General features: G+C 38.0%; 2 protein-coding genes across 2 annotated transcripts; both read right to left on the bottom strand.

The window, feature by feature from the left end:
- Positions 1-310: 310 nt before the first annotated feature.
- OTOGL (otogelin like) lies at positions 311-102,342 on the bottom strand. The gene is given in 58 exon segments (XM_074870243.1): positions 311-1,287; positions 3,869-3,948; positions 7,859-7,904; positions 11,001-11,120; positions 12,765-12,869; positions 17,108-17,286; positions 18,244-18,307; positions 19,284-19,324; positions 19,415-19,519; positions 20,744-20,845; positions 21,207-21,314; positions 21,631-21,735; positions 22,604-22,816; positions 23,312-23,497; positions 23,839-23,980; positions 25,823-26,037; positions 28,245-28,434; positions 29,079-29,171; positions 29,302-29,325; positions 30,594-30,736; positions 31,605-31,782; positions 31,816-32,009; positions 32,505-35,333; positions 36,236-36,315; positions 37,553-37,670; positions 38,284-38,562; positions 40,149-40,316; positions 44,169-44,195; positions 44,752-44,908; positions 47,631-47,747; positions 49,872-49,991; positions 51,632-51,760; positions 52,231-52,389; positions 65,807-65,945; positions 67,218-67,325; positions 70,511-70,673; positions 71,373-71,425; positions 72,569-72,643; positions 73,759-73,924; positions 74,713-74,922; positions 76,708-76,832; positions 77,778-77,955; positions 79,637-79,760; positions 81,172-81,317; positions 82,709-82,755; positions 83,007-83,115; positions 83,823-83,948; positions 84,638-84,744; positions 87,009-87,115; positions 87,739-87,866; positions 90,575-90,780; positions 91,969-92,090; positions 95,316-95,470; positions 96,160-96,258; positions 97,940-98,000; positions 100,136-100,184; positions 101,266-101,305; positions 102,264-102,342. Coding segments are annotated over 58 exon segments (9,939 nt in total). The 3' UTR covers positions 311-1,086.
- Positions 102,343-108,403: 6,061 nt separating this feature from the next.
- On the bottom strand, positions 108,404-111,871 carry RPS16 (ribosomal protein S16). Its single transcript, XM_074870660.1, has 6 exons — positions 111,751-111,871; positions 111,608-111,663; positions 110,775-110,876; positions 109,907-110,003; positions 108,744-108,791; positions 108,404-108,600 (listed from the first exon to the last, which is right to left on the bottom strand). The coding sequence occupies exons 2-6, from the start codon at positions 111,653-111,655 to the stop codon at positions 108,455-108,457; spliced, it is 441 nt and encodes a 146-aa protein (XP_074726761.1). The 5' UTR covers positions 111,656-111,663; positions 111,751-111,871; the 3' UTR covers positions 108,404-108,454.
- Positions 111,872-112,580: the final 709 nt, after the last annotated feature.

Raw genomic sequence — 112,580 nt, 5'->3', positions numbered from 1 at the left:
TCATATATTTTACCTGGATTTTTTTTCCTGGACTCAAAAATTATGAATCTTAAATTCAGTCAATAGTCCAAATCTCAAGATTTAATTAAAAAAAAAAAAAAAAATTATGTACTTTAAAATATACTGAACACAAATCTTCAAACTTGAAAACAAAGGAAGAAGCCCATTATGAATAGTTAAAATGTGCAGTATCCTCTTTTTTAATAAATATATGTACATAGAATCTTATTCTACAGCTAGTAGGCAGCAAAATTCTTGTTTGTGAAAAGTGAGAAAAGGATATAAAATAGAATTCTTCATATCAAAAAGAGCTTTTAGATATTTTTAATAAAGGCATAGAAGGTTAAACTCTTCAGCGTTTGCCTAGTCATGCTTCATATTTATAATATATATAAAAATTAAATAAATGTCTAAGGTTTAAAGACATTATGATGATTCTACTATATGCTCTGGAGATTTACTAGAGGTATTTACAGACCATAGTCATGGTGTTTCTCAGTGACTTACAGTGTAAGCAGAGTCCAGTCATTGACAACAGCTTTATGGAGAAAAGACAGACTTTTCAGCAAGATAAAAAATGTTTTGGTTGAACCCACTATTTTTTTAATAAATTAACTCAGTCATTCTCAAAACCCTAATATGCTTATTTCCCATTTAAACATGGGACCAGAGATGGGTCTCAACTGGAAGTTTCTAAGGAAAAGGAAAAGAACCACTGAGAAATTCTGAACTTTGATAGGTAGCCACAATCCAAAATCTTAAAACACTGGAAGCACAGACGTTAACCAGCTTTCAACAGCTCATCAGAAAGCCACTGACTAGAAATAAATGATGGCTAAATTATACCTTGTTCAAAAGGATTTATATTTTTCTTTGCATACATGCCAATATTTAAAAAGATTTGAAGAACAAAGAACAACATCATCTTTACTAAATTTGTGAAAAGTTACATTATAAAGCATAACTGAGGACATTTTAAATTTTTTTTCCCTGTGGAGTACTGTAGCCATCCAAGGTCAAAAAATAGAGTCTGGTGAAAGGAAACTAATTTTAATTCTTCAGATTAAATCATAGCCACAATAATGTTCAGTTCCATTGGCATGAGCAGTCTATAGGTTCTTGAATGACGTACATAATTTCGGTGCCATTTCCTGAGCAGCGTAGTGGCACAGTCAGATTACGTGTTCCATTTTCTCGACAACATTTACAGAATCTTAAATGGCTATCAATATTGACATTGAAAATTGTTGCAGATGGGCATTTTCCATCACAAGAAGCCACATTTATCTATGAGTAAAATAAGAACTGAAATTAGACATCTCAAATTTTGTTATAAAGATATTACATGTCAAACTTCTTTGTGATTAAAACCCACTTTTACACTTGAAAAGGACTCTGGTCTTAAAAACTATTTTATCTTCTAAAATTCAATCTAAGTGTAGACACATTTTAAATAATTTTTTTAATTAAACTTTTTTTTGATTGTGTAATCGTGTGTTCTGTCTTAACGTTGAGTAAAATGTTGTGCTATGGATACCAAATTTGAATCCCTAGTTTACAAATTAATAACTTCAAAACAGCATAGCTAAATTCATGTTCTTTTCATATTCACTGCTGAAAAGTTAAATTCTTCTAAGCAAAACAGAGGAAAGTCTATCCTTTTCCTTGAAGGTTTGAGAGGAAAAGCATATCAGTGCAAAAGCTTTTCACTTTGTTATTCATACTGCTTATGACTAAGGGCACACCAGTATTAGCTGTGTTATCACTGTAACAAATATATCCAAAAAGTAGATGCAGTAACAAACCAGCAAGTGCAGAGACTGGCTATAAAATTATTTGTGCTCTAGACTTCAGCAGAGGAAAGCTTTCGCTCACTATTAACATTATGTGAAGTCTTCTTAGCTGATACTCTGACAAAAAAAAAATGATACTTTTTAATTAAAACTTAAGCAGAGTTGATATGCTGGGAAAACAAGAATGGCCATAGTAGATCTAGTTCTTTTTGTGATAGTTTTAAATCTGATTTCTTATGCAAGTGAGGCATACAAAAGATGGTTTGATCCACTCCCTTTCAAAGAGCCTGTGAACAAATGGGCCATATCCAAACAAATTAGGCCAAAAGGCTACTCTTAACAACTCTCCTGAAATTTGACAGGGGAAAGAAAACACCTTGTCCTAAGCACTAAAAATCTCATTTATTAATTAATTAAATGTAATCATACTCAGCCCTATCCAAAGTTTGACAGCATTAATCTGGCCAAAGAACACATATGTCGTTGCACAACCAGCCATAGCAGGTACCGCCATTTGATGGGGCAAAATCCTGCAATTAAATACAGTACCAAGGGTTTTGCAGTAGGGGAGCTGGAGAGGAAAGGAGGAGGAGCTAAGGATATGAATAGAGATTTTGAGGACATGAAAAATCTGGAGGTACTTCTAGGTGAAGGGTAAGGGAATCTGGACTGTGGGAAGGGTGGGCAGCCATCAGTGAAATAGGGAACAAGAAGATAGGGGGAAAAGCGTGTTGTAATACAGATGGAGGTGGGATGGGGGTAGGTCTTTTTAGAAGGTGAGTAGAGGGAGAAGGAAAGATAAAGAACCTACAATAGAAAATCTTAAAAAGGAAGCCTTCATTTGTTGTGCCATTCATGGAATGTCCTGGCCAACATTCTCGTTGCTCCTCTCTGAACCCTCTCTGTTCTGCAACAATGTAGAGGGACCATAACTGCACAGAGCACCCTCAATAATACTGCACCATTGGCTTGTAAGAGGTACTAGAATCAGTTTGTTTCCACTCCCTATCTTAGTCCCTAATTGTTGTAACACTTAATTAGCCTTTCTGTCTGCAGGAGAGCATTTAACAGAAGCTTTCACAGAACTGGATGCAAGGACAAGGTCCTTTTCAGCTAGCTTAAAAACCTATGAGGTTTGACTAAATCTTTCTTTTTGATATTCTTTGCTTTAGTCAATACCAAGTCTTTGTTTTGTCATATTGCTGTCCCTTAACCTAGGTTGCTGAAGTAACTGTGAAGCTGTCCACAGTCTTCTCTCCTCTTAACTATAGCAAATAACGTAATTTCATCTACATATTTATACTCCCTCATGACTAACCCTTCTTCTAAAACTAAATGAATACACCACACTTACTTCTACTATTAAACTTCAGGCATGTCACAGATGACCTTCTATCAGGATGGAAATTAACCTGCTCAGCTTTCAGTCTGTGATGATATTTTGCCTCTTGCCCTATGACTGTTTAGGTTCTTCATCAGAATCTTACCAGAGGCGTTTTGGAAGTCTCAAGATACTGTGTCAATTGCTTCTCCCTGAAGTGCTACATGAGAAGCACATTTGCTGCTCGGACAAGTCCTGAGTTTTGTAGATGGGGCTACACCAAAGCTGAGAAATAAGATATCTTATGGAGACCAATAAATAAATGGGATCATGAATTTATGATACGGAGACAAGTGTTATATGGGGGAGAAGACACCCACAGAGTAAAGGTCTTCAAAGAAGAATGCAGCAGTGTTTCCATCACAACCTAAGTGGAAGCATTTCTAATCCTTTTTTAGAGTGGGATGCTATTTAATAGTGAAGGGTTCAATGGCTTTGTTAGTTACAAGCAATTATGCTGTGTATTTTTCATTTGAAGCCAGATGTTTTTCCAGGTAGGAGGGCTCATTCTTTCAGCCACGGGAACAGCTAATTTTACTCCATTTATGAGTAGGATAACATTCCTAGGGTCAAAGGTCTGCTTTTGAGAAGATAGCAGTAGTTTTTGTTCCTTGTTGATAGCTGTAACCCACTTCCTAATACTTGATCTGATATGCCATAGGCCTAGCATCGGATACAGGTCTTTTATGCTTACCGGGCTTTGACTTATACAGTCATTTTTTCTTATGGTTGTCCTGATTGTCATTTTCTGGCAAATCCTTTCTTCCTTTTTGCCTGATAAAATACAGAAAATGCATACTGAATCAATACACTTTTGTATTATGTTTTTGCTACTGAAAAAAGTGAAACTATTAAAATAATTTTAATAATTATTAATATGATTTTAAATTGTGCATATGCAAGACATATAAGCAAATAGAAAAATATTATCTCAAGTAATATTCAATAGTATTAGAAATAATTATATTTTAATAGGAATATTGCACGTAAAAAGATTTTGATTTTGCATTTTAGAAAATTTTCAGAACTTAACATTTGAGAAGGTAAAGCAGTGAATGTGATTACAACCTTGATGATATTTTGAATGTTTAAAATTTAAACAGAACTGTATAATTTCAATATATTTTTGAAAAAGATGTCCTTCAAGGAAGTTCTGAAAGAGAGAGGTGTATATATTTGCTAAATTGGTGCCGTTTTTACCACCAGAACTGAAGCATGTAGCACTGTCAGCATATGGATCTAGGATAAGGGAAATACTACATTTTTAAGTACATTCTGGGAGATACTGATAGGAGGTTTTTTCTTTTATTTGAAAAATAAAGCTGTACAGTGCAAAGCCATTTTTAACATAATAAAAATCATAATACTGAAACAATTAAATGTACACTCTTTCATGCTGCACTCTATATCAGACTGTTATTACTATCTGTGTAACAGTAGTTCTTTAGATCTCCTATTTCACTACCCATCAAAATAATCTATTAGTTTTGTTAGGCAACGATTCTGAACATCCAGCATACAAAATAATAACCACTATTCAGCAGAGTTTCTCCACCTTCAGCACATGCCTACACTGTTGGGTGTACACAAAAAGAACAACTTTTCTGTTCCACAGAAGCTTGTGAGCAGTTTTATAAGATAAATGAGTCCTGAGAAACCCACAGCTCCAGTGAGTATTTAAAAATTCGGCTGCCTGCAGAGTTCAGTTAGATTTTAATCTGTGCATTGCAGGATCAAACAAGGTTATGTTACTGAACTAGCATATCACTGTATGATCGAAGTTGTTAGCCTACAGCATCTTGGTTTTCCTTCTTCAGCAACACTTAAGAAAAAGAAGTCCTGTGATACTTCAGAAAGCACTTGCCAGCATGAATATGTGTAGACAACGCAACCTTTGTACTTCTACAAGTCATAGAGATGTATGACATTTCAGCGTATAGGGTGCTGATGTCTAATGAAAACTCTGTTGCTATACTTTTCTCTCGCCAGCCTTCAACTGTCAAGAAGATCTGCATTCAGTATCAGGTGTGCTGTTTTTACTCACTCCTTAATTGAGTAAGGAGTTTCTGTGACTTACCTATCCTTAAAAGCAAAGAATTATTATCATAATGCAACAGTTCTGTAACATTCTGTAATTTCTGGTGTAAAGAGTATTTATTAACATGTGATTGTAATTGTATGGTTCCCCGCCCCCACCCCAAACATTTTCATAACTTTGCAAAATGTTGTTTGAGACAAAGAAAGACAGCATAAATCCGTATTTGCAAAGGTGAGACTGGGCAGTAATGCACGCTCTTGCTCTATCTATTTTAAGGCAAAAACAGTTCAGTCGTTAAATTCAGAGACCTGGGATCAGATTTAGAATCTTTTGGTACCTGTATTCAGGATGATGATATTTTTTAAAGTAGCATTTCTTATTACAATTACCCTGTACAGTAAGTTTATGTATTAAAACCAATTTCAGAACAGGAGGAAGAACCATCAGCAGTGCATATCATAAACGGATGAACCTAATTCTGACAGGTGCTGAGCAGTGAACCCTAACAAGGCTTTACAAAACCACTGATTTGGGAGGCCAACAGGGGATCAGCATCAGGCCTGGTACCATTAACTATATGGTAACATTTAACGGTGATGACAGCTATATGCGTATATCAAGCAGTGCTTACACTATTATTAAAAAAAGAAAATACATTATTAAAAGTAATACCTGGTTCACAATTAATACTATGAGTAGGCACTACTGGACTAATGGCAAAGGGTAACAGACCCAATCCAGAACCTGGCAGAATCATTAGGAATATAAGTTTCTCATGAAATAAAAACATTTTTATATAAATAACATTTCATTAATTCTTACACTGCCAACTGCAATTTTTCCTTTAGCAAAAGACGATGAACTTTCCTGCTAGTCTTCCAAATTTAGAAACTCTGCAGCTGCTTAAAGTCTCACTAAAGATGGCCTAAACTTTATTACTCTCCTGGTTAACACAAAACTGGAATGATGCTTCCTTGTAAACCAAACTTTTGCAATGAGTCTCTCTATGGCAAGGTAAGAATTAAATATATGCACTCACTTTGCATGCATTGAATCAAGCTCTTTCAGAAAGATCATTTGTTCCCATTAAACCCCCAAAGTGTTGCAAGCTCTATTTATAAGTATTCTTTTTAACTGCGTCACCACAGGGCACATGCTTTTAGTTAAAAATTTAAAAAAAAAAAACCAAAACAAAACAAACAAACAAAAATAAAAATGAAATAACATGTAATTGTATGAATTATATCTGGTTTCTTAGCAGCCACCTCAGCAAGTATTTCTGAAGTATAACGATGCCTTTCCTGAGGCCACAGAATACGGCCAAAATTATAAATCTTCCTGACCAACAGAAAAACAGTAGCCATTGGTTATTTAGACTAATTTTCTAAATAAAGCCAACCTAATTGGGGGAGGTTAGTTAAATATTTTTCAACATAGTTTATCTCATTAGAGGAAGAATATTGATTAGTAAGATTTTAGCACAATTCTGGTGTGTTACTTTTCTATGCTGATTCTCATTCCAAAAAAAAGTATTCTGTTGTATTAAAATAGCTTTTATTTTCTATGTTTTGGATACAATAGAACAATAATACTTGCAGTTCACTTTCAAAGCTTTGCATAACTTGAAAACTTAAGTATTTTTCTGTATTTGATAAATATGACTATTTCCCCTTATATTGCCAAATTATTTACAATGCATTGCACTTCAGAATTCTATTAGGAAGTGTGCACAATATATGGTTATAAGTCTGTGACTTCGTGTTTTATATTATTAAGTAAAGGTTTGTCTAAAAAAACTCCAAATACTCATTTGCTTTTATATTTTAATTCTAATGCTGAACACAAAAAAGGCCAGAAAAGAGAGGGAGGATTTTCTGTTCTTGCTCTACACAATTGTTTTTACACAACAGTGTTTTAATTTTATGTATACATAATTATATACCTTGATAATAAAACCTTTGCTAGTCAAAACTGCAGAAAAAATCAGTTTGTTCTCAACTGACTTTTAAAGTTGCATAAATTATGAAACCTTTATGTAAGCTTGCATCACAATTCATCATATTTTAAAGTTACACACTCAGAAAATGTGAATGTATTCCCAGATATTAAAAAGTCAATTTTATATACGGGTTGCTACCATCACTATTACTATAACTTTTCCTCATTTGGAATTTTAAAAAAAAAAATAATTCCAGTATTTTGGCCCTAGAAAATACATACTAATGATACAGAATACATTGGTAAGTTTGGAGTCATACTTCAAAACGTCATCAAATTAGGAATCAATTTTAGAGGGGGAAATCCTTATCTTTTATAGTGAAAATCATACAGACAATATTTTAGAGTCAGCTTAACAATACAGAGAATGTTTTCATTATTTTAATCAAGATAAATTTTCATTTTCCACAGGTTATATTTGGAGAGATTTGGTTATACTCCAGAACAATAATGTTAAAAATCACCAAGTCAGCAGCCAAATGAAGCAAGACCTTTTAATAGGAGTAGTTAGGTAACTATAACAATTTTATGTGAGTTGTGAGGGGACTGCATGCTTTTTGCTTCTTTATGTCCCAGCAACTGAGGTTAAAAAACAAGCCCTCCAAAACCAAAGCCAAACTAGCACATGTTGCAGCCTTCGTCACTTACAGGTCTTGCAGCAGCCATCATTATACGTCTGCACAATTCCTCCATTCTAGGAAAATAAAAGGACAATATATCAAAAAAGACTGTGCTCAATACAAAGGTGAATTGTATCTAAGACATTCCATGTTTTAAAGATGTCCAACTAATAAAAAATAGTGTCTCTGAAACTAAGAGAATTACACAGATAGTGCAAAGCATTTGACACTGTCCCGCATGACCTCCTTGTCTCTAAAGTGGAGAGACATGGATTTGACAGATGGACCACTCGGTGGATAAGGAATTGGCTGGATGGTTGTGCTCAAAGAGTTGAGGTCAACAGCTCGATGTCCGAGTGGAGAGCAGTGACAAGTGGTGTTCCTCAGGGGTCTGTATTGGGACCAACGTTGTTTAACATCTTTGTTCGCGACATGGACAGTGGGATTGAGTGCACCCTCAGCAAGTTTGCCGACAACACCAAGCTGTGTGGTGCGGTCGACACGCTGGAGGGCAGGGATGCCATCCAGAGGGGCCTGGACAGGCTTGAGAGGTGGGACCATGCAAACCTCATGAAGTTCAACAAGGCCAAGTGCAAGGTCCTGCACATGGGTTGAGGCAATTCCAAACACAAATACAGGCTGGGTGATGAGTGGATTGAGAGCAGCCCTGTGGAGAAGGAGTTGGGGATATTGGGTGACAAGAAGCTCAACATGTCCCAACAATGTGCATTTGCAGCCCAGAAGGCCAACTGTATCCCGGGCTGCATCAAAAGAAGTGTGAGCAGCAAGTTGAGGGAGGTGATTCTCCCCCTCTACTTTTCTCTCATGAGATCCCACCTGGAGTACTGTGTTCAGCTCTGGGGCCCCCAACATAAGAAGAACATGGACCTGTTCGAGCGGGTCCACAGGAGGGCCATGAAGATGATGAGGGATCTGGAGCACCTCCCCTGTGGAGACAGGCTGAGAGAGTTGGGGTTGTTCAGCCTGGAGAAGAGGAGGCTCCAGGGAGACCTTATAGCTGACTTCCAGTATCTAAAAGGAGCCTACAGGAAAGCTGGAGAGGAACTTTTTACAAGGGCATGTAGTGATAGGATGAGGGGTAATGGCTTTAAACTGAAAGAGGGTAGATTTAGATTAGATGTAAGGAAGAAATTGTTTACTATGAGGATGGTGAGGCACTGGAACAGGTTGCCTAGAGAAGTTGTGGATGCCCCCTCCCTGGAAGTGTCCAAGGCCAGATTGGACAGGGCTTTGAGCAACCTGGTCTAGTGGAAGGTGTCCCTGCCCATGGCAGGGGGGTTGGAACTAGATGATTTTTAAGGTCCCTTCCAACCCAAACCATTCTATGATTCTATGATATGCATCAGCTGAAGGTTTGGTTCACAAATTCTTTACAGCCTTTGACACTGGAAATGAACTCATCACTGCTTATCTCATCTGATCTAGTCTCCTTTGAATAAGCCACTTAGTTTCTATAAGCATCTTTTCATATCATCCACTACCATCTATTTCCCCACCACTGAGATTTATTAGGATAGTTTAAAAAATTCATGATTGCAACTTTGCTGATGATGTAAAAGGATTTACACTGATCATATGCCAAGGAGAAAATTAGTATCTAATAATTAGCTCTTTACAACATTAAATATATATATTAACTTTTGAAAGAGAACATTAACTGCAGAATTTCAGAACCATTGGTGTGTTGAATTCTTTTTCTCAATTACAGTCTTTGATATTGATTTACACTAAAGTTGCTTACTAGCTAGAAAGTAAAAACATATGAAAGTGATAAAAATGTCCTTTTGAAATTAAAAGAGAGCATGAGAGGGAGACAGAGAGAAAGGCTCTCAGAATCTGTCAGAATGGGTGCAAAGAAGAAACATGCACCCACAATTTTAGTGCATATCCTAGAACTGCCTATCAAGCAGAGAATTGAAGACAAATAGCACTCCTACAATAACAACAGACAAAATACATTTTTAAGCTTCCATATTTTCATGCTAGCATGCATTTTTTATCTCATTACAGAAAAATTACTGAACAAGTTGATCAAGAATTTCTTAAATGAGCCCTTCAATTCACCCTCTTAAATCCATATTCATAAATTATCCTTAGGGGCCTGTCAGAAGAGCTTTCTCAGCTACTGGTTCAAGTCTACACTCAGCATCTCTGACAAACAGGTCAGACTGATACAGGAGGTTAATTTTCGGGTGCCATTCTTTAAAATCTTAACCATTATTACTAAGGAAAGATCATAATAGATGGTGACAAAAGGATTCCAAGGAAGAAACTCGAGCATAAAGTCAAGGTAGAATAGGCATTAATTTTAGATAGAATGCCTTCTTCAGGATTGGAAGAAATAAGGACTTTTTTAAAAAAATGCAATGGATAAGTAGGACTTGTGCTAAATTTATAATCTGTAGTCAAGGCAGCAATGTTACCCTCTCTACATGTATATTTATTTTATTATTATTTGTAGCTTATATTAAATATGGTGTACTGCAAGTGCAAGAATTATAAGAAATATTATAAAGTTAGAGAAGTATTAAATTAGAAATTAAATTGTGAACAAATATGTAATGTACATGAAGCATCCACATTCTTCAGTTCATATGGGTATGCCACATTTACATTGTTAGATATATTATGTAGGTAGATACCCTTTCATGTATGATAGATATTTTTTCTTATGTTTTACAAAGTTCAGTTTAAGAGATAATAAAGTTTATATATACTCTGTCATCTTTCTAATCTTTACACAACGTAAGGAATTTTTAATATAGCCCACTTTTATATGCAGCATTTCTGAATTGCTTGATCCAATTTATTTAGTGTATGTGTACTATAAACTTGGCAAAGTGTTACTCCAAACTAGAGACATAGTGATTAGCACTTTATATAGTGGTATGTCAAGTATGAATCCAATTCCACAATATTTTAAAAGCAGTCATCATTAAGACCGAAAACGAATTTTCATGCTCCTCACAGATACTTTGTCAGCCAAAAAGCAAACAGGAACATAGAAAATAAGACTGTAAATTGCTTGGTTACATGTTTTTACTTACCACTTTTTTAATTTAAAAAAGTGAATGAGGCATGCATGTGCTGTCAAGTGTAAGCCAAACTCCAGATCAGTTATTGTCACTTACCTCACCCAAAGTACAAACCTTTGTACACTCAGTGTCATTAAAAGGGGGGCAGACAACACTTGATCCCAGTATGATAGCCCCCGCAGCAGTCTTTGCACACTGGTAGTTGGTGCAGTTGGAGCTCCAGGTGCTTCCTTCCTGGATTTATAAAACAAAGCCATTGTCAGAAAAGACAAAACATTTCAGCTTTATCTCCCACCTCAAATGTCTGTAAAAGTGGTACCCTCATGCTGTAGCACCTACTGGAGTGGAAAGTTGCAGACCACCCATAGGTGGCAAAGTGGAAGACCATCCTCTAACCACCAATGGCTACTCCTCCCTGGAGCCATGACTCTACTCTCCAGCATGCTGCTCAGCATGGGTGTCCTAGTGCAGAAATGAAGGGCTCTGTGCCAGAAAAAAAGTCAGATAGTTTCTTTTGCTCTGAAAGCAATGGAAGCATGAACCAAGTCATGGCCACATCTAAATTTCCTTGTATGTGGATGATGAAACACACCATCAGAATCCTGAACCCCAGTTTCAGTTTGCACACTTTCTTTCTGTAGAAACCAGAATGTGGAGAAGAGTGGCCCTAGGAAGAGGGGAACATAGGAGTCCTGATGTGGACTCAGAAGCTCCCAACCCATCTAAATCACAGTATGTGACTTAGAGTTACAATTTGAACCCTACCCTGCACTTAGAGCACAACCAGCCTTAAGTAAATGATGACATTTACATATCTTTGTAGAAAATATTACAACCAATAAAAAGAAATAAGGTATTCACTGTGAGAGATGAGAGTGTTTGAGTCACGGGGTGGGATGTGAGAGACGAGAAACCAGGCCTGTGAGAAACTAAGAAAAACAGCCTGAGAAAGCAAAAGTTGAGGCTGATCGAAGAAATGCCTCAAACGCTTGCAGGACAAACTATGAGTCACAGGGTGGATAGTGTGGAGGTCGAAGCTGATAAGGCTGCCCGAATAACACAAGAGGCAGCTGGAGGAGGGAGGCTTGTGGAGACAGGACGGTTCTGCTCTGGGGCACCTGGCCAAATTTCAAGGGCCATCTGTCTGGTGAATGACCTTTGCTTCATTATCTACGAAATGCATATTAAAGTTAACACCCCTCAATATGCTAACGAAGGCTAACATGATCATGATAATTACATCATCCCATGAAACACCTTACCCCTCCCTGTACATGGGATACGTAGGTATGTGGGTCAACCTAGGGGACAGACCCAAGGAAAGTGTGCATAAATCAAGGAGGGGGAAAAGAAAGGGGGGGGACTGGAGAGTGCAGTGAAACAAAGAAGACGGATGCAAGCGAAAAAGATGGATGCCTCCTGGAACCCTCGCTGGCAGGATCAACGCAGAAACCCAGACCTATTCCCTCTATCCCCCTCTTTTCCCTTTTCCATTAAGAAATGCAAGGCATATTGTATTGCTTGCCACAACTTGCTATATACTTAGCCAATTATCGTGTGTTCAATTAGTACATTGTGGGTAGTTAATAAATGTTTGGACTTGGAGGCTTGTTGTCCACTCCGTTGGGGATTTGCAAATCTGAGTCACTTGTCTCCCTCACCTGAGTGGGACATGACATCCACCTAGTGTGAAAAGGCAGGTCTTTAAATAAACACATTTTTTTCCTATCATATACCATAAATAGTCCCTAAGTGCGTAACCAGCAGAAAGGAGGTATGAAAGAAGACTCACAGCATGAGTTAACTAAGAAGTGACTGTCAGAGACCTGTTTATCATATCATTATAGTTATTTTGTATCCCTGTCCAGGGGCACTTACCTCATACACAATTAGTGTTCCATTCTCAGTATGAAAAGAGCAGGACACATTTTGACAGGTACCACAACAAGTATGATGACTGGAGGAAGGAATATATATTTGATGCTGGAAAGAAAGAAAAGCAAAAAAAAAAAAAAAAGCATTTAAAAAATATATAATATATGAAAATTCATTGATTTCTGAAACTGAAAATACCAAGAAAAACAATATACAGGTGGATGGGTGGATATCTTTATGTATGCTACTTCCTGGACACAAAAGATGTGGGAGGTGCACCCAGGTGGAGGGACTCCTCTGCTTAGTGACAATGCTCTGGGAGGAGGTGAGCAGGTTGAGTAGTATCAGGGAGCGCGAGAGAGAATACGCACCCTGCCTTCCCTGAGACAGGCCAAACAGGCAGACAGAACACATGATATGGAGGATTCCACATCCTCTCTGTGCCTGGCTGAACACAGTGACTTAAGGAATAGGGGGTAATGGCGACAAGTTCCCGCCTGGCACAGCAGGCACATCTCCTCTGTGACTGCCCCACCTTCCCAGGTGCCCTTGCATAATAGGTATGACACTCTGCAAGTGGAACTGAACAGTAACAAGGACAATGGTTCATCTAGATTGGACGTGTCACCAAGGTTAAGTCAGCCTGCATCAAAACTGCTTCCATAAAGAAAAAAAGATGGATCACTGTCATAGGAGGCTCCCTTCTGAAGGGAATGTAAGGCCCAATATGCAGACCAGGCCCACTTCTTAGGGAAGTCTGCTGCCTTCCTTGGGCCCAAGTTAAAGATGTGAAAATTTCCTAACCTGGTATGGCCCTCAGATTATTATCCATTATTGAATTTTCAGATAGGCAACGATGAAATTGCAACAAGAAGTCCAACGGCATTCAAGAGAGACTTTGGGGCTTTGGGATGACTGGTTAAGGGATCTGGAGCACAAGTAGTGTTCTCCTCTATCCTTCCAGTTGCAGACAATACTGAGGGAAGAAACAGGAAGAGCCAGCAGATCAATACCTGGCTCAGAGCCTGGTGTCACCAACAGAATTTTGAGTGTTTTACTCATGGGTCAGTCTACACAACACCAGGCCTGCTGGTGACAGAAGGGGTACACCTGCCTCAAAGGGGGAAAAGGATCTTTGCACAGGAGTTAGCATGGCTCACTGAAAGAGCTTTAAAGTAGATTTGAAGGGGAAAAAGGATAAAACCAGGCTTGCTAGAGATAAGCCTGGGGACGGCACGCCAATGTTTGAGGTATGGTGTGCTAGTGAGGTCCTTTAATCTGCCATCTCAGTGGAGGTGGGGGATGGAGATCTGCACGGCAGCAAAAATACAAGGGTATTGATGTGTTAGAAACTATGGAAGAGCCTGAGAATGGTCACATAGGAATTAGGGCTTCTCCCCCCAAAAAGGTGGCAGGATCAGTAACCCAACTGAAGTGCACCTACACCGATGCACACAGCATGGGCAACAAACAGGAGGAGCTGGAAGGCACTGTGCAGCAAGAAAACTGTGATATAGTTGCCATCACAAAAACGTGGTGGGATGAATTGCACACTGGAGTGCTGCAATGGCTGGTTATAAACCTTCAGAAGGCACAGGCAAGGAAGGAGAGGCAGTGGCGTAGCCCTGTGTGTCAGGGAGTGTTTTGATTGTCTAGAGCTTAATGATGGTGACTATAGGGTTGAATGTTTACATGTAAGAATCAGGGGGAAGGCCAACAAGGTAGATATCATGGTAGGAGTCTGTTATAGACCACCCAAGCAGGATTAAGAGGCAGATGAAATATTCTATAAGCAGCTGAGAGAAGTCTCACAGTTGCTAGCCCTTGTTCTCATGGGGGACTTCAACTTACCAGATGTCTGCTGGAAATACCATACAGCAGAGAGGAAACAGTTTATGAGGTTCCTGGAGTGTGTGGAAGATAACTTCCTGACACAGCTGGTGAGTGAACCAACTAGGGAAGGTGCTCTGCTGGACCTGTTGTTTGCAAACACAGAAGGACTTGTGGGTCATATGATGGTTGGAGTCTGTCTTGGGCATAGCAATCATAGAATGATAGTTTTCGATTCTTGGAGAAGTAAGGAGGGGGGTCAGCAGAACTGCTACCTTGGACTTCTGGAGGGCAGACTTTGACCTGTTTAGGAGACTGGTTGACAGAGTCCCTTGGGAGACAGTCCTGAAGGGCAAAAAAGTAGAGGAAGGCTGGACATTCTTCAAGAAGGAAATCTTAAAGGCACAGGAGCAGACTGTCCCCATGTGCTGAAAGACGAGCCAGTGGGGAAGAAGACCAGCCTTGCTGAAAAGAGAGATTTGTCTGGAACTAAGGAAAAAATAGGAGAGTTTATGAGATTTGGAAGAAGGGGCAGGCAACTCAGGAGGACTATGAGGATGTAGTGAGGTTATGCAGGGAGAAGATTAGAAGGGCCAAAACCCAGCTAGAACTTAATCTGGCTACTGCCATAAAAGACAATAAAAAATGTTTCTATAAATACATTAGCAACAAAAGGAGGGCACTAAGGGGAATCTCCATCCTTTATTGGATGTGGGGGGAAATATAGTGACCAAGGATAGGGAAAACGTTGAGGTACTTAATGCCTTCTTTGCCTCAGTCTTTAATAGTAAGACCAGTTTTTCCCCAGGTATGAATCCCCCTGAGCTAGAAGACAGGGATGGGGAGCAGAATGTAGCCACCATAATCCAAGGAGAAAAGGTTAGTGATCTGCTACACCACTTAGACACACATATGTCTATGGGGCTGGATGGGATCCACCCAAGGGTACTGAAGGAGCTGGCAGAAGTGCTCACCAAGCCACTTTCTATCATTTATCAGCAGTCCTGGCTAACTGGGGAGGTCCCAGTTGACTGGAAGTTAGCAAATGTGATGCCCATCTACAGGAAGGGCTGGAAGGAGGATCTGGGGAACTACAGGCCTGTCAGTCTGACCTCAGTGCCGGGGAAGGTTATGGAGCACATCTTGAGTGCCATCATACGGAACATACAGGACAACCAGGTGATCGGGCCCAGTCAGCATAGATTTATGAAGGGCAGGTCCTGCTTGACTGACCTCATCTCCTTCTGTGACAAGGTGACATGCTTAGTGGATGAGGGAAAGGTTGTGGATGTTGTCTACCTAGACTTTAGTAAAGCCTTTGACACCATTTCCCACAGCATTCTCCTGGAGAGATTGGCTGCTCATGGCTTGGACGAGTGTACTCTTCACTGGGTAAAAAAATGGCTGGATGTCCAGCCCCAAAGAGTTGTGGTGAATGGAATTAAATCCAGTTGGTGACCGGTCACAAGTGGTGTTCCCCAGGGCTCCGTACTGAGCCCAGTTTTGTTTAATATCTTTATCAATGATCTGGACAAGGGGATTGAGTGCACCCTCAGTAAGTTTGCAGATGACACCAAGTTGGGTGGGAGTGTTGATCTGCTTGAGGGTAGGGAGGCTCTGCAGAGGGATATGGACAGACTGGATCAATGGATTGAGGCCAACTGTATGAGGTTCAGCAAGGCTGAGTGCTGGGACCTGCACTTGGGTCACAACAACCCCATGCAACACTCCAGGCTTGGGGAAGAGTGGCTGGAAAGCTGCCCGTTGGAAAAGGACCTGCGGGTGTTGGTTGACAGATGGCTGAATATGAGCCATCAGTGTGCCCAGGTGGCCAAGAAGGCCAATAGCATCCTGGCTTGTATCAGACATAGTGTGCCACACCTTGAATACTGTGCTTAGTTTTGGGCCTCTCACTACAAGAAAGACATTGAAGTGCTGGAGCACAACCAAAGAAGGGGAACAGAGCTGGTGAAGGGTTCCCCTTGTGAGGAGCAGCTGAGGGAATGAGAGTTTAGCCTGGAGAAAAGGAGGCTGAGGGGAAACCTTATCACTTTCTACAACTACCTGAAAGGAGGAGGTAGCGAGGTGGGTGTTGGTCTCTTCTCCTAAGTAACAAGAGATAGGACAAGAGGAAATGACCTCAAGTTGCACCAGGGGAGGTTTAGATTGGACATTAGCAAAAATTTCTTCACCAGAAGGGTTGTCAGGCACTGGAACAGGCTGCCCAGGGAAGTGGTTAAGTCACCATCCCTGGAGGTATTTAAAAGACTTGTAGATGTGGCGCTTAGGGACATGGTTTAGTGGTGGACTTGGCAGTGTTAGGTGAATGGTTGGACTTGATCTTAAAGATCTTTTCCAACCTAAATGATTCTGTGATTCTAAGATACGCATCACTGTTAAGTTCTCAAGTTCTTGCTGAGCAAACAGGACTATCAAAAGTCTTCACCTTGGCTTTTATCCTAATGGTGTAGTTGTGCTCACAAATTGCATCATTCCTGTATTTTAAGAATACTCACAGCTTCACATTGCTGGGAACAGTTCACCATTGTAAAATGTATGGCATTGTATCCTGTGTTCAGATCTTTGTCTTGTAAACACTGTACAGTGTAACAAAGGTCTCCATCCAAGTACTGAATCACTGACTGTCCAGGATTCAGTACTGTGACCTCCTGGAAGATGCACACATCATCCTTCTCTAACACCAAAAGAAAGAAATGTTACCAGAGGGGGAAAAAACTAAATCATCAAGCAAATTAACAGAACCATTGTAAAGTCCTATGCTCTGCAATAGTATTGTGACTTTTAGACTTGATTGGTTTGTGGTTTTAATTACCAAAGAAGGGTGGGAGGAGGTATAATTCAGCTTAAGAAAATGATACAAAATCCAAAACTGCCTAAAATTGATAGTGTTCCTACTATGGAAGTAAAAAAAAAAAAATTATCTGTTCTTATTTTTAAAGAGTTCTAGTATTTAACATAGCTAAGTACACTATAAGAATTATTCTGCACATCACAAAATGTAGCCTTTCTGTCAATGAAGCTAGTATGTCTACAATTACCTGTGGGACAGTAATATGCTCAAGCTGTACTGTAAATGTGTGCTTTGCTCCCGGAGACAGTCTAGCCTGGGCTGCAGTCAAGATTACAGCATACCTCAAGCACCCCCGTGCACAGTAGAGCTGAAATCTAGTCTACACAGGGTAGCTGAGTGAAAGGAGCAGAGGTCTGATCTTAAGACTGGGTACCTACTCTCATGCTGGCTGGACAGGTCTATTGTTCTGGTGTGAGATGTTGTTTCATTTGTGCTCAACAGTGGACTAGGAGCAGAGTCACACTGCTCACATTCAGCTAAGGTTCACAACGTGCTTCCTATTTGCCTCTCACCAGAGAGACCATACCTGACTCTGAAAGGATGGGCAGTTTAACAACACTCCTACACCCCACCAGAACAGACACAAAATGGATGGGTTAGCAGACAAAGCATCATATTTAGAAAAGAGAACATAATTGCATAACTAGATAGACACCCATAAAATCAAGACAAAAAGAGTGTTTATGTATGAGAAGGTTATTATGGTCCTATTTCTGCTTTCTTTGCATGTCCTTTTTACTAAAAACTAAAACAAAACAGCTAGGAATATGAAAAAGTTACCACAAATGTAGTGAATGCATCCACAAGCACTGGAAACACTACTATCTATTTTTTTAACTTCTCCCTGAGTATGAAAAGATAAAAGAGTTTGCAAAGTCATGCACAATTAAATGTGCTGCTAAACAGACAATTTTTCTCTAACAGTATAAAATATTACTTTCATCACTTCCACCCTTGCTTTCATAAAAGAGAATAATTGCAATGTACTCAAGAAACAGTAGCACGTTCAGAGTTATTCAATGCATTTATCTCTAAACAGGAGCAAAGCACTTCATTTTCTCTAGGAATGCATATGAATAGCAGAGTCGCTAAACAGCAATTTTTTCTGACAAAGTTATTTCAGTAATAAACATATTAGCAAATGACTGCCTTCTGTGAATTTTTTTCCAAAAGATAGGTGAAAGCTATTCAAATTTGTAACTCCTGTTTAGACTTTACATTATGCAATCTTCACATAAGGGGAAGAGAAAGACAAGCATTTGATAGGGAAAATATCCCTGTCACTATAGTAATAATGGGACTTTGAACATTCACTCATAATTATTTTCCAGATCACAGTCCTATTATGAGAAAGTATGTGAGGAGCAAAATATTTATGACTTCTCATATGAGCTAAATTCAATAATGTTAAAACATTTTAATCAAAAGCATAAATGATTAACAAAATAGCACATTTCTGCAGATGATACATATGATCATAAAGCTCATTCCTTGTTAATTATTAAAAAACAATTGGGAATTATTTATATGGAAAACCTTCCCAGCATATTGTTTTGAGTCAACATTGAACAGACTAATATTACAGTTGCTTTTCTTCTTTTGACATCTTAAAACACACAGTGAAATTTCCCAAGGAATAGTTGACAACACTGTGCAGACACTTGATGGAGTGACATGCTTGAGCTGGGGACTGGGAGGCAGTCCCAGCCTGTTCCTGTTCAGCCTCATCACCCTTTACAACTAATTGAAATGAGGAATGGAAAGGGAGGAGTAAGAGGGCTGAACGCCACTAATAAGAATATCTAAAGGATGGTGCTCACCAATTTACAGGTCAGCATAGTAGCGTTTTCACAGCTACATTCTGAGAAGAGAACAAGAAAATCATATTAGTCGGTTACCTAATTGTTACCTTTTGTTCACAGCAGTGACTAAGGAAGAAAACAATAATTACCACAGTGCCATTCTGGACAACACTGCCCAGGTATTTTTTCCTTCACGATTGTCATGTCATCTGTGCAATTCATAGGAGGCTCAGAACAAAGATTTTCATCACAAACTAAATGGAGGGAAAAGACATGTATGAGAATTTACTCAAATTTCCTTTCAATTTTCCAGCTTATATTTCTCTTGATAAACTATTTTTAAAATAATGACATTTTAAATAATTTTTTATTGTGTTTCTTAAGCATCTGAATTATATTTGGAACTGGAAAATTAGCAAAGATTGTCAAAAGTGCCTGTAGTTGCCTTAGAACATGATTAAATTTTCAGAAAATATCACACAGGAATCCTTTAATATTCTTCCTACTTCACTTAAGCTGATAACCCGTACCAAAGACAACTGAAATCACAGCTTTTGGAAAACATTTTTTTTTTTCTCTCAGCTACAAATGTGCTATAAAGCACATTTCTGTAAGATAACAGAGAGCAACTGCCTTCCTGGGATGACTCTAGTAAGAAAATACCTGCCTGTCTTATCAGACATGGCTTATTTGGACTCTGAAAGAAGACCACATACTAAGATCTAACTTTCTGCCTGCCACAATTTGGCAAAAACAGTGCCAAACACCTTTGCAGAAACTTTCACCTGGATGCAAGTGCTAGGAAAAGGAAAAGACCAAAATATGGAACCACCTGAAGTAAAAATTACTAAGCTCCAAACTTACTGGAAGACAATTTAATTAATTACCCAAAGACTGCCATAGGGCAAGAGTTAATCTAAATTAAGCAGTTACATTTATATACATTAATTAGGAACATATAGCACAATTTCTGTGTTTTATGAGGCTACAAAAGAGACTACATTATAGTGCAAATATTTTTCTTCTGGCTGCTCATTGTTTGAATAATAGCCAATCCAGCAGTATTTGAAACCCTTGGCCTACTCCTTCCCTAAAAGCTAAAAGTGCAAAGAAACTGCCTAAACACTAATGAATGGTGCAACAGAGGAACAACAACATGGAACCTGCTTTCTAACGTGTTTTAGTACATGAACCATTGTATATTTATACTCCAAGGATGGGATTCAGTTCCACATTAATATATTGGCATTTAGATCACGCTGAAAGTAGCTAAAGAACTAAATAACCTCTCCAGTGCACCATCACTGGGTGCATCAAGAACGCTGAACCTATCTCAAATGCAGACACTGTCAGTTAGATCTCTTAATCTCTATCTGAAGCCCACCCTAAATGCTGAATCAAAAAAATCTCCACACACACAGAGCGTCTGTCATGTTTACTAAATTTGTTAACATTGAACTGACAACAGTTATACTCACCGCAGTAGTAATGAGGACAACAGTAATGTATGGTATTAAGGTCTACGGTGAGTATTTCCCCTTCATTACACAAGGGAACAGGCTCAATACAGGATTCACAAACTACATTTAAAAAAATCAGACATTTACAAAGTTTTAAATAGTAAAAAGTTAGCACATGTGAATTCTATTTAATAGACTATATAACAAGTCATATTATGTTTGTTACTTGGATAACAGCTTTTATGGATTGACATTCAAAGATGAAAAAGTAACAAAGTTCAAGTATGATGTTCAAAATTATGTTTGAAATGAAAGATCCCAAAACCCAAGAATAATTCATGCTCCAGTCAGCCTGAGCTGTGTGAAGTCCCACACTCTCCAAGAATTCCTGGCTTAAGTTATTAGGTTTAGAACTGTGAACTGTTTTTGTAAATACTTAACTATTCCTTAGTTATCCATAAAAATATTAGAGGCTTCTTACCACAGAGATAAGAGAAACAACAGGGATCTTCCTGTTTTGCTTCAACAATAAATTGATCTTCTCTGCAGTCCAGCTGGGAAGCATTGAAACAAACTGAAGGATCACATTCTGTAGGATGTGAAATAAACAGTTTTTTAAAAATGTCACAGAAACAATACTAAAAAGATAAAGAAAATATATTCTTCATCTACTTAGCAAGACAAAATACCCCAAATTGACTGTAAATCAAAAGTGTCACAAAACACAAATGCAAGAAAATACTGAAGAGAGAAAAAACAAAACAAAACAAAACAAAAACATTATTGCCTGGTGCTATTTACAATGTCCCGTTCTGTTAACAATCAAAACAGCTTGTAAGGCAAATTTTCTTATAACACATAATACAAGTGTGGAAAACATCCCTGTGATGTTGTATTTCCCTTACCACATCGGTACTGTGGACAGCAGGACAGGGGGTGGTACCCTACCACTAATTTTTCATTGGGTTTGCATGTTGGAATAATGGCGTCACACAATGACATGTTACATTCTGTGGGATAAAAAACAATCAATTTTTACATATTCGAACAGATACAAGTGCAAGTCTTAAGGCTCAAGATATTTATACCATCTACTATAGAGATCCACAAACTGAGAGCAGCCCAAGTCAGCTTAAAATACACTCCATACCATCATGTAGACCTCAGAGCTTAACTCAGGGGTGTTGTGACACTGTGCAAGCACGGTTATATCCCTCTTAAAGTAGGTATTTACTTGCTCTGCTTCCTCCACATGAAGCCAGCTAAAATGTCCCAGTGAAAATATTCCCTAAACAAATTGACAATACAGTGTTGGTTACAGGTATCTAATGAGCAAAAGCACCATATGAGCTCAACCATTTTTTCTCATTTTCCTTGAAGATGTTATGAAGAAATAAGTGTCTTTTGGTTAACATTTTAGGAGAAATAAGCTTATTCCTTTTTCTCACAACCATGTCTAGACAGCATATTAGTATTCAGTGATCAGCTCACAGAATACTGCTTCTGAGAAACAGCAGTAGGTCAGGGCATACTACTTTTGACACCAAAGCACTAATAAGAAAAGCAAACAGGCTCTGATGACTGGTGCTTTTGTCATCAAGTATTTATCAATTTCTTTTGAAATTCCGCCCAAGAGCTTAAAAATTCATTTTTAACAGAAGTTTTGTTTCAGTAGTGGACTTCTAAGACAAAAAAAAATTATTTCAGTCAGTTCTTACAAAGAAAAGAAGCCTGCTTTGCTGGCCCAACCAGCCACAAGTACCAAAAAATCACTGCTGAAAAATGTTACCTTGAACCCTGTCTAAAGATTGTCACCTGCCAGTGAATGTCAAGCACTTACCTTATACTTCTGTTACTGAAAACAAGTGTGGTACATACCACAAACTTTCTTTGGACAGCAAGCTCGCTCTTCGATGACATGGACGATAACTTCCCCTTCTCTTTCACAGACTGGTGGTGGATCCTCATTGCATTCAGGTTCTACAGCAACAATACTTCCATTTGCTAAACAGTTATACATGCAACAGCCTCTCATGGACCCATTCCAGATCTCCCCAGCAAAGCGGGGTTGTCCTTTGTTATCTGTGCATGCTGAGAGAAAAAACATTATATCCCTTCAACGAGTAGAGAGTGCAGATTTCCTGCAAGCAACTATAAATTGCACAAAATTATTGCATAAAATTAGAGTGTTGTGAAGCATTATGATCAAAGAATCCAAGAAAAGATTATGACCTTAAAAACCCTACGTGAACAAATGCTTCACTATGGGTGAAAATAAGTACTGGGTGCAAGGGAAAGAACCTGCCCCATACAATTCCTTCCTAACTACTCCAGGAAGGAAAGCCTGGGAGCTATGGAAGAATGACCATCGTTTTCCCCCAACAGAAGTGCATTGGCACTGTGTCTTGAATCCAAGTGAGCTGAAAGCACGAACTGCTGTAGCTTGAGATAAAGCTAGGTTTTGTTGAAGGGAGCTGCACCAGATTCACACTTACTGAGGACTGACACAGAACTTAAACATCACTTACACTGAGCTGCAGTTAATATTAGCATATCTGCAAAACCATTCTGTTCTGCTGCACTTACTACATTTTTCTTCTGGTATACAGAGGTCAGAGTCTGTTCTATGCAGAATAGTGCCATTTTTACACACACAGTCTTCCCTTAAATAGGAACAGGGAGAATCTTCATAGAACCATTTGTTCAAGCACGTCTTGGCTTCACAGGGTTGCACACAAGGCTGGTATTCCTTGCCCTCAGGACAACTCAATGCTGCAAGTCACAAAAATAGGACATTGAGTGCTGCTGTTATTCTTTCAGCATTTCATTGGATAAACAGGTAGTAAGCACAAGTGAGTGTATCATAGAAAGCAGGTATTTATATTTTTAACAATACTTTAGGTAAGCAACTCATTAAATCAAGATTAAAACTGATTCATGACACTTTGACTAAAACAATTAATCTTAAGAACTTGTACCCTGATTTACTAATGATGTGATAGAATGAGATGGTACTTACAATAACAATAGAAAGAAATATATGTTTAACTCATCACTAAACACTGCAGCAGTATAAAGCCACATTGGGGTATAGAACATGGCTATCTGCTTACAACAGTAATCAGGTGTCCTCCATTTAATGCAGATGTTGTGCTTGTTGCATAAAGCCACATATGCAGAAAGTGCATCACACTCATAATTCCAAAAATAAATACTGTTGATCCACATCTTCTCACAAAACTCCTGTGGTGACACCTAGGAACATATTGTAAACGAGAATTAACAAGTACAAGAGCTTTCTGTAACTAAAATAAATCATTAATTACATGAAATAATACAGCTGCAAAGGAAAAAAATCACAAGCAGTGTCTAAAGTAAAAAATACCATTTTTTTCAGAACACTCATTCTGCAAAACTTAAACTGCCAGAATTTTTTATGCTCATTAGTAGGCACAATACACAGTCCTAATGAGACTGTCATGCTATTTACAAGAACTTTTGCAGTATAACCCCGTCAGCTAAAAGTCAACAATCTCAGCTAAACATTGGTGCTATACCTTCCACAAATTCCTGCTGTGAATGATTACTGAGTGCTTTCTTTCTGTGTCTATAGGATCTGATAGTGTATGTTACTGGGTCTAAATGCAGGTGGTGCAACCTATCTTATTTCTGAAGGTTTTATTTGCATAAGCTTATAACAAGGTGGAAAAAGTCAGATTTTGTTTCATTCTACCTGTTCACTACTGTGCTACAGCCCAACTCTCCCTGTGGTTTCAGCAAATCTTCAAGCAGTTGCTCACTTCTGGCACTAGTGACTCTGTTACCTATCCTTGTCCTGTTGCTTCACACCTGTGAAGTGCACAATATGCTCCCTCCACTCTGCCTCTGCCACCATCTTGTATATGAAAGAAAACAAATTTCATAAGGGATGAGCCAAGTGCTTGGCAATTTTGATGCTGTGTCAGGTTTTGCTATAAACCAGGAAAAGGTGCAATTGCATTGTATCTGAGGCTATGAGAGTTCTCCCGGAAACCTATATGAAGTAGGAATTCTGACTATTCAGACTCCCTTTAATTATTTTTAAATTAGATATGTTAAAACAATTATGAAAAGCATCCTGCTCCCCATTGGTGCTACTCTCCCTTCTTGATTCCAAACTCCTTACCACTGCTCCATCCTATTAAGTTTCTGTGGCAAATATCCATTACTCTTTTTTTAAACAATCTCTTTAAGCTCTTCCTTTGAGAAGTGCCTCCATTTTTTTTTGTACCTGAGAAAAGTGAGGAGAGAGGTCTTGGGAGTTTGAAGGAAGGGGCTCAGCTGCCTGCAATACCTTTAAGAGCATCTGTCTGTGATGAAAACCGAAGAGTAACATAATGCAAACAAAGGGTGGAGAGGCAGAACAGCAAGAAGTGAATCAGGAATCTGGACACATCTATCTCTGAGAAGGAAAGGGCCACTTGAGTAATTAATCCTTTTTATTTTGAATTAAGTGGGAAAAGTAAGTCAGACCTCAGAGATTTGGGGCTTCCTCATTTCCCATTCCGGGAAGCTGCACTACCCACCTCTAGTGTTAGTCTGCACCTACAGCTATCTCCCCAACAGAAAGTACAGTGTCAGAAACAAATGATGATTTCTGTAAGAAATGCTACCAAATTGTCAACGTAATAGTGACTATGTCAAAATTTGTCTAACTGGAAATTTCTTTAGTCCGGTCTCAGACTATATGAGTTGCTGTTGTATGTATCAGAAGCATGAGTTCTAGTAACCTGTGTCAAGCATTTATTCATAATAACTCTTTTAGAATGCATTTGTGTTGAGATGATGATCTGGTGTCTCTCCTTTGAGCTTTGCCTACTAAATAATTTAAGAAACAGCATAATAACACAGGCATCCATATAGATGTGTGTTTACAATAGACAACATAACAAGAGTATTAAAGCCAACACGACAGAGGTATTAAAGCTACCCATCCAGATATTAACACATGAAAATAAGCAAAACGTTTTAAAAATCTGCATAGCTCTCTCATTCTTTTCTTAACTATACATCTTTAATTTGATTTGCACCTGGAATTTCTCTGATCTTTGTACTCACTTTCTTGTGACAAGGGATGAAAATGTTTTTGTTTAACAGTTCCATACAATACGTGCAGTTGTCTTCAGTACAGTTTCTTACTGGCCTCCTGGTTGTTACATCAAGTGATTTCTCAATTTCCCAACTCTTAATGAACATTTCAATTTCCTCCATATTTGTAATTATGGTCCTGTTTTGCATTTTCAGGTCATCAGCAGGGTCTCCATTACACACCCCTGGAGACAGATCATCACATTAAAAGCACAAACAAACATGCCATATTACTTCCTTTGGGAAAGAAAAGTGCACTTGATAAGGTGAGATTAACATTACATCAGGTTCACCTGTGAGACTTAGTCATCTGAATTTATAAATGACAGCAGCTATATGTCCACTGTAGTTCCAACTTTTTACTTGTGATTTTAGTTGTCAAGTGAATAGCTTAGCAAAACAAGCAGATCATACAATACAAGTACTGATACTTTTCCCAACAGTGAGTTAACTTTTGAGAAAAAGTGCTACCAAAATGTGCTGCTGAGTGGAGCAAATTCACTGACATAGCACCAGATTCTGACCTCATTCTACTGAATAACAATCAGCTCCATGGGAGTAAACGTAGATGGCTTTCAAATTAACAGCACATCGCTGATGATTTGACACTGTACTGAAATGTAATTGAACATTATAAATGCAAGAAGTTATGAAAGGAGTCTTTTGATGAACAAATTGCTTTCTCTAGAGAAAATAATTTATTAATACCAAACCACTGAAAAAAATGCCCCACCCAAACCCCTGACACCCATTGGCTACCTGAAATCATTATTGTATATATTTCAGTTAATTCATCAATGAAAACATATATGTCCTATAAGCATGTAACAAGTCATTAATTTTAATCTTCATAATAGTGTTTTACATCCCAGGGACCGGTCAGCCAAAGTTCCTATATTCTTTTTTCACTTTCCTTCCACATTGCTGACCGCACCCTAAGTCCTTGCCTTCATGCTTCCAGCCTTGCATCCTGATACTCTCCAGGGTCCCTTGTTAGAAGCAGGCTAGGCTGGTGTGACAGGCTGTTACTCTCTCAGACAGCATGAAGAAACACAGAAGATGGTATTTGCATGATAAGAAGCATTTGAGAGTAGCACCGCTTTCCATTATTCTTAACACTTCTGCTTCTTGCTGCTGTCCTAGTCCCATTCCACAAATTGTGCTGGCATTACAATTTGTAGGACCATACTACAGAATTGCAGAATCAATACAGCTTTAAAAATAAAGCCAATTTACCACATAGTCCCACAATTTTTTCAGTATGAGAAGGAGAGGATAGGTGAATCCCAGACTGGAGCAAATGGCAGAAAACATAAAAGAAGGACTAAAGGAGGCTTCAGACTTTACTGCAAAATATCATGTAGAGCAACACTTTACAGCAGAGGTTGAATTTGTCTGCATAGTCTTCCTTTTTTCTGTCTTTTCATGGCACAAAGAGTAACTATTCTATAATCCTTGCTATGTTTGACCTCATCTTATCCCAACCTTTTTCAGCATGCATAGAGAAGATGGCAGCATTTGCCTTCTCTCACTTTTCTTCAAGCAGAATATAGCAATTGATTTTAAACACTTAATTTGTTTGTATGTATATTTAAGCAATATCTGATTTGTTTTGTTGCTTTTAAAGCTAAAAGCAGTTTAAAAGATTATAAGAAGTTCATTCTCCTCTTCAATATGGGATAGATTTTGTAAAGTTACAATGCACCATAAAATGAACATTTACAATAGAATTAAAGTAACTCTAAAATTCCTGCTTACACTTTTCCATATAATACATTCTGGCAGAGTTATAAAAAGGTTATCAGGAGATCCTGAAACATGTTAAATTTACTGTCATTGTAATTTACCTCAGCACAGTTTTGGACCCTAGATCCAACCTTAAGAAGTCTGAATTTGGATTGAGTATTCTCAGGGGACTTGAACCCTTCCCAAGAGACACCTTATATCAGTATTTACCTAGTGATAAGCTGCCACTGCAAACATCTGATAGTCATTCTTTTCTCCCATAATCACTGAAACATACTGTCGCTGACTAAACTTCTTCAGCAGCCACTTCTCCATTGAAAATTTTCCCCTTTTTTTACTTGACTTCAACAATATTCTTAAACACAGGCAGAGATGAGTACATTTTTCAAAAGTTAATTAGATACAATGTACTGATCATTACTTGTTCTGCAAACTACTTTATTAGCAAGTAGTGCTTTGAAACAGAGTTGTTTTATTATTATTAATTAATAGAATATATCAAGCCCACCTCAAATAGGATTGTCAGGGTAGTTAATGGAAGTCACAAGGAGAGCTATAGGGACAGCAGGGCACAGACACAAAAGGGAGGTGTAAATTTTAAATCGGAAATTATTAAATAAGAAAAAAATTGCCACCATAGCCTCACCACAAAGTCCTTCTGTTTTCATCGATGTGTTAGAATTTAATCCATACTGTATATCTATGATGCCTGTAACGTGAGCCCACTTGATGCTAATACCAGCTGGAGTATTAACAATATACATTGCACCAGTATCCTGAATATTCAGTCCCTCTTTTGAAAATGGCAATGATTGAATTACAGAATCCACTACTACCTGAAATAAACCAAATACATTTTAGGGATGAAAACAGATTGTGAAAATGTATTTTATACGTCTTTACATTTTATAGAAAAAGATATTTTTACAGCCTCTGCCACATACAACAGTCACAGTGCTTAAATCACAGAGCTTCCCATCAGTGCCATTTCCTATAACTGCAAATGAAGTAGGCATGAGAAAAAAAATGGATATGGAAATCTTTTTTAATTAAGGAAGGAATAAATCTTATTTATCACATATCATATGATAAAACAAAGCAAAAAAAATCTCATCCCAATTATTCAGTTATCTGCTCTGGCCTGTATTGACTAGCAGGAAAGACAGCTTAAGTATTTATCACATCTTGCAACATTTCTGTTCGGTTCTAGGTTTTCTGGAAATATAGTCTCAAGTATAAATGTTTTTGCAGCCTCTTTAAAATCTCAAAAGAACTTTGAAGTGTCATTTTGGATAAATGACATATAAGTGAAGCATGGTATCAGAAATGTATATTTTTTGCTTCTAGCATACCATGAATTACTGGGAATCTGAACTGTAAAAGTAATCCTAATCCTAGTACATTCATTATAAATCTGATCTATTGCACTCCAACTATCTTTTAAGTGTACACATGCTATATACTGGTGTTACATACTTACTTTTCTTTCTAAACGATTGATAAGTAGTTTATATGTGCGTGTTGTTACATTTAATTTCTTAAAACAGAGCCCTGAAGTGTTTGAAGGGGGAACCTTGAAAGAAAAGTGACAAACAAGTTTAGTTACTATTGTTATTCTAATTCTGTACCAGTGCTATAGGGAATTTTTTCAATAGGTGTAATATTAGTGGTTTTTATAATTAGTAAAAGCAAAAAGTACTCACTAGTTTTCTTATTGAATTTGCACTCTGGAAAACATTAAAAATAGATTAGAAGTTCAATGATAATCAGCATCATTCTTATGTGGCAAAAATAAGTCAACTGTTGGGTTTTTTTTTTGTTTGAAGTTCTTCTACAATAAAACAGCTTCATAATTAAACTAATTTAATATATTCCTTATAAATAATTAAAAAATATACATCTCCCAGATAATGTAGTGCACTTTTCTATGAACTTCTTTTAGAAACTTGATTTACTTCTTAAAGATTTAAATCAAAGGGGTTTATGTGGAAACTAATACAGAAAAGATAACACAATGACCTTAACAAGTTGAATTAAAAATGCAGAGAAATACAATGGTCATGCCAATAAAATCCACTGCCCTGACTTTGATAAAACTGCTATTTTACCAAGGCATCTTTCTGCACAAGATTGCAGCTTGTATATACCATACCTCAGCTGGCTTTTAAGTAAATAGCTTTCACATTGGGAGGAACTCATTAACAGCATCATTAAATTCAGCATATGCTTCAAAGCCCTTTCAAAAAATATTTCTTGAAGAACTACAGCTATACACTTCTACAGCTCATCTGCCTATGTGAGCTGCATTCACACCTTTAGACTGCAACCAAGAAATAGTGAGGATAGCAATTTAAAAGAAAACCTCTAAAAGAGTGTACAGTTGGATTGTAAAATGTAAAACCTAAAATCAAGTGTACAGTTGCCCAGTGAGAGTAGATGAGAGACCAAATAGGGATGGGAAGGAAAGAAGTCTGATGAGACTGACCTGACCTAAACTGGCAGTCTAAAAATAAAGCAGCTGGATCCCCTCTGTAGTCAATTCAGAGAGTTAGACAACTACAAAGAACAACTCATCACACTAATTCCAAAATCATTAATACCTTCGTAAAATAACTACAAAAGATTTTTGTGACTATTCAAAATATTTTAGTATTTTGACCATATTTTAAAGCATAAATTCAAGGTCTCGAGAAAATTTGTGGGTGGAGGGCCTGAAAGGAGAGATGCAGATTCAGAAGTAATGTCACCCCTGATAATTTAAAGGGAACCTACATTTGAATTTCTTTATAATATATTACAACAATTACTATTTAACCTGAGATAAAATTTTTTTGTCTAGGCAGCATGATTAAGCACGCTCCTTGAAAATTAAATAACTTGCCATTTTTGGTATGGCTTTTATCTGAAAGTGATACATTTTTGCAGAAGTTCATACCCATAACACAAAAATTCACAAGAAACTATGACAATTATTGTGAAAATGCAAGAATCTTACCTGATTAGCAGGACATTTTTCAATATGAGCAACAATAATTTCTCCTGGTAGCTTGACTAAAATGTAGGAAGCCATATTACAGAGGGCTATGTTGTTTCCATCAAATGTAATAACACTCAGTTCAGACAGTACAGAACATTGACCTAAAAAAGAACTGTCATTTAATGAGGTTACCACAAAACCAAATACTAGGCATTTCTAAAAACTTTCATTTTTAGGAATATTTACTTTCTCATATATACTTTCATAAATATATTGATGACCTTGTTCTTCAGACAGCATACCGAGCCATAAGCAGAAGCAAGTATCTTACGTTACTCAGTGGAAAGACCTTAACCTACTGCTGTGTGCCCAAAGTAGGGGAGAAAGTTTAAATTGCTGAAAGTTTTCACTTAAGTCAATGTTTTACAGGCAAGGTCAATGAATCTGTACATTGTGAGATAAAATATATGCATTAAAATATACATTTTTTTGAGATACTGATAACAAGAGACTGGTCTGTCCCATCTTGAGACAAATATTTGAAGTGTGATATTGATTTCAGTAATGATGCAAGGTTTTTAATATGACTGCCTTTCTGTTCCCTTGGCAGACAGTTATCTGCCGCTTATGCAGTTTCTAAGTATGAATAAAAATGACAGAGAAAACTGAAATTTGGGGGTTCTTTCAGAAAATGCCAGTATTTAATTTGCTTTCTTCAAAAAAAGTTGAAATATCAACATTTTGACTGATAGAAATTCTGAAAAGACTCAGCTGGAAAATGTTGATGTTCATGTTGCAGATTTCATTTCAATGTTTTCATTCAAAACAAAATATTTTGACTCTCTTGAATGTTAATTCAAAGATACCAAAACATTCAGTATATTTCATTCTGTTTTGCTGATGAACAGCTCTTTTAAATTCATTCCAGTATTCAACCTCATATTCCCACTGTAATAAACCCTTAATTTATCACTTGAAATTTACAGATCAAGACTCTATGTTGTATTTAAAAATAAAACAGTGACTTACAGGGACATTCCCATTCTGGGCAACAACTATCAGTGTTAACTTGAACTGGCATTCCTCGAAAACCACAGTCTGGCTTCTGCACATCCTTAGGGCAGTTCCTTGAAAGGTTGTATAACATCCAACCCATATTAAGACATACATACTGGCTACATTTGTCCACAGGTTCGAGGTATCTTGGCTGCCATATAACGAAAAAACAACCAGAATCAACTTTACATTCATTGCCTTATGAGGTCCAAGTGATCACTTCTTCATCACTCTGCTCTGAGGCAGAACCAGGGTATCTGTGTGACCCCTCATCAGTTATTTTGGAATGAGTTGCTTTTGTGTGTTTGTAAGAGGTGACAATGATGCACGTCCATTCACCCACACCCTTCCTCTTCCATCTGGCTTTGGTGGAATACTCTTATGTGAAGCATTATGCATTGAGGCTACGTGTTATAATAGTCTAAAGCATTTTAAGAAACACAGAATCATGCATTCCCATAATTTTAAACCCTATGACAAAGAAACAAATGGAAAAAAAAAAAAAGACGGGGTGAGATTATGCAAAAACCCCAAAATTCCATGGATTATGACTTTTCTGCACTTCAGAAATATATGTCTCTATCTAGAATCAGCACATAGCTTTAAAAGCTATTTTTTTTCCAGAGCAATCCGTTAAAGTTTCAGAATATACCAGGGCAGTATAAGAGCAGTGATACAACAATCCTCTAAGAATAATCAAGTATTTTAAAATATACAAATAAAAACAAAAATACGAGATATTTAAAATCTCTGATATTACATACATAGCATAATGGTCTGAAAAGCAATATCTATTTTAACACATAGGGGCAAGTAAAACTGATCATACCACACATTCAGACGATGAAGACATCAGTGTATCCATCATTGTACCAAAGGAAGCCTTGTCAGTTACAGCTGACACTGTTTCTGTGCTTGTCAGAGAAGTTTGTGTTTCCACGGGCTCTGAAGAGGAAGGCAGAGCGATTCCACCACTAGCATGAGATAATTCTATTATAGTTCTGGTCTGCGGCTCTGTGGGCTCTGTTAAACTGAAAGGTTTAATGGTTTTCTGCATCGGTATTTTAGACCAATCTGATGTTGTCACCTCTGGAACTCCAGAAAGAGAGAGATGTTTTACTGAGGTTGCATTTCTTGAAAAAGGCAAACTCTGAACTGCAGATACGGTCAGATAAGGCAGTGAAGATTTCTCAGTTGTGGTTGACTTTATCTTGGTAACATTCCTTTGCTCGTATGAAGTCTGACCACTTTCTGAAATACCCACAGTTCTTTCAGATGAGGTTGCATATTTAACTTCTGAAGCTGTAAATGAGGTACTCTTGGTCTGTGATAATGGACTTGTAGTTGTCTTCATGATCATAATTCTTGGAGTTTCTTTAGTGCTCCGTGAAGCTTGAGTTGCTGCAGATGTAAATAAAGATTTGTGTGATACATGCATGGGTGTTTCTGTGGTGGTAGGAACTGAAGCTGAAGCCATATAAAACCCCAAATCATCAACAAAAGAATCAGTGGTTTTTGTAGTAATCCTAGAGGCTACAGTAGTGCCAGAAACAACTAATAAACTGGCTGAAGAGCTAGGTGGTATTTTTGCAAAAGTATAAGGTGCTTTTAAGGATGTAGGATTCACTGTTGTGTTCGTGATCATTGGTGTAGTGGATTGAGTGATGATTCCAGCTGATATGGCTGATATTGTTCCATCTTCTTCGGAAGAACTTAGTGAAGAACTCTGTTTTCCTAGAGAAACAGTAGAGATATGAGTGGTCTTAGGAGGAGGTGAAGACATAGAGACCCTATTGGATTGGCTTTCTAAAGTGGATTCAGGAGCTGTAGGCATTAGTAAAGAGGGAACTACAATGGATGTTTTTAGTGCTGCTGAAAGGCTGGTAGAAGGGCTTATGTTTAAAGTGAACGTAGAGGAGTCTACAGAAGTTGCAAAGTCTATAACTGGACTTTTTGAGATTCCTTGTGTATCTAGAGATGAAACTGATGCTTGGGTAGCAGTTATATTTTGTGTTAATGATGATGTCCTACTGACTATGGGAATCAATGAAGAACTTGTAGTATGAGATGTCATATAAGAGGGTACTGATGTTGATAACAAGATTGTGAATAAAGATGATGACCTTGTAAGAGAAGGATCTTTAGGAATGAAAGTGCCTGAACTTTGTGCCACAGGGTCAGTTTTCAATTCTGTATGTGAACTGCTTGGGTACTCTGTAATTTCTGAAGTGGTTATTAATGTAGCATTTAGAGGTAATACCAATGTCCTAAGAGGGAAGACTGTAGACATAATGGATTTCATTGGCTTTTTAGAAATGGATGACACTGAAAAGGAATCAGTGTGCATTATGTATTTATTTTCTTTTGAGGCTTTACTTGCTATAGACATATGAGAGATTGTTGGATTGACTAGAAGAGTGGAAGCATCGGAAGGTACTTTATAAAGACTTTTGGAGGCAACAGTGACATCTGCCATAGCTTTGGTCTTCAGTGAAGTAGTCAGAGAAGGCACTGGTATAGATACTGTGTGTGTTACAGAAGGACTTGAAGAAGTGTTTATAGGGATTTGAGAAGCAACTTGAGGTGAAGATACAGTCATTATGGGCAAAGCAGCAGAAATACTGCCTTTTATTAATGGAGATGTCTGCTTGGGACCAGCCACTGAAATTTTCACTGAAGATAAAAATGGCTTTGGAGAAAAACTAGCTAAAGAACTTGCATTTAATGATATCAGAGAAGTTTTAGACAAGGGTTTTGCTGTTTTAAAATATGAAACTGTAATTAATTGAGGAAAATTTGTTTCAAAGCTAGCAAATCTAGTAGTCATAGGAATTTGAGGAGCAGTTGAAACCAGTGCAGAAATGGGTGTTGGGTGAACTGCAGTTTGACCAATGCCAGACCTAGTTCTAACAGACAAAGTAGATACAGGAGAAATAGATGTGCTTAGTGTCAACTGTGAACCTAGAAGCAATACAGGTCTTGTGAAAGTTGCTCTGCCAGCCGGCAAAGCAGACAAAGACACTTCAGAGGATACTGCTGCTCCTTTAGAATGACTTACTGAAGGACTCCTACTCTTCCCAATCCCTGCAGGCAGCTCAGAACTGACAAAATAGGGCTTGGAGGTTAAAGTTGTTAATGCTGAGGTAGGGGGAACAGTTCCTAGCTGAGTAGTTGATGTTTCAAGTGGAAATGGAACTACCACTAGGGAAGTGGGTGTTAATAATGCAGAATGTGTTGGAATAGGACTTGTACTGAGCAGAGTTGTTGGAGTTGCTATTGTAGTGGGTAAAGTTATAGATGCAGTAGAACTGACAGTATGTGATGTGACTGCTGAGGCTTGAAGAGCAGTTGGAAAATCTGTTGAAGAGATGAGTTTAGAAAGGACAGTAGGGCTGACTGTGCTGTGAAGTACATCAGAAGGCTCCACTGTATTTGGTAATGAAAATGTTGAATAGGTGGCTGCATTAGATGCTTCCAATGAATAAAAGTCTGTAATGAACTGAGCTGACATATTCATTGCCCTTAAAGTTGTGTTTGCCTTCACAGTTATTTTGGCTGTCACACCGGTATGAGTTGACTCAGTCCCTGAAGTAACAAATAAAGGAGGTGTCTGAGGAAATCTCTCTGTGGTAGCACCCGTGTGAGAGAGTAACAATGAAGGTTTTGTTCCAGTTGCTGATTCTGTAGGTGTCACAGGTATGCCTAAAAGAAAAAATGCATGTTTCACTGTCTTTTATGGATTATTGGTAAAGCAAAATAGGAACATCTATCTCCACTCAAGTCCCATTTATATATTAGCAAATCAAAGCGTCATTTTGCTAAGATAACTTGCCAATGATTCCAGGTTGCCTGATGACTTTGAGGAACTCAGCTGACTCAAGAAATTTTCTGATTTTCTTTGCAAATGAAGTAGCTAATTTTTTATTGCTAGTGAAAACCTTGATTTTGCAGAGCAGTTTTGAAGCAACAAGGGAATTCCATGGAAAATACAGTAAATTCAAAATAGTAAAATATTTGGAATAAATATATTAAATCTTTGGAAGATAGTATACTATGAGATAACTTTGTACTAGCAAATATCAAGCATAATGTATTTAATTCAAAACTTGTAATGTAAAATAAGAGACAGTATAAAAATGAAATTCTTATGTTAAAAGAATACTATATCCCCAAAATAAGCAAATAATGTAGTATCTTCACACACCAGAAGTTATGAAATAGATGCACTGAATTTGTTAGCGGTGGTTCATCAACTGGAAAGTCTGAACCTTTCACCACAGCAGTATCTCTTCCATTTGGAATCTTTTACATACATGCTATCAGTATGTAGTCAAATATAGTTCTGATGAGTATAACACCATCACAAAAAGTTAATTTTAACATACTATTAGAGAAATTAAATAATTCAACTTTGGATGTGGCTTGTTTGGATGTGGGAGATGTATTTTGGATGACTGGGAATGGAGTCCATGTCCCAGAGAGACATTCTTCAACAGAGGGATGTTCTGGTTTTAAAAAAACAACAAAGTACATTTGACTAAAACCTTTCCTGGGTTCTCTAGATTGATTTATAAGATTAGACTAATATAAGAAAATATACTTACAGTCTTCTGGATAAACACATTTAAGTGTGACCTCATCAAGGATCATGTTTTGGGGACAGTATGGCAAGCATCCTTCAACCCTTTAAAATATGGTATAGTTAATTCTAAAGCCACAGTAGAAATATAAACTAAATTATTTTACTTTGGCAAAATGAAGCATTTGGATGTCTTCCCCATCAGAGTTCTGAAAACTTTCCAGTGTAATGGTGAACACAGAATTTTGAGACATTTTAAGGTCAAAAAGACATTGAACAGCACAATTCTGTTTCTAAGTTGTTAGTAATCAATTCTTTGCATAGGCTGATGAACATGATAGCTTTGGACCATTCTGCTTCCACAACCAGATGGAAGTTCAGATCCCTAAGCAGGAAGGTTTTCCATAGGATGAAGAACTTCTCTGTAAGACTGCTGTTTTACCCAGATATGTTCATTTGAGGCCTTAAAATATATAGACTGATTCCACAGAAGGTCTCATTCTTGTGCACTTTCAGCATAGGAGAGTACAGAGAAGTCCATATATTCCTTTACTTTTTCATTCTGGGGGGATTTTCAATAAGAAAATCATGACAGTAACAACCAGTTTGCCCATACGGAAAAAGCTAAGAATACCAACAGAGAAAATTAGTAATAGTCCTAATCATAAACTGCATATGCCCATGGAGGTAGTCAGAAATTCAAAATATCATTTCTTTTCAATCAGATTTTGTGCCTAGAGTTTTAAGGCTTTTTTCCTTTTAGCTTGTTGTGGTTCCACTGATGCAAGGGGAGATCCGCTGACACAGGAAATCTCGTTACTAAGTAACAAGATAACATCTGCCGTGTGAAATCCCTCATGTCATGCCAATGAGCATCTCTTTGTATAAAGTTCCGTCCTCTTACAGGAGAGGGCGTAGTCCACCCTTACTATTTGTACAGTTTTTGATCTCTGTCATATAAACACCAAAAAGATGTAGTCATTTATAGCATTATGGGATCCTGGTTTAGGATGTGAATATAAATCCATAGAAGGGAACAGCCTTCATTTAATTTAATAGATTTCTGCTTAACCATTACCAGAAGCTAATCCCCTGGGCTAAATACAAACCCACTTATTCCTGTGTTGAAGGGTTGCATGTAAACAGGAATATATACCGTGGGAAACGAGAAGCTTGTTGCCAATGTTTTCACATGACTTGTGAGAGCTGCTTACAAGAGTGATACTGAAATCTGGATAAGTAAAAATGAATGGATTTTGCAGCTGTAGTAATTTTCAGAAAGCATATGGTATGCATATTACAAAAAATAATACAGTAGCAATATGAGCTTAATTTTACTTACGGAGGAAGGAATTTACATGCTATTCCTTCAGGATCACTACATGTTTTAACACAAGGATTAGCACAAGATTCATATCGCCATTCACACATCCTTCTGTAAGGCACAGATGCACCAAGTTCTGAGAAGGAAGCAAAAGGTATTATTTATTGATTGTGTAGTCAACAAACTATAAATGTATAGTCTTTTCTATAATGTACATTGGGATTTTCAGAAAAAATTAAAAATTAAACCAAGTGGAGGAATTCTTGAGAACTTTCAAATAGGTGAGATTTTGTTCATTTTCAGTTTCAAGTATTTTAAATTCAGTCAAGCTAAAAGACATTAAAGCTTCAAAGATACAAACACCTACTCACTTTTACAATGTATTCTGTTTAAAAACCTTAAAAATCAGTTAAACATAGTGAAGGAACTGTTGGTTGCAGAAGCAATGCTGTTACTCCATTCATTTAAAAGAATATATATCTATATCACTAACAAGACATTAAGATGCATCTTTTTGTGACATGCCAAGTACAATTTGAAAGAGTAAACCGATGAAAATATAGTTCAAAGATAAATCAATCATCATATCTGCAAAAACTAGAAAATAACAACATTTGGAGGTGGGGTGGAAGAAAAGGAATAGTAATTAAAAATAGGATAAAAAAAATATTTGTTACTATTGCTGATGAAAGTGCTCTGAAGGCAAATAGAAAAACCATACTTATCCCTGTGGGTTATGCAAAATTTACCTTCAATATTAAAGCTACTCAAACGTTTGAATTCTTCTGAATCTTCGTACTTTGCCACTTTAACACCAGATGAGGTGAGAATGATGAAAAAGCCTTTTTTACTGTGCAGTTCGAAGGCACTGAGCCCTGGACTCCAGAGGCCCTGGTGATGGAAGAAGGTGGCTCGTCTCCGAAAGGAGGCACTTGCCTGCCACTGTTCCAACCCAACAGTTTCATTGTCATGTACGTACAGAAAGTAGTTTGGTCTTTCAGCAGATTCAAGGGAAACAAGAGAGAGAGCTTCCACAGAAGGCGAAAAGAAGAAAAAAAAAAAAAAAAAAAAAAGTAAGATTTTCTGTGAAAACAACTTAAAGTAAGATTTAAATCCATGTCTTGGCTCCTTTCAAACAACTGATTTTCACCAAAAAAAAAAGTCAGTTTTATGTAACACAAAAAAAGTTAGAAATGCAGGGTCTAAAGGAGACTGCAAATGATCACATAATACAGAGCCCCCAGAGAGCTAATCTTAGATCAAAACTACATTCAGTCTACTGCTACTAGCCTTCAAAATGATTCATAAGCAGTCTCATATTGGGACTTGCTGAAATTGGGAGTTTTTTCTCAGATTTGGACAAATTCTTGACAGTTTGACTGTACCAAAATTTCATTAGTAAATAACATCATGCAAATATTGTAAGAACAAGCTTGACTTTGCCTTGAGGTCAGGATTTTTTTTACATACAGTCATATCCAGCAATACAGTAAAAAATCCTGTGGTCAAATAAGAGACTCAACCCTCTATTTGCTCTACCTATGTCAGAAATCAAAAGAAAATTCCCTGAAAATTTAAGAACTTATAAGAAGATTGACTTCATATTTGGTTTTCAATTTGAATAAAATCTTGAAATGTCTTTAATCTAGATGAATACTATCTCATTCATTGGAGATATGAAAATTACCTGTGAACTGCACAGATATAATGAATATTGTACTTCCATTTTACATCAGTTGGAGAATGACAAGACTGAATTAATTCTTCTGTTCCATGTACTTTCTCATTTCACAATAATATCTAAAAACCTAATTTCTCCACTGCAAAGTGTTTGTGAATGTAGTTTCAAATTTTACTATGAAGACAGCCCTTCTCTATGTTGATTTTTGAGGGTTTTGAATTTTTTTCAACAAATTAAATTCTGTGAGAAAGCAATGACAAAATTTGTATTGACCTAATTGGCACAAACCCAATACATGTGAAGGAAGGAAAATATATGCAGAAGGAAAAATATTTAAATATGTTTATTTATGGTTGTATAGTTTGGATCAGTCTCTGACAAGTGAAAAATAGAGCTTAGAAATAGCTGTTTGCCTAAAACTTCTTTCTATAGTGTATGGAGATGGCTGCTTACTAATGATGCAGGAGACAGATTGGTTGTTCTAAGTTGCCTATTTTATAGTCCACTGAAAGTCACAAAAAAAGAAAAGAAGATAAAGTAGAAGTGATTTTACTAGAGACAAAAATATCCTGCATTCACCTTCAGTGTTGATACTTGCTAGATACGTGTGCAAAATTTTCCAGTTTCCAGTTATACAAACTAATTGGTTTTTTTCACAAAGGAATTCTATTCATTTGTATTTTACAATATCTCTAAAGCAATCTTTGAAAAGTCAGCTTTAAAGCTAGCAACAAAGTTTTTCAATATTAAAAAAAAAAAAAATTAAAAAGTCGGTATTCCTCCTCCAATTTTAGATTGGCCACTTCATCCTCACTTACTCCAACAACTAAAAATACCTAGACTATTTTAGGAGATTTAGAAGATGCAGCAAAGATCATTCATATAGTTTGAAAAATATGTATTGCCATTAGCAAAATTGTTGAGAACACTTACATAAATCTTTATCTTTGAAAAGACCTGGAGTTATCATGAAACTGAAAAATACATTTCCATATGCTCTGGTTCTAGGCAGGGGAAATATCCTTCTACTGGATACGTTGGCTCCTATAATTGTGCCATTCTCTCTGTAACTTGCCAGAATATAGGGTCCTTCACCAAGACCTAAGAGAAGAAAAATCAAATAGAAAAACAAAAATCTTCCTTGCATAACATACAAAACTTAAGTATTAGTTTACATAATGTATTGTCTTAAATATTTTGCCATACTAGGAAACACATAAATTTGGAACTACAGCTCAGTGCCTCAAGGTATTATGCTGGAGTAGGTCTGTATCTATCTGTTCAATATAGTCCCTTATTCTTTGCTTGCTGCCCAGATTACAACAGATACAAAGTGGGCATGAAAAAGTGTGAGTAGCTATCCTCACAAAATGACCTATAGAAGAAAGAAATCTGGGCTGGTTTTTTATGGTATTTAGTCTTTTACATGTCCTTATTTCTATACTTTGAAAGATCAACAGAGAAACTTTAATATTATTCCCCAAGTACACACTGATGCTACTGTAAGATCAACAAGGCAATTCACCCCCAAAAAACAGATTTCAAATTATAAGGCTGTATTTCAACTTTTGGCAGCAATATTGCTTAAGCAGTTGTCTAGTTCATCCTCTCCCACAAACTGCTTTTCCCCCCTACTGCCCCATTTATTATGCCATCTAAGTGCTTCAGCAGTGAACTGGTCACCTGAAAAATAACTAGCTAATTTTCCCATCGTCATTCAAAAGCTCATGCCAATATAACAGTGACAACAGCTTCAGCTAGTACCACTGCCAAAATGGTGCTGGCCTAACCATGCCCCACAGCAGACCCCTAGAGCTATTTCTGCTGGGCTGGAAAGGCTCACAGGGATACATCCAGATACAACAGCATCCATCTTTGTCACTATATCCCACTAAAAGAACAAAGAACAGCATACTTCTAAACCTCACCTCCTGAGTAATAAACAAAATGTGTAAGTTTTGTGAAAGCTTTTAATCCTTACAGGGAAAAGGCTGAACCCCTTCCTAGCCTAAGATAGCTCCTTTCAAATATGACTCTTCCAAGAGGGGAGGAACTCTCATAATAATGAGATTTGGGTCAGCTAGAAGTTAAACACCAATGTTTGAAGAAAACTGCATGTAAATAACTACTGGTTTTATGTTGGAGTTCCTATGCATGTGAAGCCCACAAGCTTGCCACAAAATGACCACTTGTAAGGAAGTGGCAAGAAATTTACCTTGAAAAGACTCTTTATTCTAAATCATTGAATGTTTATCCCTACATATTAACAGACATTTTGCCTATGACTTGAGCAAAAGCAGGAACGAGCTGTCACTGATAAAGTTTCCATAAAGATTCAACAGTTTGCCATCCTGCAGAACAAAAAAGAATCAGAGGAGGAGCCACCCTAGTCCCAAAAGGTGTTTTGCTAGCACTTGGTGATCGAAAGGTGCCTAATGCCATCCTTGACTTTAAGCAGCTTTAAGCAGCTAAGCACCACACAGCCACTCGCTCACTCCCCCACAAGAGAATCAGAGGGAAAGAACTGAAAAAAACTCACGGGTTGAGATAAAGACAGTTTAATAAGTTTAAAAAAACCAAAAGGGCGGGGGGGGGGGGGGGGGGGGGGGAACAAAAGGAAAACAAAATCAGGAAAAGTGATGCAAAAAACCCCAATTGCTCACCACCAGCTGACTGATGCCCAGCTGGACCACGAGCAATGCAGCCCCAGCAACATTCCCCCCTGGTATTTACTGCTGAGCACAACATGATACATTCTGCAAAATCCCTTTGGGCAGTTGGGGTCAGCTGTCCCAACTGTATCCCCTCCCAACATCTTGTGCACCCCCAGCCTACTCACTGGTGGGGTGGTGTGAAAACCAGGAAAGGCCTTGATGCTGTGTAAGCAGCAGCTAAAACATGGGTGTGTTATCAGCACTGTTTTCATCACAAATCCGAAATATATCACCATAGTAGCTATATGAAGAAAATTAACTCCATCCAAGCCAAAGCCAGTATACCTTACTACTTTTTAAATAAGACAAAATTCTCTATTGCAAAGAAATTATGGAAAGTCAGCTATACCTAGGAAGATCTACATGCTGCTACTGTATTGAGCCAGACTTCTTGGAGAAGAAAACAAATCATCTACTATATGATGCTCATTATAGGATGCAAGTTGCTAAAAAAGATGTATCAAAAGTCACATTCATATCTTTGCATTTAGTCAAGTTTCCCTTCCTTTTCAGTATCTTGCTCCCTACAAAGCACATGCACAGTATCCAAATATAAGAGGAGATGCCACAGGAATTAAGTTAAATGAATACCACTCTCATTCTAAGGAACTGTTCTCTACGGTTTACTTGTGAGACTTGTGTATAAAATCCTGTAACCTATCCATTTCAAAATGTAATAGGTCCCTGTTCTGAAATTTACAGTACAAGCACAAGCTAACACCCTTCTAGAACTTCTCCCTGACTGCCAAGATATGCTGCATAGTGCATTAATCCACCCCCACATTGAATATGATGAAGTTACTAATTGAGACATTAGGGATTACTGAGATCGTTCAACACAGCTGGACCACTGACCTTCACCCATTAAAAATAGAAGCAATGTTAAAACTACATACACCAAGTCAAAGAAAAAGCCCATCAATTAATTCAATTGAGTTTTTAATTGAACCAGACCAGTTTCTTTCATATGTCAATGAAAGAAGGAAAAATAAAACAAAGCAAGTCCCTTCAGAATGAAAACCTAGAAGATAACTGCATAGTACGACAAATGTTCATAAAATTTATGAGGCTTTTTTATTTTTTCTGAAAATCATACCAAATTAATTATTATTCTGATTAATCTTAAATCAGTATCATCAGAGATGCATTATATCCACACCATTCATTTTTGGAGAGGAGGAACTGAATTTCCCTGTGCCAAAGGCAATTAGTTCAGTGAGATGAAAATTCAAATAGTGATAACCCTGTATAACCTTCTAAGATGCACTAATGTGTCAGTATTTGAATTCCCTACTAATGTAGGATTGTCTGTATTTATACAGGAAAAATCTCAAATAATACATGAGATATTGAACAGAAAAGCAGTATTTCAGCTACCCAAAGCAGAACAGGAGGGAAGAAAAAGTCAGTATAATGAGGTAATGATATTAGATAGACAAGGAATATGTCGCAAAATGGCATACAATACTCCAGGCTGCCTCTCCTTTCTAATGGATTTGAAGATCCAGTGAGCTCGAGGGATTGTGACTATGCATTCCTACCCTAGGGAACGGGGAGAATGGAAAAGAGATAACCTCCAACACTGCTGCAACTGACAGAGATTCTCCTCAGCACAAGCTGCGAAGAGTTTTATTTGCGGTGTGCACTGTATCATGTTTCATCTGAAATGCCAGATGTGTTGTTTTGCTTACAACTATGAGGTTTGCTTCCATGCCACTGCTGTCCCTGGACATAGAGCAGAAAGGCCCATGGGGGACTTACTTTGCTAACTTACTGAGCTCATTAAACTGACACATCCAAATCAGGAGTACAAAAAAAAAAAAAATTAAAATCATTCTAACCTATGAAAGAGAGAAATTACAAAACTATATTTTCTTCCAGGGTTAGTTTGAGTGAACTGGTATAAAAAAAAGTGTCTCTTGAGTATTTGTTTTCAGAAGAGAAATAAAATGAGGAGGGACGACATAAATATCTCAAAATAGCATCATACAGAAAGAAAGATGATAGAATAGTACATCAAAGATGCCGTCCATATTCTAGAGTGGTCAGTGTGGGGAATTATCTGCAACTAAATGCTTTATAAAAATGGATTCCATTTTGGAACCAGGGAGTACAGATTTGTTTATAGCACATAGCTAGCTGGTATGTTAGAAAACATGAAGAGTAAGTGTATTCAGCAGGGTATATAAATATGAAATATGAAGATGAATTAAAGACAGTAATATTAAATACTTCATACCTTGATTGTAATATTCACAGTCATAAGCTAAAAGAAAAAGAAAACAAGCACATTTTATTACAAAGTAAGAACAGAATCTATGCATATCTGCATCCTAAAAATGTAAAAGTCATTTTCATCAGAGGAAGTTTCATTTCCCATAATATATTTCAGTCAGTGACTTTATTTCCTTAGACTTTTATTCAGTGACATACAGCTGTATTTAAATAGATGTGCCAGGACAGCAGACCTGAAGCATGAATTAATCGACAGCCAAGAGCTGTTGCTACTGTCAATGAAAAGTAGAACAGACTGAATCTCATTGCAGTCCTACACAGAACACTGGATGTACCCCAGATCTGGTACACCGGTGCCTTTCCAGCAGTCTCTGTACTGGCATACCCTGAGCACAGCCAGGCGTCTTCAAGTAAGACAGCAAATTTGGGTGTATAAGACTAACCAGCTAGCACACAGACAGCTTGAAAAATGTGAAGTAGTACATTTATTATGTACCTGCTTCTGTCATATTTGTATTACTGGGCAGCAAAAGGCCAAAAATGACTCAAAAGATTAGCTCCAGTGCAAGGCCAGCCCAGGTACATACCACAGAGTGAAGGAGATCGCCAGTGAATTGCTGCTCCTTGCTGGCAGCACTTGTGGGCATAAGCTGCGATACTGGTACACAAGCACTCACAGTCCCCACCAAGATTGCAGTTGCACGTATCTGTGTGACAATTTTTGACAAAAGAAGTCACATCAATCTGGGGGGGGGAGGAAAAAAAAGAAAAAAAGAGGGCTGGTGACTTAATTGCATGAGCTGTACAAATTCCTGTTGCACCAGTTTCAGCAGGAGTGCTACCTCTGGATTGACTGAAGGAATTTAACATAAATAAGATATTTTCTAAGGTTTGGGTACATTCCTATACAAAATTACACTTTGAATGATCAGCTTGTACCTATGTTACAGGCCAAGAGAAAATTTCAGTTAGTGGTTATTAACAACTATATCTGTCCACACACTTGTTCATCGATTTTTGGAGAGTATATTGAGCTGGAAGTTCTGTTTTTATAAAGCAAATACTGCCATCTATAGTCATCCTGTCAGTTTTGCATGAACAACAAAGTAAGAGCTGCAGCTCTGATTATCAAGTAATTAATAATTTGTAGAGGGGGGTTTGGTCAGGGAAAGAAAGCTTGACCACAAACCTTCATTAGATCAGAAACCCACATCCTCACTCTAAAATCTTATCACATTATTTTGTGGTGTTACATGATACAATATTTCTTGAGTTTTAATCATCTTTTGTGTATGTTGAGCAACATTTCCAAAACAGTTTTGTTACTCAACACATGGAATGTTTAAAGCAATGCTTTTCTTTGGTTTAGACTCTGGTCTAGCTCAGTCGTAGAACACTCAAACGGTACATGTCATATTACAGAAATACCATCACAGTAACAAAGCAGCACTTATCTAACATGGAGACAGCTTCTCAGCTGGCAGTTGCTAGAAGCTGGCAGGGATACGAAGAGTCTTTTTCTGCCTTCACTGGAGAGAGATGCCATTTTGCTTTCATTCTTTTTCTTATTTTGAAAACAGGGATACCACTGGGGTGTGGGCACAAGCCTTAGATCCCTTGAAAATGGCTGTAATAGCTTCACAGGAACCACCAAACAGCAGATTCGCTCCAAAGAGCTCAACCTGTCTCTCATTTCTGCAGGACAGCAACATGGGTCAGCAACATCCTGCTGTTGTAACAAACTGTGAGCCTCGGGTCAAAGCTCCTGCTAAGTTCAGGAGTTACGAGGAAGACCTTTTTTTCTGTGAGTGTTGAGGCTCCTCAGCCCCTGCTGAGTTCAGTGCTTAGCTGGGCAACTGCAATCCATCAGTCGCTGCCACCCAGAGATGCAAGATTTTGTCTCCCTGAAAATAGGATTTTCCAGCCTCAGCTGAACTCTACGGCTGCCTGTCCCACAGGCAGGAGCTTGCCTCCATGCACAGCAGGATTTTCCACCACCCACACAGAAGGAGCCACTGTAAGAGCGCTGCTCCAAACACATCCTGAAACCTACACGTACACTTTCTGTTCCTTCTGTGCCCCCAGTGTCAGTCTCTGGCTTATTTCCTTGGTGTCCAGTTCCCCACCCATGCAGCCAGCAGTCAGCTGCAGATATCCTTGACAGGAGGTCACTTAACATTACATGTGTAAGAGCTGTATTTTCATGCGCTGATGAAATAGGTTGTAAAAACACCTGAAAGATGTTTGCTTTACAGGCTGTCCCATACAAGTTGGATATGTGCATGTAAAAATCCTTGACTACTAATTAAATGACGTGTTTTGCACCTGACATACATTTTTTAACATAATTATGCTAGATTTCTGGCATAATGTTTACAAATTTTAAATCACAACCTGGATAATATCTAGAAAATGAATGTTCAAGAGAAAACATCTTTCTTTATAAATTATAATAATACCGCTCCTTAAAAACTCTTAAAAGTTCCATTTTTATTTATTACTTTCCACTTTGAAAATACACTCATCACTATGTTCTCAGGCACATGCTCAAAAAATTCTTTACATAGTAACTAAAGTCAACATTAATAAATCTCTCAAGTTAAGCTATTGCAACCTCCTCCTCAGGCAAATTCCGAACCATGTTGATATCAAACTTCAGTCCTGAAAGTCAGGAGGTTCAGCGGGGACATCTAATGATCTCATCTAGTATTAATAGTTGTAAAGAAAATAAGAGACTGAGATGAAATGTTGTAGTATTCTTGCTAGCACAGGTGTAAAGAAACACCTTCAATAATACCTTTGTGAGGATAAATCAGAAATATGGCAAAATGTGTAGAGCATGTCTTGCATTGATAAAGGGTGGACTAAAATGGAATAAAAGATTCCCACATAAGCTATTGTTGTCTCCATCTTGTCTAGACTGAACTTAAGGACATTCTTGTAACTCAAGTCCCAGGCTCAGCCAGGTATTGGGAAAACAAAAACACCAAACCTCAGAGCTTTGATAAAAAGCAGATGAGAAGCTGTCAGCCAATTAAAAATACCAATAGCTCTGAAGCTGAAATCTCACTCTCTCATATTTCTTCCTATATTGAGCAGAACAGTTAACAAAACCATTTGAGATAAGCTGTAGGCACATTACACAAACATTTTAGAATCCTGCAATATATACAAAAGCCTTAAAAATCTAGTTACCTATATAAATAAAACCTGAAGAGAACAGAACCTTGATTATCCAGTCTACTTACTCATGGCTCACAGTTATCACTATTATGTTTAGGCTCCAGTCTTGAAAGGAACAAGGAGCTCTGCACAAACATAGCCCACCCACATAGAGATACTTGCAGGGCTCTACTCTGTATTCTCCACAGCATTCAGGCTGAGGGGAATGGCAAGAAGAAATTAATTACTGGAATTTTAATATTTTCATATATGAGAGCACAGCTTGGATATTTAATAAACTTACCACATTGCGACAAGGTGCAAAAACATCACTGTATAAAATTGAGCATTCCTTTTTGGCATAAGGGAACTTGCTCTGATGTACCTCACATGGTCTTAATGTTTCGTTTGGGCTCTTGCACTTAAAAACAAGCAAAAACACCACAAATATTTTATATGAAGGTGTGTTTATCATGGACTCAGGTACACTATAGTATCATATAATTCAATACCTGCATACTCAGAAAACAAAAATAAAGTTTAAATGCTATCTTCTTCATCTCCCCCTTTCCCTGATTTGTTGTTATAATTGGAAGCATTTGCACAAAAAAGAATCTTTGTGGTTTGTTCTGAAGTACTAAAACGTTCCTGCTGTCTACTCAGCGCATAAAGACAAAATGTTTTCTTTGTGACACATTATAATCATTACCAGAGCAACCAACTGTAACATCACAAACAAATCCATGGTCCAAATCCATCCCTGGTGGTTTTGCACTGACTTTAAATGGAGTCACACTACAGATGGCTTTAGCCCTGTAAGTTCAAATAAAGAAGCAGCAGTAGGAAGAGAGCAACCCATAAAAAAAAAAAAAAAAAAAAAAAGTCAAAGATCATTGTGATAACTCAAAAATGGCTGAGATACAACTCCCTCTCTTAAACTCTCTCTTCAAGAAGAAAAACGAACAAAAAAACATTACAAAACGACACTCAGCTTGGAAAACACAAGTTGATCCAAAACCATAGTCTCTTGGTGCAGCAGGGAAGATCAGGAAGGGGTAACAATGGATCCGTAGGCAGCATTGGGGTGTCCTGACGCAGCCTCAGCCTGCAGTGCAGTCGCCCATCTATGCTGCCCTCCTGTGCAGATGCTCGGACGCTGCCATGAGGGGATGTGCTGCCACTCCCAGGAGGGAGAAACCCTGGAAGCATCCCAGGCTTCATGGTGCCAATGCAAGCACGTTTGCCATTAGCAGACTTGGGTTCTAGGCCTCCAGCTATCAAATACTCCTTTTCAGCATTTAGATTTTGCAGAAAACATGACCAGGGTACACCCCTATGAAGGCCAAAGGTCCTTTCTGAAAAAATCTCTAACGCCTACTGCAGAGGCAGATGAAGTGTCAAGTCTGGCCAAGAACAGGCTGCCTGTGAGGCCAATGTTGAACTCAGATCCTGAGTGCTCTGGCAGCCACAGAGATCGGAAGATTACATTACATTTTACAAAATTATATATATACATATGGCCACAAAAAGGAAAGTTTGAGTTTGGTCTGCATAAGCAAAAGTTTTAACATCCTAGAATCCTATGCAAACACTACACACTTTTTAAAAGAAGCTACTGAACTGATAGATTGGAAAAGAAAAACTCAAACACTTCATACAAAGTATTTACACATTTCTTTATGTACCACCTTCTAGTTGAGCAGTATAACCACCAACACTACACATTTGACTTGCTTGCTCACACAATTTAAACATTTTATGTAGAGTTAAATAGATCCAAAGGATGATATTGAGGGAGTGAAGCCTCAAAATCTTTACTCCAAAGCAGAATAGGTATCATATTCTTTCATGAGGTGAGAGATTTTGGTTCAATTTCCTGCTGTGAGTCAAGGAGAGAACAGATTAAAAACTGGTTCTCACAGACATCCTAAGGGAGTGCTTTACAAATACTGACTTTTTTCATTCTCCTCAGAAACTATGTTTCCATACAGGGTTGTCACTGTTGCTGATCTGAGCCTTTTCTGTCTCACCCCTTCACCACCACTGCTTTGTCAGTTTGTTCTCTGTTTACAAACTGCAACTAAAACCAAAAAAAAAAAATCACCAATTTTTTTTCAGTAACTTTTTTCCAGACCTTTTTCCAGCATTCAGACTCTATTTACTTTCAATATCCTAATGCCTCCAACACCAGAGAAATTACAATTGTTTTTAAAATTGAGCTGAATCCAAAATATCAGAACCAATGTATCTAACTTTGTAGAAAATTGAAATCCAGACAGCTATGATAATTATCTTATATAGGGAAAAATATATTCTTCCCTAAAGACACTGTTTTATTTCATTTATATTCAGTATATGTTTGCTATGACATAAGACATTATTAACACGTTTCACATCTACAGACATAAAAATTAAAATGTCCTCTAAAAATTAAAATGGCCATCAGTTTAGAAAATCCCTGTACATCAAGTGCTTATAACATGTTCCTTTATAAATTAAAATTATAATCTTTTTTTTCTAAATTTTTACTGGACATGGGACTTACCTGTCCTAATACCCAGCTGTCTCCAAACACCTGTGCATTTCTCACCTCCATGTTGTTTGATGTAGTCAGATCATTTGAAGTATATTTGTCAAAATTTCCACACAAACCTGCCAGTTTACCCTAAAAGAGAAGATGGATTTTTTTAAAATGTACTGACGGTCAATAATCAGTACAAATTACATATGTAGAATAAAACATGCTTAAACTGAAAGAAGTGAATGCAACTCTGACTTACACTTTGAAAATATCTGACACACTGTTATGCTTAAGTTCCATATTGCAAATAACTTTTAATAGAAATTTATGTTTTCCTTTTTTCTTCCTGTTTTCCAGAACCTGTTCATACTGTCTGCCTGTGAAAAGGAACTGGAATCTAGTCATAATTTTTTCTGAAAGCTTAGTAGTTCATCCAGTCCAAAGTCAAAAGTTCAGGTGAATTACCTCATGACTGTGAAGCCTGACTAGTTGTTGTCATTAAAACTTGCTGCCTCTAATTTTAGCTCACAATAGCAAGAACACTTGTAATAGCAGTTACAAAAGAGACAGCTGCAATTTTCTTGTGTTGAGGCACGTGCTGCTGATGGAAGAAGTATGTATACACGCATACACATATACATACATAGAGAAAAAGGTATTTCTGCACAACAGTAAAATGTAGAGTTGGATTCCTAGGGTGCTGTGGCTCACTAATGAATTCTTTTTCCTCGAGACATTATTTCACTGAACTAGAGCATCTGGAAGAAACAGTCATTGGAACAGAAAGAGCTTGTACTATTTGTGTCCCTGCATGCAACCTGTGGAACTCAGCTCCCTGCTAGCTTACCCAAAAATAGAAGAAGTTTTTTTTCACTATATGTATTGATGGCTGATCAATCAGCTTGTATGTGAAGTAAGCATTATATGGCTATAACCAGACTAGATGGTCATTGTAACTTTTACTAACACTTAAAAAAATCTCATATTCTATTCTAGCATAGAATGCTTTCTTTTCTTTTAATGGAAAGAGCATCCTTTCAATACATGGCTGAGATAAAGCAGGAATGTAATTATCAAATGTGCACATAAGGTTACTCTGCCAGGACCCAAAGACTGAGTTGCAGAGACACCAAGACAGATGATGATGTAGGAATGGACCAGAGAAGAGTAACTGGCAAGAGAAGGAGCCTCATATTCTTCCCTAGGTCATGGCTGAATTCTGTCACAGTATATTTATTCAGTTTAAATGTCAGTTTTGGTCTAGATCCTTTCCTGTATCTTGTCTTCTTAATTTAAACCCAAGATGTGACTCCAATCTGTTCATCTCAGCAGCCTCTACTACATCTCAGGGTGCAGTTCCATCATCAGCCTAATCCAATCTGTGCTACAAAACTGCTGTCTTCCATCTCACTAGATATGGAAAGCTTCTTTTCCATTGGCTTCAGCAATTATGAAAACATGCAGTGAACTGGCTAACTGAAAACTAGCCCTCTCTTTCCATCCTCAAAGTAACTTTGAGTCAGAGACGAAGCACTGAATATCTGCAAGGTTGCAATGTGTGGAGCAAGAGAGTAAACATGCGTGTAGGAACCACCCCTTCTCTTCAGGAGTCCAGCCATTAAATTACATTCTCTGTCTTCTTACCTGGGACATGCTAGCACTGTGACAAATAGCTATATCACTGGGAAATTTAGTCATGAAGAAAAAACAGTCACAGTTATTGAATAAGAGATCACAGCAACACAGAATGCTACACAAAATCTCAGGTTTTTATTTTGGCTCACCTTCCATCGAGGTCCAACTTTAACATGCATCATTGTCTTCTTATCCCACAGAATTGTAATGTCCTGTTCTGGAAAGTGTATCACAGTATAATATCCAGCCTTCCAAAGCTGATAGTTAGATTTGTTTTCCTGTCCCCTTAAGGTCTTCTGACAGAAATGAATATTTATTAAGATCTAATAAAGTAATTCTACCAAGGTATGCAGCTGATTAATAACAAAGTGTATACTGAAGAACACTTTAGCATATAGCTGATCAATAATATTACTAGAAATGTTGTTGAATACTTTGATATTTTGTCTTTTCAATCATTCAAGTTTGCTTTGATTTTGTACTTTTGATTTTGTACTTTTGTTTCCCTTTCAAAACCAAGTGGAAAGAAACAAATAAATGTCAATATGCTTCAACTCCTTGAGGCTTTTGAGTAGTCTTCTTTGTAGGACAAATAGAACTTGAAAAAAACAATGAAAATAAGATTTTACCTGGGACCTGCAGCTTTATCCAGGCCTAGACACTTGTACTATTACAAGTACTGAGAGATGTTTCCAAAAACATGCTCCTTTAGACTTGTAACTTTACAATGCTTCTCTTAAAGAGCAACCCAAAGGGAAAGAAAATAACTAACCTGCTTCTCAGAAGGTTCACTAAAATAAATCTCAGTGTCTCCAACAGTGATGAAAATATTCTTCGAGCAAACAATATCATTGTCAAAGCACTTTTTGTTCTGAGCAATTATAGATATATTTGAGTTATCTGTGCTCTGCAATATGAAGTAGAAATCATTTTACTTGTAGGTTCAATTGCATTTCACTCCTGCAGATTTATTCTAGGCTTACCATCACAAAAAGATAGATAACTCAGTATTTACACATCTTTGAAATAAAATTTAAGAAAGCTGCTAAACAAGGAATGCATTTTTAAATTCAAAGCTGAACCCACAACCAACTCAAACTTTAAACACAAAGAGCCATTACATTCAGCTGTAAATCCTCTTTCTGAGGACTTCACAAAGTCAGAGGATCAGCCTACCCCTAAAATAAGAGTCTGGTTTAGGCTTTTAAAATGTGCTCATACATGGTATCCAATATTTACTGCACAGTATGGTTGTCAAAATTGAGACATGCTATAAAAAGAGCTTTATTTTTAAACCAAGGTACATGAGATCAAGCTGGTTTCATATTTTTAAAAACAAGAAACCTACCATCTGTCAGTAGTAGAACAATTTTTGTACCACCACACATCAAAATTCAGAAAACCATGAGTCATGCTCAATGCTATTGGAGGGGGCAAAGGTTTCTGCTGACATTTTTGTTTGTGTTTTTTTTTTTCTTTAACAGTTAGAAGATTTGTGTACTCTGTTGTCTGATGGCTTAGTACCCAAAATTCAAAATTACTGCCTTCCCAATCCCATATCTGTTGGCTCTCCAGCTTGTAAATTAATTTTGCATTCTAGGCACATAAAATCACTTCTGCACCTTGGCTCAACATGTCTGTTTATTCGCCTACAGCTTCTGTGGTTCTCCTGTACCCTGAGGTAAACAGACATGCACCTTGTAATTCCCCATGCTAGGAGTAGTATTGGAACAAAGAAGACCAGCTGTATTTTCAGAGTTGGTAACACTACCACAAACAAAAATAAAGTTGAGTTACTGTTATTATTTCTTATTTTAATTTGCCTTTCAGTTCATTTCTGTATTAATTGTTGAAAGTCAACAAGGAGCCATAACTATAGAAAAGACTTGAGTTAACTTAATAACATTAATATAAACCAGTAGTAGTGATTCTGAATCCAGTTTAATTTTTGATCAAATTCCATCTTACAGTCATTACAAACTTGAGCCAGATATGAAATAAAGATCTTGGAGGTGTAAAGCTGTTTATCTCACCTGCTCAGCCATCCAGTCTTACATGAGACACTTGGGTAGTGTTTGAAACAAAAAGATATTTAAACTTCCCTTGTTAGTCCCACCCTTCTTTAAACACTCTCTGAGACTATGACTGGCTGAAACTAGTTGCAGGTGCTAATGGACACAATGGGTAAGGTGGGAATGGTGGCTTTCAGCAGTTCGCTAGTCCTGGGAACTCCTCTTGGCTCCCAGCAATGCTCTCAGAGAGCTCCACTTGGCCTCAATGTGAGGGGTCCCTTGCCTTGGTTTGTGCCCACAGCATCTCTCTCCAGAGATTTGCTCCCTCCCTTGGTCAGTGTACCCCTGAAAGGTTCTGCGTAGATACTCCTAACTACTCCCTGCCTGTCTCACATTCGTACCCTTATTTGTTCTGTGCTCATCAGAATTGAAGAATAAAAAAAACATATCAGCAATTTTTCCTCACCAGTGAGAAACACTGCATACAGAAAATACTGGTGCTACAGGAAGCAGCTTTTTTTTTCCCTTAATAAAAGTCATGGTGACCAAACTGTTTAAAGAACACTTTCAATTTAAACAAACAAACAAGCCTAGATGATGGGAAGTGTTTTTGTTGACACACAGAGGAGGTGCTACAGCTTTGCTGCCCTTAGTCTAGCATGGCCCACAAGCCAGAGGATGCTGCTACTTGGTATAGAAAACACTCTACAACAAGTGTGAGCAAATGCAATGAACACAAGGTAGGGGAGACTGCCTGAAAGCTTTGTTACCCTAATGCCAGGGCTTAAGAAACGGGTGGTATGTGTTAGCAATTAGCTTGGAAGACAACAGTTAAGGTGGGTAAAGTTAGCCACTAGCTGGTAGTGGTAAGAGAGTGTAGGAAATCAGCTCTTCATGATTTAGCAGGGCATCTCAGTTTAAAAGTACTGAAAGATTCAAGGTAAAGCAAAGTTCATCTGTTTCATTCTGTTATAAAGTTGGTTTAGGTTGCACTCAGAATAAAATTGGTCACTACCTTTTTGGGAAATGCACTGTGTTTTAATTAAGCCAGGCTTGCTGCTGGAGTCAGTCCAGTAATTATTCCCCTCCAAGTCAGATAACAGCCCAGAGCATTTTTGCATTTATTGGAGGTGACGTGGTAAATTAAAAAGGAGACGAACTCATTAGTTTGGTAGATAGGATGCAAGCTGATACATTCTGTGCTGGCCAAATGAAAAGTGAGAAAGGAAGCTACCTCCCCACCATGAGACAGTTCAGAAAAGGACTTTCCTTGAAGTCTATGGGTCTATTTGATGCCTAGGACATTGTGGGCTGTTTTCATTGCAGAGTTCATTCCTCTTCAGTTAGCTTAACCTCAGCAAAAGGGGACACTCTGATTTAATAGGAAAGCAATGTCTTCACTGTAAGAAAAGAGATGGAGAGCTTTATTTTAAATAAGGATAGTTAATTCGGCTAATTATCCCACAGTAAAAATACACCTTTTTTGGCAATGAATACAAGTTCTTGGAGCAGCAGTGGGTAGCTGTACTAGCCATGCTAATTGAAGCTGCTGCCTGTGCCTTCTGACAGTCCAGGCCAATCCCTTCAGCTGAACAGCATCAACACAGTCAAGTCAGAAGTTTTTGTGTATGGTTGGGATTTGAGCCAAGGGCAAAAGTTGAGTTATATTTCAAGCTAACTCTGCAGTAGAGAAAAGCCTGGAGACAAGGGAGTGTTTTGCTGACCAAAGCCAGAACAGGGAGTCCTGAAGACATGTGAAGTATTTCCTTACTTGTAGGACTGCATGTTGGTGTTAAATTACTAGAAATTATGCAGGATGGAAGTGCGGAGAGACAGTGGTGGTAGTTCAGTAGAGCTATGAGTAAACTAGCCATTTAAGAAAAGGGGCTTTGCATTAAATCCTGCATCTTCTCTGCTTTCTCTCTAATTAAATCTCAGACCTAAACCCAACTATAAAAACACCATTATGGATTACGTATCTCTTGTGGCTCAAAGCTTTCACAATAAGATTTGCTTTCCATACATACCCTTGCCATTCTCTCCATACACCACAATAAAAATTGAGTCCTTTTTCAGCCATACAGTACCAGCCAAATTCAAAGTTGAATGGCAATTTCTATAATGGTCTTCAAATTATTCTGTAACTGATACATGTGCAGCCCCTTCTTTCAGCAGGAAAGAAATAAAGTGCAATTGAAACTTAGCACTTAACTACTGCCAACACAAAAGAACAGGGAATATTCAGATAAAGTGAGGATCATCTTTTAATGTTTGTATAAGACAGTGAGGTCTTGGGCAAATCTTGACAGCTCTTAGGGACTGTGATAGTGTAAATGACAATGATCAAGTTCCATCTCTCTAATCTGCACTGGATCCACACAGGTATGAAAACAAGCTTTTGTCACTACTGCCGGAAGAAATGTCTGAGTAGACACTAGGAGCAGGTCTAATGAATAACAAGGTGGGGGGTTTTGTTGGTTTTCTTTTTTTTTTCCTGCACAGTCTCTTTCCAAGTCAGAGTCACTCTTTACCTTTTTAGGTAAAATGCACCCAACAGGGGATGTACTACAGTTCATCATGTGAAACCTACTTACGCTGACACAGACTAGAAATAAAATGGTTTTCCCACTGCAAGAGTATCTTCCCACGTAAATTACCATATCCAGCCTGTTCCAACTTAATATCAGTTTCTTTGTGATAACATGGAGTTGCCAAGCAACAGGGAAGACAGAGTCACAGCTCTGGGCAGTCAGTCAAAAGCTCATTGTCAGTCCTGCTTCTCAGGACATTCTTTTTCTAGACTTCACTGCACTTTTTTTCCATATTTCTTCCTAGCCGAAAAAGCAAAGCACTGCTTTCCTTTTTTTTTTTTTTAGTAGTGCTTGGGAATGTTAGGGTTTATTTTTGTTAGAAACTTTCTATTTCAATATCACATTAGAAATTTTCTATCGCTATCAACCAATAATAACACTGTGCAGTGTGCTTACATAGTCAAAATGCAGCCTGGTAGAAGACAATTTAAACATGCCTGTATTTATCTTCTTTGAAAGTTTCATTAAAATCTCTCCAACTGTTCAGTGTAAAGACTCATTCTTTTCCATTCTTAATACCCTGATTTCCCCTTTTTTTTGTTGTTTTGTTCCCTACAAGACACTAACTTGCTAACTAGAGTGGCCATAAAATCATCTAGGGACATACTGGGAATTGGAAAGAGATAGATTAGTTCTATTGTCCTTTTGTTTTTATGACTCCTTAGAGGTCTTCATGTATAGCCACATGCACAAACAAATGCAAAAACCTCTAAAAATGCTGAAAAAAAATATACAGTATTTTAAAAGTTAGAATTTGCTTTCTCCTTCCTACATATTTTCAGAGAGATACCATTAGCTCTGCTCAGATTTAATGTTTCAGGAAATTTTATGGAAACTCAGAATTAGTTTGGTGGTTATTTATTGGGCTCTGAGTTTCCTCTGCAAGAACTTAACATTTGGAACTATCACTCCCAGTAAGCTTGATCCAAGGAGAAGTAGAGCATCAGTGCAGATTTAGTGACTATTTAGGCCTAAATATTTAAGTGTTTTTGGAGAGCAGACAAATGCCTTGGCACCTGACATGGTCTTGCTCTATTAGTTTCTTGTGCCATTTTATGGGGGGGGTTGATCTCCAAATAATCAGTGAAAACACATTCATTATGGAAAACTCATTCACAATTAACACCAAGGAGGATCTCCTATTGGAAGGCTTCTTTCATTTTGATGGTGTGATAATTTCTTCTGTACCATTTCAAAATGATATATACACATTCCGTATAACTATTTAATCCCTGCTTTTGCTTCCTGTACAAATTTGTATCATCACTTGCTTTTCCCCATAACTATTCAAACATTGGAGCAATATTGCTTGGAGTCAGCAGATGGCACTGATACACACTGTCTCAGTTTGGGAAGAAATTCATGTGAAAGTTGGGAAACAATATTATAGGAAAGGTAGTAGGTGATCTTCTTACAGGAGGGAGAAAAGGAATAGTAATAGTACTTATTTTTCCACTGATGTTATGTATTTCCATACAAATATTAAAAAACCAAAACAGAACAAAATCACATTTAGGAACTAAGGACCTATGAGATATATTGCTCACGCACACACACATGCACATAAATTCTCTTTTCCTCAGCATCTTCTACAGAGTTGCAGATTATGTGATTATTTTCACTTAAAATACAGCAGAAACTTGCAATACACCTGTAAGATATGACACATTTCTAGCATTGTAGCACAGTTGAGTAGAAATGGAGGAGACCAACATGACTGAGTAGATTCACTGATAAAAATTCAAAGGGAGTGAGATTATTCCAGCTACTGACTCACCCTCAGACAACTTCCAGGTATCTGCTAATGCATTCATGATAACTCTTTCCTATTGCTTTAAGAGTGACTTCCCAAAAGGATATCCTCAGGCAGAATAAACTCTCAACAACTCTTGAGAAAGATGTATTACAAGTATCTGTGTGTATGTTACAAGCAATAGGAAACATAAATCATTATATCATATTTTCTTTATTATAGATAGGTTTTTTTAGTAGATTTTATGGCAATATAGAGTTCTTGGGTGACTGAGGTTTTGTCAACAATATTTTCTGAATTCAGATAATTTTTAAAATCTACTGTTAATAATGAAAACTACATGATGGAATAGTTTACATGATATGCTTCAAAATCTTGTTCTAAGTCAACATTTCTTAGTTTTGAAAAAGTTGATTAATCAGAGATCACTGGAAAGGTTTTGTTTTTCTTTTTTATATTTTAAGAGAACTATATTAAAAGGTTTGAGAAAAGATCATTTAAAACAGATTTTCTTTTGTTTCATTTACTTGGCTTTGCCTGCTTGTGTATCAGATCTGGCTTTTGCACAGGTCACATTACTGCAATCCCTTTCTAATTAAAATTGAGATATTCTGAGATTAAGGATTTGGGAACATTCAAATATTCATTTCCAAGTGACACATTCTGCAACATGAGCTATTCTGAATCACAAATCAGCAGCAAAGTTGATGGTGTTAGTGTTAAATATCTAAAGAGGTATTTATATGATACCTTTTACTATTGTTTTATTAATAAGTGCATGTTAAATGTCAATATTTTATCATTGTTCATTGTAATGATAAAGCACAACATAACAGGAATAAAAAAGGACAAGACATAGTGGTGATAAATTTGCCTTTTCCAAGCTCTAGCAAATGATGGCAGGAGCTAGAAAACTGAAACTTGCACAAAGCTTTTATCTTTTTAAACATAACAAATGTTAAATGTGTTTATTTACATTGCTGAAGTTTAGTTTCTATGCATTCAGAAAAAAAATCCCTCATATCCTAACCTAAACCAGAGTAAATTTAATTCACAGTTCTTGTAGCTCACTAACACCCAGAGTTCGAGGCCATAAACTGCTAAGCAGCACCTACAGGTGACTAGCCTGAGCATCCTCCGCTTCAAACATAGCAAAAGGCTTTCATTTTACTGCTGCCAACATATCATACAGCTGCCTGAAACAGCAGCACATGATGCTGGGTTTTGCTCATCTTTCACTGCTGTGTCAGTAGAAGATGGGCATCAGCAGTCCACAAAGCTGTACCAACCAGAGGCAATCCAACTCAGGCATTCTTTCAGTGAACTGCCTTTTCAGGCAGCCATCAGATTATAACATTTTAGAGTTAGTATAGCCAAAGGGCTGTTGGATGCTGAACATTAACTCAAAAGCAGAAACTCAAGGTGAAAAGGTCACTTTCTTCAAGCTGTGTGGTCGCTAAATGACAGGGTCCTCAGAAAGAGGATCCAACTTCTGAGTCACACCATGAAAATACCGCCTCCAAATTGCCGTTCTCATGGCAAGAAACTTTTCCCCAAGCCTTTCCTGGAATCCTTCCATGCTAATCTGCACAAATTGAAAGAAATCTTTCCTTTGTTGAATAATAAAAGTGATTCATTCACTGCATAATTTAATGGTCTGGAGAATCAGATGGTGGAGACGGAAAGGCATGTAGAGGTAATTGAGTCTGAAATCACTGATCTGTAGAAAATGGAACCAGAGCATAAATCCATTGCCAACTGTAATCAAATCTTTTGCTCTCAGAAGGGGTAGAACAAATGGAAAAACAGGTACAAGCCAACGTTATCTGAGCACTGTGCTTTCCAGCTGAAGACAAGGATGGAAAGGGACATCTCCCACAGGGAGCTCACTACTGACCCTTACAGGACTTCCAGAGACCCAGAAAAAAGAAGGCATCCAGAAAGGTTTCCTCTGAAATCACAGGACTGATGAAAAGTGAACTGTTGGTATTCTTTGCAACTAGAGCAGGGCAAACTATTCACAGTAAATAATATTTTCACCCAAATGTAGTCTCTCTTTTTTTGGACACAAATTTGCACACAAATTGTCAAGAAATACACCATTGTTTCTACACAGTTACTGTTGCTGTAAATTATTTGACAAGTGGTTTAGGTGGGCATATTTTGGCACATCACTTACTCATGAAACTATTTGCTGGAATGTGGCTTTGAGGATTAGATATGTTAATTGAAAAATTAAAGGCATTTTGATTGGAACCCCATGTTGCAGTTTTATTCCCTGAATAGATGAAAATTATTTTTAGAGTCAGGTTTCCAATTTTAAACATGTTTAATTTCAAATTCAACATTATTTACTTTCCCATTAAAATCTTCAGAGTCTATTAAAAGAAAATATTTGTCTTAACTATGAACAGCCAGCTTGACAATGTTGGTTAACCATGAACTTGCAGCTTGAGTCCTCCATAGGGTGACTAGCAGCAAGCAGAATGTACTGATTTTACAAACAGGCTATGAGAGAGACCATGCAAAATACTATTTCATTCTATAGGTTTGCCAGCTTCATGGATCTACAGACTGGCTACCTGGCACAAATGACATTGAAAAGATCTGCACAAAAAAATTAAAGATATTCAACAAATAAGGGGAAATGGGGTAAAGGATACTTCTGCCTCCTCGGATGTGACAAATGAGTAATTGAAGAACTGTTGCTTTGTGTGTGATTGCTCTAGCCTATGCCCAGTCATCATTTAACAAATTTACCAATCAGGATAAATAAATGAGCAAGTAATGGGTAAAAGATTGTCAGTGCATCAACCAACTTCTGTATTAAGCACTCTAATAAAACCATCATAAACTAAGCACTTTGAACTTGCCTCAAGTTACAAAAGAAGGGGTATGCAAGAAAAGAGGTCCCTTACTGTATTCCCCAGGGCAGACCAGATATCTAACACTGGGGACTACTCATCAATAGGATAATCATTTGGGAAACTGTAGTACTGGTTCACCAGATCATGCATGTTTTGTTAAAAGAACCTCTGCCTTAATAAATAGGCTCTCTTGTGGTGTCTCCTGACCCAAAGAGTTACATCTGTGTTTCTAATTGGCATAACAATTCAGTTATTTGATCAAATGTCTGGATGTTGTTTTCATGATCCTCCAACACACTAAAACTGGTGATAACTTTGGCTTTAAAAGAGCCTTCATGGTTGCCTCAAAAAGGTTAAAAAGGTGACTTTAAAATGGCCAAACTCCCAATGTCAAATGAAAAGAACTGAAAATATTTTTATCACATACTTTAAAGTTAGGACTAATCCATGAAATGTGAATACTTGAGGATGAGGGCTTCATTCTGCTGACCTCCATCTTTCAGGATACAGGAATAAAACAGTCCTTCCTTTTCTTGGCTTTGGGACCTTACTGACAACCTACTGAAGTTAATAGAAAGATTTCGGTGGGTTGTTTTGGGTTTTTTTTTAAAGGCAGATAAGCATTACCACAGAGCTCCCTCTCATTCACGATATTCTGATGGGTAGGCTATCCCTCTAAATTCTTGCTTGGAGACTCCCCCAAACCAGTAATTCTGCTTCTCAGAAGAGAATAAATCTGAGGGGTTCCAAGGCCACTGACCCTATAAGCCATAATAAATTCACGGAACTGCAGGACTGAAAATCACCACAAAGCTAGAAAAAGGCCAACACGTGTGATAGACGGCAATTTTACTATAAAAGCAGAAGTCTATGAAACAGACAAGTTGAAGAAATAGACCACAAGTACAAATAACATGCAGTAAAAGTTTTCTAGAAAAATAACATCATTTTGTTAGGGAAAGAACATAGCATTGTCAAAGACAGAAGGTAAGCAAGAAAATGGAAGACAGCAAGCTATTTAAACCTTTTTAATTAAGAAAGTGGTTGGCTTAAATTAATCAATATTCACATTAGCTAAAATGTTTACATGATCTACATTGATAAAACTTAAATGAGTTGGTCTGCTAAGATTTTTCTTTTTTTCCTTTGAAATTACTGAGGTTTTAAAATCTTAGAAGCAAATATTGATGTCTTCTCTGGGAATGTTATTTATCCATGCAGGGACTTCTCAGTGTGTAATGTAACTCCTAATTCCTTGAAAAGATTAAGTTATCATTTCATGAGATATTACTGCCCTAATTTTTTTAATTGCTGCGTTAAAACTTTTTGGTCATTTTCTGACCAATGGATATATCTGTTGCACTAGTTATAAAGGACTTTTTCATACACCTACTCTCACCTTAAACAAAAAGGCCAGACAGATGGTACTGATGTTTAAAACAAAGTTTGAAGTTTCATAATTGGCTGAAAGTTGATACTTGATTTTTCTCCCCTAAGAGCACAAGAGCTCCTTATTAAAAACATAGTAAAAGGTAGGGATGACTTCTTTGTTTGGTACAGTGCAATACAGTGACAAATTAAAGACCTATTCGAACAGATCACATTTAGGGGGGATAACAGCCAAATCAAACAGGGAGGGCTGGTAACATGGATAGGAATAATGCATTATCATGCCTCTGGGAACATGGGATTCAGACTATAATTCTTGGGCTCAGTTTTACATCTGGGAAGAACTAGTATACCAACAAATTTATTGTAGCTATCATTTCCCTTATTGCACTGCTACAACACCTTTGTTTAGAATATATAAGATAGCAGAGACAAAGCGGTCTACTTCTCACAGGAAAAAGATCAGTAAAAGAGAAAGGACAACATTATTACAGTGTTGTATATACAATATTACAACCACTTCAGGTGTTTCGTTTTCAGGTGTTTGGTGAGCCTTTTATGTGTTACACAAAAAAATCTGCCTTGTAACAGCACTGTGAACTACTATTAAGTCAATGGATTTTGTACTAGCAACTATCCAATCTATGATGTTCTGTAATACCTTACAGGTGGGGAACATGAAGCACACAGCACATCCTCCCCATGGCAGGGAGGTTGGACTAGATGATCTTTAAAGGTCCCTTCCAACCCAAACTGTTCTATGATTCTATGATTTAAGTTTAAAAAAGATAAAAATGCTGGTTTGTAGAACAGGTAGCGTAGTGACAAGTCTGCCCTGGACAGCTGTGCCTGCCAAGGTGTTAGTCAAGGCATTTAAACTTTTGCAACTACATATAATTTCCCACCTTTCATCTGGCTTGTTTATTTGAATAACAGGCTATAAGAGTCAGGGCTATCTTGCATATCTTCTGAACAAAGAGTAGCTCGAAGGAGATGACTTATATTACTCTGATACTACTATTAAAAAATGTCACTGCACATGGCCACAATATAGGGGAGGATGATTATAAAAAGACAGCCATGGAAACCTCTGCTCTAGGAACAACAAAGGTATTTCAAAAACCAGCAGCCTCATCATACTATCATGTCTGCACATATAACGTAGTTTAACCACATCAGTATGTGGTACAACTACATACATGTATGTGCTACAACTGTGGTGTAACTGTGTACATGCAAATAAAAGTCTATGTGAAATTGGAGAATGGAGGACACTTCGGATTATCACTCAGGCTGCCACTAGGAAGATGCCAATTACAACTGTTTTAAATATCTTTCTCACATAAAATTCCATTCCTGAATAGTAGTATCTAATTTAGCGCCTATCTTCATGGTAGCATTGTCACATCCCACAAGCATAGTTACAGTTATTTTTTCTGTTCACTGATTTGCATATTTCATTGTTGAATTTCATCCTCCATTTTATCATGCAGTGTTTTCTGCCATAAGATCTTCTGAACCTTTTGGCGGTCCATCTTTGTTTCAGCTGTTCAGACTGATTCTTTACCAATAGCATACTTCACCTCAATCCTCATATTACCTTTCCAAAATTGCTTCTGAAGATGCTGAACGCAGGTCTCAGCATGCATCCTTGTGGGATGTCAGCTGGAGTTCTCCATTCTAAAAAAAGGCCATTTATTCCTATCTTTTAACTCCTAACTTTTAATTCATGCCTCCATTCTCATCCTATGAGAGACTAGTCTCTAAAAAATATCTGTTGAAATCTGTCTCCAAAAGGTCTTTAAGCTAGAAAACCTACATATTGACCTGATCATCCTCATCCATGTTTGTTGTCTTCATGGAATAACTCAGAAGATTTATCATGCATTAATTTATTTTACAAAAAAACCAAGTTCAACTCTTCCCCAATTGTAATTTTCTTTATTATAACTTCTATTAATTTCCTTCATATATAAATCAGACATACTGGTCTGTTCCTGCCAAATTCAGCCATGGAGTCCTTTTAAAATATTTGGTTATACTGCAATCTTCCATTCCTCTGATTCCAGGATTGCATATCATGTAGTTCATCAGTTCTGTGTTTTAGTTCCCTCAAAGCCCTTAGGCATCTACTGTATGATCCCATCCTTTGTTTCTTTTTTTTTCCCCCTAAAACTTCGCCAAAAATTTCACGGTCAAAAATGAGCCCACAGATACATCATCTGTTCCAGACATAATTATGCAGTGCCTAATTTGAAATAAACAGTCCTTCAATACAGATCATGAAAGTTTTCCATATACTGAAGAGGAAAGAAAAATTATGAACAAATTAGGCCATGCTTTCTCACATTAGCTAAGTTTGAGGGAAAAAAAAAACAGTTTGAAAAGCTGAAAAAATCCTGAAAAGTCTGAAAAGGAGATCTACATCAGCAGCATTTTCGTCATTTGTGTCATCATGTTCACCTGAAGGAAAAAAGGCCTGTTGGCAGTGTGCCACATGCCTTAATTATGTGGCTGCCAACTTTATTCTTGTACTCCAAATACTTGCAGTAGAGTGGCAAGTGTCATTTGATTGTAAAAGCAGAACATTCTAGTATCATACTAAAGTTTGAAAAAGCAGCATGGATTTTCCTTACACATCTCTCTGGCTGGATGGCATAAGAATTAAAAACTGACAACCCACCATTCCACCTCATCATACAGGCAAGATGTTTTTACAGGTAAAGTAACACCTATTTTTTGCATCTTAAAGGAGGAAGGTTTGTGCAAAGGTTCATATACCTCTAAGAGTAAGAGTTCTTTTATGAGACAACATGATACATGCCAGGAGTTTGCTATGAGGTATTCTTATTATCCTTACTAAACCTCTCTTTTTTTTAACAAAGAAAAAAATCTGGAACTGATCTATTTTATTTCACAGCTGTGAATACTCTACTAAAGCACACATGAAAAACTATTTGCAGTAGTCCTTGTTGAGAAACCATGCTTTTTCTTAAGTTTAGACAGTCAGGGTTGACAGAAAATGAATGTTCTTCTAAACACATTACTATAACTCAGAAGACAGACTCTTAGCCTTAATAATAGCAACAATGATAATGAACAATACTGTTGTTAGTAATAGAATATATTTCTAAATGTCAGTAATGGTATTTTTAAACAAAAAAGGCTAGCAATGTAATGTAAATGTGTGCTATGAGGAACATCAGCATGTAGCTGCCAGACAATCTCAATGAAGGATTTTGTTGTTGAATTATGAAATCATTGTGTTTGATATTATTATACACACACATTCCAGATATGATGCAGATCACATTCAAGAAGGATTCCAAGCAGCCTCCGAGGTCATCATTAACCCTCTGCCAAGCAGAGTTTATAGATAATTATTAAATAAATCTATAGCATATACCTATTTCTAGAACAGTTTCTAGAGTGTCATTCTTTGCTCATTGTGATGAAAGCATGGTTAAGGTACAATAGAAAACGTTGTTTTCTACTTTTCTCTAGACCACGTAGATATGTAAGGACACACCCATGTACCATTTTCAGATGGCTGAGCATAAAATGTCATGTACACATTCTTCTTTTTGGACACATCTGTTCTGCACCTGTTTTCTTAATGTTCTATATAGATCATCTCCTGGTGTTCAAAATACTTGCCCTCTCACAGAAAGTTTCATTTGGACACATGAAAATGTATGAACAATCCTCCTACCTTTAGCAGATAAGCTTGGCAGTCACTGACATAATCATACTCCAATCCATCAAAGGTGTAATAATGTCGATCTCCATAAATAGTGCATACAGCAGGACAGGGGTAACTAGTGCAATTGAATATCCCTCTCCGACAAACACTGTAAGGAAAATTAACAATCAGTATCTTCTCATAGTAGGGTCATTTTCTTTTTATTTTCAAGAAAAAAGCTTTCTTAAGTTCTTTATTTCAAGTCATACAGAAATTCATGAAAGGAAGAAAATTCTCAGACCTTGAAACACAGAGCTATTCTGTGGATTGCTTCTGAAGTTATTGGTGATGCCATGGCAGAAAAGTGTTAAGCATTTTGCCATCAGTATATATGTACAATAAAAATGCATAAGAAATGAATGCAAAATCTTGACATTTTTATGGCTTATGCAAATATTTCCATCACTGCCTCCAGTGCAGATAAGACACCATGCCACAACATGCTCATTCATAAAACATCAATATTATATTTTTTCTCAAGAAATTTTGATAAAAAATTGCATATATTCAATGCAAAAGACCTCCAGTTGCTACCTGTAAGATTTCAGGGTATCAGACAGGTACAGAATGAGTTTAAGAAATAAATGCTGATATTTTGCTGGATTACTTTTCCTGTCAGCTACATTCAGTGACTGACATGAATTTGTATGAAGGTAGTACTGACAGCCTCTAGTTTTGCTTGTGTAAGTGTATGGGCTCAGTTGATTTGCCAGTTGAGTTTTTAACTGATTAAAAGATGCCATGCCAAACTTTTTATTATTGTTATTAAATATACACTTAAGATAGATATTTTGGCTAGCAAATTATAATGGCTGGAAAACTGTTTTGCATCAATATCGGTTAGGTAAGGCTCCTTGAAAAAGATACTGGGTGCTGGCTCATTTTCCAATTTTAATACTTTTTTATTTCTTCTTTTTTTTTTTATTGCCCATCATCTTCCTATACCGTCGCTCATGCTGACTGGTAACTAACACTGCAAACAGTCCAGTTCCCATGGGAGCAGACTATTTACCACTGTCATACAGTTAAGTTTTCGTTTTTTTCTCCTTGGTTGTCTTTCATGATATTCTATTCTCCAAAATTCCAAATGTCTTTTCTTTCAGAGATTAACTGGTATGTGTGGAATCAAGCATTTGTTCTTGACTGCTTTTTAACTTGGATATCTTCGGCTTCCTTTTCAGACCTGAAGAAGCACTTACTCAAAAGTCTGCCTACTCTTCCAAGTCTGTTAGTGAGCCTAATAAAAGAAATACCCTGTAATTGTCTATAAACAAGCATATACATTTCTGATTTTCAATGCACTCGAAACATTTTCTGTATCAGTTTCACCTCATGGCTAGACCCAGATGATTTGGAAGTATACAAAATGCATGTCACTCACCAGGTGTAACATGGTGTAGCTATCACTTCTCCTGACAGAAACTCCCTGTCTTTCCAGGTGCATGGACAACTGTCAGGAATATAACATTTCCCTCTATGCTCAGCCATCCTTCAAAACAAAAGAATTCTTAAGATGAAAGCAAAAATTCACAAGTAGCTCAACATAACTGAATGTGTAGTGTATGGTCTAAACCCTGCCAAGGGCAGCCCGTCTCCCATCCAGCCAGGACAATTGTTTCAGCAGCAAAAGCTGTCTGAATCAAATGAACTCCACTGCGCGCAGCTGGAGACCTTGTGAAGCTCACAGCTGCAGCTCTCCTACCTCGAAAGGGGCATGTTTGTGTGGGGCAGCAGCTCCTATGCAAGAGCACAGGTAGTGTAGGTACTCCTCCCTGCAAACTGCAGAGCATCTGTGTATTATCTGCAGAGACCTCTGCGCAGAGCAGCAACCATCCTCTTCTGAGCACAAGATAGTGAGCTGGGCTATGACAGCTGTTGCAGAGTTAGCAGAACAAAAGAAACAATTTACAAAAGACAGTGGTGGAAGTTACCTGCCTACCCCGGGAAAGTGAAAACAACTAACAAAGTTAAGACAAAAAAGCAGCATTTAATGCAAAAGGCAGCAAATCTAACAAGATCATGAATAAGTGACCTGGAGATGTGGTTAACCACTTTTTGCTATCTCCTCATTTCCATCTGCTCAGCAACATTAACTTTTTAAAAAAATGTTACTGACACTCCCAATGCTGCTCTTTACGGGAGCAATTCCTGCAGCTGTAATTGCAACACATGGTTGAGAGTAGAGAGAGGTGTTTTTGAAGTATGATCTTGAGACTGCTTCACTTGAGGTTAAAAGGAATACATAGATTAGAGTTTTCTTTCCCCATAATTACTGATTCATTAAAAATTAACTGGTTTTAAGTAAAAGAGTCAAGTGTTCAGAAAAATGATCAAAGATAGGAAAGTTCTAGAATGGTTGGCTTGGGAAGGTCAAGTCTCTGTTAATGGAGATTAAAAATCTGCCAAGAATAACATAGGCATTGCTGATGCTACCTAAGGACAGGAGCATAATTTAGCCCCATGGGTTCCCTTTCCATACTACTCTTTCACACTTCTGTAATTCAACTTATCCTCTTATACCTCCAGCTCAGTGTTAGAGTGACTTTCAGTGTATCTTCGGGTGATTAATCTACTGTCATTTTTAGCTCATTTCCTCATGAAATTTTGAGCTATTCTATTCAATTGTTATAGCATACCAGAGACTTTCAGTGTTTCGTATTGTCACCTCTTTAACTACTGACTAAAAGAAGTAAAAGCTGTCGTGCAAGAATAGAACGATAGAAAATGTAAACCATTTTTACTTTAAGAGGACTATTTTTTGCATACTAGAATCCATCCTGTCATGGGTTGAAACCCAAAGGAAAGGGTTTCAATGCCACACACAAGCTGCTTTACTTTGTGAGCCCCATAAATACCCAAGATGCTAGAATAACGTTCCAGTCTCCAGGACAATTTAATATTCCACCCCAAAAGGTTAGGTCATTGAATCAAACAGTGGGTATTCATAGAAATAAGGTGGGAAAGGAGAACCAAAGAGAAGAACAGCATCTTAAGAGAATAAAAAAATGACATAACAGTGAAACTTCTCATAACAAGTCTTTCATGACTTGTCCACATAGGTTTAATATCGTGAGGTATATGCTTAACATTTTCTTGTATAAAAAAGAGAACTTCTGAAGCCAGTTTTTAAGACAACCCAGCTGGCCACTTCCTAGTTAAAAGCCATACTCACTTCTTGGAACCATAAGCCTGAAAGGCATAATGGTTCCAGAAATACAATTTAACACTGATAATGGTACTAACTGCACTAAAAATTACACATTTACTTTTCTATCTAATAGAAAAATAATTGTTTATTAACAAAATAATTCATGTGTTTTACCCCATTATTTGACAGAAACTTGGAATTTGGCTTGTCTGTACCCCTTTTTACAGTTTATCATTCAGAAAATAATCAAGTAACACATGCAATTTGAAATGGTGTAATACTACTTGACTGTGAGAATAGAGCTTTAGCTCTGTTTTTTAATTTATATTTTAATTATTTCACATTTTCAAATGAACTTTCATGACAATGCTGTTAGTTTAAGTTCATGGAAATACCATGGTGAAGTTTCAGTAAAAATTTACTAGTATTTATATGATGCCTTTTACGTATTCATGCATTTTTGTGTTAAAAATAATTGTTTATTCCTATAACACTAATGGTATTGACAGGTAACTTCTCAGTTCAGGCAGAGGTTTTAGAGGACTACAGAATACCAGGCAAGAACAACTAGTGAAATCTTAAATAGCTATGCCTGAAATCTGTCAGAAATTGTAGCAGTCTCATTACACTCTGATCTGTGCACAACAGATACACTGTCAGGGGACTACTGGCTACACATACAGTGAAATAAAATCAAACGTTGAGAAAAAACAGGGAACACTCCACCTGAGGTCAAATTGTTGCAATTGGCACAGCATATTTGATTCTTTAAATCTGAAAGTGCGCGCAACAAGTATCAGGGGAGGGAATGGAAACAGATTGAGGGAGTGGTGGTTGATCCTGTCAGAAACTTCACAACAAATGCTTTTAGATTTTGTACTTTGATTTGGCCCCTGCAAAGCTCAGCAGACTGTTTCTGGGCACCAAATACAAATATATGAGCTGAGAAAACAAATACTTTGTCTGAGTTCAGAAGGGCAGAGAGAATGAAGGGGGAGAGGGCAGGATCCATGCTGCACCCCTCACCTCCTTGCCCCAGGTTGGGCATCAGTCCTGTAAGCCTGAATAGGAGTCTAGGTGAGACAATCACCTGGGCAGTAAGCAGGAACACAGATGGTTTACATTACGATTTTTTGTCATTTTTGCTTTTACACTCAAATAAACTACACTGTGCAAGTGGTGTGAGTCATCTCCTGCCCAGAGACCCCCAAATACCAGCCAATCAGACTGGTAGCAAGCTGGATATCTCATGGGATAGTGAAATCATAGTCTCAGGATGGAGAAACTGAGGGACTCCGACTGAGGAAGCATTATAGCATGGAGCCTCACACCAGCAGAAAGGTGAAAAGGGCTTTCAGAGACAAAGAGTTAGCCTCTTGCAGACTGTGTATCTGCAAAAATTTATAGAACAATAGCTTCAGAGGTTTGATACCACTGGAATTTAAAAACCAAGCAAAAAAATATGCAGTTAAACTGTGAAAAATATGTACATGGCTTGTGCTCAAGGTTGTTCTGCCAAAGCTTACCCAGGGGGGCAAATGCAGCCACTTGCACAGGGTGGCGAGGGGACACAGGAGAAGTTCATGGCAAGGTTTGCACAAGAGATCCCGCAATTCACACCCGCTGCTGGTAATCCAGGCACAGGAGATCTGCAGTCATAGTAGATTTTTCCTTCAGGGCATATGTGAACTTCAAATGCAAAATGCAGGTTAAATGAGATCAACCCTTCTTTTACACTGAAGGTTTTCTATTTGGTTTTGTTCACAATCTATTTATTTTAATGCACAGTTAGCCTACATTACAGTATACATAAGAATACAATCTGAATAAAAGTCTATAACTTCATTTGTATTACAGAGATATAAAATTAACATATGTTTTAATGTAAAAAAAATAGACCAAAACTTAATATTAAGCATCTGGATCTATGTACCCTGGCTCTGATACACATCCCATTCTGAAAGATGGAGTAATTATGCCTTAGGTAGACAGAATCTTCAGAAGTGGCATAATTTTCAGTGTACTGAAATCCCTTCTAAATCTATTAGAAATTAATTAAAAATTTACTTTCTAGAAATCAAGACCATAAGGCTTCCTAAACATGGATAGTGAGCCTAATTTTAGGTATTCCCGTGAGAACATATTGACCTACACCTCACATGTAATTATTTATTTTTTTAATTTCCCAAGTGACTTAGTAGTACAATTTGTGCTATGGAAGAAGGAAAAAGAAAAGACCAAGACTTGTGCTCCCAACCTCCTATTTTAAATATGTCATTACATTAAGTATCTCATAATGAAAATACATATGAGGAGAAAATCAAATGACTATTCAATGTCAAAAACTTTCTCTGTGCAACTGTAATATGAGACAAGACTGTAAATTACCTGTATTTTCTGTAGTGGTTTCAATGCATTTCACTGTTCCATTCAAACACTGACTGGAAAAGAAAAACAAACCCATCTTTATTCAAGGGGAAAATGTTTTGTAGCCACAATGTTAAAAAAGATAATACAAATTAATTCAACTTAAACAGAAATCAAGGGGAGAATTAGAATTAAGATCTGAAAGCATGAGTTCTGACCAACATTTTGTGGGTGTTTTCTAATCACTGATCTGTAATGAGGGCCTAAACTAACAAAGGTGTTTACGTACTATTTAGTTGCCTAACTTTCACTAAAATAAAAAGGAAGCTGGGTATGTCAGCCTCTGCGGGAATATAGAGCCAGATGATTCAGGATGCTGGCAGTGTAACAGAAAATCTTATCTGCCTTGGTGAATATGAGAGGATAAAGTACGCAAATTTCCTGTTGCACAGACATTAGGATACATGGCTTTGGTCTTTTCATGATAAAATACAGAATTGCAGAAAAACACTTTCCACAATAAACCCAGTCCTCATTTTTTCATTTTCCTCTAAAAAAATGTGGAAAAAAAAATAATGCAATGCAGAGACATAGCAATGGCAGAAAAAATGTAGCTCCTACTCTCACCTCTTGAACTACATGATTACCAAGCTTCAGTTATAACAACTATAATACATAAAACCTCAGCAAAAATCAGCCTTGACACTCAAGTCACAAACATGATTTTAAATCAGCAGGTTGAGAACATTTCTTGTAAAATGAACAAGTTTGACCAGGAAACCTGGGAGGTTTCCCCACTCATTTCAGTGAGGTCAGGATTCCGTCATAAATTAATAATACAAAATGACACAAATATAGCTCCCTGCAAGGCTTTGTTTGAAAGACTTTCCAAAATAGAATCACATTATTTATTCTTCCAAAACAAGCCTCATATTGCTATCATAATGTCCCCAGGTCTAAGAACAGGACTACAACCTCTGTGTGTGTGTTTTGAGTTACTCTTTAGTCCCTGGCTTACAGAATTTTCCAGGTATTCTGTTGTTAAAATAAGCAGGTACATAATCCAATTTATATTAGTCTCTCTTTTACTAAGTGTATAACAAAAATAAAATCTTGATGCAATAGACCTTCATTCTAGATGAAAAAATTCTCAAGGCTCTTGAGTAACATCCAGACTGTGATACATGAAAGATAAAATTCTTGGCGCTCAAACCTACCAGGAGCCTGTTGGCGTTGGGAGGATTTCTCCAGGGTGGAGGGCTTTGCCCTTGTAATGACAATGACAGGCAGATCTGTTAAAAGAATATTTATTCATGTAGACACAAAAGCAAGATGAAATGGGATTTAAGAGCAATTCATTTATCAAGCTATTATGGTAAGTAGGCCTTATAATTTATTAACTCAATTTTTATATTTACAGTATACTTCTAAATGAAAAACCTAAAGGATGACACTCTGACTGTATGAAGTCAGTGGCAAAACTCCTGCCATCTTCAACAAGGCCAGGATTTTCCTCGTCTCCACATTATTTATTTACTGTTTCTGTGCATTAGTCTTATAGAAAGGAGCTTTTCTTCACAGTTATGGGAGTAGTATGGCAACATGTTTTTCCCATTCAAAGTACTGTCAAAATCATGGGGCAGAGGAACTATCATAGCAAAATCCATTAACTTTGTCTGTGATAAGAGCCAGATGGGATAGAAGTAGCAACAGAATTCCCTAGAAACCATGCAAAACTATGGGAATACCAAGTTACCTCACACTCTTTAATAGTCTGAAACAGTCTTTATCCCTACAGTATGAACTTTCCTGATCTTTCCAAAACATATGTCGCAATGAACAGCAATAACTCTGTATAATCTTGAAACTTATATAAACATTCATTCCAGTTTTTAATTCGGTACCTGAACTCAGTAACTCCCCATGGTGGTAAGCTGTATAATTTTGGTACACAATGTACAAAAATTATTTCCTTTCTTTGACTGTTTCCTTCCATTTAACTGAAGGGGTTTGCATTGTGAGACAGAAAAAAGACAGTCCTAATCACACTCTCCATACTATCCCTGACTTTATGGATTTCTACTACATAGATTCCTTCTCATTTTTTCTTAAGTGTTAAAAACAAGGTTTTCATGTGAAAATGCTTTCCCATTAATTAAAAATTTTCATCACCCTTCTCTAAAGCAATGTGACATATCTTCTCTGAAGTGAAGTAGCTTGCTGCACACACAGTAGCAGATGAGGCCCCACTATTGATTGGTACAAAATGATATGAAATCTTCATGTATTGCTTGCTATCCTGTTTAGGTTATCTACGTCTCGAGAGAAACACCAGAAAAACTACTTTAAATCTTGCTGGAAAGAGGAAAATCTGCCTACGCATATATTCTGTTTTCTTACGACTTACATTGATACACAAAAGTTGACTGACTCTTCAAAATATTTCCCATCAGGACAATTACATCCTTCTGCACAGTCATCACCACAGATATTTGCCACAGAAAACGAAGCACAGGAGTGTTTACAAAAAGAAGAGCACTGATGATAAAGCATACCACTGTGACACATCACAGCTGGAGGAGAGAGAGGGAGAGAGAAGGGAGAACAACATACTCTTAAATTGTGAACATTAGAAAACAAAGCAGTATATCATGGGAGTGCAGAACAGCAAAGCAAAATGGTCTCTTGCTGCACTGAGGTGAGTTAAAACGCATGAGGAAAATATGCTTTTTTACTGATTTCTTAAGTTAGAAATGTTTAGATTCAGGTGGGTTTATGTTAGACGATTCCTTGGCTGGAATGGTCTATTTTGTAAGAAGTGTCTATTCTTTATGTATGTTAAGTGTGTGTGATGGGTGTGTCTATCTAGTAATTCAGGCTTCCAAGAGAGGAAGAATGGTCCAGTTAGGCTTGAGGCATTACTCCATGGTTTAGAAATGCCTTGTTTTAAATCATTGCTATATCCTACTTGGCAAGTCACTACCTACCCTGCCTTGCCTGCCCTGGAGAGCCCCCACCACCCTGGCTTGCCTTTGCTTAGAGAACAGCCCTGCTTCTGCCACTCCCTGATTACTTTAGCCTGATAGGGGCTTCCATATGACTCAGGGGTTCAAAGTCAGAAATTTAAATTCTCTCTGTAGCCAACGGAAAGGGACAGGACCCCCTGTGAGGCATCTCAGGGTCCCCAACTCAGATGCCTAATGTAAAGGCTATTAGCGTTCCCCCCTGAGTATGTCATTAGCCCATGACACAATTCTAGTTTCCAGCAAAAAACGTCAATCCCTGTATTTTGCGGAGCAAATGAGATTTGTAGAATTTTACACATTTCTAAAAGATACTCCATTCTGCCAACATTACTCACCACAGTAAGAAATATGAGATCTGAAGTCAATGATGACCCCGTGCTTGCCACAGACGTAAGCATAGTGTGCCAGAGCATTACACAAACAGCTGCTTCCACACTTGCATGCATCAAAGCGGCATAGGTGGTAGTATAGTCCTGGACTGATGTAGGCATGGCAGGGAGCAAAAACTTCTTGGTTGATGATATCACAGTGAGATGCATACCCAGCTAAAAGAAGGTTTTAGCCAGATCCATTTTAATATAACAGTTAAGAACATTAAAACCAAACAGCCAGTTGTGCAACAAAAACTTGTATACAATGTCTTTCTGCAAAGTTCTATAGTTTAAAACTGACATTGTAAGCAACTCCCTCAACAATAAACTTCACTTAAGATAAAAAGAACTATATAAATACAGTTATGCCTTCCTCTAGTAGTGCAGGAAACTTAAATGGCAAAATAATATATCTCAAAAGAATTAGTTAGAAGAGACCTCTAGAGCTTGGAATATGTTTTTTCCTACTTGGTGCTTCACTTAGCTTTGAAATCAGCAATGGCCATATACTTCTTGGCAGGTGGACTGAGGAAGAATTACAAACTGGAGCTCGAGGGCATGCAAGTCCCAAGCTGGCCATATATCTTCTAGTGCCAACAGACACTCCTCCTACCACTGAAGCATACTACCACCCCAAACGGTGGAATATCTCAGGAACACCATTGTGTGGATCATATTTAAGCCAATTTTGCTGCTAAAAGAGTGTCCCTACCCTTCATCCTCCCTGTTCATTCCCACATGCACACACTGACACAAGGATTTCTGGAGTCTCTCAGTAAACTAGATTCAAGGAATGAACTTGACTTGGTTGAAAAGTAACCTGACAAAGTAAGTAAACAAACAAACAATCATTTCTTTTTCAGTTTCATCAGATTAAGATCATCACAGACCTGGAAAAATGCTTGTGCTGGCTCAGCACAGGTGGGAGCATAGGGCAGGACTACTTACTCAGGGACTGCTTTTTCCAGTTATGATTACAGGATCGCAGGAAAATTCAGGCTGGAAGGGACTTCAGGTTATGTAGTCCACCCTCCTGCTCTAAGCAGCTTACATTTATGTCAAACTCCACCTTCACTGAGGAAGCACAGAACTGAAGGTGAGGTATGAAGTATCTTGGAGAGAGCAAACTTGGCCAAGATGTACTGCTTTAGAAGACAGCCGATGCTGAAGGCATAAAAAGTCTTAGAATGCCCCAGACTCTTAAAGTTTTATAGTTATTCTAGGCTTGCTCCCACAGGCTCTAAATATGGCCAAATCCCACATCCTTAGTGAGGTCTTATGTCTGAAACGTCAAAAAACATTACGCTAAATTCTGACAGAATTGGTAACTACTGTCTGTCCATTGTCTTCATTAACTGAAAAAAACAGCAACATGGAAAGAAGGAGGCAGTGAAAGTTCAATGCAAAACATAGGCACGTCAACTGGCCAAAAGTAAATCTTTACTCAGGAATTTGAACAAATCCACAGAGCTCAGATTGTTTTCATCAGTTTGTTCCAGAGAGCATAGATGTAGGATAAAGAAACTTTTCATGTAACAAGCATGGAGAAGTCAGAGAGACAGGACTTTTGATCTGAACACACTCAGCAAGACACTGTCTCCTGTACTTTCTTTGTCAATCTACAAACTTGCATCGCATCATTCCTCTTGACTTGCATAATTTACAGGACTACAGAAAGTGTTCTGCCTAACACTCTGCATGTCTATTAGACAGCAGAATTTAGGAATCATGGCCAGTACACCCAGCATTAAATGATCAACTAGATGTATTTACAAAGGACTTCATTTTACATGCTAAATATATGAAAAGAATAGTCTTTGCCAAAAAAATAAAAAGGAAAGAAAGAGCGTACATCTAAAACTGAAGTTGAAATACATGTATGTGCAACTCATTCATAGAGAAAAAATATCCCATAATAATAAAATACAGCTAACTCCAGATTTCCATGTGAAAACATACCATTTTGCTGATTAATGTTGCAGGGATCAACCACAGGAATATTGATAGGCACAGAACAAGCTGAGGAAACCTTCCATGCATTGGCATGAAGTTGTGGGGTCCCTTCTATCATCCCTGCTGGAGAACTGGAAAGCAAAAGATCAACACTGCAAGCATCTTGCTGATCTTATGGACTATATGGGTAAGGATGCAAGTACATCAAAAAACCTTAGATTCATAGTCACATTGAACATTCAACATGCCAAAAGAATTTCCATCTGTGAGGTATAAAAGAAGAGAGGGCTTGTGAAGCTTTTTCCTCAATACTTTACTCATGCGAAAATTCTCTTACACTCAAATTCTGCCCTCACGCTTTATTCAGGTACTCTGAAATTGATTCAAGGAGTCATTAATGAAAGGACAATTTGGCCTTTATTCAAGTACATACATTCAGTGAAATGTCAAAAATTTGACTTGTTAGCTAATTTCAGTGTTCTAGAGGGAGGCTGTCTGCATTTTGATACTGTTTTTCACCAAGTATTTCAAAAGCATTTATTATTGCTAGAAAAGTTTTGTGACATTATAGCTTGAGGAATTTTGGAGGAAATGAAATAAAGAATAAGGAAAGTGTGTCCTTCTAATTAAACTCTTCCTGTGGTTCAGAATTATATTTTTTTTCCATTAAAAATTGATGTTGGAAAAAAAAAATCAAGCAGTAGTAAGTGTTAATCATGTGGGGATGATCTGGTATTATCATCCACTCTTTTTGTCAGTGCTCATGTATTTGCTCTGATGATAAGGGAGCAACAGGGAGGAAAAAAAGTGCATTCAAGTAATATCATCATCCAATAACTTCTATAAATAATATGGTAGTTTTCTAGAATTACTTAGCTAAACATCTTAGAATGACTTAGCTAAATTTAAGAGTTTCATATTTTTAAAAGTGACTAACATTTTAATTAAGAGATTTTATACTGGTTAGTTTAATAAAGTATGAGCATGTTAATTAAATTAAGTAATCAGATGATTACATTCAACAAAACTTTTCACTTGTTATTAAATACAATCTAAATGTGCAATATGCAACTTACAGAAAATCGTCTCTCAAATTCCCATTGTACGTTCCACATAATCCTAATGTTCTTCTCTTCCAGCTGACATCAACTTGAACATAGATCCTCTCTCCATCTTTAGCAAACAGTATCTTCAAACCAAAACTAGTTTTCAGTTGAACAAAGAAAGAAGATATATTCTGAATTTCAATAGCCCCTGCACATAGTAAAAGAAAAAGAAAACCAAAGTCACTGAAATCCAGCCTGTATTAGTTTATCCCTTAAACAAAATAGATTTTGAAAACTCAGAAATAAAATGAAAAACTATGCACAACTTCACCTGCAGCCAAATAACCTCACCCATTCTCCATCTGAACTTATGAAACTACATAACTTTTTCATCAGCAGCACAAATCAGGAATTGCCACTACTGTTGACAGTAAAAAAATCTCTCACCTTTCTGTACCTGTCAGTTACCCAGAAACCACTCTTTCATTTCTTTTTTTTTTAGAAGAAAGCAACGCAACAGCATGCCTCTGGCAATGAGAAGACAAGACAAGAAACCACTTGTTTCTTAGTCTCCAGAGATGTTATAAGATTAATTAACAGATGTCTGTAAAGTGTATTGCAATCTTTAGATAGAAGGTTCTCTCTTACTACTATTGATATGACATCAGTATAGCTCCTTCCTTAGACTGTATGTGAACTAAGGCCCTATCAAATTCCCAGCTTTACTCTCCAGCAAATCCATTATGTGAGGAAATGGAAATTTCACAGTCACAGCATTCATTTGCTGCACATTGTTGGGCTACTTGCAGCTGCAGGCTTAAAGCAGATCTACCTTCACAATCAGCCTCTATGCCTGCACACACACACACACACAGATGTATAAACTGAGAAGAGACAGATAAAATACTTATGTGATGCTTAAAGATGTTCTTAGCTGATAAGACTTACTAGATAAACCCAATTATTAAGAATGTGACACCAAAATATTTGTGATTGATAGATTATATTTGTCACAGACTATGTAGAAAGACAAGAAAGTGATTAGGGACTGATTCAAGACACAAAATGAAATTATCAATTAAATTATAAAGCAGAACTGTCAACATAGCTGAAAATATAACTGAGCTATGAAACTCATTGCCATAGGAAGCTGTGAATGCCAAAAATAGAACCGTGACTGGACAAATTCAATGAAGAAAAGACATAGCTGAAAGCACCAGCACAGAACTCCCTAAACTCTGTTTTGCCAGAGACTGGGAAATGAAAGGGGAACTCCCACTTTACTCTTTCAGAAAGAAAAAAAAGTCCGGTAAGAATTTACTACTGATCACTGTAAGATACAAAATTTAGCAATATTATTTCCACCTTCAGTGCTTAATGTTATAACATACTTTTAAGGCTGATTTATTTTACTGTCCTTTCCAAAAAGATGAAGTAACCTGCCTGAAATCACAGCATAAATCAGTGCTGAAAGAAATGTAGATTCTGTAGAGCACATGGATTCTATTCTGTGCCATTTATTCCAAAAAGCTTTAATCAAGCTAGACCTCAACATCAGCATCAAGATGATTTCCAATCTCTCTTCACTTCCCTTCTTTTTCTTACCTCCTCCCCGCTAAACACAAACAAAATGAGTGGAATTTCTAGGTAGTCTTCAAAATAAGAAGGTAGCCTTCAAAAGAAATGAGGGCATAATGAAGGACTCTATTTCACAGGCTGAAATAGTACATTTCTAGAACCATTATTAAGGTTATAAGAAGTGACTGTATATTTCATAAGTTACGTTTGAAGAAATTCATTCTTCATAGACAGATATTATTAAAAAGCTTTGGAGCATATAAAAGAAAGAATGTGAACTCTTGTAAAATTATATTCCATGCACTTCTTACCATTAAGGTTAAAAGCTTGGTTAAGGCCAGTTTGGACTTGACCATATCTCGTGAGAGTTACTTGTTTGCTCACATCATCTTCAAGAACTAGTGTTATAGACTCAATGCAGGCGTGGTCAAAGTTCTAAGTGAAAACAAGTTTCACCGTCAGAAACAGGCAAAGACATTAATATTACCATGGAAAGCAAAAACAAACAAATGGGAAAAAACAGTTGTATAGAAAAGAAATACCAGAACTCTCATCAGGTAAATCAATTGTAAACTATCACTTGAAGCATTAAACAGAGCACCTGAAATTGTATGTAGAACATAATAAAGCATTGTATATGCATGTAAAAGCCAGGACAATGCATTTTAGCTATTATGGCAGTAGTAATAAGTGGACAGGGGGCCCCAAGTACTGATACTGGGTTCAAACAGCCATACTTTCATGGCCACCCTGAGTGCTCCTCATTGTTGGGTTAACCAGTGTTTGAGCAAGAGTGTGACACTGTCTATATCATGCTAGTGCAACTAGAGACCAAATGCAGCAATGTAGCAGAAAGAAACTATTGCACACATGAAGGGGCTTCTCATCTTGAAACTTAGTCATGATCTCTTACTCCAGACCAAAAGGATATAATTTCTCCACAACTATACTACAATGCTTTATAAATATCTGACTATCAGGAAATGGTGACTTATAAACTAACTCACACCCATCATTTCAGAGTGCTATCCAGGCAGAATTTGTGAACCTAAGTACAGGAGAAAAGATGACACATAACCAGCTTAAACCAAACATCTTATGCTCCCCAGGGCCCCTATGTTTTCACCCAGAAACTTTCCAAGGTGCCTAGAGTTGTGCTAAGGGTCATTTCCAGTAGTATCCTTGTCTCTCAGTGGCTACCTAACCAACCATTCCATGCTTGAGGCCCCCCTCAGCACACAGGCAGCTGTGAGTGACAGTCTCAGAACTCCTTCTCCTGAGACCCTAGGTGACTAATAACAACATTAAATCCAGTCTCACAGATAAGTACTTTTTATAATCACCTCTATTCATAAAGCCTGTTGTTGGATACCTGCCAAAACACTTTCAAACAAATATGTGTCGTGGCTAGTCTCTTGAATAGTTTTCTAAAAGGCATTGTTCCAACAAATTAAATATGCTATAACATAGCAAATAAAAATCTAAAGCTACCAAAAAAAAAAATGTCTTGCCTAACTAGCAGCGTATTAAACCTGTTCAGTGCTGCCAGCAAGAGCTTTTCTAAAGCTTAAGACATCTGTTTGTACCATAACCAAAGATGTATATACTTGGTTAATGTGCACAAATTAGTAACTCTTTAGTCTTTATCCCTCTAAAAATGCAACTGATTTTACAAAGGGCAACACAACACGTAGCAATACAACCACTTACAAAAAATCTGTAAAACTGTTTCAATTTGTATTTTCTGTTAAACATAACCTGATAGTTTACAGTAGAACCTATACAAGATTGCCTGAAATATGGATGGACACGTTTGTTCTGAATGTTCAACAAAAATGTGACTTACCTGTCCACAAGGTGCTTTCTGTAAAGTGATTGTGAATTTATTTTTCCCAGTGCCTTTTACCAAAATGTACTGGCAAATCCCAAGAAAGGTAAAATGACGTCCATCAAATGTTGTGAAATGAGAGCTACCTGTGATGGAGCACTCAGCTTGAGAGAAAAAGGATAAACAAGAATGTTCACTTGCATGAGAATGTATCATTATTCTGTAAATGATGGAAGAGAGATAAATAAGAAACTTTCTCCTTATTTCTAAGCACATAATCCAGGCTAACTTTAATCTATCTAGCAAATACAGCATTTGTAAATAAAATATGTTATATACACCCATTTTCATCAGATACCATCTCATATTGCACAGGCTGATGTGCAGCATCTTTTGGTTCTAACTATATGAGATGCCTTGAGTCACGAGTTCTCTGAAATATAAAAGAGTTTTCTCTTTATTACAACTCTGAAGTTTCCTAGAATCTTCTTCCTCATCATCTTTTGGCATGACTGAGTGTGAAAGAGTACAAGCTGCTTTCTCCTTCCTTCTAGGTATTATGGCACTGCTTGTTACCTCAGGCATGAAGAGGCTGCAGGTGTCTGTCCTCAGGGAACATCTACATTCATTTTTAAGTTCAGAGCAGGAGTGCACTGCTGAAGCAAGTCTCCAGTGCATCCCCACTTACTGCACTTTCATTCACACCATAGGCAGTGTCAGAGCACATGAACTAGATTCATTTTGGCTGTAACTAGTGCAGGAGGTGCTCTGTGGAAGCTACACTCCCACTACAAACAGACGTACAGTCCCTAGGACCAGACCAAAGTAGTCATAATTAACCCCACACGTGCACACACAACACTCACAAGACATATGGAGCAGTTCTGTGTCAACTGCTTTACACTACAGATCCACTCTCTCAAGCCTTTCTTAGTAACTCTTAAGCCTTGTTTATTACTTCATTCAGAGGGTGTTCCTTAATTTGTAAAAAATTGTCTCTTTCATAAGTTTCCTAGTATAATCTTGTCTAAGATACAGAACTACTATGGGAGTTTCACTACCCAGCTACTCCATGTCCCTCTGAATAACCCATTACAGAGACAGGTAATCTTTTAAGATAAGGATGATTATCCAGACATGAACTGCTGTTATAAAGGAGAAAATACAGCACACTGAGCATCAGAATGATGTTTTTCTTATTACTTGCATTACAATTGCACCTAGAAGTGAGGAGATCCTTATACTTGAATAGGTACTGAACAGGCAGAGGAAATAATCAGCCTGACCCAAACAACATAGAGCATAAACAGAGATAGAAAACAAGAGGTGGATGTAACACACTGAGTTAGGGAAGCAAATGGGAAAAGGTAAGATGAGTATGATCAGGCAGTTAATAGCTTCACCCCAGCTGGCCCACTGCTACTCTCAACATCCATCTGCTTAATCTTTCTTCTTAAATTAACATCCCAAGCCCTTGGATCATATTTGATTCTGTTGTCTTCTGAAAAGTTTATCCGTTATGTTCACTGAGAAAAGAGTAATGAAATACAGATACCTGGGCAATCATGATCAGTGCAGTTCCAAAGGCCACCAATACAAATACTAAAAAGAAAAATCACAAAACACAGAAATTCAGTGTTCTGATCTTCAGCAAAAAGATCAGCTTTGACATTAATATGCCTTGAACTCATCCTTTCCATAGAATAGATTACATAATTTAGTGGTACACGGGGCTCAGTCTGTAAAACATAGATACTAAGTATTCTTTAAAATGGAAGTGTGACTACAGCGATAAACTAACCATGGGCAGCAGTCACAGAGAGAGGAAACACAGACATGAGGCTTTCACATACCAGTTGCTACATTCTTGTTCAATTTTTGAGCCTACAGGGAAGGCAGTTCCATGATAAATACAAGGACAATTCGACACAGAGATACAAGTTCCATTTTCCATAATGAGACCTATTGGGAGGGAAGTTAACAATGAGATAAAAAATAAATTAACAAACTCCAGATCACTGCTCTTCCCCCATCTGACTCAAACATTCAAATCTGCCAGAAGGTGATCCCACCAGTCTTAACTGGGAACCTGCAAAAAGAGTCACCAAGAGAGTGCAGAGAGCTGTGTGATGAATAGTGAAGCTCTCTCAAAGCAGTTGTCATCCTGAATAGTTGCTTTATGAAAAATGTCTGCCTTAAGCATGTAAAACTGTACAGACTCAAAAATGAAAAGATTCTGAGATCGCATAATCTTTAGTCCTTCTAGAACAGGACTGGTCATAGTCCTTAATTTTTATCAAGTACAGGTTTAGGAAGTTTGTTTTCATGTACAGACCACAAGACACATTCTGTTCAAACAAAACTTCAGTAGACTTTGGAATAATTCAAATAAAGTAGATTAAATCTATGCAATATCTTACTGTAGCAAGTATTAGTGGTGGCTTCGGATTTTAACTGATATTTCATTCTGAGCCACCTTTGTACTCTAGAGAAATGTTTAGAACATAGCAAAAGGAAGAATCACAGTAAGAATAACAACAGCTAGGGCAGAATTTACAATATTTGTATTTTCAGCTTTAACTTTAAGCACAGTCTATTTAGACAACTTTATTATGATGTTGGATATTAGCTTTACACATATTTTTTCACACAAAATTGACAGTACTTACCATCTGGACAGTAACAGCCATCTAAGCAGTGTAGGTTGCTGCCAAGACAATCTTTTTCAAATGTGCAGGTTGGTGGACAACAACTGATACAGTCACGGTGTACAAAGCTGTCTTCACACTTCTCAGCTAATAAAAATACATGGTACATTGAACATTAGTGAAATTTCTCTCTCCATACTGGAGAATGCTTCTCTCCTAAGTAAATAGTTGTGCAGCACTGTAATTATTCAGATCAGGTACAATGGATTGTTTGGAGAGGTTTTAAATGATGAACTGTGGTGAATCTCTCACCAGTATTTAAGTCTTTCTTTGTCAAATTCTTACATCACCCCTCCAAAAAAAGTTATAGTTTCCGTGACAGGGGAACATGTGCTCATGTCTCAGCTAGTTCAAAGTCTTGTGCATGAGACTGAACTGCAGTTGATGGGTGGTGGTGATAACTAGAAGGAGCTGGATTGACTGTATTAATTCTGTTATAGGGCCAGTAGAGGGTGAAAGGTCATCTGGGAAGAGGGGCAACATCAGATCTCCACAGATGTTTGTTCTTTGTCCTAGAATATGATGAGCACACATGATGTTTCAAGCAATCTGTGGAAACATGAATTTTGTATGGATCTAGATCAGATCATAATGGAATTAAAATACTCCTCTAGCAAGTCATTGACTTCATTGTTTGCTAGCAATAGTGAAGCTGGCTGATCTACTTCAGTATCAGTTTTGAGTCCTGTAGTGACAAATGTCAAGATGGAATTATTTGAAATGAATACATGAAGTATCTCAAAGGTCATATTGTATGCTTTATTAAAGAGTCTTACTACAGGCAGGAAAGTCATCCCTCCAGTCCCGCACTGGGGACCCAGCGTGAGAGCATGCTCTAGCGTACTCTGTCACTGCCCTGCAGTATGTTTCATCATCATCCACTCTGAAATGATAAAACAAGACAGTAGTCAAGGAACTCAAATCCCATCTACAAATCTCTGCCAAGGGACACTGCACAGGATACTTCACACATAGCTGAAGTCATAATGGCACACAGTGAAAATATTATGAAAAGGAATGAGCTATACTGAATAAGCTGTTGTGCTTCTATCATTTGATCTCACAAAAAGTTACTTCATTTTAATTTACCACAATAAACAAAATCACTAATTTATTACAAAAAAGATAAATGCTGCTTGTGGTGAAAGAGAAACATGACCTTGTCTTGAAGACAATGGACAACTCAACAGTCTCAAGATCCACGTCTCAGGCCCTCTCCCTCGTGCATGACATGGAGAGTCTGACTTACACTGATAAAAAAGACATTCTGGTCCAAGTAACAAGTTCAAGTTTCCAGTTGCCTATCAGCCCTTGAACTTAGGTGAGAAGAACCCTGTTGGTGTAATTCCGACCTTGTGCTGAAGTGCTCAGAGCCAGAAGTATTATTCTCTGAAAACTGTAGACAGGCTCAGGGATTTACAGCATGACCTTGGTCAAAGGCATTATCTCTGCCTTAGTCTATACAGAAGAACCTGTACAGTGCACTTTTGACAGGATCAAGTAAAGAGACATTCATCAGTGTTTAGGTAAGCTCAAATTTTATTCAGGTGTAAGTCACATAAGGCGAGATACCACCAACCTTTTGTTACTGTGAAAGTTCAACAACTCCCATCACTCACTGTGGAGGACTTGATGCCAAAATGAACTAGTCATAATGTGACGTTTCTATTATAAGAATGACTGTGACAGATCATCTGAGTTTGTCTTTCAGCACACAAGATCATACTTCCAAAATTAATGGTCTTAAGAATGTATTATATTGTGTTCGTATTCTGCTTTCAACACATCTGTTATCAAATCAGACACCACCATACTCTTTGTTACATTGATCAGAATCTCTCCAGCTCTCCTTATCTAATCCAATTAAATGGGTCTTAATAGAAAGAATAGTTGGCCCCACAACAAACTTCATAAACTGACACTAAGCCACAAGAAGAGAGGTCTCTTTTATAAACAAAATAAGCCTAAATTAATGAGGTTCTGACACACAGAAACTTCCTTCAAGGTTTTTAATGTTCACACCATTCACATCAACACATACGCATGTTGACAAAAATCAAATCCACCTTCACACCATGACACTGATGCAATATTGCATTTGAAAATTTGCTTTTCACTCTTCTTCCTTTACTGAGAAAAAGTCACAATAAACTCCTGATTTACAAAGAGACCACACAGAGGCAACTCATCTCTTCTCTGAGTGAAATCAATGTACAGATCATAAACTTCAAGAAGCACACTTTGGAGATTTGCCTACAAACACAAATTCTTCCATCTTGACTTTATGGTAAACAGAAAACTAAAATTTCATCCAAAATGAACTAATGGGTTGTAATGGATTATACTGAGTGATTCTTACTTTTAGTCTTGTGATCCTTTCTGTATATTTTTGATTAAATTGATGATACTCTGAGAAGGCCATAAGAGTATCTAGTAAAAATCCTGCCATTTATGACAATTACCTCTTAATTTAAAAACCCTGCTACAAAAGAAATGGTACACTGCTCAGTTATCTATTCAGTTATACTCTGGAACACCAGTTTAACTTGAATGACAAGAACTAAACAGGAGTCTGGAGTGCTAAGGGAAAAACACCAGGTTGCATATAATGCCAGCAGCTGAACTCCCACCAAAGACAATGAGAGTTTAATTTCTTTTGACAACTCTGAATTTACATAAATAAAACTACTTTGAAAAATTCTACTAATTTGAACCATAGTGGTTGCTTATAGAAACAGTCAAACTGTGTCAGACAAATGGTCCAGCTCCTCCAGTATCATTGATATTTCCCTCCAGTATCATCTCCACATATTTTTAATTCAAGACCTCCAGGTAAAGGTTTTAGGTTTTTTGTGACTAGCAGCTCCTCTTTTGTCATTAATGATTCTCCATGGATTTCTTTTTCCATGTGTTTGTCTAGTATTTCCTTGAATCCATGCAAACCTTTAGCAATCAAAACATCCCTTGGCAGGCAGGTTCTGTGCCCTTTGTTTCTACACTAAATCACCCACTGAGAAACCCCATCTCTTTTGCTTTGAACTTGGTTCCTCTTAACTTCCCTCACTGCTGCTCAGTTCTGGTATCAAACAAAAGAGTGAACATTCACTTCATGCGTCAAAAATAAATACACAAGAACTCCAGTCTTACCTGCAAAGATCATTCATACAGCTAGAAATATAAGAATATGGATCTATGCTTTCATGACAGCTGAGAAAAGGAAACTGTAGGAATATTTGGCACTTGAAGAATATATCCTGCACATTAAGGAGAATTGGTAAACGACAGTTAGCAAACACTTTCTGAACAAGCATAATTCTTTTTAGCTTTGTTTCCCTAATCTAGGGTCCTTTATATCCCCGTTAAAATTTGAGAATCTCACAGTCTCAATTTATTATTATGTCTCCTTTATTATTCTTCCTAAAATTTGTCCTCTCTGCCTAGGCTGGCTTGATTGCATGCTGCTCCTAAACCAGCTGGGAAGAAAGTGTGTGAAATGACAAAAAAAGCATTTTGTGTCAGTGCAGAAGCTGAGTATGTTACTTCTGCAGTATTTCACAATTTCCGAAATAATGAGGTGTAAAATGCCAGGACTGGAAACTGAACCCAAGTTTAATGCAGCAATGAAAAGCTCTGCCAGCAGACCTGTGCCACCTGGCACATCCTATCTGAGCCTTTGTACTTTTAAGCTAAAAATCTGAAGACCTTCAGACATTCCCTAGCAACGGTCCTGATCTGAATCTTCTATTTCTCAAAGCCTCAGTGCATTTAAGGCTTTTTTCAACATGGTGTATATAGCTAGATTCTTGAACCATCACTAGGCAGTGAAGATTAAGAAGATATATATTTATATATATATAAAAAAACATGATTAATTTACCTCAGTGGATTCTGCATCAGCTGAGCAAGGACTGGAAAAATCTGAGGCAGTAGGTACACAAGCTACGTCATCTGATGTTTGCACAGCCCAGCTATTGGCAAATTCAGCAATGTCTTCTGTATATTCACCTACTGCATGAAAACATTGCAAGTGCATCCAGGAAAAAAAATTGTCAACACAAACACAAAAGGCAGCTTGGAAATTTCTTGTAGTTTTTCAATGTGTTCATTACCCCAGTTACAAGATATGCTCAGAGTACAGGTGGTAATGTTATTTTTTCTTTTTTAATTTCAGGTAGTGTTTTATACTACATTAAAAAAAAAAAAAAAGATTAAAAAATATATAACAAGGTGTTGGTTGGGGTTTTTAAAGTGCAATCACTGACAATTTTATAACAAATATACAAATAAGGACAAGCGTAATGCATTAAATACTTAAGAAAGAATACATTTCTTTAAAACAATTTAAGGCTTTCATCATGTTTCACAAAGGTCAGTTAGCACTATTATCTCCCTTCTTTTCCTTTGTTGAAGAAAAGCCCTACAACAAACACACCACTACATGCCCAGCTCTACTCACAGCATGGGCATGGGAGAATTAATGAACAAGATACATGGCTGGAAGTCATGGCAACAGGCTGAGGAAGATACATGAACATACAAGAAGGTTGGCAGTAAGGAAACAGAGCCAAATTTCCATATTTTTGCATCAAGAAATAAATATTACATTTTCTTTAAGTATTTTAAAAAGCGTATACTGCCTCCACTCTGAAGAACCCTACAGTAATTGGTATCTATGCTACGGTTAGCTGTTTCTATGTTTGTTTAGGAAATACAGTATTGAAATGAAACCGGCTACAGTTTTTTTCAGAGCTGTACTATCCAAAACTTAATGTAACTCCTTCTAGCACAGAATGTACAAAGTTTGACACTCTGCAGAGTGGAAAACTCCAAAGCATGCTAATCAGGTATTTGTACTTGGATCTCCACAAATAAACAAAGATAAGATCCTAACCACCAGTCAATTTTACTGAAGAGCCAGGGAGACTTAAAATATTTCTCCTTCTGACAGAATAGTTCTTTACGCAGAAAACCCTTCCCAAACAAAAAGCTGGGTTTTGATCTAGAGGTAAACCTGTTGACATAATTCTGCTTCTGCAAAAACATTAAAAATATTTTATTTACATTTTGACATGGGTTGAAAAAAATTTCTAAGTCCTCAAAAAATGCCACAAAATAAAATCACTGTCCTTGAAACAGTTCTACACACAGATACAGCCTTGTATATTAAAGCAATACAAAGATGCCATTAAAGATGAAGATAAGAAAACAGAAAAGGAGCTTGTTTCTAAACTGTGCTTTGTAATGGAGTATTACATGCCTCTCAGCAACTTATTTATTTGGGGCATTGCAAATAGAGAGCATTCAGATTCCATAAGATTCAGGATAGATGTAAGAGCTTCCCTTACACTACTGGGGGAAGTAGTTTAGCTGGGGAAGATAAATCATCATCCCAAATGATTTATAAGATTTGGAAAAACTTAGAAAAATGTTGCAGTTTTGAAGCAATTTGAATTAGCAGTCTATTCTTATGAAGATATCAGAGCTTCATGCTTTGTATTTGCACTGAGTCAAGGAAACTGGTTCAAGGTTAAAAGGATTCATAGCACTCTTGATTGTACACTACAATGATACTATCATTTCTGATAAAGAAAAATGCTAGAAGAAATGCTAGAAGAGTTGGAAGTCTTTTATAACAGATAATATATTTAAAGATACTGAAATTACTGTTTTTTAGAGATCATGTGAATTCACTATCCCCTCCAAATTCCATTTTTCTCCATTTTTACAGATCACCAGTTTTAACTAATTATTAAACATACCATACTCTGGTATGCAGTTGATGCATGAAGCAGGGAAATTACTGCTCTCATGACAGAAGAGATATGAAAAATTTGTGATTTTTAAAGACTATACAAAGATAGGTACACTTCATCTTCCTTCACTTAGAAAGTCAAAAAGCTCCACTATTGACCATAAAAAATGGGGAAAAACAGAGGAGGGGGGGAAAAGTTACAGTGAGATAACTTTTGTGATTTAAGAATATGCAGGGCCTTGGGACTAGGTTCTGTCAGCAATTAATGGTAACAGTAAAACAGTCCTATCTTTGTTTTTATCAGAGACTGAGAAAAATATTCATCATATTCTCAAGCTTGTTCTTTTTTATTTTTTTCACACTGCTTGCAAGTAGGACAAAAGTCCCTATAAAGTATTCCCTGCATAGACTACAGAATCTTCTACCAGCTTAGCAAGTCATCTCTGCCTCAGATGCAGCATTGGGCAGTTCCTCATCCTACAGGGTAGCTGGAGGCCCATAATACACAGTACCAACAAAGAGATACAAGGACCCTGGAAACAGCTTTGAATTTTACATATTTCAGCTATCATTTTTATGATGCTCATATAAACGAAGGACTCGAGATGGTGCTTTTTCCAAATATTAATATTTTGGCCCTTCTCCCTCCATCTTTAAACAGAGAAAAAAACCACAAGCATTTGTTTATTTATTTATTATTTGAAGGCACTTTCATCAGCTAAGATAAACATACCCCAAGTGCTTTGCTGAGCAAGAAAAGGCTTAAACATACATATAGATAATTTCTTGAACTAGGAACTTTTCCCTTAGCATTTTTAATGATGAGAAAGAATAGAGCAGATATTCTATTTTCTACTGAAATAAATGAAACAGGACTCTGCCTTTTTACAGTATTATATTTAAAGTGAACATAGAAGTTGTTCACACAAGGTAAGTGTGTATTTCCAAGTTATTTACTTACTATTTTGTAGTATCAGGTCATCATATTTATTGCCATTAAAATTTCCACAGAGGCCACAAGGTTTTCCCTTATGATCTTCTGTCAGCTTAATATAAATGCCAGAGTTTCCATCCCAAGCAAGAGAAAATCCAAAAGTAGTCTTCACCAGAATATAATCAGCCAGTCTCTCAAGGAAAGCATTTCCAACTGTCTGAGGCAACATTAATCTGGAAAAATAAACAGCCTGCTTCAAAGATCTCAGATGAGATGAGGTTAGTGCTAGAAAAATACCACATAGAACATCATCTTCTAACTCACTAAGCCCCTTTTCCCAGGTGTATACAGACAGTTCCATTCAAGAATTCATCATGTTTTTACTATCTTTTCTTCTGTTTAATTCTCTATATTGACTATCAAATATGAATGCTTTTCTGCTCTATAGACCTATCAGTTGTACCAGTTATAAGCCTGACATAATAATGAATCTTCATTTTCAAAGCTCAGCAGGAGCATGTTGAGGAATACGTGACTTCACGAGCATTGCACAAGGAGCTATGTGACACTATGACTGCCAGCAGCCCTTCTGGGCACAGGGTCATCATTGGGTCACCATTGCAAATGGAAGAACTTACAGTACAGAAAATACCATTGACCGAAATACTGTATATCTTCCTCCTTTGGCCAAAGACCACTGGACAATAATATTCCAGCACAGATCTAATTCTAATCTTCCAAAGTTGCTTCTGTTGGGATGAACAGTATCACTGTAGCTATCCATCTCAGATGTTAATGGCTGTACCATTACATCAAAGGGGATGGCAAGAACACCTTAACAACTCTTTGAAACTTTCTGTAAACCAGTAAAACATACTTATGATAGCCTTGCACTCCTCTTTTCATTTTTTTAAAAAAGCTGGTAAATTTTGGGGGTTGATGTACCTCAGAGACGTTTTGTGGAGTTTTTGCCCCAAAGGGGCAAAGGGGACTTAAGATCTTTTATTCAACCAGTTCAGACTTGTCTAGAAGAAGATTATGTCTTACATTAAGTATAGCTACCAGAAATAAATGATGACTGCCTTGTTCAAAATGGTATCAGGATGCACCAAGGATTAGCTAGCACTGTCTGATGCAGACTTTGTCTATACAAAGTAGGGATGGGTAATTGTTAAGTTACAGCTAAGAGGTTGAACACATGGTTCATGTGTGGAGTGTATGCTATCCTCACTCGGGTATTACATCAGCGCCATTACATTTGCTCACACTAGAGCTCCATCAGCCTCAATAAAAAACAGCAAGGGATCAATAAGGATATACATCAAATTATTTTCCCTGGCTGGTGTAAAAAGAATCAATTTCCCAAACTCCACACTATGTTTTTGCAGTAAAATGTTAAAACCCATCATTAGAACACTTACCTGATTCCATCTTTTCTTACTTCATGTCCTGAAATAATTATTTCTTCTCGGTTTAAAAAAAATAAGCTAACAGACCTCTGACAAGTATATACTGAACCGTAACAGTGAGGACTGTTATGAACCTTAGAGGGGAAAAACATACACACAATAAGAATAAATGTTTGTTCTCAATAATTTCATGCAATTTTTCATAAACTCATATATGATATTTTACAGTTCCATGCACCAATCACTGAAAGAGCTTTACAAATAAATACGTAGAATATTAAAAAGTCACAATTACAAAGATATGAAAAACTAGAAGTTCACGCTACCTGGTAGTACTGAGAAATACGGCAATTGTTCAATAGCACAAGCATCACAAGACAGTCATTTAAATACTGGATGAAATACTCAGGTATTTTATGTAGATGAACTTGAGAAACACTGTAGTGAGCTAGCTTATAACTGCCAACATAGGAGCTTGTTATTTGCACTGAGGAGACACCCCTATTGCTCTGTTTCTAGAGGTCTGATCTATAAGAGGGGACTACAAACCAGTACAAAATCTCAGCATAATACTAGCATTCTCCATGCCAGCTGAGACTGGCACCAGTTGAACTACAACATGTCTTCTTGAAGGATTTGTTGAGATTTTGGAGTGCTCCCACAGATTACTGCAAGCATCTAATGTACGTGGATCTGTTAAAACCCGTTGTACACTGGCTTTTCAGCCCTGCTAATGGAGAAGGGCAGGCTTTTCTGAAATCTGCCATTTTATATATATATATATATATATATATATATATATATATATGAGAGCCCTGGTTTGAATCATACATCAGCTTCTCTAGTTTGAACACAGCAATGGAAATACAAGTTTCAGTCAGCCAGAGAGAGATTTGCAAAACTATGTGTCTCAGATATTGGCAATGTGCAACTTTCATGACTGTCCACTACTAGAGAGAGGTCTTAAACAGACCTTAAATGCATGCTTCCAAAAGTGAAAACCATGCAATTCCTATCTCAGCATGTCTACAGTTTTATGGCGTTGAAGTAGATCTCGCATAAAAAAATCCACAATCAGACACTGGAACAGGCCTGATAAACCAGCACTCTTCCTTTTTATAGCATGGCAAAAAGGAGGCTCCCCCTGAAGTCAGACTTCCTTTGTATTCCCAGCCTTCGGCATGGCAGAGCACAACTCCTGCAGGAAGTTCCTTGTCCCCAGAGACCACACAGCTTTCGTTGGCCAGGGCGTACTCCCAGGACTTGAAAACTGTGGGTTCAGGTTTACCCTGACTGATGATAGGGATATAAGTCTCCAACTTTCTGTGCATATGCTGTAACCAATTAACTACTACAAAATTTTGAATTACGTTGTCTAGCCTAAGTGAGTTTTAAGCACATACATACTCCAAGGCCTTGAGCAAAACTTCAACATCTTTCATTAATCTCAGTGAGGCTGAGCCACACAAACCTGTGGGATGCCCTAGACTACAATGTTTCAAAAGCCTGTGAGCTGATTTTAGACACCACTGAGGAGAGAGGGGAATGTGTTGTGAATCTTAGGTATCTATTACCTAAATTATAATGTAGACAGAGTTTAGATACCTCATATATGACTCCTATGCCTGTGCGTGTCACCGTTCTCTGAGAAGGATGGGAGTTGCATTACCAGTTTACTTGACAGTGCTGTGAAGCTGAATAGATTAGTAATTGGGAAACATTTTGCCAAGGTAGTAATAGAGGCTGTAAAAGTAACTAGAGCTATCGCTTTTGTAGAAAAGATTGGTTGGTAAACACATACAGTGCTAACACACACTTGAATTCATCTTCCTAAACTGACACTTAATCGTGGAAGTAAAAACTAGTTACTGTTTGAGTAAAATAAACGAAACCAGGAAAAGCATTAGAGTTTTTACATGTATAAAGATAATCATAATTAAAGACATCTTAACTGTTACTAGTATTGACAGATGGTTTCTATGTAAACCTGGCCCAAGACAGAAACACAATCAAGGAAAATCAAAATAATTCTTGTGTTTTCTTCTCCTCTAGAGAGGTGGATTGCTAAAGCCAAAAGACATAATGTGAGGATTTGGCAAGTTTCTTGGCTCTCCATTGCCCAGCCTGTAGTGACTGCAGTGCTTCAACATTAATTATGACTTTTCTGAGTAAACACTTCCAGTTTTTAGCAAAACATGACATTTGTTCCAGCAATTGAATGGTAGTTTATCTCTTTCCAGAATAACTGGAATCCACTGAAATATGGATTCTAGATTTTAATATAATCTTGAGCTTTGCTACAGCATTTTCTGAAAACTCCTAAAAGGTCATAGCTGCACACAGAATCCAAAGAATTAAAATGAAATCATGGAAGGCAGATGTAACAGCATCTGTCTGTAACCTGAGTGAATAGAAACGGCAGTTTTGATGTCAGATTTATCTTCACTAGATGTTATTATCTGCTGGGAGAGGAGGTCATGTGATTATAAATGAAAACTAGTCCTTGGAGCAGAAATCAGCATCTAGGTCTACCCTTGCCCGTGTGAGCACTGTGACCACCAGGGCTCAGAATTAGGACGCCTCTTGTCCCTTCTCTCCTGCCCAATCAGCACCAAATCCCAACCATTGTGTAAAAAGTAACAAAATGAACTCATGTCCTTTCCCCACAATAACTAACAGCCTGATAAATAGGGCATCTTCCTTCAAAGAAGGTATAAATTTGAACTCTCCATGACCCAAAGTCATTAACCATGGATACTCAGCAATTTGAGGAAATTACTAAAAAGAGTGCCTCCCATACATAGGTCGAGATTAAGACGTTTGAGCTGTTAATCTTCTCTGCATGATGTAGTGGTAATCCAAAATTAGAATGCAAATCCCCAGAGGGGACAGTTTTCTGTGGGCCGGGGAGGCAGCTCTCCAAAGTGTGATGGCTGTGAATTGGGGCCCAGTTCGCTTGGGTGCCCAGATATTCAAGCAGGTGATACCTGTTTGCACTTTACTCAGCAACTCAGGTTTTTTAACAGTCTGACAGCTAAAGTTTGTTGAAGTTTCCAAGGTCTACTTTAAGACCCACTTTTGGTCCCAGAAAGGAGAGATCAGAAATCCTTGTTAGGATAGGGGGAGTAAGAAATTCTATTTCTAATATACTGACTCTGTTGATTATCATTTCATTGGTGTTTTGAGTCACTGCACATACGCTTAGACATTTTCCAGCAGCATAGTTTTATATTTAAGTAAGCAATGCAACAGTTTGACCCATTTATTGTCTCTCTACTTATTTTACTTATGGTGAAAAATAAATCCTGTAATACAGCAATAGTCAGTGTGCTATTTCTAGTGTATGTTCACATACTTACCCAGACAGTGTACTGGGGTTCTGGAGCACTGCAGTCTTTTGCAAAAATATAGGAGCAATTTCCTGGGAAGTAGTAGTAGATGCCATCAAATGTTTCAAAATGATACTGTCCCCATGATTTGCAAATTCCATCTCTGTCCTTACCAGAGTTAGGTACTGGAGAGAACACACTGAGTTTACAACAGGCACGGTAATCAAAAATTGACAGGTGTCACCAGCATATACAAAAGTAAGAGCTCAGACAGGAAATAAGAGCTTATCAAGGAAATACATAACAAGGACAAAAGATAACCTCATTTCTTCAACTTTACATAAAATCAGTACTTTTTTTTAATCTTTAGGCTGCAGTTTTAGTCACATGCGATCATAAGTTTTTTATTTGCTTCAGTGGAGACATTTTAATTATAAGTAGAGGCAAGGGATTTAGATCTGCTGCAGATCCTGGAAGACAATTCTTGTTGATCCCTACACGCAGCAGATTCCAGAGACCAGTGCACTGAAATAGTTGGTAATTTTATTTGCAGTAAGTCACTGTTTGTTAGAAAAATGCAGTGACTTTTTAGTTGTTCAGTTAACTATTGAACAGCTGGCTAGCTACTGATGTACTAGATAGTGATCTATCTGTTATCTATGTATCATTACAGACCAGGTGCTAAAATGTAGGCATTCCTGATGTTGCTCTATATATATCCCTAATGCATATCATTTTAATCCTCTTAGCTACTAGTGGAATGACAGTCCTACTACAGAGGAATCACAAATATGCTGTTAACAGTATTGTTTTAAAAACCTACACCTTAAATCTCCCTTCAAGCAAAACTTGACTCTTTTGGCCCCAAACTTACCAATTTGGCACCTGCTTCCTTGAGCCTGAAATAACTGACAGTCACAGTCACCTGCCTCTGTGCAGGCTGCTCCATTAAGGCACTCCTGAGGACATGAACCTGTAAGCAAGCATAGCAGCCTTTTAATAGATACAGTATTTTGCAAACGGGCTGAGAGATCTACATTATATCTGTTTATTGTTAAATCATAAGCACCTATATTAGCTAAGAAAATTAACCAACAACAATCTGCAGGTTTTAACATTTACTTAATTTTACCCTTTGTGTTCCTTGGTTAAAAGAAAAGCATTCTCTCTCATTTGGTTTGAGACTTGTAAACTAACAAAGGAGCAAAAGGTCAACCTCCTCCCAGCAAACAAAAGGTCAAGTTCCCATGTAAAGCAACCAAATCCCAGTCCTGCTGACCTCAAAATACACAGGACACAGATTATTCTAATTGACTAAATTCAGCATAATTTATACATATGTTCAGCTCCTCCCTCTTAAGCATTACAGCAAAGGGTACATTCAGTTTATGAACAGTCCAGAATACATAATTTACAGTCAAAACCAATTATAAATAGTCTTCCTCCCATGCTAAAAAAAAAGTCAGTGAAAAGGTTATTTCTGCTTAAGAGGTAACTGGAGTCAGAGACTTAAGATTCCATGGGAATGGCTTGTTTTATATTTTAATTAGTAATTGTTTCAAAAAGCAATTTCATTAAAGGTTTTTATAGTCTGTTTGGAAGCTAAGACCTCACTGCCATCTACTAATCATTCGCTGAGTTCCCCAAAAGTGGAGAAGAAATGTAGTCCCAAAGCAAGATTTCATGAGGTTTTATAGTTGCTTTCCTTCTTGGGGGAGGATTAAAACCCTAGATACAAATGCTTACAGTCTTGCTGATGGAGATTAAAAAAACATTGCAAAAAGCAGGAAGTAAATGAAATAAACAGGCCCTTCTGCTCCCAATGAAGCCATGGTAAAGCTGCTAGTGATGTTAAATGGGAACAAAATGGGACCTTTACAGTAAAGGACACACAGAAGTTACCAGTGATTAAGAACATCAGCCTTCACTGTGAAAACTCCTTTCCATGCTCAGTTTTGAATTTTTTCCATTTAAGAATTGCTTTCCAAATATACACAGATACTCTGAAAATACCGACAAAGCAGAAAATACTGTTTATAGAACTGCACTAATGTGGAAAACTTCTTTGTTGTTGTTAGAATTGTGAGTTGTAAAATTACATATATTTATTTACATGGAAAAACACAATAGAAAGCACTTACCCAGGCATACGTATTTTCCAAGAAGGATAACAAAGTTTGGTTGCATACAATGAACTTTTCTGCAAAACAACTTCTGTAACTTGGACCTGCTTTATGTGCTTGTACAATGCTTAAAGTCCTCCAGGAGCAGCTGCATGTGCATTGCCTGAGCACCCCTGTCCCTTCACATAAACAGTTACACACCTCTCAGACATATTTACATCCTCTGCCAAGGCCAGAAAAGGTGGTAGAAAAGAAGAATTGCAATGGAAATAAACTTTTTTTAAAAAAATCAAAGGGTTGGCTTAGTTACCTGTTCAGGTTTGGCTGTAAGTCATTATTCTGAAAGTGCAATTTTAATGGGAATTTTCCATGATTCAACATGGATAAAATGAGAAAATGAGATGGGGCAGGGTTTTGTAGTGGACATAATGAGGAGGGCTTCTACAACCCACATAAACACAGGAGAGCTGATAGGAAGGCAGCATTTTCAGGACCATCTCTCCTCCTGTGGGTGAGGAGCATGGCACTGACCTCCTGGTGGACTCCGCATCAAGGCCCCATGAAGGTGCGACCAAGGAGAGGCAGCTTGAATCTGTCAGAGAAACATAAAAGCAAAATCAGGGTGTTTGTGATTTACAAATGAGCTGATACGAGCCTGAGGCCTTGCTCTAACTTTGGGTTGGGACTTTTAATAAGGAAGAGTAATTTGTGGCTCAGACAGCACATGGTACAGCCGCAGGTGCTACAGGAGGCATCAGAAGTCTGGGCCAGTGGAGAAGGCAGTAACTGCAGGAACCAGCATGTGGGGAGGAGAAGGACAGCTTTTGGGGGGATGGGGAAGCATTGAGGTGCGCTGTGGGATCACCACTGGCCTCTTCTCCATGCCTTCCAGTGCCCATAAACCAGCAGGGCTCCAGCTCGGAAGTTTTGCATTTACATTTGGAAGGAAGAGTGAAGGGTCAGGGTGCATTCCTGCCCTTTTCATTTTGGTCAAATACCAATAGTTGGAGAGCTCGAAGATGCGATATCCCTCCATTTCATCCTCTCCTCTAACATGCTCTGTGCCACACCCTGATTATCCCACTGTGGCCACTCCAGCTGCGATGGATTTCATTCCTCCTTGAGATCCTTCAGAATTTCATTTCAGTTCATCCCAAACAAAAGAGAAGGCGAATGTGCCTGATCTGCTTCCTGTCTTCTTTAGGAACTGGGGAGCATCAGACTGTAAGGAAGCCCTTGATCTGACCCAGCACTCTGCTACTGCAGCTTGTCACGTCTCATTGTCCCGTCCAACAACTGATCCCATTCCAGGCTGAAAGCACTCTGGGGTTTTGCCCCCATTAGTCTGATTGGAAAGTTTAGCAGGGTGAAGTGCCGGGTAGTTAAATATTTTCCTCTTACATTTATTCATAGCCAGTTTAAATCCCTTTGTTTTATAAAGCTTGGCCCTTCTGCTTAAATAGCTCTTCTTCCCTGTGGTTTTTATTTATTCCCTCTCTGATGTTCTATGAGAAAACAGTTACCCTTCTGTGCTCCCAACAGACGTATACGCCAGTCTTGCTTACATGACTAAGCAAAACAAATTGTTTAAGCCTTTGCTTGTAAGATAATTTCTTTCTTCCCTCTTGCCACCAGTCATTCTCCATGTCTGGAGTTTGAATTAATGGATCTCAAAGTGAACAGCACTGCGCAAGGAACAGGTTAGGTTAAGTATCATTAATGCCTTGTACAGTGACATAAAAACTTCCCTGTTCCCTATCAAACCACCAGCTGTAAGGCCCCCAGAACAAAACTATTCCTGGTCCCCATGGCCCATTTCTAGCCAGAGAGGATCCTTTCCCTTCCTTCACAACAAGACCCATTCCATTTCGCCTGATAATTACTCTGAGCCATCCTCCTCAGGAAAGCAGCTTTTGGCCTTTGCATTATTTTGGGGAGGCAGAGCATCCTTGTTGTGACAGCACTTCCCTGCTGGAGGCCTCCTGGGACACTGCCAGTCCTGAGGGCCCATTTCCCTCAGAGGCTCAATTCACCTTAGCACAGCATTTCACACCAGCTACATTCTGACTCAGTCAGGAGGCACATACATCTCAAAGCGACTCAGAGAAAATAATTTGTGATTTGGCAGCAGGCTCCCCACAGGACCGTGAGGAGGGACTGCCTTGGGCTTCCCGCCTGCCCCCATCAAGTGGGGTTATGACTCTTGTTTGGGCTCTGCAGCCGGAAACATGTACCAGCTGGGGAACAAGATTCCTCCGTTTACTATTAAATTTTAGTGCAACATTTCTGGGATGCAAGCTTGAGGTAGCGGTGGGCTGTGGCGGTGGGAACCAAGGCCAGGCCAGAGCTGCCACTGTACCATGTGTGGGAGGGAGCCTTGCTGGTGGTGCCGCCATTGTGCCTCTCACCAAACACTAACAGCTTTCCAGGGATCTCTGTTTGCCCTCACAAAAGACAGAAGCATCGCGGTTTTATTTCCCATGGTGTGCGTCAGTTGGCTCGTCAGGGTGGGTTGCCCACCAGGTGCTTTGCTGGGAGTGAGTGAAGGCATGAGGCCATGGGCTCAGGGTGGGGGCGAGCAGGTAGGGAATAGCTGCTCCTCCTCACTGTCCTCCTGTTACCGTGGCCCTTCTCCCCACAAAGGTTCCTTTGTAAGGACAGCAAAGGCCCAGAGCAGAAAAGGGGGGACAGTTTCCCCTCCCTCCTGCTTCTGGAGGTATAACCTACCTCGGCTGTTACAAGATCTCTTTTCTGTCGAGTTGCATTAAACTCATTTCTGGAAGAAAACAAAAAGGATCTTGTATAATCAAAGGTCCCTGGAGCAACTTGAATAAGCAGCTCCCTGGAGAGAAGGTTTTCTCTCGGATTACCATCACTTTATCAAAGAGGTCTTTCTTGGGTTAACATTTAAAAGGGTGATTCTTCTTTTCCCTTTTTTTTCTTTTTGTGGTCTCATTTTACAGAATTGGGCAGCACTCCAATCTGTGCTTGGACAGGGAGGTACCTGGAGCTTGTGGGGAAGACGTAAATAGGCAAAATAGGCTTACATGACAGGATACAAAATTGTAAAGCAGCTTCATATTTACTTGACACTGCATGTGAGTGGCTGCAAGTTCCCTCAAGTGTTGTTTGAATATACTGTGGTGGAACTTTTAATAGCAAGAGATGACTCTCCAGCTGTAGTTGACTTAAATTTGTGATTAAGTTTAGAAACGAGGGCATCGAACTACAAAACATACTTAGTTTTATCAACAGTTCAAGATGGCATATCATTTGATGTGCATGTGTGTTCGCTAGATGTATTAGAGGTCATTAGACATCCAAAGCTATGTCCGACTGGATGCTTCCATTGAAATTGATGGCATAGTTCCCATTTAATTCAATGGGATCAGGAACATTCCCTAGTTTGGGTTTTGTTTGGATTTCAGCTTCTACATGAAAACTTGTATTGAAAATGTTTATTTTAAGGCTGTATAGCATTTACTTTTCTGTGCTTCAAATAGCAGCTAGGATTTTATCATGCCATTAAAACTGTAGAATGATACTCATTTAATATATTTTTCCAGTCATGAAATCATGATCTCATGCTTGTTTCATTCCATTATTCCTCTAAGCTTTCTTGAGACCATAGAAGCATCATTTTTCATAAGGACCTCAATTTTTCAGTGGACCCATGTCCTTTATGTAAATTCTTTGAAAAGAGTTGTAAACATTCTGAAAGTGTGTTTTACATCCAATGTACATCTACATGACATTTTACATGTTGAATTCAAGGCTATATTTTAATTTCTAACTTGCACTGCGTCACATTCCTTGTTCTGTTTGTAGGACTTGACAAATAAGGAATAAAAGCTTACCTTGAAGTTCTTCTCAAAAGAGAAAGCTTGCAATAAGATCCTGTAAATTAAAAAGTCATCAGGTTAAATTATTTTTCTACAGTCTCACTCTGCACTTGGCAACCAACAGTTTGTCAAGTTTAAAACAACAATATTGAATTTTGTTAATGATCCTAAGTTTTCCAGAGCATCGTTACACAATATTTTTCTGTTTCCAAGGGATGTAGAAGTACATGCTTTCCTTCCTGAGCACTTGCTTCTCTCAAGTACTCATCACCTGCAAGTTTCCATGGTACATGCTACCATGAAAAAGAGCAAAGAGTTCATAGTTCTTCAAAGGCTCAGAACTGATAAAATACAAGAGGTGCTCAGAGTTTTCCAGAGTCAAACTTCTAGAGTGGTTACCTATAATAATTTTCTGAATGTTACTTGTAAAACTCGATTGTAAATAATTTTAAATGCTCTAGAGTCCATGTTTTAAAAAACAAACAAATAGCCCAAAAACCTTCTTTCTCATGTTGCCTTAGAAATCTTTATAATTGCTGCAAGAAAACTATCTACAAGATCTATTTGTATTACATAGAAAATAGGATCATTTCTATAACTAGAAGAGCAATTATTTACCCTAGTATCCTAAAAATGCTTGAACTGCAGGTGCAGTCTGTTCAAACAAAATCATACCCCATTGAAAATCATTAGATGCTTACTCATCTGGCAATAATGGTGAGAAAGCCAAGAAATGCATTTCATTCCTAAATAATTGTTTTGTAACAAATTTAGACATAAAAATGTATCTTTTTTTTAAGAAAAATAAGAGCTATATTTTATTTTCTATACCCATGAATGGTGATATATATAGTTTTTTAACTTGTGTTAAAAACTTTTTTATTTATTAATTCCAGCAAGGGTCAAAAAAATTGCTTTATACTGATAGAAAAAGAAGGAGCTGTAATATTAAAATATTTAGAAAAATGTTTTTAAAAGTTAGTATTACTACAAAAATGGAATAAAGTTCTTACCTTGCAAAGAGGACAGCAGTGAATGAAGCAAAAATATACTCCACGGTATCATTAAACTGAGCTTTCCCACAATGTTCATTTCAGTATAACTTAGTAATAGGAAATTTATCCAAAATAGTGGCTTTGATTACGATGGCATCTTAGAACATCTACAGTGTGTTTAAATCCTTTAAAAGTTAGATAGTTGGATGCATTATTTAAAATAATGCAATGCAAAAAAGGAAAAGAAAAGGAGACATCAAGCTTGGTAGCTACATACGGCTTCAGGAGCTTTGCAAGTGTTGCATACAACTTTCTGACTGCATGTCTCTCATTAGTAATGCATGGTAACTCCTCAGCAGAGTCTGTATTAGTTACACTTTCACCAGACCTGAGAGTATTACTCCTCTGCTGAATTGAATCGGCCCTTTATAACACAGCAGACAATGACATAGAAATGTTGCCATGTCATGATGGTTTGAGAGTTCCTTCAGTCGTCACACACCTTTGTGTGCTTTGAGGCTTGCGCTGAGTGCTGCCCTTTAGTGCTTATTACAGTGAAATATTTTTGCAAGACCCTGGAATGATGCTACTGTATAAATTATAACCAGATGGTTTTAGAGATTAACATATTAATATTCCTTATTTGTTCTAAAAGGAGAGACGTGAACTTCCATTAAATAATACACCTGGATTTTTAAGACTATTTTAGATATTTTTTTTCTATAGCCTGCTTATATCACAAAAGAAGGCTTCCCAGAGGATAATTATATTTCATTTTTAATAAAACATGTTATGACATTTTCATATTAGTAAAAAGGAGAAAGAATTCAAGAGGGCCAATGGGGTTTGTTTCTAATTTTCATTAAAATATAAAACCATAATTTCACAAAAATTAAAAATTATCATATTTTAAAATAGAAAAATCTTACCTGCTTTACCCTAACAGAATAATTTAAAAGCACAGTTTTAAAGACACATATAATGCTAACTGAAACTGCTACTACTCATTTTATTGTGTGAAGCCTATTTTTGCCTAACCTTATACTCTTCCTAGGATGTGCTTCGTGAGACCCTCTGAGCATGCTACAGAAGGTGGATTTGGACCCAAATAAAATGTAGAAGTTGATGGCCTCTCTGAGTTAAAAAGTTCTCCCATTATTTCTTCTAGCCCTTTCTCTTCCATGCTCCCCAGCTGGAGTAGAAGAGAAGGCAAAGTAAAACACTCAACCTCCCCAACCACAGAGAAAGAAAAAACCCTGTGTCCACACAGCAGCCAACAGTACTCATGCAGGTTTGGGATTGCTGGAGGCCCAAGGATACTTATTGCAAACTGATACAAGTTCTAATACTACACTGTATTGGAGTACTTCTTAAGAATTATTTTTATTACTGTTGGATCTGAGAAGCTGACGTTCACATAATTTACATTTCAAGAAGTTTTTTGCTTTATTTTTACTTCTGACTAGCTATGGGATGGTCAGCAGCTGGACTGTATCTCCCAGCTTAGTTTCGTCTGCTCCATGTGGTCCAAAACCACTCCAGACTGCAAACAGAAGCAGAAGTGAGTTCCTGATCCAAATTAACACACTGATGTAGTCATACTCACAGACTGTGAACTATTATGCGGGCACCTATATTATAGGAAGTAGCAGAGGCTACTCAACATTTCACTCTCTCATAAACCTACTCTTAGAGGACAATGCCTTAGGTTGCTCTCAAGCTGAGATGAACCCAAGCATTAGAGCTTCCAAATTCCATTACAGTCTCTGTGTTATCTTACTTTCAAGCTAAGTTTGCTTTAGAAACTGTTTCAAACTCTTCTGAGAAATCTGATCTGGGATTCTTCCCTTCCTCAAGACCATGTTTTACACCATGCTTCATATGCAGCTTCACAAGTAATTCTTTCCATTAATATAAATTACCTATTTTCATTTAACAGAAACTATCAAAAACAGCCTTTTCCTTTTTTTTACAATTTTTCTATAACAAAGTTGAGGGAATATTTGGTGCATGCTAATATTTCATAGCTGTTTAACTTCTAACATTTAAAAAGTAGTCCAAGCCTCATCAGCTGCAGAGGGACTTTGTCAGAGTTATAGCAAAAGGCTTCATTAGGTCTGGATATCTCTGCTCAAGGCAGGGTAGGAAATAGCACAGTTGCAAGCACATGAAGGATGTTAGCTAAAAAGGAAGAAGAATTATTCAGCCAAGTACATTGAACTGTAACTCAGAGGACTATATTAAGAAAAAGATTTTAAAAGATCGAATCAAATTATATCAAGGCAGTGACACGTTATCTACACAAGTAGTAGAATACTCACATATTGGGACTTCGGAAAATTTTGAACAGAAAAAATGCATTAGAAAATAATCACTGTTGTAAGAAAACAAACACAGTGCAGAACATACTGATCCACACTTTAAAAAAGCCAGTGTTACATTTTTAAGTTACAGATTTCTCTTTATAAATAAAATTTAAACATTTTGATGTTCATGTATTTCCATGCTACAGTCAAAAATTATTTGCCCCAAATTTTCCATCATAACATTTGAAAGGACTTAATTTTATATACGGGTTATACAGTTTATCAGGGTTATAAACAGTGGGTGAGAAAATAACTGCTTTCAGTGGCACGGGTACAAGCTTGCTCTGGTTTAGAACAGGATCCACTGTCATCATTAACAAAACATGGTACTTTTTAGACCTTGCACTTCAAGCTTCATTAAACTGGTATTTTCAACGAAGAATTCAAATAAGTCCACATTTTGATGTGCGCACCTGATCTTCTTAAGGATTAACATCAGTGAAACTAATGAAAGAGCTGGGCGATATGAGGCTAGGGGCATTTCCTCTTCCAAGAACCACCTCCACAGCTGCTCAAGAACCTCGCCAGGGACTTGAAAATCAAACTATTTCTCTGGGGGAGTGTGTCTCTGGCCAGAACAGATGCTCAATGACAAGAGCTTGATTGCCATCCCTGCAGAATCAGGACATCAGAAAAGGAAACATTTTTATGAGCAGGTTTTCTCCTTACACCTTCAAACTTCACAGTAGTTATGCTTCCCCAATCAAGTTAAGCCCTCTAGTGGGTGATTAGTAAGTGACCATTTAGAACAAAAATCTTCAGCCACCCAGCCTGATTCCATGAACATTTCTCATTTAGAAAGCAAGTCAGTTGGGCTGACATCACTCTACAGGATTAATGGGGCATTTTTGTAGGATTAGAGTTCAGTTCAGAAAGCATTTTTATTGTGCTAAGATCCTTTTGGTTGAAGAAATGACATGTAGATAGCATCTCTGGATATATTAGTAGCAATGCGTGTTTTATTTTCAGCCTTTCCATAAAACAGCAAAACAAAAATCCCCAATTCTTACAAGCCGTTCTGTGGGTAGAAAAACTGATACATCAGGTTTCCCCATAGCTGTGAAATCTACCCCTAAGGTTACTGGCATCAGGTATTGCATCTCCCCCTGCCTCCCTGAGTTTCACACCACAGTAACTTTGTGTCCTCTCTTTTTCCCTGCGTCCCATGGCTCGAACAGCTAGGCAAGAATCAGTTTTGGACAAGCCATGGCATAGGGTACATATGTGCCAACTGGCAGGGCAGTACACATTTCCTAAGCAATGAGTGAGCCATTGCTTTTCAGTCACCACACGAGCCAAACAACTAAAAGGCTTATTTTTCCTCAGCTGAACCTAATTAACATCTATCAAGATGCCAATTTTCACAAAGCTCATAGGAATTCAAGTAATCAACTTTGAAATTAACCTTGCATAGCATCTTTTTCCTTAGAAAGCCAGGATAGGAGGCAGAGCATTGCAGTTTTCAGCAGCCCAAGAGCTAGAATAATTTGTGAGCAGCTCTGCTACACGGTAGAAACTCTGAAGAACTCACTGGATGAGAAATGGGTCAGATCTGAGGGTGCAGAAAGAGGGGACTGAAGAAAGCAAACCAAGCATCTTGCCAAAGAGGCAGCAAAAGTCTGGAACAGAATATCTCATTCATTTAGCATAAGACAACAAATCCTGGCATGTAAATTGGTGATAGAATATACAACAGTCCCCTCTGCTTCAATGGGAGCGTGAGGGGTTTGAATAAGAGCTTCTATTCGGGTCATGTAATGCAGTATTTTGTGGCAGACTCTGACAGCTAAAATGGGAGATGGATGGAGAATTCCTTTTCAGAAGGAATTTGTTCAAGTTACACGTTTAACTCTTGAATAACTACACTTCAGTTAAAATGCCTTAAATGCTTTTCTACAGAAAAAGCAGAGAGACATCATAACAAATAACATTTATAAAAAGCCACAAGCACCTATTTCCCTAAACTAGAGCAAAAAGGCAAAATTTTAATATTCTTTGCAAATTCACAACTCACAACGGAAGCCGATTTAACTTTGTGTTGACTGAGTACACTGAAATGACCTACCACTAAACAAGTGAAAGAAATACATTAATAGAAAGCCCAACAAAATTCTGAAGTATCAAGGTGCTCCTATAGCAATTTCCATATTGGCATACAAGCATATGATAGACACAAAAATACTAGGCTTAGAGAGCAGTATAGCAGTAGCTAGGCTCTCAGTTGCTTAGTCTCCAATGCTTCTTCCAGTTCCTCTCCAAACTGTTTTTTTTCAAATATAGGAAACACCAGCCCAGGGCTGTGCCCGTGCCTGTTGGGCCAGCTCATATCCAAGGCCTCAATTACTTACAACTCTTCCAAAAGACAGAATTAGCCTTTCCAACAGCCTTTTGTTGGCACATCCCATGTCTTACTCAGAACTTTACTCTTTTTTTGTCCTGGGAGATCACTTCCAGAATGAAAATCTTCACTTTCAATGGATGAGAAACTGGAATTTCTCCAGCATTTCTTTTCACATTTGATACACACACACACACACACCCTAGCTAGTTCTTTGAAAATTACTGCCATACTTTCAACTCCAGGTTTTTCCCACTTACTTCCCTAAGGCCTTCAAATTGCCTCACTGAGCTCATGACATAAGCAACTGTCTGTCTTCCAAAAGGGTATTTTTTTTATTAAAACACTTAACATTGCTCTCCAGGTCTCCATCTCCCTGTGCTTGTACTGTGTGAACATGTAGCTGAAGGATGGATCATTTAGACCCAATCTTATTTGTAAGACAAAATCCTTTTGTTTTACATTTACAAAATACCATTTTTAAAAAGAATATATGGGGTTTGTTACTTTAAGTTTCCTCCATTTAGACATATTAATCCAGAAATCTCTGCCTCTGTATTATCTGGTATGGCAAGAGTTCAATAAACCCTCCCCTCACTGCCCCAGTAATTACTTTGGTTTTGGCAATGTAAACTTTATAAATACAAATGTCAGAATTGCTGCCTGAATACCCACTTTCGCACTGTGTTGAAGGAGTTACCCTCGAGGGGGTAAATTCCTTCCCACTAGCCACTAGGCAAGCACAAACAAAAGCAGATCCAGCAGACAGACAACACTCATTGCCATATAGTATCCCATAGTGGTGTTTGGAACTTCACTCTCAGTGTAGCATTTCAGGCGAATATACAAGGAAAACAGAAGTCCTTTGTGAGAACATGAACTACCAGCGCTGAAGTGTACGTGGAAAGATGCTTAACGTGCTGCACGACACTAGGGCAGCATACTAAAGCACATCACCAAACACATGATATAGAAGTTACCATCTAGGAATCAAGAGCCACACCCGTGTGGCATTATGGACCAAGTCTGTAACTGGGCTGAGCCAGACATTTTCACATGGGAAGAAGATGGGCTACTCATGTTGGTTCATAACACCGTGAAGGGTGGCCATCCAGGTACTGGAAAAGGTCCATGTTTGTGTACATTCACCAGAAAGGCAAAGATTGAACTCTGCTTTAATCAACTGCTACACTGTTGCACGTACCCACAAACAGGATGGATGTAAGCCTTCTTCATTGTTCTGATAACCACACATTTATCAACGGGAGAAAGCTCCTCTTTATTCCCAAGACCCTATCTATCTAGGCTTATTTACTACAAAGGGATAAAAGAGAACTGCCAATAGCGCTCTGACTGTACTTTAATACCCATCAATTGGTGTATCAATCTTAAGTTAACATGCAGTGAAAAACCTATTTACCCACACAGAAAAACAGAATTCAGAAACATGAAACTTATCAAATTCTCTTGATGTTTATTGACTGTCACATGACTGTAGAACAATTTTAACGGTAAGACTTCTGGTAGCGTGCACGAGCACCAGGTCCTCCAAATTTCTTGGATTCACAACGGCGTGGATCTGCAACCAGCAGAGTCCTATCATACTGGATTAGAATATCCTTGATCTCTTTCTTTGAAGCTTCATCAACATCTGTTTAAAAAAAAAAAAAACATAAAAACCTTCAGTTTAAGAAGTTTCACATGGAACAAATCTATATTAATGTTTTTTGCACCAAAACTACCTGAAGCCATACATTTCCACTTAAGGCTAATACAACAATCAAAACAACTTACATTTTTGATAGTAAGCCACCAATGCTTTGGAAATAGCTTGACGGATAGCTGTTAAAAAAAAGGTAACGGATCAGTAAGGACTGTAAATGTATTTAAAACTTAAAACAAAAATTGCCAGTTATATGAGAAACTTGCTGTCTTGTTTTTTGCTAAATTGTCCTTTCCCTCCTTGATCTCCCCTCCCACATACTCCATGTGACCTTTACTTTGGCAAATGTGAAGAAGTCCGTGCCAATAGGCTATCCACAGTTCATGTGTCGATTTGACAACGGCCAGATAGCCAAGGAACTGTACACAAGCAGTCTTGATCACCTTCTCTCCTGAGTACTAACACAGGTTCATCTTCTACCTACAAGCAGTCAACTTTCAAAACCTCAGAAACACAGTTCTTTGAAATGTCTATAATTTCCAACAAGGATAAAATTGATCAGTGTGTTCAAAGGCTAAGGAGGCAAAAGGAATGATGGGACAGTAGGAGCACTTCTAGCACATCTCAATAAAAGAGGCCTGTAGCATAGTAACACAGTAATCAGAACTCAAGCCAGGAGTATGGGAGTAACTGTAAAGCTAATGTTAGGCGGTTATCTGGATCAGGATTTTGATAAAAATCTGAATTTTTTGAAAAATGGAATCAACTTTGAAACTAAAACACGCCTCTGCTCTTTATGGAGCTCCACATCACTAACCTATACCCAAAATGCAACAGCAGAACAAGTCTATCATATGTAAAAAGCAACTCTATGTGCAAGTATGTTCCCAATCTTCTCTACAAGGGGAAGAACCACCTAGCTTTGCGGGTCAGCTGAAAGATGCTTCTGAATAACCTAGAAATTTACAACTGAAGGTATAATTTCTAATGATAAATCCCCTTTTCCCCTCCCAAAATCTTTGTGCTCTGCTGCACTTGAACTGTCTTGTCACAAGGCAAGATGCAAAGATCGTTTCCTCAAAGTTTCATGAATTTACTTCATTCAGCTTACTCCAGATGTTACAGCTTTGCACATAAAATATAACCAATAAGCCCTTAGTAAAAAACTACATTTGCACAGTGGAAAAAGAAATAGAACATCAAGATGCAGAAGTTACTATTCTAAACTCAAGCCTCTTAAATATGTGGCTTGACCTGTTCCAGCCCACACCAGAAATACCACCAAAAATCATACCATAGATTTGTGCTACATGGCCACCACCCTTTACACGGACTCTGATGTCAACACCAGCAAACCGTTCCTTCCCCAGGAGGAGGACAGGTTCAAGCAGCTGGGAAACAAAACACAGTAAGAAAATTAATTTGTGATCAGGAACAAGGATTAGAGCTTGTAATAGGTTTACCAGATGTGAAGTTATTGAATGTTCTGAAAACTGGAACCTTGATTATACAAGCACACACCCAAGTTAAGCACACCTCCTACAGAATTCTCTGACATCTACTAGTACTTCTGTCAGATAATCTTTCTGAAGTCTTGAATTTTCAAAAATCTTAACAGCAAAGCATATGCACATGGGAATTAAGAGTAAGGGAACAGTTTAAGTAGAATGCCATAACTACATCAGCATTAGAAAAATAAATCTATGTTATTAAAGTTGAAGACCTTAAGTACTTGTGGGTTGTTTTCTCCACTACTTATTACACTTTATATTCATCTACTCAGTTTTAGATGCTCTCAGCAGTGTTCAAACAACTTTACCAAGTCCTAAAGAATGTTTTAAACAGGACTGTTTTAAGTCACCTATTTCAATTAAAAAATGAAGTGCCGAAAATACTTCACATATTTACATTAATATACATGAATCCAGTTAAGCAAAACACTCACCCTTCCCAACAAGACAATCACAGAAAGTCAGTTTCCTGAATTTTGATAACAGTGTCTACATTTCAGGTGATCAGGTAACACACAACCAAAAATTTAGTACTGTCAATAAGGCAAGCAACTTTTCTTCATCCCCAAGCAATTATGAGCATAATGGTATTTTAAATTCCAAAGCGCGGGCAGGAGGAGATGGGGGAGGGGAGGCTGGGTGGATGCTTACTTTGTACTGCAGAGTTCTGGGCTCAATCATTTCCAGAGGTCTTCCATTCACTTTAATGAGGCCATTTCCTCTCTTGCAGTGGGCAACAGCAGTTGCTGTTTTCTAAAAACCCAAATGTGTAATAGTACAGCATTTCATTTTTGCAATAGCAGTGTGAAGCAGATTTCTATTTAACAATCTAAAAATCTTAGTTTTATGTCCAAGATTAACATCTCACACTAAAAAGTACCACTCCTTACACTTCCAAGTATTGACTTGCAGTATTAAGACACTATCTTAATAAAATTACATTTATAGTTATAAATGCTATCTAGTTTTAAGATTTAGTTATAAATGAGGGAAAGAAACCCTCTCCATTCTCCAACACGGTATTTCTGTGGCTCATTTCCTCACAAGTGCCAACAGTGCGAACTTGTATCTTCCCCCCACCAATTCATAACATGGCTCTCCGACACCGGCAACGATAAGCCAGGCCCCTATGGCCTGGGGACGACAGCGGCGGCTGCTCCGGAGTACACCAGAGAGAGAGGGCAGGGCTCCGACCCACAGAACCCAGGCCCCCTCTCTAAAAGAACAAATCTTTCCCTCCCGCTTCCGGCACGACGCTGGGGACACGGCGCGCTCCAGCGCCTACGGAGCGGGACACGTGGGCTGCCCAGCAGGCCTCGCCACCGCTGGCCCTCCCGCGCAGCAGCCCGGCCACACAGCCCTGGCGAGCCGGCACCGCAACTCCCGAGCTGGGGCTGAGGGAACCCGAGTGCGTAAGGCCCCAGGGCGCGGCTCAGCCCGAGAATGAGGAGGTGACGAAGCGGGCCGCAGCCCCCCAGCCTCACCTTCCGCCCGAAGACCTGGACGCTCTGCAGGGGACCCTTAGCCGGCATGACTCCTCCTGCAAGAGAGAGGGAAGTGGCGTTAGCACTGCCGGGGGAGAGAGCGCGAGCGGGGCGGTAGAGGCCGGAGCCCCCCTGACACTCACCCTCCCCTCAGCGGCAGCACCGGGAAAAGGCCGGACGGGGCTTCCCAGCCTCTTCTCAGGGGCAGTCGGGCCGTAAAGCGCAACGCCGGCTTCCGGCAGCGCGACAGGGCGTCTTGTCGGCTCCTCCCTCTGTCTGGCTGCGCTTTGCGGCAGCCGGAGGTGGGCGGGCAGGGGAGCGTGGGCGCGCGCTTTCCCTTAACCGCCATCCCGCGGCGTCCTGGGGAGGGCCGTGCCGTGCCGTGCCGTGCCGTGCCGTGCCGTGCCGTGCCGTGCCGTGCCGTGCCGTGCCGTGCCGTGCCGTGCCGTGCCGTGCCGTGCCGTGCCGTGCCGGAGGGGCCGTGTTTGTGTCTCTCCAGCTCTTTCTGGAGGGGCTGTGCCTGCTGCCTCCGTCCTGGCAGAGAGGCGCGGCCTCTGGGCCCCGCGGCTGGCGGGAGAGGCGTGATAGGCGCTGGTGAGGGTTAAACGGGGTGGAGCGGGCTTTTGGTAAGGCTGCCGCTTTTGTGAGGTTCTCCGCCGTGACCTCGGCACGGTGGTGTAGGGCCTTTTCCCCGCGTTTTATTTTTTAAAAATTGCTTTTGTCGCACACGGAATTACTTCACTTTCTCCTTTTGAAGCAGAGGGAGGGAGTCCCGTTAGACTCGGTGCGCGGTGGGTAGGCGCTGTCAGCCGCCCTTTAGGGAGGCAGGTTCTCGCACCGGGAGCCCGCGTGCTGGCTTAAAGCTGCTGCTTTCGCATCTGCCCTTTGGGGATGTCCCGCCGCTCCCCGGGAGGGAACCCGGCCGCTTGCTCGCCGCCTCCGGGCGACCGGCGCTGCGCCCTGGGAGCCGCAC

Source organism: Strix uralensis, chromosome 5 (assembly GCF_047716275.1).
Source record: "Strix uralensis isolate ZFMK-TIS-50842 chromosome 5, bStrUra1, whole genome shotgun sequence".
NCBI lineage: Eukaryota > Metazoa > Chordata > Aves > Strigiformes > Strigidae > Strix > Strix uralensis.
The sequence above is the reverse complement of the archived record's forward strand: the minus strand, read 5'-3'. Positions and strand labels throughout refer to the sequence as shown.

Excerpts from the sequence above, each read along its gene's own strand:
- RPS16 (XM_074870660.1), bottom strand. The coding sequence starts at position 111,655 with ATGCCGGCTAAGGGTCCCCTGCAGAGCGTCCAGGTCTTCGGGCGGAAG. Across the intron at positions 108,792-109,906 it reads CCATGTAGCACAAATCTATG|CTATCCGTCAAGCTATTTCC; the intron begins GTATGATTTTTG and ends TTTTTTTAACAG. Across the intron at positions 108,601-108,743 it reads GGTGGCTTACTATCAAAAAT|ATGTTGATGAAGCTTCAAAG; the intron begins GTAAGTTGTTTT and ends TTTTTTAAACAG.